Here is a 116266-nt window from a genome sequence, read left to right on the forward strand (position 1 = left end):
CTCTTGAGACTCCATGGACTGTAGCCTGTCAGGCTCCTCTGTCCATGAGATTCTCCAGGCTCAAGAATACTGGAGTGGGTTGCCATTTCCTTCTCCAGGGCATCTTCCCGACCCAGGTATCGAACCTGGGTTTCCTCACGGCAGGCAGATTCTTTACCAACTGAGCTATGAGGGAAGTCCCCTGCCTAGGATAATAAGAGAATATATCTAGATCCAAGCAGAACAAGATCTAATGATTTCCATAATCATGTGGACAACTGATAATAGCTATATCTTGACCTATGGATAGATGGTGGCAAGCATGAAAGTGAGCACACAAAACTTCAGTTCTGAGGATCTTTGAAAAAAGGTTTAGAGTAGGAAGATCAAGAGTGAGTTCTGGTCCAGTATCTTACGAGTTGTGTGACTTAGGGCAAGATGCTTTAGTAATATTCTTATATATAAGATGGGTAAAATACTTCTAATATAAAATTGCTATTATATGGTAGAAGCTCATGAGTGTTTAATCTGAGTTTTTTCATTCTAATTGGCAACAACAAAAATTAGGAGGAATTTCAGCAATCTAAAAAAATGGAATAAATGCAGACACTCTATTTCTTAGAAGATTAAATACTGTAAATGTCAGTTCCTATCAAATTAACTTACAGTATGGTTGTAAATTTAGTAAAAATGGTAAGAGAAAACTTTTTGGACATGGAAAAAAACAAACAGGTAAGTATAGAAAACAAGATTCTAAAAAAAAGAGCAGGGGATTAGTGACAAAGATGGTGAGAAAAAGCTCTAATAAATATTAAAACAAAAATTACATTAGTTAAATGAGTGAACACAGAAAACTTTAATCAGATATCCCAGAAAGTACATCCTATTATAAAGTAAAAAATTCAATAATTTAAAAAAGAATCACTACAAATGAAATCCAATTCATGAGCTTGGATATAACAATTTAGAGAAAAAACACCTACAGTTTCACCTCATACTGTATGCTGCTGTAAATATATAAATATAAAATCAGAATATAACACAGAAATATAAGTTTATTATTGAGTTGATTAAAAGTTCAGTTAAATTTTGAAGAGACAGAAGAGTTCACAAAGACAAAAACACTAAAATATCTAATTAAATAAAAATGAAAGTTTCTGTAAGTTAAACAAAAAACCTCTAACCTGTCGACTAAAAAAGATGTACAACTGGAGAGTTGTGAGTTAGGTTTTATTTGGGGCAAAATGAGGACTGCAGCCTGGGAGGCAGCATCTCAGATGGCTCTGAGAGAAGACTGCTCCAAAGCAGCAGTGGGGAAAGTCAATGTATAAGGTTTTGGTGAAGGGGGAGTTCAATACCATGAAGCACTCAATTTACAAAAGGTTTTTTGTTAGTCCTGAGGGTCTGATGTCACCATGAAGGGATTTAGTGCTTCTCTAGATATGCAAGGATTGAGATCATAGAATCTGTTCCTAAAAGCATCCAACTATCTAAAGACCTGTCCCACCAGATTCCCTGGAGCACAGAGTGCCTCACTCCACCCTGAACTCCCTCAGGGGGTGTTGAAGGTCAACAGCTACAGCAGCGTGGGGTTCAGTCTCTGTAGAGGCAGATGGCAGATGCCTTGTCATTGGCAATGCTCTTGCTAAGTGCCAATTTGTAGCTGACAAACCCAATACCAGATATGCTAAGAAATATATATTTGGAAAAAACTGCCCAAATGACAAAGTATCAGTACCATTTAATAGTGCAAGTCTTATACAAATGGAAAAACAACCCCTGAATTGAGCAACTTAAGCATGAGTTTATTATTTTGGTGCATTGAAGATTTCTACAAATAAGTTTGGCAAGTTTGACCAATTCACTCATACTCATGAAAGGTAAAAAATTCACAGTAGTGAAAAAGATTCCAAGAAATACCTGGAGTATGTACAGCTGCTAACATGCTCAACATAGGTCAATTTATACATCAAGAGTTCACTTTGCTCCTAATTTCAACATAGCTAATTAAATAAATTACCAAACAGCCTAAAATTCTTCCTCCTGTCTTTGTTTCCATACATACTGCAAAAAGATAAAGCACCCAAAATAAGCAAGTCCTGAATAAGTGGTAGTAGTAAGCACCAACAAATTAGTTAACTGCTAAATAATAAATGCAAAATACAGTCCTTTAGAAAAGATTTTTATTTTCTTGGCACAGACATAAAAGTGACATTTGCCTATAGACAGAGCAGGTGAAGACGTATCAGAAATGCATTACATACGTTCATGGACAGGATGACAGGTCTCATGTCTCCTCAGTTATCTGTGAAACATATTAAATTATCACAGCATACTGGTTAAACTGGCAAACTTCTCAAGTAAAAGAGTAAGACTGATCGGAATTAATTAAGAATCAGGGCACAGAACCATTCTCAGTATGTGATATAATGGTACCTCATTCAAAACCACACAGGAATGAAGCATTCTATTGAAATGTTTTTTAGTCAAAAACATTTATTCCTCTAAAGTCTAAAGCTATTAATATTATTTTAACAATCTTTGATAAAATAATGTGTAACATGCTTCTTAAGCTTTAAAATAGGCCATGCAGATTATAATAACATTCTTTCATTAACATTCCTAATAAAAATATGAATTGCTTAATTTTCTAGTGTAATGTGATATCGTAAAAATGTACTGGTGAGGTGGATATTTGCCCTACCATAGATAACCCAATATGGCTATGTTTTGAAAATTGTAAGCTTGTTATTATTTATTTATTAAGATTAATTTACTCATTTACTTATTTATCACATTTAACCATCAGCCAGCCATTGCTTCTTGCTTTTTTTAAAAACAGATTTAATGTTGGTCTTTAGTTACTTTTCTTACCACTTTTAATATAGAAGTTTAATTACAACAGAACTATGTGAATCTTTGATAACTAATGGTTCTCCCTCTCAAGGAAGGTCATTTTTCTAACTAGAGGTCAGACATTGAACAATGAAGAAGGAAGGAAAACTTGGAAATCAATGAAGAAGTTATGTAGAAGTCAATCTGCTTTAGGTTGGGAAACCAGAAAACCAAGCCAGTTAACACTAACGTAGGGTTGAACATGGGTATTTGGCATCTGAAACATTTTTGTATTTTTATTACCCAGAAGTTTTAGCTTACTTGTTTTTCAATATTTTCACTCCTTCCTCATAGTTAAGGGAGTTGGGCATATGACTTCTAGGTGAGAAAAGTGTTATTGTACCACTATTTTAACTATAAATATTACAACTGAATAATGAAATGGATTTTTGCAACTATTTTCCTTCAGCTGAAAGTATAATGATCTAATTGTGCCTTCTTGAGACAAAAAGAGATAATTAAAAAAAATCATCTAGAAAATAAGTAATATTAAAAATCTCAAATCATACAAATGTTAAAAGTCTTTTTCCTTTTATGACTTTTCCAGATTTAAGCTATCTTCAAATCACATGAAAAGCTATTCAAGTGACTTTACTGGAGTCAAGATAACTGCTGAATTCATATCTCTATTTTAAGCTTGTTCTCCATGCTAAACTTGTCAACAGTTTTCAGTTAACAGGAAACCAATATAATACACTTTTATACACAAACTAAAAAGTTATTTTTAGAAAATTAATATAGTACCTTTTTCTTTAAAATTCTCATAAATATGTCTGAAGGTTTGCATTATGAAAATGTAAACCATCTCAAAGTAGGAAAGTGGAACTCAAGACTAATTTTATAAAAATTTTCTTAGAAAATAAATTTCTAATACTTTGTGATTTTTTCATATAGCCTATGCATCATTAGCACAATTAAATATATGTTAAATATACTGTTGAAATTCGTTGTATTAAAAACATATTACACTATCAGTGAAAAAAATAAAAGCACATTATAAACATCTGTGCTTCACTTACAAACATATATTGTAGGTGGACATTTCCATGATTCCATATTCATTAATATCTTCTGAATGCAATTTGGAAGGTGCTAGATACACTATTGGAGAAGGCAATGGCAACCCACTCCAGTACTCTCGCCTGGAAAATCCCATGGATGGAGGAGCCTGGTAGGCTGCAATCCATGGGGTCGCGAAGAGTTGGACATGACTGAGCGACTTCACTTTCACTTTTCACTTTCATGCATTGGAGAAGGAATTGGCAACCCACTCCAGCGTTCTTGCCTGGAGAGTCCCGGGGATGGGGGAGCCTGGTGGGCTGCCGTCCATGGGGTCGCACAGAGTCAGACATGACTGAAGCGACTTAGCAGCAGCAGATAAACTATTAATAAAAGGTTGAGAAGATTAATTAACCACAGCTTATTCAGTATATACTGTTACTGAAGAAAATATATACCACCATTTAAAGATACTTCTCCATTTCTTTCATTATTACATTCTCATATTTCATTTCACTTATGCATGAAAGGAATATTACATGATTTTTCTTTTTCAAACTCTGGCTTTCAAATTATTTATTTCTAGACATCTGAGGAATACTTCTTGAATTCAAAAGACAAACATTCCATTGGTAGTGATAATTTTTTTTCTTACTCAAATCAAAAACTACATTAGCAAAACCAATGCTTTATAGTCTTACCTATTAGGGCATCAATATTATATGAATGAGATTTAAAAAATGACTTTAGCATGTGCATATAAAGCATTTACATTACATTATAACTGCATTCAACAATACAACTGGTTGCATACTTAAGATATATGCATGAGTCAACTAACTATAAGTCATAGAGTATTTCAAGAACAGCAGCAATTGACCAGGCTTGTGTTTCACAGCTGAAAGGGCAGTATTGGCCATTCTCGTTGGTCAGCTCTGGAAGTCCTTTCCAAGGGGATCTTAAAGAAAGAAGAGCCATTTTATGAGATATAATCAAACATATATCTTGTTGGGTTAATAAAATAGGCAATATAGCTGGTGATTTTGCCTTCTCTTTTAGAAAACAATCATATGTACCCATTTACTACAAAATGAAACAGGCTATACTAAAGATTATGTATAAAGAATTTAGACTGAAATTATTCTTTGACATTCAATCTTTAGGATTTAAGACTTTCAATTACAAAGGAGTCCCTTTAAGTATCGAAAACAGGACACTACCATTATAAGTAATGTAAGTATAGAGATAAACATCCTCTCAGGCTTAATTTTATTTCTTTTAGAGTAAGTTTATGAGACTCAAATTGTAATTAATGAATGTATTATGTTTGATCTTGACAAAATTATAAAATGAACATGAAATGATGAAGGAAAAAATGATTAGGAAATGATTAGGAAAATGATTAGAAAAAAATGCCAATTAAAAACAATCCAAATTTCTATACAAATTTCTCATTTTCCTGAATAATAGTACAGTTGATATTTATTGTACATTTACTATGTTCTAATACTAGTGCTTTATGTACATTATCTCAGTTAGTACTAACGGCAACCCTATGTGTAGGTATCATTGCTATTCTTCTAGAACAGAAACACATAGAACTTCAAGGAGAAATAGGCAAATCCATAACTGTAAAATAAAATGTTACCTTTCTAGGTAACTCACAGAACAAGTAGACAGAAAATCTGTAAGTATTTTGTACAACACTGGCCTGTAATGCAGGAGACTGGGGTTCAATCATTGGGTCAGGAAGATCCCTGGAGAAGGAAATGGCAACCCACTCCAGTATTCCTGCCTGGAAAATTCCATGGACAGAGGAGCCCCGGAGGCCACAGTCCATGGGATCACAGAGTCAGACACAACTGAGTGACTAACGCTCATCAACCTAGTTGACATTTTAAGAACACCCCATCCAGTGTCGTGGCTTCCCTTGTAGCTCAGTTGGTAAAGACTGCCTGCAACACAGGAGACCCGGGTTCTGTCCATGGGTTGGGAAGATCCCCTGGAGAAGGAAATGGAAGTCCACTCCAGTATTCTTGCCTGGAGAATCCCATGGACAGAGGAGCCTAGCGGGGCTACAGTCCATGGGGTTGCAAGAGTTGGACATAACTTAAGCGCCTAAACCACACCACGATCCAATGATAACAGAAGGTACACTTTTCTACTTGCAGTTTAGTGACCTAGTTAGAACATATTTTGAGTTATAAAATAAGTATCAATAAGTTTAGAAAGATTAGTCATATAAAATACATTTTTTGACCACAACAGAATTAACTTTGAAATCAGTTATAGAAACATCTCTGGAAAATTCCTAAATATTTGAAAACTAAATAACACCTTTATAAATAACCTATGAGTCAAAGAAGAAGCTAAAGGAAAAACAGAAAGTATTTTCAACTGAATTAAAAAAACATAACACATCAGAATTTTGGGGTATTGTTAATTTGGTACATAGAAGGAAATTTAGCACTAAGTACCTATACTAGAAAAGAAGAAAAGTCTTTAAATCAATGACCTCAACTTACACCTTGAAAAAAACAGAAAAAGACAAATAAACCTAAAATAAGTAGAAGAGAATAATAAAAATTAGCATAGAAATCAATGAAATAAAAATTGAATAATATGAAAAAAATTTGATGAACTCAAAAGCTGGTTCTTTAAGAAGACCAATAAAATTGATAAGCTTCTAGTCAGGCAGATCAGGAAAAAAAGGAAAATACAACTTATCAACATCAAAAATGAGAATACTGACATTATTACAGATTCTATAGAAAATTTAAAAAGTAATAATATACTTTAGGTGAAACCATTTCTTGATTTGTGACAAATATTTTTGTTCTATCTTTTCATTTAATCTTGACAAGTAATGAGATATTATTATTCCCATTTTATAGATGAAGAAATTTATTTCAGAGACGTTAAGTAACTTGCTGAAAGTCACACATGAAAATTAGCAGCAAGGACAGAATTTTAATCCAAAGCTCATAGTTAAAGCTAATGGACATAAAAGTAGCTATAGGAAACAGCAAGAAATAAAAATGGAAAGGTAGCTGGAGAAAAAATTGTGGAAACTAAGGAATTTGGATTTCATTCTGTAACCGGTGGGGAATTGCTAAAGATTTTTAAACATAAGATTAAAATTGTGAGAGTTACATGTCAACAAGATTGAGCTTGCTTGGGATGATAAGACAAAATGGAGAGAGAAGAGTGGAAATATGGAAGCTAATTGCCTAGTCCAGAGAAAAGATTATGAGTTACAGACTAGGCACTGGCCAAAGAAAGGAAGACGGTGGGTTATTAAAAGGAGGAGAGCTAGAATCAAGTCTTGACCACTATCTGGATGTTCTGGAGAGGTAATGAAGTAAAGTTAAAAAGAACCTGGGGTGTCTGAGCTTGCAGACCATGAATAATGGTAATACTGTAACAAAGATGGGAAGCATAGGAAAAAAAACTGAGAGAAAATGAGTGATGGCAGAAGGACATTCAAGCTAAGAAGTTTATTAAGTAGCTGAAAAGTAGAAGAGGAGTTTATGAAAGTTCAAAATTACCTGAAGAGTGAAGATGTGAGACTAGGTGAAATATAACAGAAGACAAGTAGACAGAAAAGAAAAGATCAAGGATAGATTTTTTTGGACAATGAATGTGCTTTTAGGTTCCAGAAAGCAAAGCCAGAAAAACAGCAAATAGAGCCAATTGTGTATTGGTTAAGGGGCAGTCCGTGAAACCACATTGCCTGGAGTTTATTAAGAGCTCTACCAAATTACTTGCCATTTGACTGTGTATAAATTACTTAACTTTCTAAGCTTACATTATAAAATGGAGATAGTAGCTCATATCTGAGTTAGTATCTTGTCCATGTTATACATACTAATAAATCAATCCTCAAAACAACACCAGCACATACCTTAAATAGATGAGGAAACAGAGGCTTAGAGAAATTAAATAACTTGCCCATAGCCACACAGCTACTAAGGGGAGATGTGATGCTCGGAAAACAATTATAGTAGCTATCTTATATAGCTTTTTGGATGAAATGAGTAATGTTATATGAATGCATTTAGAACAATGTCTGAAGATACTAAGTACTCAATAAATATTATTTGCTATTATTATAATTGCTACTGTTATTAGGTTAACAAGGGAAATTTAATGCTATGGCTAGCATAGGTTTTTCATGAATAGAGAAAAGCAACGAGATAGCCAGTCAAAGAAGAGAACTGAGAGGAAGTCATAGGATCTGGGAACCAGAAAGGATCTTCTTGAGTGGCTTCACCAGAGTGGTGAGAGCAAAACAAAAGCCAGCTTGCATGTGGTGATAACTGAACTGGTGTCAGCAAGCAAACAAACAAACAAAAAAAACTAATCATATAGAAAATGTGGATCCTGAAAAGAAAACAGAATGATAAAACAAAGCTTGAAGTAGGAACAGTATGAAGGGACTTTATTTTAGGGTAGGCTGACAGGTATCTTCATAGCTTAGGAAGGAAGGATCAAGTGGAATACCAAGTAAGGATAATCTTTTGACAAGGATGTGGAACAGGGAGGAGGGATGGGATTATAGGCAAAAGTAGATCATCTCTTCAGTACAACATATTCTTACTCCTCATGGAAAAAAGAGAAGAAAGAAAAGTAATGCAAATATTGGGAAATATTGTGGTGCAATAAAGGTCAGAACATAAGAACGTTTACATTACAAAGACTTCAGACTTAATCTCTAGATGAGGTAGAAGTGTGACAGGACTAAAGTTTCTGTGACTGCTGCTGCTGCTGCTAAGTCGCTTCAGTTGTGTCCGACTCTGTGCAACCCCATGGACGGCAGCCCACCACGCTCTGCCGTCCCTGGGATTCTCCAGGCAAAAACACTGGAGTGGGTTGCCATTTCCTTCTCCAAGGCATGAAAGTGAAAAGTGAAAGTGAAGTCGCTCAGCTGTGTCTGACTCTTCATGACCCCATGGACTGCAGCCTACCAGGCTCCTCCGTCCATGGGATTTTCCAGGCAAGAGTACTGGAGTGGGGTGCCATTGCCTTCTCCATTTCTGTGACTGTATTTAAGCTAATGAAAATAACTTTGAAAAAACAATTTTGACAACATTCATGGTGATAGATGGAAGCCCCATGTGTTCCTGTAGTAGAGGAGATAAAATCTATGTTGCTCATGCATATTATAAATATGATATATGTACATCATATAAGATGTACATATATCTAGGTTTAATCTAGAATTTGTAAAATTAAGACCGAGTTATATCATCCAAAAAGGCACATAACTCCGATACTATTTATCTGCTAATAGTTCAGACAAAGGACATGACAAATGGCTTTAAAACACTCAAAACACCAACACTGATATTTTAATTGTAATATTATAAAACCATTTATGAAAACATTTATCAATATATGTTTAAATAGGTGAACTCAAAAGGCCAAGCCTAAACCTTTAGTTTTTGTATATATCCTGTGCTAACCATATCAAAAACTATTAGATAAATTTTAAAAACCAAAGGCTTTTCCCCCTCATACTAATCATGCAATATTGTGTTTAAATAACAATCTAAAATAATTAAAATAAGGTGAAAATTACATAGAACTTGTGTTAAAGAGTAAAGCTTTCAAATTTCATTGTGATATATAAAATATACAGAAATATTATGGAAATGCCATTTACTTAATAGCTAATGAACTGACTAAGCATTCAGTTAAGTTCAGTTGCTTAGTCGCGTCCGACTCTTTGTGACCCCATGGACTGCAGCTCGCCAGACCTCCCTGTCCATTACCAACTCCTGGAGTTTACTCAAAGGCATGTCCATTGAGCCCATGATGCCACCCAACCATCTCATTTGTGTCTCCTTCTCCTCCCGCCTTCAATCTTTCCCAGCATCAGGGACTTTTCAAATGAGTCAATTCTTCGCATCAGGTGGCCAAAGTATTGGAGTTTCAGCTTCGGCATCAGTCCTTCCAGTGAATAAAAAGGACTGGTTTCCTTTAGGGTGGACTGGTTAGATCTATATGCAGTGCAAGGGACTCTCAAGTCTTCTCTAACACCATAGTTCAAAAGCATCAATTCTTCGGTGCTTAGCTTTCTTTATAGTCCAACTCTCACATCCATACGTGACTACTGGAAAAACCATAGTTTTGACTAGACGGATCTTTGTTGGCAAAGTAATGTCTCTGTTTTTTAATATGCTGTCTAGGTTGGTCATAACTTTCCTTCCAAGGAGCAAGTGTGTTTTAATTTCATGGCTGCAGTCACCATCTGCAGCGATTTTGGAGCCCCCCAAAATAAAGTCTGTCACTGTTTCACTGTTTCCCCATCTATTTGCCATGAAGTGTTGGGACCAGATGCCATGATCTCAGTTTTCTGAATGTTGAGCTTTAAGCCAACTTTTTCACGCTCCTCTTTCACTTTCATCAAGAGGTTCTTTAGGTCTTCTTCACTTTCTGCCATAAGCATGGTGTCATCTGCATATCTGAGGTTATTGATATTTCTCCCGGCAATCTTGATTTCAGTGTGTGCTTCATCCAGCCCAGCATTTCTCATGATGTACTCTGCATAGAAGTTAAATAAGCAGGGTGATTATATACAGCCTTGACGGACTCCTTTCACGATTTGGAACCGGTCTGTTGCTCCATGTCCAGTTCTAACTGTTGCTTCCTGACCCACATACAGATTTTTCAAGAGGCAGGTCAGGTGGTCTGGTATTCCCGCCTCTTTAAGAATTTCCACAGTTTGCTGTGATCCACACAGTCAAAGGCTTTGGCACAGTCATTAAAGCAGAAGTAGATGTTTTTCTGGAACTCTCTTGCTTTTTCAATGATCCAATGGATGTTGGCAATTTGATCTCTGGTTCCTCTGCCTTTTCTAAATCCAGCTTGAACATCTGGAATTTCACGGTTCACGTTCTGTTGAAGACTGGCTTGGAGAATTTTGATCATTACTTTACTAGCATGTGAGAAGAGTGCAATTGTGTGGTAGTTTGAGCATTCTTTGGCATTGCCTTTCTTTGGGATTGGAATGAAAACTGACCTTTCCCAGTCCTGACGCCACTGCTGAGTTTTCCAAATTTGCTGGCATATTGAGTGCAGAACTTTCACAGCATCATCTGTTAGGATTTGAAGTAGCTCAACTGGAATTCCATCACCTTCACTAGCTTTGTTCTTAGTGATGCTTCCTAAGGCCACTTGACTTCGTATTCCAGGATGTCTGGCTCTAGGTGAGTGATCACGCCATCGTGATTATCTGGGTCATGAAGATCTTTTTTGTACAGTTCTTCTGTGTATTCTTGCCACCTCTTCTTAATATCTTCTGCTTCTGTTAGGTCCATACCATTTCTGTCCTTTATTGTGCACATCTTTGCATGAAATGTTCCTTTGGTATCTCTAATTTTCTTGAGGAGATCTCCTCTATTTCTTTGTACTGATCACTGAGGAAGGCTTTCTTATCTCTCCTTGCTATTCTTTGGAACTCTGCATTCAAATGGGTATATCTTTCCTTTTCGTTTCTCTTTTTTTCACAGCTATTTGTAAGGCCTCCTCAAGCAGCCATTTTGCTTTTTTGCATTTCTTTTTCTTGGGATGGTTTTGATCCCTGTCTCCTGTACAATGTCATGAGCCTCTGTCCATAGTTCTTTAGGCACTCTATCAGAGCTAATCCCTTGAATCTATTTGTCACTTCCACTATATAATCGTAAGGGATTTGATTTAGGTCATACCTGAATGGTTTTCCTTACTTTCTTCAATTTAAGTTTAAACACTAAACACTAGTTTCAGAAATTACATGCTCTGATGACTTACCTCTCAAGATGAACATAATGTCGAGAAAGGACATTTTTAACCAAAAATATAGTTTTTGCAGTAGTCTCTGGACCCATCAATCTGGAAAAGTACAATTTTGCACGAAGAAAATACCCAACAGGCCACAACCACTCCTGAAAAATTTAAAAGTGAAGAGAAAGGAGCTGTGAATATCTAAAATTCTTTGAAAAATAACAAATTGAAAACTCAAAGAAATAAAAAGAAATTCTTACAGGTCCTTGGTGGTAATTGAAACCTTTAGCAAGATTATAGTTGTCATTGTCTAAGGCATTGTCATAAGTTCCACAGTAAACCATATCACTGCAAAATGATTGAAATTTAGGTTAAAAAAAGATCAGACATTATATAAAAAGCATTAGAAAAATTTCCTAATGGAAAAGGTAAGAAATAATAAAATTATTTTATCTTCCAACCTATAGACTAAAGCTCATCATCCACCTAACCCTAAATTAGTATATACTGAGTTCAGAATGTGTTAGGGGATGATTAACAAATGCTTAATACCTAATACAAAAAATATAAAATATTCAGATATCTTGCTTCCAAAGAGACACTAAATATTGGTTAAAGTTAATTATTTCACTTGTGCTTAGTCGCTTAGTTGTAGTTGACTCTTTGCGACCCCATGGACTGTAGCCCGCCAGGCTCCTCTGTCTATGGAATTCTCCAGGCAAGAATACTGGAATGGGTAACCATTCCCTTCTTCAGCATTATCTTCTTGACCCAGGGATCGAATCTGGGTTTCCTGCATTGCAAGCGGATTCCTTACTGTCTGAGCCACAAGGGAAGCCCCTATACTTATAACAATTAAAATATACACATAATAATTTGAATTAGTGAACATTAATGATAAAGTTTTACCAATTATTATATATTGGAAAGGCTGTTTTTTAAACTTCTCCATTATTTTAAAATTAAGTAAAATTGGTAGATTACCAGATTATAAATAGCAACTTAATATAATTTACACATATTTACAAACTAAACAAAGTTACAAACACTGCAATATTTAATACAAGATAGTTATCTATACTCTCTTTAATTAAATTATTCCATTTTTTCTTTTAGTGAGATAGATAGACCTTATCACATAAGTATGTTTTTTCTGTGGGTTTTAGTTCTGACCAGTGGTTCTTACCACCTCTGAAAACATTGAGAATACTTTAGAATGCAGATAAGTTCACACATATAAAATTTTGCATCTCAAGAGTAAAATGAGTAAACAATACGTTAGGAAAAATCTACAAAGGTAAGGCTACAACAAAATGGGGATCGCTCACATATGAAACAGAAAGCAAATGATGATGGGCATCAAATTTTAAAGCAAAACAGTAGAAGGAAAATATAAACATCATTATAAACTCAAGAAAAAATAAAAATTGGAAAAGAAAAGAAATGAAAAATGAGATAAACATTTAATCATAGAAACAAAATTATTTATTGGCTTAAATAAAAACAGTGATGTAATTACTTAGAGAAAATGGAAAGGGTTCAGGGCGAGGTAACGACAGTTAAATCTGTCATCAAAAGAAGTGATGTGATCTGTCATCACAAGAAGTAAGCAAATAACATCTAATATTTAAAGGAATCAAGAAATAGCTACAAACACATACTATTTAGAATTATAGGAGGAACTACTAGGAGTAACAACTTCTAAAATATTGTCTCTGAGGAAACAATACATCTATGCTTCCAATGTTCATAATAATCATATATGACTTTTATGATCAGAAAAAATAGGCATTAGAAAATATTCATATGACACCTTAGTTTTATAAAGTCAAAATTATTTTATTGATTATTGAATTTAGGACAAGCCCACTTTGAACATTAATGATTATTGAAGATGTTGTTGGTGTTTAGTTGCTAAGTTGTGTCTGACTCTTTGTTTCCCCATGGACTGTAGCCCCCAGGCTCCTCTGTCCATGGGACTACTGGAGTGGGTTGGTGTCCTTCTCAGGGGATCTTCCTGACCCAGGGATCGGGGCTCACATCTCCTGCACTGGCAGGTGGGTTGTTTACCACTGAGCCAGTAGGGGAGCCCCTTAATGAAGATATAGAAGGTATTTTTCAAAATTCAGTTTGAATGCAACTTTAGAAATTTAATTGATAAGCAAAAATTATGACTTGATGAAATAAAATAGCAACACCATTCTTAACACCCATATTTTGACTTACTCTGAATTCACAGTTTTCATGCCAATATTAATATAATTAAGTATAATTATACATTAAATATAATATGAACTACATTCTTAATACTTATAACTTACTCTGGATCCAAAGTTTTCATGCCAAGAGGACCAAGCAATTTTTTTTCTGCAATCTCCAAGGCCTTCCATGCTTTTTGGGTAGTAAAGAGCTCAGGGGCCTAATGAGTGTTAACAAATATACAAACTTTTTGAGATCACAGAATTAGTGTCTACACACATTAGAAAAAAAAAAAACTATAAACCTGGAAAATAATGAAAACTTTAAAAATACAGTGCAGGTCCAGAAGATCGAGTGTAGATGTCTAATCAGACCTAATTCTATCAGGCTGACTCAGAAGCACTGATCTTGGCCTTAGAGGTTAGGAAAGCTGTTTGGGGTGATTGTTTTCTTGTGTCACTTTAAGAAAGTTTACTAGTTCCAAAAGGAAGTTGCCATAGCGCCAATGAAGGCAGAACACAAGATTTACATTATCTTCCTTTAAGTTCACCTGGAACTCATTTTTTGCTTTTAGTGTCATAATGAAACACAGAAGGATATGTACTGGAATAGCATGAGCACATTTGCTTGTGATATAGAGGAGGAGAGAAAGATGACTAAGTGACTAAAAATCCACATTAAATTTAAATGTTAAATAAAATCAATGCACACTGAACCAAAGCTACCTTTATGTACTTTTGTATTTTTTATTCTACTGTAATTAATAATACAATATTTAATACTCTTTTTGACAAGGTGGGAACATCCGGACACAGATGTTGAACACATACCTTCTCTGTTTTACTGTACTTTATTTTTAGACTAAAGTATAGATAAAAAAGGAGAGTCAAGCATTCTTGAGTAGACAGAACTAAATAGAGCAATACAACAACAGCAAAAAGCAGAATGTGAATTGAAGCTACTCATATTAGTTCATTAGTCCAGATGTTTCCAACTAGTGAGCCGAGGCGTGGCACAGGTGTGCTGAGAAACAGACGCCCTCAGCTTTCCCCACAGCCGGGTGGGGTCTGGGGCTCACTGAAGCGGGTGGATCTGGCAGCAACCTAATCCATTTCACCCAGTGTGTTGTACAAATATCATCATTTTCCTTTTTTAAAAATCATCATTTTCTATATGTTATGATGTAAAAACACTGAGAACTTCGTTAGTCATCACCCATTATTTTCTATTTTTTTACATCAAATGTTATAGTTAAGGGTGTTATGCTTTATTCATTAGAAAAGACCATATGGTCTATGACCATACCACTCTGAATGCACCTGATCTCCTCTGATCTCGGAAGCTAAGTAGGGTTGGGCCTGGTTAGTACATGGATGTGAGAAAAGACCATATAAAACTAGCTAGTAAATAACTCATTTTTAAACAAATTCAATGAATTTGAGAACAAATGAGAATAAAGAACTAAATAAACCCTATCATAACATTTTTGAAATTTGAAAAGAACAAAGCAAATCACTCACCACAACCATTGCTATGGTAAAATTAGGCCTGAGCTGGTAGTCACACCAAGGGCTTGATGCTCCATAGCTGTCTTTGTATATGCCCCGCTTGTGCACCAGGTTAGGATGCTTTTCATTGACATCTGAAGGGTCTTCTGACACATAAAATAACTTTTCAAAGTTCTCTTGTATTTTTCTGTTCCATTCATCATATGAGACTCTCACCAGCTTTCCTGAAACATTATAAAAGACCTGGCAGTTTTAAGCATTCAGAGAAACTCAAACATTTAATTAAAGCTGAAGAGTAATATTTAGTCAATAAATTATACACTTTTTTGGAAAGTGTCAGGGTCATTTGAAGGACACTAGCCAGAAATTAAAAATTATCTTTCACTGTATTATTGAAAAAGGATTAGACTCCAATAAATGATCCCAGATCATTTGTTTGGGTCACTCTTACTATTGATAAAATTATCTTTATTTAGCACTTGAAAGGAGGCTAGTCTGAATTGAGAGGTGCTAGAAATGTAAAATATATACTATATTTCTAAGACACAGTACCCCTCAAAAGAATGTAAAACAGTCATGAATAATTTCATAGTGATTACATGTTGAAATAATATTTGATATATACTAAGTTAATGAAAATATAATCATTAATTAATTTCACCTGTTTCTTTTAACTTTTTAAAATGTAGGTACTAGAAAATTTTAAATTACATATGTGGCTTAAATTATATTTCTAATTCACAGCACTGTTTCAGAAAAAAAAAAATGTAAAGATTTCATAACTGTTCACCAAAACTTGACCCGATCATAGTCATATCAAGGAAAAAAAATAAGTATGATGCTATTCATATGTCAGTTCAAAGTTGCTATAAAAATATAGTTAGTAATCAGGTTTGTTACAATTTTCATACTAGTAAATTAATGGTTTGTCTTTCCTTTTAATCTTAAGGGTTTTCTAATACTAGTTCATTGAGTCACATGATGATCATGTAGATTAAGCATACAGACAGTCATTGGATTTTCTTTGGAAACAAAAGAAATAGCTTACCATGTCGTTTCACTGTAACATAATGATAAGGAAAAATATTTTTTTGGGATAATTCCAGCAACCAACGAACAGCAGATTTACTCAGGCCCACAATTTCCACAGCAGATCCATCTCTAAAATTAAAAATAAATTTTATTCTGTACAATGAATAATTTAAGCACTATTTAAAGGGCATTCAAAAAATAATTTTCAAGAATTATATAACTAATATAAAAATGACTATAAAAATCCTTACTTTATAGGAAGTGTGTGGCATATATAAGAAATTTCTCCTTTTATTACTTTTGGATTGCTTAGCATCTTATTTTTAAAAAATTCTATGAAGTAGAATACAGATTATGGAGTAAAAGGAGATAGCTTCTGGAAAAAGGCAGAAGTAGGAATCAAAGAATATTGAGACAGAATTCCAGAGAAAAGATAGAAAATATAGGATATAGGACTAAAGAAAGCCAGAGAAGGTAAGCATCATAATTTCAAAGCTCATTTTTAAGGAAAATGAAAGGGAAGTTCAAGATCTAATAATTCGTCAAAATAAATAGGTTTTTAAAAAGAACATGCAAAATAAATAATGACAACTTCTATTCAACAATTTTTTTTGACATTTCTGATTGAAGATAAAATTTGGATAAGAAAATAGTTTCTTAGACTTTATACTGTAGTAAGAGCTTAAAATAATAAAGAGAAATGATGAGATAAAAGATTAAAAAATGAAGGGGAAAATATTTAGACAGTGAAAGGATTTCATAAAAGACAGGACAACTGGTTGTTTTCTGTATTTACAAGAGATAATAATAATGAAATATTTATAATAGTGAAAATACTTCAGGTTATAAAGAAATGTCTTAACCATGGGGATAATGAATCATAAAACTTTCCTTTGAGGTGCTTGTAGGGAATCAATCCATGAGAACATCCAGAAGAGAACAGATAGCTTTACCTGATTACATATCAAGAGGATTGTGTATGTGTATATTGGGGGAGAGAAAGGAGTACGGGGAAGGGGAAGTGGGAGGAAGGAAGGAAAATGTTGACTGATTTAAGAACACTTCATGGTTAATAGAATAAAAGATTCCACAAGTGTATCACTTTACAAATGATATCATTATATAAACACTATAAACAAACACTACCTTGGAGTGGCTGGGATTCCTTTGTTTCTAGCTCTGTCACTTTCTCCCATTTTATCCATCCAGGTACCGCAATTGAAGCGATTTCCTCCATAAACAAATCCTGTTTCTTCATCAACCCCTGCAGTAATATTAAAACCTAAAAAAAAATAAATCATTTATAAAATTTAAAAGGAATATAATAAATTAGGAAAATCACTCTGGAGATCAATTTGGTAATACCTTAAAAGTTGAAGATGTGCAACTCAAAACTACAATGAAGTATCATGTTATACCTGTCAGAACGGCTATCATCAAAAAGTCTACAAATAACAAATGTTGGAGAGGATGTGGATAAAAGGGTACCCATGTACAAATACTGGTGGGAAAGTAAATTGGTGCAGCCACTATATTTTTAATACACAAGATAGGTCATGTCATTCATGTTCAAAACTGTTCACTGGCTCATTTCAGTATGAAAATTCCTTAAAAAACTAAAAATAGAACTACCATATGATCCAGTAATTTCACTCCTGGATATATATCCAGAAAAGATGAAAACTATAATTCAAGAAGATACATATATTCAATTCAAGAAGATACCCTAATATTCATAGCAGCACTATTTACAATAGCCAAGACATGAAAACAACCTAAATGCCCACCAACAGATGAATGGATAAAGAAGACGTGGTGTATATATATATACAATGATCTACTTTAATATAAATTTGTTTGAGTACTGGTGAGATTGAATGCTTCCCTTATGTTTATTAATGGATGGCTGATGCACCTCCTTGGGCAGGCTCCTTTTACCTCCTGTTCCTATTTCCTCTATCATGAACTAGGAATAGAGGTACTAGTTTTTGGAAAATGTTTGTCAAGTGATACACAAAGGCAAAGAGCTTTTTAATTTATTTGATACTGAATAACTGGACAGTCAATGTTTAGTGACTAAATCTCTGAGATTTGGCCACAAAGTCATAAGAATGCACACAAAAAGGTACACAAGTCAAAATGACTATGAGTGAACAGGCTGTTTCAAATGCATAAAGTGAATAGAAAATCTGTCTTTGCACTTCCTGATGAGCTGCCAAAGTATTCCAGGCTACTGGTGCCCTTTCCATAATCAACCCTGGAGAAACTACAGAGAAGTACGTGTGAGGTACTGATGTGAGGAACTCACATAATGTTTGGGAGAAGCTAACGAAAACAGGTGAGACATGACCTGCCTCTTTGGACTTCTATTTTACCTTGGCTCTTAAAGCTGTTGTTTTACAACTTAAGAAGACTGCTACAGAGAACTGATAATCAAGGGAATATGAGCTTATTGGGAAAAGACAAACCTTCAATAGCAGAGGAGTCTAAAGACTAGATGAGAGAGGAGTTGAGTAACATATTTCACACGAAACAGAATTACTGTATCAATAGCACGCAATAAGCAAAACAAATATCCTCAAACATAAGCAAGAGACTATTAACATGAAGTAGGAACAAAAGACATTAAAAATGACTAAGTGGAGATGTTAGGCCTGGAATTTTTAATAGTTGAAATAAGGAAAACAGTAAAGTGATAATAAAGGGACTAAATAGTAGATGGATAGAGCTAAGAGTGAAATTAGTGAGATGGAAGACAAGATGGAAAAATTCTCCAGAGGCAGCAGGAGTGGTTAAAGGCAGACAACAGAAGAAAAGCTGTGGGGATAGAAATAAACAAGAAGATACCCAGACAAAAGTAGCCTCAGAAAGTGAAAAGAAATAGTAAATCTCAGATCAAAAGAGCTCATAGAGGACCACAGGAAGCAGATAAGAAAAGTTAGAGTAAAATCCCAAATTAAGACAAACAGATGGTTCTAAAACTTCAAAAAAGAAAGAGCAATCACTTCTAATAGAATGAAGTATAGGTCCATAAAACTTTCAATAGCTATACTGGAAGTAAGACATCAATAGAATAATATTTTCTAAAGCACTGAAGGAAAAAAGCATTTATGTCTAATCTGTCATTTAAATATGAGGGCATAATAAAAATACTGCCAGTCATTCAAGGTCTTGGTGGGTTTGACATGTAAACTGCTGTTGTTGTTCGGTTGGTAAATTGTGTCTGACATGCAAATTACAACTTTAAAAATACTCATACAGCAACAATAAAAATACTAACATAGCAACAATAAAAATAACTACAGCAAGACGCTGTAGTAGTAGGAATTGTTCTGAGGTTTTCATATACTAACATAAATAAATAAGCTCATTTGACTAATTCTAATAAGGAAAGAAATAAATGTTGGAGGATATAGTAACAGACAGGGGATGAAAACATGATCAAATTATACATCAAAGTTTATTGTTGCCTAAAAATAGCAATAACCAAGGAAAAGAAAAAGAAGAATAGTCACAACAATTCAAACTGAAATTTCACCTAGATAATATCAAACAGGGATTGGGGGAGAGGTGCATATACTAAGTTACTTAATCTGTTAGGGGTCAGTATAGATTTTAACAAGGAAATGAGTACAGACGTGAAAAATTAATACAGCTATAGGTCATAAAAACAAGAATCACAGGAACAAAAATAGAATGGATTAAAGTGGAATAAATAGTTTCTTTAAAAAATATCTGTAGAACGCAAAACCACACACAGTTAATAAAAGTCAATGTGAGAGATTATATTTGTGATATGAAGGTTGGGTAGGATTTCTGAAATAAAATATGGTGAAGGATATGACAGATAAGTTGGGAAAAGGTCTGTATAATTCTAAAATTAATGATGGACAAGTACTTAGAGTAAACAAAAAACTCCTGGTAAACAACATGAAAAATATCAGAATGCTAAAAGAAAGATGAATAAAGGTATAGAATAGGAACAAACAGTTTATAGAAAAGGAAACTTTCCAAAGACGCAATAAACATATGAGAAAATATTCAAATTTAATAAAAGGAGAATTACAAGTAAAAACAACTACATATGGTTTTATAACCATATTCAGCATTAGATAATGCCAAATGATGTTGGGCTTGGGGCTACATAAGAAGACACTTTGGTTGGTAATGGGAATAGAGACTGGTGCAGTAATTCTGGAAAAGAATGTGGTAGTGTTTAAACAAAGGGCATAAAAGTACAGTAGATATAGCTCTGATATACCAATGTTAACTGAAATAAGCCAGACATAAAAGGACAAAAATCATGTAATTCCATTTATTTGAGGTACCAAGAATAATCAAATTCACAGAGACAGAAAACAGATTAGCAATTTCCAGGAACTGAGGGGAGGAAAGAATGAGGAATTACTGTTAACTGGGTGGGAGTTTCAGTTTGGGATGACAAAAAGTTCTGGAGATGGATAGCAGTAATGGTTGAAAACAGTGTGAATATATTTAGAGTCACTGCACTATACACTTAAAGAAGGCTAAAATGATGTATTTTATGATAAAAATGGTAAACATGTATTTTACCACATACACTCAATAGTAAAAAAATCCAAGCAATCCAATTAGAAAAGGTATAAAACAGTTTTATCATCAAAAAAGGGGTAGGGATGGAAAATAAGCACATGAACAGATGTTCAATACTATTAATAGGAAAATGCAAATCCAAAACACAATATATAGCGGTCGATTTCTTTGGAAAGAATGATGCTAAAGCTGAAACTCCAGTACTTTGGCCACCTCATGCGAAGAGTTGACTCATTGGAAAAGACTCTGATGCTGGGAGGGATTGGGGGCAGGAGGAGAAGGGGACGACAGAGGATGAGATGGCTGGATGGCATCACCGACTTGATGGATGTGAGTCTGAGTGAACTCCGGGAGTTGGTGATGGACAGGGAGGCCTGGCGTGCTGCAATTCATGGGGTCGCAAAGAGTCGGACACAACTGAGCTACTGAACTGAACTGAACATGTCTACCAGAATAGCTAAAAATAAACAAAAAAACCCCTACCAAATTCTGGCAAGGATGTGGAGAAATGATCTGTCCAGTTTGCTGGTGGGAGTGCAAAATGTTACAACCACTTTAGAAAACAGTCTCAGTTCAGTTTTATCTTTCCTCCAGAAACTAAAACTAAGCTGGCAAGATCAGAAACTCTTAACCTTTTTCATTGTTATATTCTGAAGTATTATACACAAATAAAATACTTGTTGAATAAATGAACAATTTCAAGGTTTACTTTCATCTCATCAGTAAATCTTTATTATGTACCTAAAGTTATGTACCTTAATGGGACATCCCTGGTGGTCCAGCGGTTAAGACTCTGTACTCCCATTGCAGGGGGTGAGGGTTCAATTCCTGGTCAAGGAACTAGGATCCCACAGGCTGCACAGCGCGGCCAAAAAAAAAAAAAAAAAGTTATGTACCTTCATCCTTCATGTTCCGATCTATCTGTGGACCAGCATTCCTTTCTCGGAACTGTATGCCCTGCATGTGTCTTTGCATAGCTTCCTGTATTACTTCAAACAATGGTTGATCCTGTTTGAAACATGGATGTTACCTGTTAGAAATTACATTTTTCTTATCTTCTTCCAAATTCTACAACTGAAGTTTTGTGAAAACATGTATTTTCCCTTAAAAGAAGAAATAGGGATCAGGGGTGGGACTGGGGAAAGCAGCAGCCTTTATACATCATATAATACAGCAGACCTTTTGCATGTGAATATTTAACATATTGTAGTTTTAACTATAAATTTCTGTGACATGAAATAATCTGTAATTCTGCTGATACATGAAAAAGAATCTTGTGAGTTGTGATCTGTTAAACAGTTCAACTAATAAACAAATCCAGCTTATTATGTAGAAATCCGAGTTTTAAACTGGCATTGCTCCAATTCATCCACATACATAGCAATGGAGACAAATTATATACTAAAATGGTAATGCGCTTACATTAAAAAATTTGGGGACAAATATTCTTCAAACACTTCATGATATAAACATCATAGAGCTAGCCCTGAGGTAGCCTAGAAGCCCTCCACCCAAGTAAACTGTAACATAAATGCAGATCAGATGTGGCAAAAGTACAATATTCTGTACATTCTTGACTGGGGAAAGAACATACACAAATGTTTATTCATTCTGCACTGCACATAAGAGAAACTCTGAACTCCCTGGATTGGTAGCCAAGGTTCTCCACAATTTGGCCCCCACTTTCCAGAATCCCTTACTACCTGGCAGGTGCCCTACACAAAAAGCCAAACACTGGATGGAGCAGTATGTCCTAAGCTGTGCTTCAATCCACCCTGTGCTTTTATTATTCTTTTCATCTTTAATGCCTTCTCATAATTTCCCTCATCTCTGATGAAATCCTACTCACTTTTTGAGGTTAGTTTAGGTGAAATTTTAATTATTTTCTGTAGTCCTCCCTGATCCCACTAAGAGATCATCTCTCTTTCTTTTATGAGACTAAAAGAGGCACTTCCCATATATTTCTTTTTGCAATGATTATATTATTAATATATACACATGACCTCTTCTACCGTATTGCAAGCTCATCAGGTAAAGAATAAGTCATCTCTGCAGTCTCTCACAGTAGCAGCAGGTGCTAAATAAACACCAATATTTGAAGAATTGTAAGACTCAGATTCTTAATTACATGTACTTTTATATTAGAAAGTAAACTTATTCAGGAAAAAATTATTTTAAGAAATGATCTTTACCACTGTGCCGGCAGACAAAGGAACAGAATCATCTGCAGGATACATTCTGGAAACTGGGCAGTTGAGAATGTCCAGACCATTTGGAACCATTTTACAATAGTCCTGAATACACTGCAGCCACCACCACACAGCATCCCGGCAGTTGTATCTGGCGTGAGTTCCTTCACCCAGGAGATTAGGAATGAGGCCATGTCTCAGGGTACTAGCAAATGCTAAAATGATATTCCTAAAACAACAGAATTAGGTGAATCATTCGACATGAAAATCACTTAAAAAACTAAAGGCAAAAAAGTCACTTTGGGTGATCATTATTTTTTATTATTTTCTCTTATTTCTTTGTATTTTCATGCAGAAAGTGGTCATAATATAGAATAAGCACTGAATTAAAAGTCAGGAACCTTGATCCTTGCCTTGCCTTTTTCTCTAACAATCTGTATGACTTATCCTCTGGGAGAGATTTTTTCCATCTGTGGAGTTTGGGACCAGATGATTTTTAAGGTCCCTCATGACTCAAAAGAACAGGAATTTTATTATCTTGAATGGCAGATACCAAAAATAAAGCAAACACATAAGAAAATTAAAGGTAAACTGACCTTGAAAAACATAATTCATTTTCAAAAACTTGTAGAGAATATTTTATCTTTCAACATATTATTCTACCATCATATACCAAAAGGCAACTTTGTAAGATGGCTTTCTAAGAAGAGCATGAAACTGAGAATTAAGACTGAGATTTAAATCCTAGTGTTGCCATCTGTATAACCTTGGAAAAGTCATTTAAAGTTTTTTTTTTTTTGCTAAAACCATTTAGAAATTTAATTAATTCTGTGTATCCGGTAATACCTCTCTCTTAAATAATTGTGTAAAAGGAGCTTTTTTATTTTCTGCAGTACAGAAGTGTTAGTGTGGAGAGTGACACTTCCAATTAATAAAAGGTCAGAATACTAGCGATTTTAATTATCCAGAACATGTCATACACATGGAAGTTGAGTAAAAAGTCCTCTATCCATGAACATCTCTGCAGAGGGTGGAAGCAGAACTATCTGTGGTAGAGACAGCCATATGTCCACCAAAATGGCTTTCCTAAAGGTCCCAGTCAGATGATGGCATTCTCCAAGAAAAAAAAAAAAAACGTAACTGCATGGAACAGGAGTGTTTTCCCCAGGATCTCTTTCCCTTTCTGCCAGCTGACCGGAGAGACCCAGAGGTCCTGGAAGATTGTATATCATGCAGATAAAGGAGGCTATATCCCTTAACCACCATGTGGAAAACTGCCTCCTGAACACCCATATAGGATCAGAAAATCATAAATTTTGTTTATGAAAAGCCCTTGAAATTTAATGGCTTATAATTCATAGTAGTTAGCACTACTCTAACAAACGTATTATCTTCTGGGAAGTCTTCTAGATCGGGGTAGGCAAACTATTTTTCTGTAAAAGGCCAGACGTAAATATTTTAGGCTTTGTTGACCTTACACAGTGCGATCATGCATTCTTCTTCTTTCAATAATTCTTTAAAAAGGTAAAAACCATTCTTAGCTTACAGGTCATACAAAACAGGTGACATCAAAACAAAAATATAAAAACAAAATGCTTTTTTTGCTACAGGTTTTAACTTGTAGAGCAGTGATTTCAAACTTCAGTCTTAGGCCACTGGAAATCACTGAAGCCCCTGCAAAAACACAGATTTCCATCTGTCAACTCTGCCTTTCCACCTCCAGGTTTGGACTCAGGGAGTTCAGCACAGGGGCCAAGAATGTGCATTTCTAACAAGTTGTCAGATGATGGTAATACTGATTTATGGAACACTATACAACACTGCTGTGGAGCCTTTCTTTTCTACCTTTGATAAATTTATTTATAGTATTGTGACATAGAAAACATCGTTTTAAATCTAGAAAACATAAAACTGGAGGTTATGAGGTCTGCACTACAGAGAAGGAAACCTGATATTATAGTTCTCTTTACAGGACTCTGTCATTAGGGAAGAACAAAAAATGGAAGACCTTCCAGTTTTACCTAAAAGTCATTTGCACTCTTATACTTAATTCGGGCACAGACATTTCACTCTTTAGTGTGTGGTGTTTGTAACATGGTTATACAATTATTAGTTTTTCCTGAAATAAAGTAGCAAATGCTGAAGATAATCTGATCTGTAATGTGAAGTATTAGAATTTGGTAACTTCAAAGATTGTCACACCTTTGAAATTCTATGATCCCATTAAATGAACACACAACAAATAAAATAAAAATCACACCTCAGGAAAATGTGGCTACCTACCAAATGTTGAGAATAGATGAATAAGAAAGGCCTGAAGAGCACTGAAAAACACTAAGACATAAACTTGCATTGCAACTTTTTAAAGATTTCCTACCTGGCCTCCAAATAGCGTCCAGTAATCAGCAGTAGACCTCTAAGGGCAATAAAAGTATCCCTTCCCCAGCAGCGGAAAATACCAGCAGAGAAGTGAGGTAAGCCTAACAGAAAACACAGCAAAGTAATCTATTAACCTCAGTATACACAAGCCTACGAACTCCACGACTATAGGTTGAGCTGCTCTAAACTTTGGGGTTAAGGAGGAGGTGAAAAGAGTCTTCAAACTCTCTTAAAATTATCTGCAGAGTGTATGGTTATTCTTATGTCTACTTTTGTGTGATGAGGTTCCATAATCATATCTGATTCTTAAAGGAATCTGTCACTCAAAATAGACTAAGAACCAGTGCTATAGAGTGATGCTTATTTGAACCGGTTAGAATGTATGAGTTTTTAAAAATAGACTTTCTTTTAGCAAATTAAAGATAAAATCAGAGGTCAGATATTTAACACATGAAGAAACACTCAATATAGTAATAATGATATATTTTAAAAGGTTCTACCTGAAGTTTGAAGGCAACAAATTAATCTAAATATGGGATGATTACCTTAATGACAAATAATTACATGTTTATTGATCTACCACTCTAGGGTTATTACTTCATCACCAAATTTCCCATTAACTTAAAACCACTTAAAAGTGTCACAGTTCGTTAGAAACAACTTTTACAGGTGAAAACAAGGATTTCAGATGTTAAATCCCTTGAAAACTTTAGGTAACTACAGGCTTTATGCAGGAAGTAAAACAGAATGACCATAGATAAAATCTAAAATTTTACTTTTATATTTAGTTTGGTTTCTTATGAAATGTGAAAAGAAATACAATTGTTATATGTAACAATCAGCAGGAAAGTAAAGCAAAGGAAATTAGCATTTCACCATAAAACAAAACTGCGCTAAAGTATACATGTAACAAAAATTTCAGGGAAGAAAAACTCAGGTCATAAATAAAACGTTCACAGCATTCATTTATAACTATTTTCTAAACACTTAACACTATCTGACATTATTTTGTTTGTCTTCTGGTTTGTTGAGTGAATGTCCCTCCCCAGTGGAAAATATGACCCATGATAACAGAAACCTCATTAACCTTATTTGCCAAGTTATATCACTGAAAACTGTAACGTATATATCACTATGAAAATGTATTGGATGAAGGAAATAATTGGATTAATTATAAAATGTAAATTGAGAGGTGAGATAATTTGACTAAGGAAAAATATTGCCAATACTTTACAATTAAAGTTTCTGTTTGTTAGGTCTTCACCTTGGAGAAAGACATTATTTTCTTCAGTTAGGAAAGGATCAGAACTAAAGATAACATCAGACATTTCTTTCTATATTTTCTCCCAAATAGTGGTATAAAATTTCCCTAAACACTTTTATATTGTTCACACAGTTGACTTCCCAGGTGGTATAGTGGTAAAAATCTGCCTGCCAACTAGGAGATGCAGGTTTGATCCCTGGGTCAGGAAGATGCCCTGGAGAAGGAAATGGCAACCCATTCCAGTATTCTTGCCGGGAAAATTCCATGGACAGAGGAGCCTAGTGGGCTACAGTCCATGTGGTGGCAAGGAGTCAGACACTACTGAGCAACTGAGCACCAACATACATGGTTGACATACAGTTTATATATATGGTCGATGATGGTACTGATGACAGCAGCGAATACATATATATATATAGTACTCCATGTTGCACAGATTTCCTGGTACTTTAACCCACTTAACTGGAGAAGGCAATGGCATCCCACTCCAGTACTCTTGCCTGGAAAATCCCATGGAGAGAGGAGCCTGGTAGGCTGCAGTCCATGGGGTTGCTAAGACACTAAGTAACTTCACTTTCCCTTTTCACTTTCATGCACTGGAGAAGGAAATGGCAACCCACTCCAGTGTTCTTGCCTGGAGAATCCCAGGGATGGGGGAGCCTGGTGGGCTGCTGTCTATGGGGTTGCACAGTCAGACATGACTGAAGCGACTTAGCAGCAGCAGCAGCAGCAGCAGCAACCCACTTAACACTTGGCATAAAATATAAGTATAGACAGATCCAAGGGTAAGTTTGAGTTGGTATGCCCTGAATACAGGCACTCTTGTTAAAAAGTCAAAACTAAAACCTCTAGCATCCATGTGTGGAAATATTTGTATTCACTAAAACATTTTTTAAATTAATTAATTAACTTTATTTTTGGCTGTGCCGAGTCTTCAGTTGCTGCACAGGCTTTTCTCTAGTTGCAATGAGCAGGGACTATTCTCTAGTTGCGGTGTATGGGCTTCTCATTGCAGTGGCTTCTCTTGTTGCAGATCATGGGCTACAGGGCACGTGGGCTCCAGTAGTTCTGGCTCATGGGCTCTAGAGCTCAGGCTCAGTTGTGGCATATGGGCTTAGCTTCTTCGTGGCATGTGGGATCTTCGTGGACCAGGGATTCAATCTGTGTCTCCTGCACTGGCAGGCAGATTCCCAGGGAAGCCCTATATTAACTTTTCGACCTTTCAGAATATATGACTTACAGATCACACATCTTCTGAATAATTTCTACCTTGTCAATTAATGTATAAGTTTAAAATTATACACATATTTTGTATCACTGTTAGAAAAGGAAGGTATTCCTGGCCTTTGTATCATTTAAAAATGAAACCAAGAAATCTATCTGCAAATCCATATACAGTCCTATAATATGGAATATACAAAACTCTCCTTTAGCATGCTAGAAAGAAATACCAGAACTTCTATCCATATTTATAAACTATATTTTTAGTTTTTCTTTTTGTTTTATATTGTACATGATATGTAAACATACCAAGTATAATAGCGTATGAGTATATCATTTATGATCTCAATATATTTATTTTGGGAGTGTTTAACAACAGAACTGGATAATCAAAAATGTTGAGATCACTATTTTATATAATAGGCTTCTAAACAATAGGCTTTAAAATCAACTTCTGCATTTTTTCCACAATGTTCTTGTTCAGTTTTATGACCATCTGCCATGAATTCACGGGGGAAAGTACCAGAAGGATATAAAATAGTTGAGTGAAAATCTAAAACACAATTATATAATTAAAATATTCAGAAGGTTCATATAATCCTTCTAAGTGAAATGTTAATTTCTTTTTTAGTTGTTGGGTTCTAGTAGGTCATTTTTATAGGTTTGGCCACCTCATGCAAAGAGTTGACTCACTGGAAAAGACTAATGCTGGGAGGGATTGGGGCCAGGAGGAAAAGGCAACAACAGAGGATGAGATGGCTGGATGGCATCACAGACTTGATGGACATGAATCTGAGTGAACTCCGGGAGTTGGTGATGGGCAGGGAGGCCTGGCGTGCTGCAGTTCATGGGGTCGCAAAGAGTCGGACACAACTGAGTGACTGAACTGAATGCAAATTTAAGGGTAAACTGAGGCAATCACATAGACAATACTGTTCCTTTCATCCTGCAATTGGTATTTCTCAGTTTAGTTTGGAAGTTCTAAACTTCAGTGGACTCAAATATTAAATACTTTTTAGAAATAGCTTGAAATTTATTAAAAAGAAATCATAAGCCTATTTTGCTAAGAATTATACCTGTTACTTGATTTGGGTTTTAAATATACTTTCAGGAAAGATGCTAATGGAGTTGGAAGCATTTAATTACAATTAGACACATAATAAAAATTATTTAGCATTTGTTTTGTGTTTCGTAACTTGTTGAGGATCTTCACATGATCTCTTGGTAATTACAAGGCTATGTAAATTTTTTATATTGGGGAAAAAAAGTATAATGTAATGGGAAAGGTAGTAAAACAGATTTGATTGAAAAATGCAAAATGTTATGAGTTGGAAAAAATACACATGCAGAAGAAAGGGATTAACTGGCCACAATAAAAAGTGCACATAAATAAATGTCTGGTGCACAGTGATACTTAAATAGCACCGTTATTACTTTTATAAATGTATGCCTGTGAAATTTTACCAGTAACATAAAAGCTTGGAGAACATCATGAGTTTTTAAAAATAATCATTTCTTTATAATTTTCCTAATACTGACTTACACATTTTAATCTTGTACATAATTTCTTACCTGCAGCTAGAGACACACAACACTGCTCCTTCTCCCTTGTGATCTCATTCAGCCTGCATGGCACATCCGTAAGCGAAGGTGAAAGAAGTGGCAGAGAAGAGAATCTTCCTACTCCACACATTTGGACTGAACCCAAGGAAAGGTGTTTCACAAAGGTAGAACCATTCTGAACAAAGCTGCAACAAAGTTATAGAGTTCAAAGTGTTACGGGTAGAAATAAAAAATTTTTATTACTTATTCAAAAAAATTTATTAGGGTAAGAACACCTAATTTGAGAATCTACTTTTTTAAAGAGATTTTTAAGGGTACAATACCAATTGTTATTTACAGCCACAACGTTGTACATTAGATCTCAAAACTTACTCATTTTGCATACCTGAAATTTTATGCCTTATTGATTCAAAAAATTTTAGCAGTATTATTTTAGTTCTTTTTTTCTCTTCAAAAAGTTTCTCTATTCAAATGTATAGCAATGCTAAAATCAGTTAAACAGAATTTTAAATTTGGTAAAGGTTTCAGAACTGCCTTCATTTCACCCAGTATTGTATCTACCTAGCTGGCTTTAAAATGTTTACTGTAAAACAAATGGTAGAGTTGAAGTTTTATCCTTTCTGAAGTTATGCCCAAATTGCCTTGGCTGCTCATCACTGGTACATTCCAGCCTGTGGTTTCACCTCAGGGAAATTCACTAATAAAGGCATATTTCACTTATAACAATAGCAGAATATTTTTTCTCTTAATTAATAAAAAATTAGAAAAAAATAGTATGTGTAGATTTAAACAAATTTATCCATTAATTTAACAACTCGAGGTATAGAGATAACACCAAGCAATTAAAATTCCCCATCAACATGTTTTTTAGCTTTATAGAATAGATTTTAATATCTAAGTTTGTTTCTGTATGTTCCAGAATAAAGGATGTTAATACATTTTATGCCCACTTACTAACTTTTTCAGCTGTATGCATGCATGACAATTCCTGATGTTTTGGTCTTTTTAAGAGTGTATACACTGACTGTATGTGGCTTCTACACAAACATGCCTATCCACTCAATCTTTGCTGGGTATACCTTGACATTTGCTTCCATGCTACATCCAGAAGAGTGGTGTATGCACCGATTAATATAGCATCAAAGTAACACGGGATAAGGTAACGTGGGATCTGCTTCAGGTAGAAGAACATAGCCTGCAACCATTTACCAACCTGTTATAAAAATAATTTTAAAAGTTAACTTGGTGTGCTTATAGGCTTGGATTTAAAAGCTAAATCCAAACATTCCACTGTACTATCTAGCAATCTATTAACCAGATTTTCACTTATAAGAACTGAAAGATGATGCAGAAGAAAATGTTTCAGGTTAGAAAACAACATAAACGTATATGTTAATATACATTTCTTACTGTGCTCCTCACCTTTTATTTTTTTGGACAATATAGCTTTACTTACTTCAGCAATAGTTCCTGACCGTGAAATAAGTCGGTTACTGACATAGTCAATCATCCAGTCTCCAGATCTCAAATTATCACAGAAGGGATGCCCCAAGTCATTCTTTGGTCTTATTTCTGCCAATACGGACATTAATCCTGAAAATTCAGAGAAATATCATACCAATTTAATCACTGGCAGAGTAGTTTGCTCTCACAGCCTGGCAACCTGCTGCTAGTCTCCAGTGATTGATGGTGAATATACACACAGCTAGATACAAGAGCAGCATAAACCTCAGTGGCACTTCCCATGACTGGAGGTAAGTGTGGCAACACTGCCTTGAACCAAGATATAAAGGCAGGCTGACGGGGACTGTGGTCAGTCACATGAGCTATGCAGAGCTTTCCAAGATTCCTGTTTTCTGGGTTGGTCCTGCTCTTTTGAATTTTAATATTACAATATTCAAAGGCAATTGGCACAGCTTCCCTATCCTAAGGCATCTAGGGGCAGAAAACTGATAAGTTTGTCTTTTCACAGTTGAAAAGTGGTAGATTCATGAATATTCACGCAAGATTTAAGAAAAATCATAGAACTGGCCTCAGAGACAGCAAGATCACCTATGGTGATACTAAGAATAAAGTCTGTTCTGGAGAGAATCTTTGAAATATAACAGGAGTTTGTGTTGTTTAGTTGCTAAGTTGTCTGACTCTTTTGCAACCTCATGGATTGGATCCTGTTACCAGGTTCTTCTGTCCATGGAATATTCCAGGCAAGAATACTGGAGTGGGTCACCATTTCCTTCTCCAGGGGATCTTCCCAACCCAGAGATAGAACCCTGTCTCCTGCATTGGCAGGCGGGTTCTTTATTGCTGAGCCATCAAGGAAGACCATAACAGAGGTACTTGGAACTAAATGAGGTATCAAAATGAAGTATACAGACATATCCTCAAGTACCACTCAATTAGAAATATTAGAATTTCTATGCACATGTGTGTGTGTGTGTGTGTGTGTGTGTGCTCAGTCGTGTCCAATTCTTTGTGACTCCATGTACTGTAGCCCATCAGGCTCCTCTGTTCCTGGAATTTTCAAGGCAAGAATACTGGAGTGGGTTGTCATTTCTTACTCCAGGGCATCTTCCTGACCCAGGGATTGAACCTGCATCAGTCATCTATCTGCATTGGCAGGCAGATTCTTTGCCGCTGTGCCATAGAAATTTTTGGGCTTCCCAGGTGGCTCAGTGGTAAGAGGATCCACTTGCCAATGCAGGAGATGTAGTATGTTCAATCCCTGGGTCAGGAAGATCCCCTGGAAGAAATGGCAACCCACTCCAGTATTCTTGCCTGGAGAATCCCATGGACAGAGGAGCCTGGCAGGCTATAATCCATAGGGTTGCAAAGAATTTCTATGTATATATAACATATTGTTATTTCAATGACAGATAGCTAGAACAATACTTCTTTTCATCACTTAATAGGGTAGTAATTTAAAATTATATTGGCTTCACTGACTTCATTCCAAATAAATTTATTTAGTTAGTTAGAATTTAATTAATTTTATTGTGTATACTAAGCATGTTTTGAAAATTTCAAGTTAAATATATAAATTTAAGATATTGTTACAAGAAGTAGGGAAGGGGAATTCGGGTTAGAGAAGAGAAAGGTCAGTGAAATGGTTAAGTGTGATTTGAATAATCTCCTGGGTGTTTATTGGAAGGACTGATGTTGAAGTTGAAACTCCAATACTTTGGCCACCTGATGCGAAGAGCTGACTCATTTGAAAAGACCCTGATGTTGGGAAAGATTGAGGGCAGGAGGAGAAGGGGATGACAGAGGATAAGATGGTTGTATGGTATCACCGAATCGATGGACATGGGTTTGGGTGGACTCCGGGAATTGGTGATGGACAGAGAGGCCTGGAGTGCTGAGGTTCATGGGGTCGCAGAGTTGGACATGACTGAGTGACTGAACTGAACTGAGGTTGTTATTAAAAGCCTATTGGAAATACAACGTGATTGTTGAAATATTAAACAGCCAGAGGGATTACGGATTGGTATAGAGTACAAAAATAAATCAAATAAGGGCAATTATATTTAGAACAAATGAGAAAAATCATTTCATGAAGAAGTAGAAGGAAAGTAGAAAGTTTAGTTATGTCTATGCTGCTACTGCTAAGTTGCTTCAGTCGTGTCCGACTCTGTGCAACCCCAGAGACGGCAGCCCACCAGACTCCCCCGTCCCTGGGATTCTCCAGGCAAGAACACTGGAGTGGGTTGCCATTTCCTTCTCCAAAGCATGAAAGTGAAAAGTGAAAGTGAAGTCGCTAAGTCGTGTCCAACTCTTAGCGACCCCATGAACTGCAGCCTACCAGGCTATAACTATACTTAATTAATTATAAGGAACATAAAGGCGAGAAAAGAAGTTCACAAAAGTACAATCTTTTCAGGCAAGTAGAAAAAGGAGTTTAACATCTCAGAATGAAAATGGAGTAGATAGCTGCTTATGGCTGGTAACACATACATTTCTTTATTACAGCATAAAATAAAAAATGAGAATATTTCAGAAAAAATGTCATAAGCATAAAAAGTCTTAAAATTTTTTATTGAAAGCTTCTTATGTGCTTGATTTAGCAGAAGGTATGAAAGCTAAAAACAAGAACCCTTCAAAAGGCAAACATTATTCTTCTAAGGGTATAGTCCACTTAGTAGAGTTTGATAGCTAGTTATCACTGAATACTTACTATGAACTAACCACTCACTGTCTAAGTACTTTATACATATTAACTCATTTAATCCCAACAGTAAGCCCTTGTGGTAAACACTATTTTTATTTCCATTTTACAGATGAAAAATTGAGCCACAATTTGCCATATAATTAAAGCTAGTCAGTGCAACCCATAAAATTTGGTTCTAAAGCCTATTTCTTGACCATGATAAAACATTCACAAAAAATAGTATATTAATTATTAAAATAAAGCAATAAATTCCAAGGGCTAATAAGAGATACAATAGATAAATACAATGGGTGTCTGGAAGACAAAGAAATTACTGTGAAATCAATAATTAAGGAAGGATTTGTGGAAGATGTAAGAATTGAATTGGCCCTTAAAGACGGGAGATGTACAAAGAAATTAGGAGTCGAAAAGGAGGCTTGTTAAGTTGTAAACTTCATGAACCAGGAATATAAGTGCAATAAATCAAATTTCCTAAATAAAAATCTAAGAAAATATGGCTAACCAAATGAATTAAGCTGACAGTTAAATATTTAGTTCCTTTATCTCAGTTTACAACTACTCTAACTACAAAATATTTAACTAAAAGTTCTCTTTGTAGGATAAAGCAAATAGGCAATAAAAAAAATTTCCAATTATATGAAAAAAGATGACTATACTTACAACCTAGTCCCATTTGGGGCCCAAATGAATAATCTCATTTAATCCTCACAAAAGTCTATGAATTAGACTTTTAATTAGTCTATTCACATGTTATGGAGGCAGAAGTTGGGGCACAGAGAATTTAAGTTACTTGTCAGAGGTCAATCAATGAGTAGGTGGCAGAGCCATGATTTGAACCCAAGCAGTTGAACTCTGAGCCCATACTCTTACTTCTATAAGGAAGATACCACATGACCCTAAAAAAATACCCCTGAAAAGCTTCACCATCTTTATACTTGCTTACCTTGAAGACCTGCATATTTAAGAGGTAACCAGTTTGGTATGTTATAACATCCTCCACCATCTTCTTTTTCTTCTGATTCACATCGGTAAAGTACCTGATTTAGCTCAGCCAAAGTTAATCTAGAGGCAATACTAAAAATTGGAAAATAAAACTGGTTAAATATAATGAAATTCCACTTGCTGTCAATAAAAATAAAGAAGAAAATCTGAACCATAACCATAAAATGTCTTGGAAATGTATGTTTTAGGAACTCGGCATTATACTATACATTGTAAGCAGTACGCATTATAAACAACAATTACAGAACAAACATGCTAAAAACTCAGTTAGAAGTAACATTTCTTCCAAGACAAGGAATTAATCAAGTGCTACATTTTATTAGTTAGAAGTACACTGAAAAAATCTTTTGGCTGTTATACCCTTTATCTTTTAAATTTGTGTTTTTATTATTATTTTTTTTTAATTTGATGGTTATGAACACATATTTTTCTCATTCAAAAGGCTCCTGTTAACTGCAAGCCTAAGCCAGAATGTTCCATTTCCCTGTTTTTCAACTTGTGCTAAATCAAGAGCCTAGGGGAGAAATGGGTAGGTCTGAGAGTGGGGCAGGTCCTTCACCATGCAACAGCCACAAACTCTCCCCCTGGCCTCTTGGAGACAGAATGGCAGTTGACTTAAAAGATCCTATATCTCAGGGACTTCCCTGGTGGCCCAGTGGCTAAGACTCGATGCTCCCAATACAGAGGATCCCACATGCTGCAACTAACAGTTAACATGCCACATCTAAAGATCCCATGTGCTGCAACTAAGATCCGGGGCAGCCAAATAAATAAAAATTTAAAAAAGATCCTATATTTCAAGAGAAGAATTTGTTGGCAAAACGAACAGACACCAGAGAACTTTTGTAAGCAATGTATTTTTTAACCTTAAACTCTTTCTTTCTATTTTAGACTTAGTCTTTCTTCTCCTTTATATTCTCCTATGTGTGACAAGCACTTTTATACTAATTATCTTAAACTCAAAATAATTATCAAAGGACCAGTAAAAGGACAATCAAAAGTCAGTTAACTACCTTACAAATCACATGTTATTCTACTGTTGCCTATCTCTCCTTTTCCTTTCTGTCCTTCCCTAAAGTTGCACTACCTTTCAGATTCGTTGTTCAAAGAACTAAGATTTTCTTAAAGTTGTTTCTTGATAATGATCAGAATGCAGAAACTAACTCTCATGGCCTTAGTTTCAACAAAGGTTCAGTTAGCACTGAAATTGTATAAGGGACCACACCTACCTGAATGCAACTGAAACCCTACTTTCTTGCACTTCTAATTACTCAGGTAAATTCACCTTATATAACTGAAATATCATGAATATTATGTGAACACATATTTTCTTGAAAATATTCTCTTTTTTCTCATTTACTTCTGTCTCAACTTGGAACATGACTTAGTGACTAAACCACCACCATCAACTTAGAAAATTGTCAGCTGTGCTTTGTTCCCTCTGTCTCTGCTAGCTTCCCTCCTCTCTCCTGGGACTGACTGTAACTTGTGAGTCAAGAGTGAGTCAAATCAGCAGCCTCAGTACCAACTCCATTCTACTGTAGTATTTACCAATATGTAGCCAGTGAACTTCTTGCAGAAAGCCCAGAGATATATCCACACACCTATGGACACCTTATCTTTGACGAAGGAGGCAAGAATATACAATGGAAAAAAGACAATCTCTTTAACAAGTGGTGCTGGGAAAACTGGTCAACCACTTGTAAAAGAATGAAACTAGAACACTTTCTAACACCATACACAAAAATAAACTCAAAATGGATTAAAGATCTAAACGTAAGACTAGAAACTATAAAACTCCTAGAGGAGAACACAGGCAAAACACTCTCCGACATAAACCACAGCAGGATCCTCTATGACCCACCTCCCAGAATATTGGAAATAAAAGCAAAAATAAACAAATGGGATCTAATTAAAATTAAAAGCTTCTACACAACAAAGGAAACTATAAGCAAGGTGAAAAGACAGCCTCCAGAATGGGAGAAAATAATAGCAAATGAAGCAACGGACAAAGAATTAATCTCAAATATATACAAGCAACTCCTGCAGCTCAATTCCAGAAAAATAAATGACCCAATCAAAAAGTGGGCCAAAGAACTAAATAGACATTTCTCCAAAGAAGACATACAGATGGCTAACAAACATATGAAAAGATGCTCAACATCACTCATTATCAGACAAATGCAAATCAAAACCACAATGAGGTACCATTTCATGCCAGTCAGAATGGCTGCTATCCAAAAGTCTACAAGCAATAAATGCTGGAGAGGGTGTGGAGAAAAAGAAACCCTCTTACACTGTTGGTGGGAATGCAAACTAGTATAGACACTATGGAGAACAGTGTGGAGATTTCTGAAAAAACTGGAAATAGAACTGCCATATGACCCAGCAACCCTACTGCTGGGCATACACACTGAGGAAACCAGAATTGAAAGAGACACGTGTACCCCAATGTGCATCACAGCACTGTTTATAATAGCCAGGACATGGAAGCAACCTAGATGTCCATCAGCAGACAAATGGAATGGAAAGCTGTGGTACATATACGCAATGGAATGTTACTCAGCCATTAAAAAGAATCAATAGTGGTGATTACAAATATATCAAAAAAGATCTTCATGACCAAGATAATCACAATGCTCTGATCACTCAACTAGAGCCAGACATCCTGGAATGTGAAGTCAAGCGAGCCTTAGAAAGCATCACTACAAACAAAGCTAGTGCAGGTGATGGAATTCCAGTTGAGCTATTTCAAATCTTGAAAGATGATGCTGTGAAAGTGCTGCACTCAATATGCCAGCAAATTTGGAAAACTCATCAGTGGCCACAAGACTGGAAAAGGTCAGTTTTCATTCTAATCCCAAAGAAAGGCAATGCCAAAGAATGCTCAAACTACCACACAATTGCACTCATCTCACACGCTAGTAAAGTAATGCTCAAAATTCTCCAAGCCAGGCTTCAGCAATACATGAACCATGAACTTCCAGATGTTCAAGCTGGTTTTACAAGAGGCAGAGGAACCAGAGATCAAATTGCCAACATCCGCTGGATCATCGAAAAAGCAAGAGAGTTCCAGAAAAACATCTATTTCTGCTTTATTGACTATGCCAAAGCCTTTGACTGTGTGGATCACAATAAACTGTGGAAAATTCTGAAAGAGATGGGAATACCAGACCACCTGACCTGCCTCTTGAGAAACCTATATGCAGGTCAGGAAGCAACAGTTAGAACTGGACATGGAACAACAGACTGGTTCCAAATAGGAAAAGGAGTACGTCAAGGCTGTATATTGTCACCCTGCTTATTTAACTTCTACGCAGAGTACATCATGAGAAATGCTGGGCTGGAAGAAGCACAAGCTGGAATCAAGATTGCCGGGAGAAATATCAATAACCTCAGATATGCATATGACACCACCCTTATGGCAGAAAGTGAAGAGGAACTAAAACGCCTCTTGATGAAAGTGAAAGAGGAGAGTGAGAAAGTTGGATTAAAGCTCAATATTCAGAAAACGAAGATCATGGCATCTGGTCCCATCACTTTATAGGAAATAGATGGGGAAACAGTGGAAACAGTGTCAGACTTTATTTTTCTGGGCTCCAAAATCCCTGCAGATGGTAACTGCAGCCATGAAATGAAAAGACGCTTACTCCTTGGAAGGAAAGTTATGACCAACCTAGACAGCATATTAAAAAGCAGAGACATTACTCTGCCAACAAAGGTCCGTCTAGTCAAGGCTATGGTTTTTCCAGTGGTCATGTATGGATGTGAGAGTTGGACTGTGAAGAAAGCTCAGTGCCGAAGAATTGATGCTTTTGAACTGTGGTGTTGGAGAAGACTCTTGAGAGTCCCTTGGACTGCAAAGAGATCCAACCAGTCCATTCTAAAGGAGATCAGTCCTGGGATTTCTTTGGAAGGAATGATGCTAAAGCTGAAACTCCAGTACTTTGGCCATCTCATGCGAAAAGTTGACTCATTGGAAAAGACCCTGATGCTGGGAGCGATTGTGGGCAGGAGGAGAAGGGGACGACAGAGGAGGAGATGGCTGGATGGCGTCACCGACTCGATGGACATGAGTTTGAGTGAACTCCGGGAGTTGGTGATGGTCAGGGAGGCCTGGTGTGCTGCGATTCATGGGGTCGCAAAGAGTCGGACACGACTGAGCGACTGAACTGAACTGAACTGAAAAAGAATGCCTTTGAATCAGTTCTGATGAGGTGGATGAAACTGGAGCCTATTATACAGAGTGAAGTAAGCCAGAAAGAAAAACACAAATACAGTATACTAACATATATATGGAATTTAGAAAGGTGGTAACGATAACCCTTTATGCGAGACAGCAAAAGAGTCAGATGTATAGAACAGTCCTTTGGACTCTGTGGGAGAGGGCAAGGGTGGTATGATATGGGAGAAGGGCATTGAAACATGTAAATTATCACATGTGAAATGAATCAACAGTCCAGGTTCGATGCATGATACAGGGTGCTCGGGGCTGGTGCACTGGGATGACCCAGAGGGATGGGATAGGGAGGGAGGTGGGAGGGGGGTTCAGGATGGGGAACACATGTACACCCATGGCGGATTCATGTCAATGTATGGCAAAACCAATACAATATTGTAAAGTAAAATAAATAAATAAAACAGATTAAAAAAAAAAAAAAAGAATCACCTGGAGAGCATATTCAAGTGCAGATTCTTGTCCCTAGATAATCTTAGTAGCTCTGATGAGGAATGTGCTATTTTATAAACATGCCATTAAAAAAAAAAAAAAAAAAAAAAGCATGCCATAGAAGCACAAAACTGCTTCATCTCAGATTTTTAAAATAATTTATCTACTAAGTATGGCTTGAATTAAGAGTTAATATCCTTACTAATAAAAGCTCTTATAGAACAACAAAACCAACTGAACAGAACATAAAAATGAACTAATATTTAAAAATGACATTTCACTAAATAAATACAAATGACTTATGAACACAGAAATTATCTTAATATTTAAAATAAATTGAGATGTAATTTTAAAGTACTTTATATTTACCAATTTGACTAGTAATAGCTAACACTTATTGATCACTGATACTCTCTGTCAAACACTGTTCTGAGAGTCACTATATCTCCTAAGTAACTTGCCCAAAGTCTTACTTCTTACAGTTAATAAGTCTGAAATTGGATTTAAATCCAGGCAATCTGGTCCCATCCTTTATGCTCTTAAACATTACATTATAATAACATATACTCAGTAAGGATGTGGGATATTAGACTTTTACATTGAGCTGAAAATATTAATATAATCTTTCTGGAAAGGATCTGGCAGTATTAAAAGCCTCAAATATACGATAGTCTAACTCAGAAATTCCATTCCTGGAAATTATCCTAGTACTCATGACATATAACATATATTGAGCATTTGTTATGTGCCATGAATTGTATTAAGTGTTTCATGTGCATTATCCAATTTAATACTTATGAAATCTAAGAGGTAGGAATTATTTTAAGCCTCATTTTCCAAATAAGGAAACTGAGATGAATAAAGTGTAAATAACTGGTCCAAGTTAAAGTGTCCAAAAAATGGAGACTGATGAAATAAACTATGGTATAGCCAGATATAAGAACAATGTATTGGCATTAAAAAAATGAAATGGTAAAGAGTATGATGCATGTAACTTAGTCTCAAATAGCTCAGAAAAATTGTATGTGTGTATATATAAAGATGTGTATATACATATAGATATATATGTGTACATATGTATACATGTGTATCTATCTATCTAGAGAGCATGTATGAGTGAGATAGCATGTGTGCACACAAATGATAAAGTAACAGGATAAAAGGTTAACAATAAATGATCTCAATACTGCTGGTCCTTGGACTATCCTTTGAGCAACAAGGATATAGAGAAGCCTTAAAACTACTTAAATCAGGCTTGTGACAACTTATCATTATTAAAGTGGCAAATCTCCATAAAATAAGGCATACTTACGAAGCAAAAGGAATTGTTAATATAGGATCTGCATTGTCAACAGCAAGACTCCCAGATTTAAAGTGAGGACTGAACTGTGTCAGATGATTTCGAAGAATTCCAACAGCAACTTGCGCATGTGGATCAAGACTAACTCTGAAAACATTAATTAAAATGTGGTTGATTTTTAGGAGTAATTTATTCAAAATTAACAGAATATGTAAAATATTTTAAATATAAAGTCAATAGCTTGAACTCTACCTGAATATAATAACACTTCCTGGAGACAAATTTTCAAATTCTATTTCTTGAATATATTCATTGGGTCCTTTTGTAGTAACTCCAGCTTGCTTAACAATTTTACTTTCATTGAGCTTGAAAAAAATATATAAAACCAGTCGATAAATAAGCCTAATGTCCTTAAAATGTTAAATACAGTAGTGAGATGAGAGTCCGAAGTACCTGAATATGTTCTCTAATTTCTACTGTGATGTTTGGTATTCCATTGATTGAATTAGCATCCTTCCTATAAGGTGCTGTATTTCTCTCAACAGTTCTAGCTTCAAGAACTACTTCTTCAATTTTGCCTAGGAATATATAAAAACTTTAACAAAATTTCACATTAAACTATCTGAAATTAAGAACTGCTAAAGGAGTTTTAAATCATTTAACCTAAAGTTGAATATATTAGCTAACTTAAAAAAAAGCAATCTGAGAGTAGATAATTCTATGTAACATGCAGTTTTCATACATGCTTTTAAAAAATTAACAGAACTATTTAAAAGAGATCTCATCAAGTAATAACAGTTTAGCTCTGGGAAACAATGTGAAACCTTTCTAATATTGACAGGAGAGAAAGTAGATCACTTGAAAGGCTTACATTTTAAAAATGGAATATTTCAAAGACAGAAAAAGTAGGGAAAAGTTAAACACCCAGATCCCACTACCTCGCTTAAGAAAATATTCCAAACCCAACTGATGTCCGTGTGTTCCCTTTCTTTCCCTTCAGAGGTAACCACTACCTGAAGGCTGGTCTGCATTGATCCTGTGCATTTTTACTACATATACCTGTTTCCCTAAGCACCATATACTGTTCTCCATATTTCCAAGTTTATGTGAGTGGATTCAAGTTATAGATACACTTCTGCAACTTCCTTTCTATTGGATAACACTGTAGTTTTTCAAATTTGTTTATACTGCTATGTTAGCTCTACCTCATTCATTTTAGATGCCAAACAGTATTCCACTGTATGAGTGTACCCAAATGTATTCATTTAACCACCACTGTCATTATTTTCCTCTATTATCAATAATGTTACAATAAATATTTTTGTGCATATTTCCTAGTGGAAGTGCAGGAGAGTTTCTCAGATACACACCTGGGAATAGAACTGCTAGATCAAAGGATATATAAAACTGAAACTTTATTATTTAAATAATTTGAACTTTAAACTGTTAATCTGACAATGAAAGACCTTCTGATCCAGAAGTCTACTTCTGAAAATATATACTAAGAAAATTATTCAAAACAAAAAGATTATTCCTAGTGTATACTCAAATCTTAAAGAGCACTGCTAAACACACATAAATGTTAAAAATGGAATGCTAACATAATAAAATATAAAACATTCAACATAATGAAAATCAAAATTATGTGGACTGAGAAAATGGAACATGTTTTAAGAATGATCACTGATCAAAAACAAAACAAAACCCTGAGATATTACTGTATACATTGAGTGCAACCATGTAAAACTATATATGTATATTAGTTACAACCAGATGAGATTACTGTATATAAACTTGTGAACAGTTAAAAAAAAAGCAATAGACATTTAACCCTAAAACTATTCAAGTTGATAACTTCTAAAAATGGGAGTTATGAATATTTTGCAATCAGCAACAAATATAGAGTATGATCATGTTTGTGAGAAGCTTCATTCACTCAGTTAGTCAATGGACTTGGACAGCTGCTATATGCACAGGAGCATGTTATGCCATAATATATTATATATAATAATAAATAAGGAAATTAAATATACATATCTAGAAAACAATCAAGTAATAATAAGTATATACCTCAAGGATGCATTTTATAATGTCTGAGTGATACAGAGACTATAATTGCTATATGTTCAGAGGACAGAGAGTTTACTGAGTACTTAGAGAAGGCTTCTCAAAGGAGGTGAAACTTTAGTCCTTGAAAGATGTAAAGAATTCATAAATAAGTAGGAGTAAGGCTACTTAGGGAGCAGTGAAAATATCTATTTGGTTGAAACAGATGAGGATGGATTATAAAGTGCCTTAAATATTAAACTACTTTCCATTTTGGTTTATATATGTAAATATATGTATACATATACAGAAACACTTGGACACACATATAAATATATATGTATATACATATGTACATGAATATACATATAAATCTAGCTGGGTGTAGAAGAAATACATGTTCATTTATATAAATTAGGAGATAGGAAAATGTATTAGGATGAAAATAAAATCAGAACTCAAAAAATGTTAACATTTAACAGTATTTCCAGGTTTTGCTCCATGTAGTAAAAATACAAGTTATCAAAAATTTGTAATTCTTTTTCTTAACTACATCTATACTCACACTGTGTTACAATATATATGACACGTAACAACAATTTAATAATATTTATTATTATTAACAATTTAACAATACAACCAAAACAACATTTTTTAGATCACATTACCAGGGATGCACATTTGAGGCACTTCCTTGCTGTAAAATGAAGTCTTGGGATTCCTGAAAGCAGTTCTAGAAACAGATACGACCGACTGATGGATACTGGGTGAATGTCTGGTTACAGCCACTATGTCTGCATCAACTTGATCCACATACACCTGAGAAACAGAGAGAAAACACATTAGTGCTCAAACTGGAAAGACTCTAAAACTGAACCTAAGAAAGGAACCTAGAAAATGTAGCTTCTTGCCTGGATAAAACCCTTGGCTCCAAGCTCTTGGTGAAGTTTATTGATTGCACACCTGGCCGCAATAATGCCACTCTGGGAGTTCACTTCACCAGCGTTGGATGGCGATGCTGCAGGATTCCATTTAGTGTAAAACCGCTCTTCAGAAACTACTGAAATCTGAACAAAACAAAAACTTAGCCATGTGCATGTTTTAATGACAATGAGGAATTCTGGTAAAAATGATCAGTTTTGGGCCTTGTGGGTTTTAAAAAACAACACATAACAAACCTGGTGAGGCACTAATTCGTCATAGCCTTTCGTACTACCACTAGCACAACATGCCATGGAGACAATTGTGGTACTTGGGAGAGCGTCATATGCTGACCTATGCTACAAAAGAGTAAAACAACACAAGTTTATTTTCTTTCAAATGCAAAGTGCCATGCTATAGCCCCATGACGTAAAAGGAGAAGTACAGAATGTACATAAGTACATCCTGAAGATGTATTCATTTGCTTTAAGACAAATGACAAACCACTCAAAAACCTTTAAATCACAATCACTTACAAATCTAAGGCACTATTTTGAGGTACTGTGGATATTACTGCCATTAAACAGCAGAGAACTAAACATCAAAACATTTAGCGAAATAAGGAAATACAAGCAACAGGATAGACGCTTACCACAATAGGACACTCGTTATCATGGGTGATGTCCATAAACAGGGCATGTGCAATAGCTGGCACTAAAGGCCTCAAACAGGGCTGAACAAAGGATCCAACAGGCTCTCCTCCGTATCGGTAAACTAATCTGCCCTCTTCATGGCTATCGTATGCACTCATTGCCTCTGCAAAGCATTACAGAGTATTTTAACAATCTTCATTAGCAATGTCCAAAAAGAGATTAGATTTTGTATTGTGACTGACTTTCAAAAACAGACCACAAAAATATTATCAAAAATAAAACTGATTTAAACATTTAAACAAATGTCCATCAGTTTAAATGACAAAAAGTCTTTTCTGCAACTTAACCAGAGAAATGGCTCATGCAGTAAAAAAGGAATATATGCTGCTTATTAGGATGTTGGTTACATAAAATCTATGGAGAAAAATCTCAAGATTACATCATTTAGGCAGATAGAGATGAAAAACAGATTTATATATTTTCAACAACAAAAAAGTGATTTTGTTCAAGTCATCAATTCGTTCCATTGGTCTTTCAAGTTAAAATGAGACATCTTACCCCAAAGTAGAAATTTTCACTAATGAAAACAGACTCAGTTATATTAAGAAATTTTGAGTAGAATATTTAAAAGAACAATAACTATGTTGAACATTATTAAACACTGTACATAAAGCTATTAAATGCCTTTTAATCTACTTAAACAAAAACTGAAGCTTTAGATGGGAAAAACACTTTCAATGAGCCTACCTCTTATTAAGGAACTAATGCCCAGTCTAGTAACAAAGACATTGTCCAGGTCTTCACTTCCTGTGAACAGTTCAGCTACTACATATAAATTGGGTTGCAATTTCCTAGCAGCATCCAACATATACTGCAAAAAGCACAGTCACAAATATAACAGAAAGAGAAAAGCAAGATGGTGTGGGGGAAGGAGAGGAGGCAAGACTAGGCATGGATTTGACACAGGAAAATACCATGTAGCAAGACAAAATGGAAATCCAAGAGAATTTCCAAAGAAATTTAATTGTGCATAAGTAAGAAAACATAAAATGGACCAAAACATACAGAAAACAAAAGAATGTATAAAGCGAATATAACAGTTAAAAAGGAAGATTAGATTTTGCAGATGGGACACAAAAGGGGGAAAAAAAGGAAGAAGAAAAATGTTAGTGTCACTTAAAAAATGTAAACCATAGTACTGCAATTCTGCTAGGCTTTCCAAACCCTATTTTATGTTTTGTTTTTAATATCCCTAATTAGCCTATTAATTTTCAGGCCCTTGACTAAACTATAAATGATAAATTCCCTGCTGGTGCATCATTTAGCTATTGTAAAGATTAGGTCTGACTAGACTTAAGCCAGTTTTTCCTGAAGATGATAATAAATTCCTTTTTTTTTCCTGGCCACGCTTTGTGGCTTGCTGAATTTTCGTTCACTGACCAGGGACTGAACGCAGGCCACGGCAGTGAAAGCACTGAGTTCTAACCATTGGACTGCCAAGGAATTCCCCAGAACTTCTAATCAGAAATCAGATCAGTTCAAAAAAAATTGTTGAACATTTGCACAAAGGCTAATACTTGAAATTCTAACACATAAGACCCTAGAGGTTTTTTAAACTTAAATTTTAGTATTCTGTATTTTGCTATAATGTTATAACCATCTTACAAATGTATTGCTAAAGGCATACATTTAAAAAAAAACTCTGCCTTTTTTTGAAGCTAAAAATGTTCTACTACCTTAACTAATGTTCATTAAATTCTTCCAAATCAAAGCAATTTTTCATCACAGGACTTGAAACATATGCATTATAATACTGCTTTAAAATGATAGAAATAGATGTTTTTCAGATAAGCACACATTTCCACAGAACACTAACTTGTCACTAGGAAAGTTTCAAAGATCTTACAAATAGAATGAAACTCTAAAGTGTTTACAAAGCTGTAAACATAAAAGATAATGCTATAAATTATATAAAATTTATAGCATTTATAGTATTATATAAAATTTAAAGCATTATCTTTTATGTTTCATAAAAGATAACACTATAAATGTTGGCATTGCTTACGTTACTATAAAAAACCTGAAGAGGAACAGAAAATTTTTATGTTTACATTTACATATAATTATATTTCCATATGATAATGAAAATTGAATCAGTGAGACAAACTATCTTCAATATGCTATAATGCTAGTGTTTATTTATTATTATTTTTTTTAATGCTAGTGTTTAAATAATTATTATAATATGAAATAAGCTATATGACTTCACTGCTGCTAAGTCACTTCAGTCGTGTCCGACTCTGTGCGACCCCATAGATGGCAGCCCACCGGGCTCCCCTGTCCCTGAGATTCTCCAGGCAAGAATACTGGCTTGGGTTGCCATTTCCTTCTCCAGTGCATGAAAGTGAAAAGTGAAAGTGAAGTTGCTCAGTCATGTCTGACCCTCAGCGACCCCATGGACTGCAGCCTTTCAGGCTCCTCCGTCCATGGGATTTTCCAGGCAAGAGTACTGGAGTGGGGTGCCATTGCCTTCTCCAATATGACTTCACAGTGGCTACTAATTTATTGAAACTAACCTAATAATAAGAATAAGACAAATTAATATTTATATATTGTTAAATTATTAACAAGGTTAATTCTTTTAAAATATTAACATTAAAATATTAATAATATTTTAATAATATATATGGCATATTGTTGTATGTGTATTATCGGAGACAATATAATGTCCCTAACTTAAATAAAAATATTAACTCATACGTTTTATGCCCAGTACTCCATAATATCTGCATCAAAAATTCTCGGAATTATGCAAATTATGCAAGTTTTAAAATACTACCACCATATTACTGTTAGCATTCAACAAGCAAAAGGAAACATGTATTTGTACACTCTTATTAAGGAAAGCTAGGAAAGGACACTGATTTCTTTAACATAGATGAATTATTTATCTGTACCTCTGCTACATGAAGAGGTGTTGAGTGACAATTATCAAGACGGACTCCCTGGAAATAAGTTGCGGTGATTTCTGTGTATTTTTTCATGTGTGCCCAGAGATAAGGACAGTCCTCTGGTTTTTTCCCATAGCGTAATTTAACACTGTCTCCCCAGCAAATAAGTTCTCTCCTTAGATAAACATCTGAACCTGTTAAAAAAGGAGCTTGCTTTCAATGGTTCAAGGAATAAAATGAAAATATGTATTTCAAGGAAAAACTGTTGTTTTAAAATCACATTTATTATTTCTAACACAAGCCATATATAGGTTAAAATTATATCTAAAATGGTATGGGATAAAGTTTTAAAAAATTGATAGTAATTTAGATCTCCTATCTATTTTGCTAAAACTGTACCTTACATTCTCTTCTAAAAACGTGTGCTAAATAGTAAAAATTCAAGTTGCTTCTTAAAGGAAAACAGTAATAGTAATATCATGAGCCTTTAAAGCTATACCAAAACCATTTAAAGCTCCATCTCCACCTTGCTACCAATTTTTGGCAATATGTTACATTAAATCCATGGTGTAGAGCAAAGTATCATTTTTCACTTCGAATGGTTGGAAAGGAGATGGCAGAGATACTTAAATGCAAAGCTACATGTTTTTTTTAAAAAATGAGACTTCTGAATTAAATTTAATGTCATAAAAACAGGCTTCTGATTCTAAAATGTTAAAAAATAAATATATCGATAGGTCCCTTGCAAAATTATTCCTGGCAATGAAACAGCTATAAGAAATAAGAAGCTAGCATTAAGTAAGAGGGAATCTAAAAACAATTGTTTTCTAGTTTAACTGTCATTCAAATATCTTAAATACTCCTCTAGCTAATCAGTGAAAATATCTCTTACAATAAACAGTTGTAACCATACAGGTTCAGATGGCTTTTTAAAGATGCAAATGAGTACATTTGTGTACAAATGAGTTGCCCAAATAAAATCTTCTGTAGAACCATAATATCAAATAGATATATGAGAACTCTTCTGTTTGAGGAGATAGGGGTAGAAAAGGAAAGAAGGAGAAAGAAGCTGAATCTCATTCTGTCAGTTCCTTCTCTTCTCTCAAACTGTATGCACCTCTGGCATGACCAATGAAACAATTTAAAAATCATCAGCCTACTCGGGGAACAAAATCAACAAACAATTTATATTCTGAGCTTGCCATGAACTTTTATTTCCCTGTCCATAGAGAAGTTAACAAAAATGACATACCTGGTTCAGCAAAATTTCGAAGGGGATCATCTCCCATTACCCATCCATTATGTGCCATCAGAAAACAAGCTTTATTTGGGACATGAATCATTGATTCTTCTACAGAGAGGGATATGTCTTCAAAGGGGAAAGTAAAATATCTAGGAGATACAATGAAGTATGAAATCCATACAGGAAATTCCTTGGAGAAAATCTGAATTAATACCATTAAAATTAAACTTTGTCCCTAATGAATAGAATAGATAAGATTAGTTTGACACCATTTATAAGAAATAAGAAATAAACTTCAATACAGGTGAAAAAATCATCAGACATTTTGAGTAAATCTAGCAGGATTTGAGAAATTGAGTAAGTATTATACTATATCTGATTAACATTCTAAGTATAGAATGTTAGTACAGAACATTCTAATAACTTTAAAAATCTCATAGAATGACTAAGAAAATCACTAAAGTATTGACATTATTTTGCAAAAGTTTTTACTATGCTTCAGTTGCCTAATCTCTGCTGTACACTACTTATAAGGAGCTAAATACTTGCTTAATTTGCTTAACAGTGAAATTATTAGTAAGTATGCAGTCCTCCAGAAACATGAATGTAAATGATTATAAATTGGTTCATACTGATGATAGTTTCTCTAATTAAAGATTTGCCTAACAAAATTAATTAATATTAAGCCTAGTTACCAGATCAAAACTGCTATTTCAATTTAACAAACATACTGGGTCACACATTCAAGGAAATTAAAATTTAGGTTAATTTGAAGAATTTAGTACAATTTCAATTTTTAACCTTTCATGAGAAGAAAACAAAAATGGAATACCTGGTAACCAAAGGATGTTTTCTAGTAACAGGTCCTAGTTTAGGTCCATGGTCAGCCAGTCGTTCATAAAACACATTTCCCAAAAGGCAATTGACTGCCTAGAAAACATGAACTTATGTCAATAACAACAACAAAAAACAGTATTAAAACTCAGAGAAAAACAGCAGTTCAAAAGAAGTAGGTAAAACCTGTTCCTGATGATAGTTAATGAGTTGATGCTTCTCCGAATTTAATTCCTCAATTCTCTTCCTGAACCAATTGCAGCATTCATTAATTGCGGCTGGCCCATTGCTTGAAGTAGATAAAGCAATACGAATATTATTTAATGGTTCTACAAACTCTACATTAAAAATTTTTCTAATACGGGTCATAGAAACTTAGGACCTTAATTAAGACTTAAGAAATTTTCCAGTTGTATACATTTTTACCACAAAAGGGGAAATGTCATGTGTTGGAAGTAGTAATTATAGGGAATTACTTTATTTCATTTTTTATTCAGGCTGTTAACAAATAGCATAAAAATAATACCATAAACGTAATCAGAATAGTCATAAAGGTTTACAAGCAATATTATTCTTTAGTATGTAGTAAAATATAAAACATACTCATGTGGTATGAAAGTTGCTAGAGCAACATTCATATCTACAGTGCAGCCAAGCCGTCTGTATTCAGGATCCTGAATTATCTTAAGGTGGTGATCTGGATCAGGCCTTGTTGTTTTCCTATTTTCTGAAAGAAAGAAAATATTATATCTTAAATGCAGATATATATAAGGAGATTATAACTGTTACTTATTTCATATTTTTAGTTTATTGTTTTTTTCTTAGAAAATAAAAGAACTATTTATTTCATAAGCATTCCTTCCTACCTCCCTACGTATCCTTCTGCAAAAACCTAACACACACACACACACACACACAGAAGGAAAGAGAGAGAGAGGCGGCATTGGGTAAAGAGGAGAGAGAGATCCTGACTGGGGAAAAAAAAACAACACTGTAGAAGAAAAACGCAGCAATTCCCACCAGTTCAACCCCAGTCCCCACCTTACTGCTTTGATTAGTATTCAGGTATTCTATACATTTTTTAGGGCACTAAAGATGTTCCGTTCAGTCACTCAGTCATGTCTGACTCTTTGTGACCCCATGGACTGCAGCACCCCAGGCTTCCCTGTCCATTACCAACTACTGGAGCTTATTCAAACCCATGTCCATTGAGTCAGTGATGCCATCTAACCATCTCATCCTCTGTTGTTCCCTTCTCCTCCCGCCTTCAATCTTCCCCAGCATCAGGGTCTTTTCCAATGAGTCAGTTCTTCGCACCAGGTGGGCAAAGTACTGGAGTTTCAGCTTCAGCATCAGTCCTTCCAATGAATATTCAGGACTGATTTCCTTTAGGATGGACTGGTTGGATCTCCTTGCAGTCCAAGGGACTCTCAAGAGTCTTCTCCAACACCACAGTTCAAAAGCATCAATTCTTTGGCGCTCAGCTTTCTTTATAGTCCAACTCTCACATCCATATATGACCACTGGAAAAACGATAGCCTTGACCAGAAGGACCTTTGTTGGCAAAGGAATGTCTCTGCTTTTAATATGCTATCTAGGTTGGTCATAACTTTCCTTTCAAGGAGTAAGCATCTTTTAATTTCATGGCTGCAATCACCATCTGCAGTGATTTTGGAGCCCCAAAAATAAAGTCTGCCACTGTTTCCACTGTTTCCCCATCTATTTCTCATAAAGTGATGGGACCGGATGCCACGATCTTAGTTTTCCGAATGTTAAGTTTTAAGCCAACTTTTTCATTCTTCTCTTTCACTTTCATCAAGAGGCTCTTTAGTTCTTTGCTGTCTGCCATAAGGGTGGTGTCATCTGCATATCTGAGGTTACTGATATTTCTCCTGGCAATTTTGATTCCAGCTTGTGTTTCTTCCAACCCAGCGTTTCTCATGATGTACTCTGCATATAAGTTAAATAAGCAGGGTGACATTATACAGCTTTGATGTACTCCTTTCCCGATTTGGAACCAGTCTGTTGTTCCATGCCCAGTTCTAACTGTTGCTTTCTGACTTGCCTCTTGGTTTCTCAAGAGGCAGCTCAGGTGGTCTGGTATTACCATCTCTTGAAGAATTTTTTACAAGTTTGTTGTGATCCACACAGTCAAAAGCTTTGGCATAGTCAATAAAGCAGAAATAGATGTTTTTCTGGAACTCTCTTGCTTTTTTGATGATCCAGCAGCTGTTGGCAATTTGATCTCTGGTTCCTCTGCCTTTTCTAAATCCAGCTTCAACATCTGGAAATTAATGGTTCACATACTGTTGAAGCCTAGCTTGGAGAATTTTGAGCATTACTTTACTAGCGTGTGAGATGAGTGCAACTGTGCGGTAGTTTGAGCATTCTTTGGCATTGCCTTTCTTTGGGATTGGAATGAAAACTGACCTTTTCCAGTCTTGTGGCTGCTGTTGAGTTTTCCAAATTTGTTGGCATATTGAGTGCAGCACTTTCACAGCATCTTTTAAGGTTTGAAAGAGCTCAACTGGAATTTCATCACCTCCACTATCTTTGTTTGTAGTGATGCTTCCTAAGGCCCACTTGACTTCACATTCCAGGATGTCTGGCTCTAGGTGAGTGATCACACCATCGTGGTTATCTGGGTCATTTTTGTGTAGTTTTTCTGTGTATTCTTGCCACCTCTTCTTAATATTTTCTGCTTCTGTTAGGTCCATACCATTCTGTCCTTTATTGTGCCCATCTTTGCATGAAATGCTCCTTTGGTATCTCTGATATTCTTCAAGAGATCTCTAGTCTTTTCCATTCTATTGTTTTCCTCTATTTCTTTGCATTGATTGCTGAGGAAGGCTTTCTTATCTCTTCTTGCTATTCTTTAGAACTCTGCATTCAAATCGGTATATCTTTCCTTTTCTCCTTTGCTTTTTGCTTCTCTTCCTTTCTCAGCTATTTGTAAGGCCTCCTCAGGCAACCATTTTGCCATTTTGTATTTCTTTTTCTTGGGGATGGTCTTTATCCCCGTCTCCTGTCCAATGTCACGAACCTCCATCCATAGTTCTTCAGGTACTCTATCAGATCTAATCCCTTGAATCTATTTGTCACTTCCACTGTGTAATCATAAGGGATTTGATTTAGGTCATACCTGAATGGTCTAGTGTTGATGGTACACATTTTCTTCCCAGGTGCTACCAAAGACACTAACTTTAGGAGTTCTTTTTCCTCAAAGATTGCTTTCTATTTTAAAAAGTAAGTCTTATTAACAACTTGACTTTCTCTGAACGAAGCAGACAAGTTTGTTTTTATATTTTTTCCGTTTCACCAACTAGCATTCTCCTCTTACATAATAATAAAAAATGAAAAAAGTAAATAAATGCTTTGTAGGGAGAGTTTTCATTCTTATTCTGAACTTGTTTCTAGTAAATCAGTGGAGGATTGCCTCCACTGGGTTTGATTTTACTTTAATTAATTAATATCTGGCTTATTCTAAATGAAATGGCTTATAAAAGCACAAAGTAAGATAAAGAATAAATAGATTTAAAGATGTAGTTTCTGAGGTTAATTTGGAAGAGTAACATACATGAAAAAATGCCAAGAAGTGTTTAAAAAAGAGGTAAAACTACACAATGAGTGTATATTATAAAAGTCTTTCATATTGCTAGAGTATAAGACAGATCAGTGGAATAGCACAGATAACAGAGCCATGAATATTCAGTATATGATTATACATTATGACGTATTATGGTGGTATCCCAAACCAGTTTAAAAGGATGGAATATCAACCCAGTACTACTTTTTAAAATTAAATAAAGTTAATATCTTCTTTATATAAATTCCAGGTCTATTAAATATTTAAAAGTAAACTGTAAATAAGATTATCAGAAGAAAACAGAATGTTGTTTGAAGGTCTATGCACAATGTGAAATTAGAAGCCATAAAAGAAAAGATCAATAAATTTGGTTACAGTGAGGAGAGAAAACCACCGTCAACAAGGATTAAAAGATCAATAGCATAATAGGAGGATATAGCTGAGGCCACTGTAGTAAGGAACCACCAGTAATAATAAGTCAATATGAAAAAGATGAGCAACCCAACAGAAAAATATGGGAAGAACATTAAAAGGCAATTAATGGAAGAATTATAAATGGCTAATTAAAACATGAAAAGATGTTTCATTCATAACCAAAGAAATATAAATAAAAATAATGAATATTTTGCCTATTGACAAAGATTAAATAGTAGCTAATGTTGGTGATGTCACCGTTAGTGATAACATAAACTGGTACAATTTGTATTGAAAAGCAATTTGACAACATCTATTACAAATTTATCATTAAATTTGTATACTCTTTGACCCATGAATTCTGCCTAATAATTTGTCCTACTGATTTAGTCAGAAAGCCAGTAAAGTTAACATGCACAAGGATTTATTTTCTATAGTATCACTTGTAAGAATATAAATTCCTCTAGATCCAGGGTTTGCTACATTCACCTCTGAATTCCCCTACCTGGATCAGTGCCTTGCACATAATAGGTGATTCAATAAAAATGTATTAAATGAATGAATGAGAAATGAACTACAAATAACCTACCAAAATGGTTAAAAGGAATTCAAGTACTTTAACGCAGTATATTGCTATCTAGAAGTTAAAAAGAAATAATTAGCTGTAATAAGATCATGTTGTCAACTAAAAGAACAACTTGTTAAACATTCTGTATACTGCAGTCTTATTTATGTATAAAATAGATATAAATATAAAACTTATGAATGTAATTTATATGTACCTAACTATATAAAATTGGAATTTCTTTCAAAAAAGAGTCTGAAAAGAAACACAAGAGACTATTAAATAATAGTTCCTTCTAGTACGTAGATTTTGGAGGAGAGGAAGTTACACATTCCGTTTATTATATATTTGTATTATTTGGCTTTTTTTCTTTACTGTGAGCATACATAATTGTAAATAAATAATACAGTTTATAAACATCAGAGGAAAGGGAAAATGGAGGCACTTCAGTAAGATAAAACATGAAGGAAAGATAATATAAAAAATTCATGTATTAAGATGTTACACAAATGTGAAAGCTGAAGAGTGAACCTGACCTGAAGCTTCCAGGGCCTCAAATCATAATGACTTTGACTTTGAGGGCAGTATTTCTGGACCTTACTCAAGTTCAACTTTCTGGATAAGGAAGAGGATTTCTTATTTTAAGAGCCTTCAAAGATTCTTGCTCTTAGGTTGTCCTATACTAATTGTAGATATATTCTTTATTATTTCTCTAATTAGCTTCCTAAAAAATCCTAATTTCTCTTTTGGCATGGTTTTTCCTATCCTACTTTATTAGGGACACAGAGATTAACTTCTTAAGGTTAACTATGTCCTTAATTTGGAGATTTGTTTCTCTACCTTTGCTACTGGCTAGTATCTGAGTCAGTCTCACTAGTAATTAGGTGGTCTTAATGGTACATACGGAGAAGGCAATGGCACCCCACTCCAGTAATCTTGCCTGGAAAATCCCATGGACGGAGGAGCCTGGTGGGCTGCAGTCCATGGGGTCGTGAAGAGTCAGACACGACTGAGCGACTTCACTTTCACTTTTCACTTTCATGCATTGGAGAAGGAAATGGCAACCCACTCCAGTGTTACTGCCTGGAGAATCCCAGGGACGGGGGAGCCTGGTGGGCTGCCGTCTATGGGGTTGCACAGAGTGGGACACGACTGAAGCGACTTAGCAGCAGCAGCAGCAGCAATAGTGCATATGTGAATGCTAAGTTGCTTCAGTTGTGTCTGACCTTTTGCGACCCTATGGACTGCAGCCCGCCAAGCTCCTCTGTCCATGGGATTCTCCTGGTAACAATATTGGAGTGGGTTGCCATGCCCTGCTCCGGGAGATCTTCCTGACCCAGGGATGGTTCCCACATCTCTTATATCTCCTGCATTGGCAGGCGGTATCTTTATGAATAATGCCACCTGGGAAGCCCAGTGTTAATGGTAGGTACCATTAACTAGAACTTAGCTAAGTTAACTGAGGTACCATCAACTACCTCAGTTAAGATTCCTACATTAGCCAACAGAAGACAATCACATCCCTCAGTTTTGAAGCCTGTTTTGAGTTTTTGGCAGCTGAAATAATCTCTTCTATTTACCTGCCATGTTAAACATTCATTTAACAAATGTAATATTGAGCTGTATGGTATTCTGAGCATTGTGCTAAGGAATCAATATAAGAAGCAGTCCCCAAGGGAAATAATTGTGTATTATGAAAGAACTGATGCTTTTGAACTGTGGTGTTGGAGAAGACTCTTGAGCGTCCCTTGGACTGCAAGGAGATCCAACCAGTCCATCCTAAAGGAAATCAGTCCTGAATATTCATTGGAAGGACTGATGCTGAAGCTGATACTCCAATACTTTGGCCACTTGATGCGAAGAACCGACTCACTGGAAAAGACCCTGATGCTGGGAAAGATTGAAGGTGGGAGGAGAAGGGGACACAGAGGACGAGATGGTTGGATGGCATCACTGACTCAATGGACATGAGTTTGAGTAGGCTCTGGGGATTGGTGATGGACAGGGAGGCCTGGGGTGCTGCAGTCCATGGGGTCGCAAAGAGTCGGACACAACTGAGCAACTGAACTGAATTGAATGACATGACCTTTAAAGATCTCTGCTAACTCACAGATAGCCTCCAGAATCATAGTGTTAGAGCATCAGAAACAACATAAATATCATTTAATAATAACAGATTTAATACTGTGTTAACTAAGAGAAGAGTAATACTAAATTTCTTAAAATTGATGGTAACATTCTAGTGTATAACCTTTACCTTGTGTAAGAAGTCCTCTAAATTGCTCGACTGCTTTGTGAACATCTACTTGGAAAAATTCCCAGAGTTGAGTCTTTGGAAAAATATCCTCCCAAATTACTTTTCGAATGCACTGAAAAATATTAATAGTTAGAACACATATTTAAAATCATCTTACTAAGTATTATTTAAGCACCTTAAAAGACAGGTTCTAAATGATCTTCAAAAAGACATTTAATTTATATTTTAGAAATTGTGTACTAAAAGTGTGGTATTCCTCCATACATACTGACATTCATTTGATGGTCATTTTCGATCAAAGCAGGTACTCCTCTGTCTTTGTATTTCCCTTCTGCAACATCACAGGATAAGTGCCAAAGTGCTCTGTCTAAGACCCAGGCAGGTTTTAAGTGTGGGGAATTCACAAGGTTATATGCACTTTCTGGATGTTCCTGGAGCCATCTACTATTAGCAGCTTAAAGAAAAAGGAAACATAAAGGATTATCATGTAATTAGACTGAGGTTAAGATTAAAGCTGAAATACAATATCAACATCTATCACTCATTTTCTTATATGTTAGATATCAATATTTTATAATGATACTGTACTGGTATGAAAACAACTTTTTGGTTGTGGTATCCTACCATCTATTTTACATACATTTTTCTTTTCTGTTGTAGGAGTTTTTAACTGACAGCAAATAGGATCAACACTGATTCATTATATCATCATATAACATATTTATTATTATGGTGGGAGTTAAGAAGGGTCTTGTCTTCTGCTTCTCTTGATGGTCCTTAGGAGAACAATATTTTGGAATGCTCCTTCTAAACCCAAAGGACCTCGTTCCCTTTATGGCAGAAAGTTACCTGCATCTTCAACTCTGGTTTAGGCTTCTCAGTGTCTGGCTGTTCAGTTGTAGGGCAGGAAAAGAGCCCCTGATATGTACTACCTTTTGAAGCTCCTCCTTCTTACTTCTGGTCTCCTAAGTGAGAGACCTTTCTTTGGCCCCATCTAGCTCTAGATTCTGCCTCTTAAGCATCTTTTGGATGTAAAATGTCATTTACATTTTCCCCCCTACATATAATGTCTTATTTTGTTGTCTGAGAGGGGAGGGAGGTGAGATTCTTTCTTCTGGATCTTTAAATATGCTTGTATCTCCCCAAAGCTACAAATACAAACACACATCTTATCTAAATACAGTTATTTTCCTAAGTTCTGCAGCGTCTATTAGTATCAAGACCAAACAACCTGCATCTACTGCTTCTACTTTCTCCCCACACTCTCATTCTTCTTCCCACCGCAGTCTGCTCCTGTATTCACTCAGCCATTCACTCAGTCTGTGTGTTGTGGAAGCTCTACCCGAGTTGCTCTACTCCAGGCAGATGTGGCTAATATGGCAATGCCCTCTCCTCCCAACTCCTTGTCTAGGGTGAGTTTCATTCTGGGAGGCAAAGGCTGCCTGTTTCTCACTCCCTCTAGCTCTAAGCTGTAAAAGCTCTATTCTAGGTTGCAGGCAGAGAAAACCTTGACTCTTTTCCTTCACCAAATTCCAACATGTAGGGTAACTGTCCTACTCGAGCTGTGGGGGGCCCAGAATACTGGGGCTCTACTTGCCCCGCAGACCTGGAGCTTGCTCATAGGGAGGAGGTTCCACATGGGAGGGACAACCAAGAAGATCAGAGACTGACGCCTCCTGCCTAAACACAGTCAGAATGGCTGCCCCAGGAAAAGTGGGCAGTGGCACAGGTGTTCTGCTCAAGAGGCATGACAGGCTATAAGGTTGAAGAGCTTTGCCTGAAAGGACTGAATTTATTAGGCAGGGTGAGTGGAGAATTCTGTGCCTAATGCTGTTGAAAATAACAGAGACCTTGATGAGGCGCAGTTAAGAGAATGCTAATAGCTCCATGATACAAGAAGAACATTAGAATGACCAGAAATTTCATAGAGAGAACCAGGGAAAGAGATTGCTGAGAAGAACCCTACTGGGACCACTGGCAACTATGGGGTTTGGGAAGGCTGGACGCGTGTGCTAGGCTGCACCCACTCAGGGGTATCCTAGAAGGACATTAGACTTGAAAGCCTAATGTCAAACCCAATGTGTCTCAAACCACATACACGCCCATCAACACAGGACAGAAAGTCACTGGCAAAGGGACTTAAATACAACCTCTAACCAAACACTGAGTGAACAATGAAGTACACCCTGACCCAGGGTGAGTTCTAGGAAGCCGGCATTAAAAACAAGTCACATTGACCTCTGGCAGTCTGGAAGACCTTGTGCATGTACAGGGCTAAGCCATCTTAGCGGTGGTCAGAGAGGGACTTCCAAGCTAACAGTTCAGGTTTATCTTTTTCCATCCTTTTATGGTCAAACTATTTGTATCTTTGAATTTAAAGTATGTGGCATGTAGACAGCATATATTTGAATTTTTTTTGACTCTGACAATACCTTCCTTCAAGATATTACTTTCAAGATTCCCTAAGTCTTTGTCTTTCAAAATGTTTACTATGATGTGTCTGAGCATGGTTCTCTTTTGTTTATGGTTCTTGGAGATCCCTGAGTCTTAGAATGTGTAAACTGATGCTGAAGATTAAGAGGTTTTCAGTCATTAGTTCTTCAAGTATTTTTTCCATTCTTTCTCTCCTTCTGGTATTTCCATGTCCCACATTCCACTGAAGCTCTGTTCATTTTTATCTTTTTTTCTTTCTGTTCTTTACATTGCATAGTCACTATTCACTAATCCATTCTCCTGTCAACTCAAGTATACTGCTGAACAGCTGTAACTGAATTTTTCAGTTTGGTTATTTACTTTTCAATTTCAGAGTTCTCATTTGGCTCTTAAAAAAATTTCTTTATTTATGATATTCTCTCTTTATGGGATATCATTATAAAATCCTCCTTTATAGCTTTAAGTTGGTTTCCTTTAGTTCTCTAAATACATTTATAATATTTGCTTTAAAGTCTGTTTCAAGTAGGACATCTAGGACTTCTCAAAGGTGATTTCTATTGCCTGCTTTTTTCTTGTGTAAGGGTTGCACTTTGCTGTTTCTTTACATGTCTCAATTATTTGCTGGGTATTGGTAATTAGATAATATGACTGCAGAAAATTTGGATACTGATCCCATCCCCTCCAGGTCTTTTTGGTTGCTTGTCTGGAATATTTTAGGGAAGTCTATTCCCCCACAGTGTGTAGCCTCTGAGGTAGTCTATTAAGCCGTCAAGTCTATTAAGCTGTCTATTAACACGTCCAGGCTGTATATTGTCACCCTGCTTATTTAACTTATATGCAGAGTACATCATGAGAAACGCTGGGTCGGATGAAGCAAAAGCTGGAATCAAGATTGCTGGGAGAAATATCAATAACCTCAGATACGCAGATGACACCACTCTTATGGCAGAAAGTGAAGAAGAAGAAAAGGGCCTCTTGATGAAAGTGAAAGAGGAGAGTGAAAAAGCTGGCTTAAAACTTAACATTCAAAAAACTAAGATCATGGCATCTGGTCCCATCACTTCATGGCAAATAGATGAGGAAACAGTGGAAACAGTGTCAGACTTTATTTTTCTGGGCTCCAAAATCACTGCAGATGGTGACTGCAGCCATGAAATTAAAAGACACTTGCTCTTTGGAAGAAAAGTTATGACCAACCTAAACAGCATATTAAAAAGCAGAGATATTACTTTGCCAACAAAGGTCCATCTAGTCAAAGCTCTGGTTTTTCCAGTGGTCATGTATGGATGTGAGAGTTGGACTATAAAGAAAGTTGAGTGCTGAAGAATTGAAGCTTTTGAACTGTGGTGTTAGAGAAGACTCTTGAGAGTCCCTTGAACTGCAAAGAGATCCAACTAGTCCATCCTAAAGGAAATAAGTCCTGAATATTCATTGGAAGGACTGATGCTGAAGCTGAAACTCCAATACTTTGCCCATCTGATGTGAAAAACTGACTCTTTTGAAAAGACCCTGATGGTGGGAAATACTGAAGGCAGGAGGAGAAGGGGATGACCGAGGATGAGGTGGTCGGATGGCATCACCGACTCAATGGACATGAGTTTGAGTAAACTCCAGGAGTTGGCAATGGACAGGGAGGCCTGGAGTGCTACAGTCCATGGGGTCACAAAGAGTCAGACACAACTGAGTGACTGAACTGAACTGAACTGAATTAAGCTGTATGCTTCTATTGGTATCAGCTATTACACTCAGCTATTACTCTCCTGAGCTGTTACTGAGGCTGACTGTGCTATGATTTTTTTATAATATTCCAGAGCATAAACTGCACCACAATATGACCCAGTTAAATCTGGGTCCTTTGGCAGGGGTAGTCTTTGAAGCTTGTCTCTGAAGTCTGTTCTGACCGTAGGAAGCTCTGCTTTACTGTCTCTTTCCCTGGTTTTCTCTGTTGGACTACTAGCTGGCCTATGGCATAGGCTGTTACTCTCATGAAGATACCAGTATCCTCCTGATTGTTTACCACTGTTTTCAACAGTGCTCACGGGCATGAGCTTCCCCTGCTGTGTGCCAAATAAAGTTATTCCATTCTGGCTCTGTTTCTACTGCACATCTCTTCCCCTGGGCAGAACACGTGTGTCACTGTTTCACCATTGGTAGCAGAGACAGTAGCCTCTGGTTTTCTTGGCTTAGCTCTCCACGTGTGGAACCCCAACCCCACAAGCAGGCTGGGCAAGGGCTCAGTATTCTTGACCTGCTATGCATGGGGTAGAACTTTCTCTCCATAAATGGGGGCTGGGTGGAGGAAGGGAGTCCCAGATTGTTCATCCGCTCTTGCCTAGAATAGTTTCTGTAATATAGTGCTGAAAGTGGAAAATGAGAAATGCTGGGCACCTGCCCTTTTCAAGCACAGGGAGAAAGGGAGCCTGGGGTCCTTGGCAGCATCTGCTAGGAACAGACATATCATCACTCCGATCTGAGGCAGCGGACAGACGGAGTTGTGGTTCAAATGTCATAGGCTGACTACTCTTTTTGAGATTTAATAGATTTTCTTGAATAAATGTCTCTCTATATGCTGAATACCCTTAGGGCAATGTTCAGAGACTAGTTTTTTAAAAATAATTTGCACCAGTTATAGCTGTTTTGCAGGGTAGAGGGTCTGTGAAGCACTCATACTGCCATCCTGGAAATCGACTTCCCCTGGAAAGTAACTTTTTAATGAAAACCTGTTTTGTGGAAAAGACATTATGATATGCAACACTTTCCAAGTAAGGTGGAAGTAATGTTCACTTCTTTTATATTACACAGAATCTCTCAAATGCTTTAGAAATAGTCTCTGACACAGTCTGTGACTGTACCCCAAATTTTATACTCCCTTTGTCCTTAGTAACAGAATTCTCAAGGTTCAGTGATAGACACAGCTGACAAGCAAAAGACTATATACTGCAAGCTCCTTTATAGTTAGGTGTGACAAGAGACAAAATCCCATCTGATGCAATGTGAGCGGAAGTGATATATACACAAGATCAGGCCCTTAAAAGACATTACTTCCCTTTCTTCGTTTCTACTGGGCAGAAGGTGGTACCAGGAACTGGAGTGGCTATGTTTGATGAAAAGACAGAAGCAAAAGTTCTGGACAGCACAGCATCATGAGAGAAAGAACTCAGTTCCCTATCACGGGTGGGCTACCACACGAATCTTAGAATGCCTACTTAATTTTTTAGAGAAATAAGTATAATTTCGGTCTTACGTCACTATATTTTTCTGTCTCTCTGTTACAGATGCCTAAGTCATATCATAATTTGTACAATTCCATTGTGTGGTTTGATAAATTTGATGTGAATAATAGTAAAAGATGTCAAAGTGGTTATCAATAATGTCAAATTTTCAAGTGAAGACTATCGATTTCTTGGATATTAGGAAGTCTTCCCTGTGAACCCTGATGCCTAGTTTTCAGGTGCAGGCAGAAACAACACACTTTAGAATACACCTACTTCGCCTAACTTTGAATTTTTATTATTATACTTAGAGATTATTATTTATATTGATGAACTGAATCTTTGAGTTTTTAAATATCTTCATAGTTGCTACGGTTATTTGGGAAATGATTTTATGACACGGCAGAGATTTTTGTTGTTGTTGTTAAATGTTTTGAACCACCTGGAATCCCTGTTGTTTACATATGTAAATCAGTGGTTTTCTGACTTCTCTATACCACAGCAAATAGAAGAGAGTATTTGCAAGCCGCACTCTGATCAGGACTAGAGGCTCCTCCAGGCCCAGCTGAAATGACAGCTGATGTTCCTGAGGATCAGCATCTGGAAACTTAGAATGTATTTTAAGGAACTGGATATTGGAAAGAAATCTTGGGACCCAAAACAGGTTAACTTTAGTAATATCTGTTAACATGTAAAAGATATAATAAAGTTTTAAGAATTTACCATTAATTTTCTCTTCAAATAACATCATTCAGTTTTTTCCAAATACATGCTAGGGTACGAGAGCTATCGCTATACAGGATTCATTTGTTGTTCTGGAAAGTATTAATGCTGTAAGTTGAAATATGTCGCTTTTTTCCTATGATCATAATCCTGTTTTTATAATCATTACATGTAAAATACTTATGTTTTAATTATATCTTCAATTAATACTGCTTTCTTTGAAAAAAAAAAGTGGTACTATCTAAAGGCATTTTTTAAATTGAAGGACACCTAATCATTACTTGTGTTTTCAAAATTTGTTATATAAAAAAGCAAGGAATGAAATAATTAACATATAATATTCTCATTAAAAGTAATAAAAGTAGTTAATGAAGTTCATACCAGTATGATTGTAGACAACATCAGTTATACAAAGCATATTCCATTCCTTTTTCAATTTTTGCACCAGCTGTCCAACATCAGTCCAGGTGTACTTTTTATTAGGTCTTGAAAAGTCAGGATTTAATTCTAACTGATCAGCAAGGGAATAGCACGACCTGGAGAGTCCAAGAGTCTGCAGTGGGGTAAAATGAATCATGTTGTAGCCTGCAACACAAGAAGATAAACAAAGGCCACTATGAGAAAAGACATACCTAAAACGAAGTATATACATTGTAAGGTTAAACTTCCATGCCTGCATGTGTGCTCAGGAGCTTCAGTCGTGTCCGACTCTTTGTGACCACATGGACTGTAGCCCACCAGGCTCCTCTGTCCATGGGATTCTCCAGGCAAGAATACTAGAGTGGGTTGCTATGTCCTCCTCTAGGAGATCTTCCCAACCCAGGGATTGAACCTGTGTCTCCTGCATTGCAGGCAGATTCTTTACCCACTGAGCCACCTGGGAAGCCCTTAAATTTCCATAAGTAATTCTAAATGGCAAGGCAACCATGCCACAAGAGAAGGGGTTAAAGACTTGAGTTCAAATCCTAGCTGTACCAGAAGTGATTTAAGCAAGTCTACTTAAATCTTTCAGGATTATCAGTTTCCTCACATACAAGATAAGGACAATGAGATGATGTATTTGAAAAAAAATCAAAGAGAGTGCCCAGTTACTATTAGGGATTCAATTTATATTTCTGGAATGGATATATTTATATGTAGAAAATATATCCTATGCAAGTACATCAGTACATCTTTCTCCTAGTTTTAATGTTCCATAGTACTTGTATTCTTTTAGTTAAGCCAGGGAACCTCTCATTTCTTTTTTCACTCTACACTCAAATTGAAAGTAGAAAATTAACACTATGCTTTACTTAGTAAAATACAATTTAAGTGATATTTTACTTTGGTATGTATGGCAGCACATGACTTTCACGTTAAATGCTTGTTAAATTAAAATTATATATAATGATAATACATTTTCCAATATTTTAGTAGCTTACTAATTTTACATGTCAAAGTAAAGTCTTAAGAGACAATAATAACCTCATTTTATCATAGAGTTCCTTAATTATTAAGTTGAACCATATAATTTGCCATTTTTTGTAGGTTCAGTTCAGTCAGTCAGTTCAGTCGCTCAGTCGTGTCTGACTCTTTGCAACCCCATGAATTGCAGCATGCCAGGCCTCCCTGTCCAGCACCAACTCCTGGAGTTCACTCAGACTCACATTCATCGAGTCAGTGATGCCATCCAGCCATCTCATCCTCTGTCATCCCCTTCTCCTCCTGCCCCCAATCCCTCCCAGCATCAGAATCTTTTCCAATGAGTCAACTCTTCGCATGAGGTGGCCAAAGTACTGGAGTTTCAGCTTTAGCATCTTTCCTTCCAAAGAAATCCCAGGGCTGTTCTCCTTCAGAATGGACTGGTTGGATCTCCTTGCAGTCCAAGGGACTCTCAAGAGTCTTCTCTATCACCACAATTCAAAAGCATCAATTCTTCAGCACTCAGCTTTCTTCACAGCCCAACTCTCACATCCATTCATGACCACTGGAAAAACCATAGCCTTGACTAGACTGACCTTTGTTGGCAAAGTAATGTTTCTGCTTTTGAATATGCTATCTAGGTTGGTCATAACTTTTCTTCCAAGGAGTAAGCGTCTTTTAATTTCATGGCTGCAGTCACCATCTGCAGTGATTTTGGAGCCCAAAAAAATAAAGTCTGACACTGTTTCCACTGTTTCCCCATCTATTTCCCATGAAATGATGGGACCAGATGCCACGATCTTCGTTTTCTGAATGTTGAGCTTTAAGCCAACTTTTTCACTCTCTACTTTCACTTTCATCAAGAGGCTTTTTAGTTCCTCTTGACTTTCTGCCATAAGGGTGGTGTCATCTGCATATTTGAATAGTGAAATATCAAGTTCAAGGCTATGGTTTTTCCAGTAGTCATGTATGGTTGTGAGAGTTGGACTATAAAGAAAGGTGAGAGCAGAAGAATTGATGCTCTTGAACTGTGGTGTTGGAGAAGATTCTTGAGAGTCCCTTGGACTGCAAGGAGATCCAACCAGTCCATTCTGAAGGAGATCAGTCCTGGGTGTTCATTGGAAGGACTGATGTTGAAGCTGAAACTCCAATATTTTGGCCACCTGATGCGAAGAGCTGACTCATTTGAAAAGACCCTGATGTTGGGAAAGATTGAAGGCAGGAGAAGAAGAGGATGACAAAGGATGAGATGGTAGGATGGCATCACCGACTCAATGGACATGAGTTTGGGTAGAGTCTGGGAGCTGGTGATGGACAGGCAGGCCTGGCGTGCTGCGGTTCATGGGGTTGCAAAGAGTCGGACATGACTGAGTGGCTGAACTGAACTGAACTGAACATAGAGTTCTACCTATTTATATTACTAGATATATTAAGATGTGAAATTAAAAGGATAAAGCCTTTATAATGTGTATCACAGATGATAATTACATTTATTTTAAAGAAGAGAAGAAAAAAGCTGACATTACCTGATTCTTTTGCAACCATAAGTCTGCTTTCCCATTCATCAAAAGGTCCCATACACTTGGCTAAAAATGTCTGGAGCGTAACACAGTCCAAGGGTAACACGTGATTATCAGCACCAACACGTAAAATAGGGTCCACGACTATGTAACCTCCACCACTTTTCTCATTTCTGAGGAAAAAAACAAACAAAATCTTTTTAATTAGTGACAGGAAAAAAAGTCTCATCTAATCGTGTGACTGGAAAGTAAATTACCCCATTGTAAAACATATTTTGAAGCCCATAAAATCTTTTTAAAAAGTTGCAGTGAAACTAGTACAGCCACTATGGGGAACAGTGCAGAGAATCCTTAAAAAACTGGAAATAGAACTGCCTGTGACCCAGCAATCCCACTGCTGGGCATACACACCGAGGAAACCAGAATTGAAAGAGACACATGTACCCCAATGTTCATCCCAGCACTGTTTACAATAGCCAGGATATGGAAGCAGCCTAGATGTCCATCAGCAGATGAATGGATAAGAAAGCTGTGGTACATATACACAATGGAATATTACTCAGCTATTAAAAAGAATGCATTTGAATCAGTTCTAATGAGGTGGATGAAACTGAAGCCTATTATACAGAGTGAAGTAAGTCAGAAAGAAAAACACCAATACAGTATATTAACGTATATATATGGAATTTAGAAATATGATAACGATGACCCTATATGCGAGACAGCGAAAGAGACACAGATGTAAAGAACAGACTTTTGGACTCTGTGAGAGAAGGCGAAGGTGGAATGATTTGAGAGAATAGCATTGAAACATGTATATTATCATATGTGAAATAGATCACCAGTCCAGGTTCGATGCATGAGACAGGGTGCTCAGGGCTGGTGCACTGGGATGACCCTGAGGGATGGGATGGGGAGGGAGTTGAGAGGGGGGTTCAGGATGGGGGACACATGTATACCCATGGCCGATTCATGTCAATGTATGGCAAAAACCAGTACAATACTGTAAAGTAATTAGCCTCCAATTAAAATAAATTAATTAATTAAAAAAAAGTTGCAGTTCAAAAATAATTGAAGTTGAAATTCAATGGAAAAGCCACATTTTATCCTTTTCCAGTCTCTATATAAGGACATAAACAACGCATGCATATATATCTAACAATATTGCTTTAAGGAAAAATATTGTACTAAAATCTGTCAATAATAATAGAGCACATAACTAAATAAAATGCTATAACCAGGTTGAATGAAAATACTAGAATATTTATGCCATTACTTAAAATAATAATACTTTGAATACGCAATGAGGCTTACAATTTCTTCCTAGAAACTAAAGAATTATATTCTATTGCATCCCAAGAAACTCCTGTAAAAACTGCCATAGCTGATATGATAACTTGTTACAAGTTAGACAACATCAAGTTAGAGAATAAATTAACTTTTTTTCATATACAGAACACCAGACTTACCCTTGAAGGAAGTAATACTGAAATGATCCAGCTTGTTGAAGATTAAGTTTACAGTATTTATCAGAATCATCTTCTCTTTCTGTTGGATTTTCCCATTCCAGGGAACGGAATTTTTCTCGATTAAATGCTTCTCCAGGAAGTGGGTAATTTGTATACACAGTAACTGCCTTTCCCTGTAAAGTTGGGCCCAATCGGAACTGCAGTTCAAACCCTAAACAAAAAGCACATTTCAATAAACTCATTGCAGGGCTTAAATTACCACATTAAAAAGATGTTTTACTTAAAGTATTATGAAAATAATGATTTCTCAACTATGTTTAAAAGAACTCTAAATATTTAATGCTGTTTTTGGAAGTACTTTGCATTCTAATTTAGCTTAATTTTGCATTTTAACATACAGTATACACCATAGAACTGTCTGCTCTGTACTGCCCTTCTCTTCTTCTGGAAATTTATACTCCTAGTCGCATGGCTACTTTGGGATATGCAAGTTATTATACGATCTCATTCCCCACCATTTCCACGAGCCCCTCACGCTCTTTCAAACCCCCACCTCCACTTCCTGAACTGACTGCTCAGAAGTGGACATCTAATCAGAGACTCACTGGTATTTTTCAAGCTGAAACAGAGAAAGTGAGTTTCTCTGTGGTATCAGAGTCTGTGATAATATGTAAAAGCTGGGAGATCACAGGACAACTATCTTACCAGATAGAGCAGACCCATCTTCCCCGAGAGAAGTCAACCTCTAGAGAGCAGAATTCAGATTTCTAACAAGAGTCTTAAAGGCATTTGAGCCCCTGATACCAATTATTCTCAATGTCTGCTCAAATTCAGAGATGTGATAATAGAGAGTTAACAAGTGGCTGTGTGGAGCTGAGTGGTGTGGGGTGGTGAGGAATTCTGATTTGCAGTGTTTGTTGACTTCTAGAGGAAACAATCTCACCATGGTCAGTATCAAGCTACCAACATGACATCACAGAACACGGACCTGGGAAGAGATACTCACCATTAGCTCTTGACAGCCAACACAAGCAACTCCAGCATACTACAGCCTCTATCCCTGCTCTTCATGGTTTAGTTACTTAAGCCTTTCTTGGAATTCTGAAAGCCAAAATATTCTCACTTTCGCCTTAGTTTGACTATCTCTATTAAAATATATCTGAGATGTCTGTACTGTATTACAAGTCTTTTGCCATAAGAAGAGAAATACTAACACATTATAGTCATAACTAGTGTAAAAGAAAAATGTTTATTGGCTCAAGGCAAACTTTGATTATAATTATTAGAATGTGAACATTCTGACTATAGTACAGTCTATTAGAACATCAGGCACATAAATTTTAAACATGTGTGTAATATTTAAAAATTGAGGGCAGGAGGAGAAGCAGGTGGTAGAAGATGAAATGGCTGGATGGCATCGCTGACTCAATGGACATGATTTTGAGCAAACTCTGGGAGATACTGAAGGACATGGAAGCCTGGTGTGCTGCAGTCCATGGGGCCACAAAGAGTTGGACATGACTATGCGACTGAAAAACAACAATTAATTAATAATGGGTAATAATAACTGATGAAGGTAGGAAAATTTAGTTTTCTGGTTACAATCTTCAAGTTTAAGAAACTATACCTAAGGGACAAAAATCAGAGCAGAGTCGGGAGGAAAGGAGTGATGGTAAGGAGCTGGTAGCAACCTTAAATAGGATGATTATTGAAAAGTTGAAGGGCTTGGGAGAAGTGAGCAGGTTAGCCTCATGTTTAATCGTGACCATGGCGGGAAAGTGCTGACCAAGCAAAGGAAACAGAAAACACAAAGGACCCAGGCCCGAGCACGCCTGGTGGTTCCAGAAACAGCAAGAAGCTCTATATGGTTAGACTGAAGCAAGCTGGGGGAGGAATAGTATGGTAAGACGAAAGAATGGTAACAAGGGAGTTAGATCATGCAGAGACTTGAAGGCCACGGTAAGTATTTTGGCTTCTTCTCTGACTCAAATGAGTCAGTGAACAGCTTAGAGCAGAGTGACAGGACCTAACTTGTGTATTAAAAATACCATTCTGAAGATATCTGCTTCTGGCCATAATGGAGTAATTGGTACTAGACTTGCCCTCTGCTGATAAACTAAATATGAAACAGCTGTTCTCAAAAATAGGTAGAGAAGAACTGTGATGCTCGAGATTTTCTATAAACTTTTTAGCTTTCAGACTAGAGGACCTTTCTGGGCTGTGACACAGGGAGTAGAAACAGTAATCTCACTGAGCTGAGGAGACAGAGATTAGTGCTTTGGAAGGGGGAAGAGAATACAATTTTCAGGGCAGAGTATGACAAGAAGGGAGTTAAACAAAGAAAGAGCTCCAGAAATTTACCTAGAGTCATGTTGAATCTGCCTGAAAACTAAACTGTACACAAATGGGGTTTGACTGCATGAGGTGAGGTTGGGAAAAGAACTAGTGGAAGCTGTAAACTGAACAATTCCTAGTGCTCACCAGGTCTGGGATACATTACAATTTTTAAGCAGCCAGAATTAAGGAAACCTTGTTGAACAGCTGTTTTATTCAAGTCATGTCTTAAGTAACAGGGTTAAAGTGGTCCTAGAGTACAAACTAATATAAACCTATCCTATTAAAGCTTAAAAACAAGCCTCAAAAGGATTAAGTTGATCCACAAATAATGTAAATGACTTCTAAAATAAAACTCATCACTCCTTTAAAGCAAGAAAATAATTCAGAGATAAAAACAGAACACTTACAATGTCCAGCATCCAATAAAAACCTGCTAAACAGAAACAGGAGGTAAGGGAGTTGATCTCACAGATATCTGGAATAGGGCATTCCACATGGAGGAAACAGAGTTCTAAATGGCTTGCAACTTCTGCTTCTGGCAAAGACGGAATAACACGGATTGGATTTACCATCTTCCCCAAAACTTAAAGAAACCAACAGTTTAAAAAAAAAATCAGACAAAACATATGAACTGATAATTTTTCAAGTCCCTGACATCATGCAACAAAAGTCAGTGACCCCTGAGAGATGGACAGTAAACAAGATAAGCCTTATAACTGCCCTATCTTGAAAGAGTTTACAGGTTGGGGCACAGGGAGAAGGAACCCAGGCAGACCTAACTGACTTCCTATGTTGAAGAGATGGAACTAAGAACTTATAGAAATCAAGGTAGCTAGAGTTTTCAGATGAGAGTAGTGGGTGAGGAGGAGAAAGCTGCACAGAGAGAGAATTTCAGAGATCTGGAAAAGGTATTCCTTGAGTATTCAGAACAGTACTAACCAGTGTATGTCTGGGAGGAAAAATACCTGAGACCAGGAACAGAATGTGTTCTCACCAGCTAGACTGAGAAAATTCACAAGGCACTGGGTAGAAAGTTCAGAAGGATCTTGCTTCAGGAGTGGGGAATAATGAGCCCGAGATAGGGCACAGGTCTAGACTGGCTTAACAAAGCATAGACGTAAAACTCAAAAAGACATTAATATTTCCAAGTAACTTAACTTCACTCCAGAACAATGACCAAGAATATTTATATGAATCCCAAAATACCTATCATCACTCAACAAGGTAAAATTAATAATGTCTGGCATCCAAACAAAGATTATGAGACATACAAAGAAGGAGGAAAACACAATCCATGAATGACACAGATGTTGAACTAGTAGACAAGCAAGGACTCCAGTTATCAAAACTGTATTCCATATGTTCAAAAAGTTGGGTCCATACATGGAAAATATTAAGAAAAAATAAAAAAGATCCAAATTAAGCTTTTAGAGATTAAAACTACAACACCTGAGAATGAAAAATACAGGCAACAAAATTAAGACATGGTGAGACATGGCAGACAAAAAAGATTAGTGAATTTTAAGACACAGGAATAGAAACTATGTCATTGGTGGGACTGATGTTGAAGCTGAAACTCCAATACTTGGCCACCTGATGTGAAGAGCTGACTCATTTGAGAAGACCCTGATGCTGGGAAAGATTGTGGACAGGAGGAGAAGGGGACAACAGAGGATGAGATGGTTGGATGGCATCACCGACTCAAGGACATGGGTTTGGGTGAACTCCGGGAGTTGGTGATGGACAGGGAGGCCTGGTGTGCTGTTGTTCATTGGGTCGCAAAGAGTCGGACATGACTGAGTGACTGAACTGAACTGAAAAAGAAACAAAGAGAGAAAAAAAGAATCTAAAAAATTGAAAAAGCATCAGACAATTCAAGTGATTTAACATAAATGTAATTAGAGTACTCACAGGAGAGAAGAAAAGAGACAAATTATTTGAAGAAATAACAGGTAAAAATTCCCCAATTTGATGAAAAAAACAAACTTACAGATCTAAGAATTTAATATTCTTAATGCAAGAAATATGAAGAAAATTACACCAAAGAGCATCATTATCAAATTGCTCAAAACTAGGGACAATGAGAATATTTTATAAGCAGCCAGAGAAAAGAAAGACAGAGTATGTACAGAGGAACAAGGAAAAGAATGACAGCAGATTTCTCATGGGCAACAGTGCAAGAAAGAAGACAGTGGAGCAACATCTTTAAAAGTTTTGAAAAATTATAACAGTTGGCCTAGAATTGAAAATATATTTCACAAACAACAGTGATAAGAGCCAGGTTTTTCACTGTCAGAGAAAGGTGTTATAAATAAGCAAGGGAGACAGATACAATGAACCCTGCTATGGTGATATATGCCATGGTGATATGATATGATATGGTGATATGATATGATATGCCAGGCTGGATGAAGCACAACCCAGTAGAAATATCAATAATCTCAGGTACGCAGATGACACCACACTTATGGCAGAAAGCAAAGAAGAATTAAAGAAAGAGCCTCTTGATGAAAGTGAAAGAGGAGAGTGAAAAAGTTGGCTTAAAACTCAACATTCAGAAAACTAAGATCATGGCATCTGATCCCATCACTTCATAGCAAACAGATGGGGAAACAGTGGAAACAGTGACAGACTTTATTTTGCGGGGGCTCCAAAATCACTGCAGATGGTGATTGCAGCCATGAAATTAAGACACTTGCTCCTTGGAAGAAAAGTTATGACCAACCTAGACTGCATGTTAAAAAGCAGAGACATTCCTTTGCAACAAAGGTCCATCTAGTCAAAGCTCTGGTTTTTCCAGTAGTCATGTATGGATGTGAGAGTTGGACTATAATGAAAACTGAGTGCCAAAGAATTGATGATTTTGAGTTATGGTGTTGGAAAAGACTCTTGAGAGTCCCTTGAACCACAAGGAGATCCAACCAATCCATTCTATAGGAAATCAGTCCTGAACATTCATTGGAAAGACTGATGCTGAAGCTGAAACTCCAGTACTTTGGCCCCCTGATGTGAAGAACTGACTCACCAGAAAAGATCCTAATGCTGGGAAAGATTGAAGGTGGGAGGAAAGGGGGACGACAGAGGATGAGACGGTTGGATGGTATCACCAACTCAATGGACATGCGTCTGAAGAAGCTCTGGGAGTTGGTGATGGACAGGGAAGCCTGGCATGCTGCAGTCCATGGGGTCGCAAAGAGTCAGACAGGACTGAGCGACTGAACTGAACTGAACTGCCAGTGATATGAATCAGAAATATGAGTTAAGAACTGGTATTTATTTATATATATGAAGAATGTCAGTTTGGTTCAAGGCAAATCCTGAAGTAGAGAACATGTAGATATATTTTAGTCAGTCTAAAATCATTCTTTGGAAGAAATAAGTCTCTCACAGTGCTGTTTGACAGGTGGTAAATTCTACACCACAATATTAAACACTGGGTAAGCTGGGAAAGATTGAGGGCAGGAGGAGAAGGGGACGACAGAGGATGAGACAGTTGGATGGCATCACTGACTCAATGCACATGGATTTGGGTGGACTCCAGGAGTTGGTGATGGACAGGGAGGCCTGGTGTGCTGCAGTTCATGGGGTTGCAAAGAGTCAGACACGACTGAGCGACTGAACTGAAGACATTCTTTGTGAAGAAAAGAAACCAGTGGAAGATGTAAGAGAAAGCTGGACTCTTCCAGTTTATTCTAACCCAATTAAATACTTCTATATTTGCAGAGAGAAACATGAATGTTCTGTTTTAAATCCTGCAATATGAATAATAAGAAGGAAAAGATGTTCTAGGAATTCCTAGAAAAAATTATAATTTATAATTAAGTGATAAGTACTGCTAACTATATTCCTGAATTGGACCAAAATACGGATATAAATTTACTCATAGTAAATGGATTTGGCAAGCAAGAAACAAATTATTCAAAAGGAGTTATCAAGTAACTTGGCCAAAATTAAGGGACTCACTTTTACTTCTCACACTACACAGTGAAACTAATAAATTTTTCCAAGTAGCTACATGCACAAATTTTTCTATAAAGCAATTTGGCACAAATCTAAGAATATTAATAAAGTTTTATATTATTGGCTAATAGTTTCATAAAGACATTTATGTTCTAGGCAATTAATCACTGATGTAAACATAGATCATACATAAAGATGTTCAGCACAGTTTCATTTATTTTAATTAAACTCACAACAAATTAAATATATAATGATTAAATAAATCATGGTACAAATGGTATTCTGTAAGCAGGAATATTATAAAGCCACTATAAATCATATTATCAAGGGATATTTAATAATATGTTACTTTCAATATTTTGTTACATTTTATGTGTCTATAGAGATCTTCTGAAATTCTTTCTGGGAAAAAGTATGATGACATATGGCAGTAAGCAGGGAGAGGGAATTTACATACCATGATACTACAAGCAGGTATTAAAAGTGTCTAGACAGTATAAAGCGACTGAACTGAACTGAATTGAAGACAGTATAAACCCAATTTTGTTTTGAAACAAAAAGCATAGAAAAAAGACTTTTATACCTTTTTATAATTTTGTAATTGGGAAATATCATTTTTCTATTAGAACTATTATTATGAAGAGACAGACTGAGAAGTAAATTGCCCAAAGGATTAAAATATAAAGTTTTAATACTTAAGTGATTTTGAGAACTAAATTTCCAAGAATGATTAAGTTTATTACAGAAGTAATGGTGTCATTCTGAAGTACAAATATCAGAGATCAGCTGTCTGGGCACAGTTAAACAACCTGTCCCCTGTTCAGCTTATACAAATATTGTTTTTATAATTACACAAGGATTCAGAGAACTTGTGGTACAAAGGCTAAAACTCATCCAAAACCACTAAAACAGTATTTGGATCAGTGGTCTACATTCAGAAGAAAATGACAAGTATTCTCCAATAATGAATATTTACTTATATAATATACATTAAGATAATTTAATAGATTATATAATTTATAAAACACAAAATAAGGACAAGATGTAAATAAAATAACAATATTTTAAATAATTAATTTTATTTATTGGTGGAACAAATCTTTTAACTCTCACTAAAAATTAGTAATGTCTCTCATAAAAGGATTGTGATAAAATACATTTCATTAATTTAAAAAGTCTTGGTTTAATATTTTGTGATAAAGTAATTTAAAGTCCTGTTTATTTAGTTTATTTAGTGGTCTCAGATCTGAAAAAAAAAATGTAACACAAAGATACCCAAATCCTAATGGATAAAGTTCTTGGTAGCTATGGTTACTAATCCATGATCTTAATTTTTCAAATCCACTCATTAATTATGCAAGTATTTTTGTTGAAACGTGCTTGTAAATATATATATATATATTTCCCTGACATATATCAATTGTTTTTACAAGCTAAAGAGATGTTCCATTTTATATATTAAAGAGGTGATCTGAAAACCAACTAAGATTCTTTATTGGGTAGGTTTCAAACAGATCAGAAAACTTTGTTATCAGTTTTTAAAGTAAGTAGATATTCATTTATAAGGGTGAAATCATATGATGGAATTGTTACTAAAAATACATATTTAAAATGCTCTCCCTGTAGCAAGGGTTGGTAAACTATATCCCCTATCTTTAAATAAAGTTTTATTAGAACACACCATTCATTTATGTATTATCTATGGCTGCTTTCACAGTACAATGGTTGAGCTGAGCTGCTGCAATTGAAAGCATGTGGCCTGCAAAGCTGAAAATATTTGCCACTTGAACCTTTATAGGAAAGAAATGTGCTTATCTCTACAGCATCAATTTCCAGCAAAAGCAGTTTACTTTCTCATTCACGTTTACCTTAGAGTTAGATTGTGTTTAATTTTTCTGAGACTATTTTCTAAGTACACTATAGAAAGTTACATGTCATTTCTGAAAAGGACAAAAACAGCAAATTTCAAACACTCTCTAACTCATCTTTAAGTTTGACAACCTCTTGAGGTAAGATAGAAATTTATGGTTACACTGCTTATCCTTACAAAGTGTGGTAAAGATTCTACTATTTAATATAACTGGCATATCTACCTAACATGGCTTAGATAAAAGTATAATTCATGGCAACATAATGTAAACAAACCAGTGACACCCTGACTGTCAACCTCTTGTAGACCTATAACCTCCACTTTTTCCTCAGAATATATCTTTTTTATTTATAACTCAACTGACATATGAACCAAGAGCATCTATATCAATTCATATATTAGCAAAATTTAATTATTTTTATATTAAAAAACTTGTTTTGGTTGTGCCACACAGCTTATGGAATGTTAGTTCCCTGACCAGGGATCAAACCTGGGTCCCTGACAGTGATAACACAGAGACCTAACCACTGGACCACCAGGGAATTTCTCTTAACTCATTTTAACTAATCAAAATAGGTAGATGCATAGAGAGACAAAAGGAAAGAGAGAAGAGAAAGAAAATTAAATCCTATTCTTTCTATATCCTGATAGGCAATGCATACCTGAAAGGGTATATATAGCCACTCTATAACCTCTAATCCATATTCTTGAAACTAAAATTTTTATATACAGTAAATGAAACATCAGAATACCTAGAGTATGTCAGTTTCCATAATTAATAGCTCAGTTTGCTAAAATTAGCTTAGCACAGCAGTACATGATGTGGCTATCTTATTCCTCACACACTAGGAATACTTTACTCAGACCAGCCATTTCCCTCTTGCAGACAAGGAAACTAGCAAGGTGAGAAATTACACTATTACTGTAAACTAAGTTTTTCTACCTCATTCCCTCCACTCAATTTATAGAAACTTGACTCCTAATTATGGAACCTTTATAAATGTTTTCTTTCAAAACACGTAAAAACTGAAATTTGACCAACCTACATAAAAAATGGAAGAATCCCAGGTTTGAGAAACAATGACTTTTACTCATTATTCTATCACTAAAGGAGATAGGAAAGACAGGGAAAGGCTAATTACCTGGTCTTGTACTTGTTAAATTAGAAGAGTCTATGGAGATGTTAGCCTTGGAAAATGAGAAGGAATCATTTCTTAGGGAAAAGTGAAAAGGAAAGACAAATGAAGAAGGGCTTGGTGAAAGAACCAAAATTTGCCAGAGCTTTTCTTTACACCTAATTGGTCACCAAGTCCTATGAATTTTAAAATGTCTTATACTCTGTCCCCTCTTTTTTAAAACCCTAATGTAGTTAAACCAGACATGTTTGTAAAATAGTTTTCTTCATGATTTCTTGCCTCCAATGTCCCTTCTCTTCATCTTTCACAGTACAATTATTTTCTAAAATAATACAGTGAATCATTACTGCACAAAAAGTTCAACATGCTCCCATTTATATCGTTTGGATGAATTTACTGGCTTTAATCAGAGTTACAGGGTCAACCATATTATTCAGAGCTCTTTCTTCAAACAGCTAGGCTAGCTTTAACTGGCACTTTAATAGTGATCACCCAGCAAGGATTTATTAGCTGTTGTACATTGCACTACATTTGTAATACTGTTTCTATCTTTACAGATCTTAAACTATAGTTGGATACTAAGATTTTAGACACTGCTATACCGTTAAGCACTTGACTGTCCTGTGCCCACTGTGTAATCAGAAATCAAGGAAAGGAGACACCAACAAATGAAGAAAAAGCTTCATGGAGGAAGTGGAATTTTAGCTGAACGTTGAGAGGGAGGCAACACATAAAATGATAGGAAAGGAATTTAACAGACACAGAGGAATCTGACAGGAGTGGAGGGGTAAGAACAGGCATAAGAAAAGCCACTCGGAAGGGAATTAACAAGGGAAGTGTAAAGATGTAGAACACTAATAATGACGAACAATGAGATAAAATCTTGGCTTGGCAAGGTGAATCCCATTATGGAATCCTGGAAGCCAGGCAGAGCTATTTAAACGACATTATAAACATCAATTAATAAAAAGAGAAGAGATGGCATAAGAAGATTATTTCAGCATCCATATTCAGGCATATGGAAGAGACAGGTAGGCAAGAGGAGACATTTGGAAAGAAATTACAGGGTTTAAAGAGAAGCTGTAGTTAAAGAAAAGAAATTTCAAAGAGCACAAAGTTTCTAGCCTTGTAAACTATGAAAATGGAGACATCACTAAAGTAAACAGGAAAGCTGAGAAGCAAAAACATGTGAGAATTGTGAGGAGATGGTTTTGGACATGTTAGATTTAAGCAAAACCAACTGGAGCTATCCTCAGGCTCTTCCATATCATGATACTGGGATGAAGGCAAGAATCCAGGGTAAGAATTGACAGATACGGTGATCTAGCCTTTGTATCTATTTGGGGCTTTAAAACAGTTTATTATTAATTTTAAGCCTCAAAACTCAGCAATGTAGAAAAGGGGAAATTAATATCTTCACATCACAAATAATGTTTAGAATTAATGTGACTTGCCCAAAGTCAAACATGTGACTTTGCTAGCAGCAGAGTCAGGAAAATTCTAGCTCTCTACTCTTGCCATTACGATCACTTGCTTCTAAGAAGCAAGCAAAGTTTAAGGACTTTCTTCCAAAAGGAGTCATCAGTATGGAGGCAACAGCTGAGGCCATGAGAACGTATACTTCTTTGAGGGCAGAAGTGAAAAAAGAAAGGATTCCTTGAAGATACACATAATCAAAATGTGGAAGAAGAGAGCTCAGCAAAGACACCACCAAGTTGACAGGAGTATTCAAGAGGATGGGGAAAAAAAAAAATCAAAACCAGAAAACTGCAGAGTCAGGAAAGCCAAAAATGGATTTAGTACTTAGTGATCTTAAGTTCAGCACTGGAGTTGGAAGAAGATGAAGATTTGCCATGGAGGAAACATATGTGACGGCCGAAATTTTTAAAAAAAATTAGCTCTTGAGAAATTCAGAGGAAAATTTTCTTCAAAATGTTTACTATTATCAACATCCATTTGGTAGGATGAGAGAAGGGATAGCATTTTACTTCTCATACATTAAACTTCTACTTCACAAGTTATATTAACATAAATGAGTGTGAAATGTTTTTTTTCAATGTTGTAAAATATAAGTCTAAGAAAATAATGCATCTATTTGATTAGTCTGATAGAAATATAATTTGATCTTTTAAATCAAGGCTAGAATATATTTCAACACAACCTAATCAATTATTTCGCTTTTAATTCGGCAAAAAAATTTTCAAGTTTTACCTTCTCCACAGTTGGGAGGCTTTTAAACTATTATTAAACATAAATAATAGTTTACTTTTTGCTGTGATCTATTTTACTAATGCAAATGTCCAGTAAAGGAAAAGAGTGGGAGCTATAAAACAGCAAAACTACAGACATACCCAAAGTAAAGTTACTTATGAAACAATTTGCCAAGTTTTAATAGTAAATGCTAACAGAAATAATACTGTCAATCTTCTGATTATAAATGTGACGTCTGTCTTAAGTGGAAGTTAGCAAGCTAAGTAAAGTGAATTTTTTATCCTCATTCTAACATGACAAAACTTTTTCACTTTCATTAGTGATATTTTTTAAAACACAGAAATGTCTTCACACAAAGAAAAGTCCTTGGAAATTATATCTAAAAGTTAAAAAAAGTTAATGATAATGAATTAAAAATGTAAAAGACACAGAGCTAATCAAATGACTTGCTACTGACCTTGTTCAAGTCTGAAGAGGGTCCTTTCCAGCTTTTCCATTTCGTTCAGTAGTAAAATCCTAATCTGTTTACTGTGTCCCATTTTGGCTTCTAGAGGATTTGAAATCTTTCAGAAGAATTAACAGAACTCCGAAATCGAATGAGTTGCCCCTATGAGACGAAAATGGAATTAAGTTAAAGAAAATAACTATTATCTTAAATTCTCTAGGGCTGACAGCCACACACTTACATGTTCAAAACGTGTTTTTAACCCTATCAGAGAATGAATCTTATAAATAAGAACAGAAGAAGCAAATTGAAAAGTTGTTTCCTCCCTTCGAGCACAGGACCAAGGTAAAAATTACAATATAAAAAAATGAAGTATTTTCATAGAAAAGCAATACGTTTTGGAAAACCTTGAGGTTGGGTGGGGGGTAAAATTCCCAGCCCCAAGCCAAACGACTCTGAAGGCGTCATATGGCACTTCTGCTTACAAGAGATTAGCCTGCTCAAAGATAACAGGTGGGAGATCTCCCCATTCCCAAATTCGGGTCGGAAGCCACCAATGGGGAGAGGAGAACAGAACAGAGGCAAACAGTTGTTGCCCCTGGAATAGCTACCGTGAACATAGAATGTACAGACAGAGCTATAGATAGAAAGAACGCATTTCCCCGGGAGGCCGGCGGCATTCCTAGCACTTACACCGAGCAAGTTATACGTGCGGCTTCTGGGACACTGCAGGACCCGCGACTCCAATGTTAAGAGTCGGGGGAGGAGACTAGAAGGAAAGCTAGAGGGGAAAGGCAGGCTGCCCAGGCGCAGAAGGAAGCTGCACACAAGGAGGGCCGGGCGCCGTGAAGGGCAAAGGGAGGGGCGGCGGCAGCCGGGGCAGGGCCGACGCCGCCGTGTGAGTGGCAGAGAGCTTCTCCGTGACTCCGCCTCGCGCCGGTCCCCTGGGAGACCCTCGATTCCCACGGGGGCCTCAAGAGCACACAGCCGGGTGGGAGCTGACAGGTCCCCTCGCCCACTTCCGGGAGGCTCGGCACCAGGTCTCCGGGACCGCTAGTCTCGCGAGAGTCCAGTCGTTGGGGGCCCGGGCCTGGGAGACTGCTGTGAGCAGTTTTTCTCTCGCCCCGAGGGAGGTGCGACGGCGGGACGTGCCTCTTTTATAGCCTGGGAGGTAGTGGTTGAGCATTAAAATGCTGCGGTAGAGAGCTAGGTAGAGCTGCACTAGAGGATTATTTTGTGAACCCCCTAAATGGCGGGAGGCAAGCCACCTGGCTTCTTTTGCGTTTTCTACCACGTTATGTTTTGTGTCTTCGTTTTGACCCTTTTCGGAGAAGGCAATGGCATCCCACTCCAGTACTCTTGCCTGGAAAATCCCATGGACGGAGGAGCCTGTTAGACTGCAGTCCATGGGGTCGCTAGGAGTCGGACACGACTGTATAACTTTCAAGTAGACAACCTGAGCGACATCACTTTCACTTTTCACTTTCATGCATTGGAGAAGGAAATGGCAAGCCACTCCAGTGTTCTTGCCTGGAGAATCCCAGGGACGGGGAGCCTGGTGGGCTGCCGTCTCTGGGGTCACACAGAGTCGGACACGACTGAAGCGGCTTAGCAACTTAGCAGTTTGACCCTTTTACGTGGCCTCAGTTTACTTGGCTTAAATTCTCTGTCTTGATTTCCTCATCTTTAAAATGAGGGGCCTGGCTACAGTCTCGGACATTCCATCCTTCACGTGTCCACATCTTCCTGACGGCAGACATGGCAGGACCAGGCAGGTAAAGTGTGGCCAGTCTGCAAACAATCAACAGGGCAAATACACTTGAGTTTACAACGTCTGGTTGTACCTAATATACACTGTATAGACTGGAAGATCGTCGAAGATTAGGAATCTATATTGGCTGCAGCTGCATGTGTATCAGGTCAGCCATTCAGGAGATGGTACAGATGCCTAAGGAGATACTCATGGCTGAGGGACAAGGAAAGCCCACCTTCCAGGGAAAATGGAGAAAAGGTTTGAAGTATGGAGAAGAATCTTGATTTCTTTATTGTGGAATTACTCTAGGTCCAGGAAGAATAATGGGTTAAAAACTAAAGATACCGAAATGTTCACTTGTTTCAGGAGTTTCCTGAGAATGCCTAGTTACAAATGGTCCAAAACTGAGTTTGGAAACGCACAACTCATTTATTCATTCAACAGGTAGTTTTTTGAGCACCTACCATTAGCCAGGCTCAAAGGTGCTGGGAATGCAGCAATGAAACAAAGTCACTGCCCTCAGGGCACTCCTACATGTGATTGGTGGGAGACTGATAAACAAATAAATTATGTAAGATAATTAATTAAAGGTTGTAAGACATAAAGCTAAGAAAGGGAAAATGGAAGAATCAGGACAGGGTGGTTTGCAATTTTAAGTACAATTATCAGTAAAGGACTTGCTGGTAAGTTGACATTTGATTTCCAAAACAGAGAAAGAAGATAGAGGATATCCAGGGTAAGAGGGTTATATACAGAGGTACCAAAAGTGCAGGAGCCTGGAGGTAGCAGCATACTTGGTAAATTCAAGGAGGCAACTGTAGCTGAGTCAAGAAGGAAGTGGTAAGGAATTAGGACAGATAGACGGGGTGGGGTGGGTGGTCAGAACTAAAAGGCTTTGTAGGCTGTTGTAAGGACTTAGGCTTTTGCTCTGGCAAAAAGAGCCACTGGAGGATTTTGAACAGAGGAGTGACATCAACTGACCTTTTAAAAGGATCACCTGTCAACTTTATAAGTGTTAGTCGAACAATCGTGTCCAACTCTTTGCAACCCTGTGGACTGTAGCCCACCAGGCTCCTCTGTCTATGAAATTTTCCAGGCAAGAATTCTGCAGTGGGTTGTCATTCCCTTTTCCAGGGCATCTTCGCAACCTAGGGATTGAACCCAGGTCTCCTTCATTGCAGGCAGATTCTTCACTGAGTGTATAAACTGTAAGATGTGGTGAAGAAGGAAGCAAGGAGATCTGTTAAGAATCTATTTCAATTATCCAAGCAAGAGATAGTGGTGTGTGTGTGTGTGTGTGTGTGTGTGTGTGTGTAGTAGTGAAGGTGGTGAGAAGTTCTTGAGCTATAAATCTTTTAATGGTCAAGCTTACCATTTGCTGGTGGAGAGAAAAGGAGTAAGGGATGATTCATAAGTTTTTAGCTTGAGCAACCAGAACATTACTGCCCAATAGAAATATAATGTGCCACACAGGTAATAAACATTCTCCTTCTAGCCACATCAAAAAAAGTAAAAAGAAACAGCTGAAATCAATTTTAATAATATATTTTATTTAACTCAGTGTAACAAACATCATTTCAACACACAAACAATTGAAGTTATTAATAAAATATTTTAGATTATTTTTTCATACTAAGCCTGTTAAATATCAGGTATATTTTACGCTTACAGCATGTCTCAGTTCTGATAGTGACATTTCAGGTGCTTGCTCGCTTCATTTGTCAAGTGGCTACTGTGTGGAGAGTACAGAAGAAGCTGTCATTTAATGAGAGAGGAAACAAAGGGGAGGAAGGCGGAATTCAGAAGTTCAGTTGTAGACTGTCAACAGGCAAGTGAAGATGACTGTCCATTTGCTTGGATGACTGTCAAACATCCAAGTAGAAATATTTAATTACCATTTGTAGCTCTGGTCTCCAAAGTAGTAGTTTTCAAGTTGTGAGGTGTAACCCACTGAGGGTTGTAAAGTCAATGTATTGGTTGTAACCAACAATTTTTTAAAGTGAAATAAAGATCTAAATGCATTGCATCTAGTAAAAGTATTATTTCACAAAGGTTCTGTTTCTATTACGTGGGTTTTGATATACTGGGTCATATGTTCCTCCTGGGAGTCACAGTTAAAAACAAGTTTGAGAGGCACTGCTCTAGAATGTATGCTGTGTAAAATAATAATTCATGATTTGAAATGGTGCCTGAGTTTGAATTCCAGCTCTGCCACTAACCAGCTGTGAGGCTTTGGAAAATACTCAACTTCTTTGGGCTTTGGTCTTTCCAACTGTAAAGTAAGGATAAAAATAGTTGTAGTTTAGTCGCTAAGTTACATCTGACTCTTTTGCAACCCCATGGAAAGTAGCCTGCTAGGTTCCTCTGTCCATGAGATTTCCAAGGCAAGAATACTGAAGTGAGTTGCCATTTCCTTCCCTAGGGAATCTTCCTGGCCCAGGGATTGAACTCAGTATGCGTCGACACATGAAATTTTCTTTGCCACTGAGCCACCTGGGAAGCCCAAGGATAACTACTGTTAATTAAACAGGGACCTGACAACTGTGCCTAATACATACTGATTACTGTGTAAGTGCAAATATCAGAGCAAAGCGGGTCCTGGCCATATTGTGAAACACAGTCCACGTTCCTGCTTGTGTCTAGTCTCTCCTTTCCATACCCTGTTCTGCTTTTAGATTCTCCTATCACTGTTTTGTCACACTGCCCACCTGTTGATGTTTCTTGTCCAGGGTTCCAAAATTAGCCTTTCCTGCTGTCCTTCCTCCAACAAAACACTCACTTCAGTGTCCAATATTTCAACCAGGTAGAAGAAATAAAACCAATTGATGAAGTGAATTCCTTTAGTAGTGAATTTTTCTTACACAAAGGCTTGAATTTTAAAAGGTCTGTTAATCCAAACAATCTTAGTTTGAGAGATTTCATATAGTGAAGAGTGTTAAGTAATGAAAATATTATGACTGAATATGATGTTTCTGAGATTAAATTTCCAAGCCTCATGGTATCCTTTTTAAAAAGAAAGGTCACACGGCATGCTATTTGTGAAGTTCTTGGAATGCCAATGAATTTGCGTTCCAGGGCGACAGTGGTGCCAATGTGCAGCCTTCATTTTGGTGAACATTTGTCATGTGCTTGTCCTGAGCATAACTGCGATCTATATATACACAATAGCCTCATGTTGGAGTTGTTGGGAGAAGACTCTCCTTGAGGAACAACTGATGGATAATCTCAGTTGTTTGGCAGAGACTTTAGTGTTTTCTAACACACTGATTAATATTAATATACCTGGGGAGTGGGAGAAGGGCTGTGGTCAGAAGGGACTTTCTTCAGGTTTGTGTATGTGTGTATTTGCTGAAAGAAAAGGAGTTGTTTGAAGTGTTATTTATGGTTAGGTACCAACTCTGTGAGGTTCTGAATCTGAAGTGGAGGGGCTGCCTTATTTGGTTTTTATATTCATCAGTATTTTCTGCATACTTTATTTTGTAGCAATAATATATTAATATTATTAATAGTTGTATCTTGTAAAATTGGAACTGTGTTTTCAAAGTCCCTTTTCAGGTAAATAATTTATTCTGCATATTTTGAAATATCCAGATACAGCCAGTAAGGAAAAGAAGGGGAGGTAGCAAAGGAAGTAGAGAGATGTGGAAAAACAGATTTTTCAAAAAGGAAGTAGCACAACATCTTCTTTGGAGACAAACAGGCCTCGAATTAGTTTCAATCTCTCTGAATCATAGTTGATTCATATAGAAAGGAGAAAACAAGACCTTATTGATCGGGTTGGTATGAAGAATAGATGAAATAATGAAAGCATTTAAAGTGGCATTTAGCATTTCGCAAAAATTAGGCTTTTAATTTGGCTTTCCCTGGTGGCTTAGCAGTAAAGAACCTGCGTGTCAATGCAAGAGACATGGGTTCAACCTCTGGGTCGGGAAGATCCCTGGAGAAGGAAATGGCAACCCACTCCATTGTTCTTGCCTGGAGAATCCCAGGACAGAGGAGTCTGGTTGGCTACAGTCCATAGGGTCACAGAGTCAGACATGACTGAGTGAGTGAGCATACATGTGTGTGTAAGCATGAGGCTTTTAATAAGGATAGCCTTAAAAAAGAAGGGGTGATGACTTGTTGTCTTTGCTGGATCAAAGAGACAAATGACATCATCAGAAGGTCTCTTACTCTATGTAGTATAAAGGTGAAATCAAAGAGCAAAGTCAGAGCCAAGTTTTCAGTCTAAATTGTACAAAACAGAGGAAAAGTAGAGTCTAAGAATGAAGTAAGAATCAGTTGGTATATAATAAATATTTGTTGGAAAATTTATGGAGATGTACACATATAGAGGTAAATATAGTCGCATTTCTATTGAAACGAAAAACAAATGTTGGGCTCTTAGAGCTAACATAGGAAAAGTCACTTAAAAATTCCTAAGTATTGAGGAACTTTGTTCCTGAGACTGTGAACAAAGCTAGTGGAGGTGATGGAATTCCAGTTGAGCTATTTCAAATCCTGAAAGATGATGCTGTGAAACTGCTGCACTCAATATGCCAGCAAATTTGGAAAACTCAGCACTGGCCACAGGACTGGAAAAGGTCAGTTTTCATTCCAATCCCAAAGAAAGGCAAATGCCAAAGAATGCTCACACTACTGCACAATTGCACTCATCTCACACGCTAGTAAAGTAATGCTCAAAATTCTCCAAGCCAGGCTTCAGCAATACGTGAACTGTGAACTTCCAGATGTTCAAGCTGGTTTTAGAAAAGGCAGAGGAACCAGAGATCAAATTGCCAACATCCGCTGGATCATCGAAAAAGCAAGAGAGTTCCAGAAAAACATCTATTTCTGCTTTATTGACTATGCCAAAGCCTTTGACTGTGTGGATCACAATAAACTGTGGAAAATTCTGAAAGAGATGGGAATACCAGACCACCTGACCTGCCTCTTGAGAAACCTATATGCAGGTGAGGAAGCAACAGTTAGAACTGGACATGGAACAACAGACTGGTTCCAAATAGGAAAAGGAGTACATCAAGGCTGTATATTGTCACCCTGCTGATTTAACTTGTATGCAGAGTACATCATGAGAAACACTGGGCTGGAAGAAGCACAAGCTGGAATCAAGATTGCCGGGAGAAATATCAATAACCTCAGATATGCAGATGACACCACCCTTATGGCAGAAAGTGAAGAGGAACTAAAAAGCCTCTTGATGAAAGTGAAAGTGGAGAGTGAAAAAGTTGGCTTAAAGCTCAACATTCAGAAAACGAAGATCATGGCATCTGGTCCCATCACTTCATAGGAAATAGATGGGGAAACAGTGAAAACAGTGTCAGACTTTATTTTTGGGGGCTCCAAAATCACTGCAGGTGGTGATTGCAGCCATGAAAGACACTTACTCCTTGGAAGAAAAGTTATGACCAACCTAGATAGCATATTCAAAAGCAGAGACATTACTTTGCCAACAAAGGTCTGTCTAGTCAAGGCTATTGTTTTTCCAGTGGTCATGTATGGATGTGAGAGTTGGACTGTGAAGAAAGCTGAGCACCAAAGAATTGATGCTTTTAAACTGTGGTGTTGGAGAAGACTCTTGAGAGTCCCTTGGACTGCAAGGAGATCCAACCAGTCCATTCTGAAGGAGAACAGCCCTGGGATTTCTTTGGAAGGAATGATGCTAAAGCTGAAGCTCCAGTACTTTGACCACCTCATGCGAAGAGTTGACTCATTGGAAAAGACTCTGATGCTGGGAGGGATTGGGGGCAGGAGGAGAAGGGGTCGACAGAGGATGAGATGGCTGGATGGCATCACTGACTCTATGGCTGTGAGTCTGAGTGAACTCCGGGAGTTGGTGATGGACAGGGAGGCCTGGTGTGCTGCGATTCATGGGTCGCAAAGAGTTGGACACGACTGAGCGACTGAATTGAACTGAGAAGAACTTAGAACATTTTTCTATCTCAAAAATGCCTATAGTCTTGCTGCAAAATCCTATTTTGAACTTTCCTTTGTATTCATTCTGTAATGGTCCAAGACCTCTATTGAGGCAGATGTCTTAGACTGAATAGAGAAAATCTTGTATGTTGCAAAAACAAATGAGAAAACTGCATTGATACCTTTAAAAATATTATCCCTATTACATTGTGCTCTGCATTGCCTGGTGTAGTGCCTGGCACTTAAAGGCATTCAATAAATGTCTACAGGAATGAAAGAAAGATAGAAGGAATGAATAACTAAATATGCTAGAATATCTATACTTTTATTTCTGGTTTAATGAATAATTCATTTAGGCTAACTTCATCTTAAATCTTCTTTCCGTTATTTCTTTTTTTTTGCTCTTGTGTAGGTAGTTGAATATTTGATTGAACAAGGCTTACAGAACTAACATACTGAGATACATTTATTGGTTTTTTCCCCTCTTTTATTTTTATTATTGTAAAATACACATAGCATACAATTTACCATCTTAATCATTTTAAAGTATACAGTTCAATGGTATTAAGAACATTCATATTATTGTACAATTATCACCACTGTCTCTCCAGAACTCTTCTCATCTTGAAAAGGCTGAAACTCTATATATTCATTGAATGATAAACTCCCCATTTCTCCCCTCCTTCCAACTCCTGGCAAGCATCATTCTGACTTTCTGATTTTGATTACTCTAGATACCTTATATCGGAGAGGGCAGTGGCACCCCACTCCAGTAGTTTTGCCTGGAAAATCCCATGGACGGAGGAGCCTGGTAGGCTGCAGTCCATGGGGTCGCTGGAGTCACACATGACTGAACGACTTCACTTTCACTTTTCGCTTTCATGCGTTGGAGAAGGAAATTGCAACCCACTCCAGTGTTCTTGCCTGGAGAATCCCAGGGACGGGAAGCCTGGTGGGCTGCTGTCTGTGGGTCGCACAGAGTTGTACACGACTGAGGCGACTTAGCAGCAGCAGATACGTTATATAAGTACAATCGTATAGTATCTCTCTTTTTGTGTTGGTCTTATTTCATTTAATATAATGTCCTCAGGGCTTATCTATGTTGTAGCTTATGTCAGAATCTCCTTCCTTTTTAAGGCTGAATAATATTCCATTGTATGTATATACAGTTTATTTATTCATCTGTCAGTGAACACTTGGGTTGCTTCCTCATTTTAGTGTGAATAATGCTGAGAACATGGCTGTACTAATATCTCTTCAAGACCCTGCTTTTTAATTCTTTTGTGTGTACCAGAAGTGGAATTGTTGGATCATATGGTAAGTCTGTTTTTCAGTTTTTGAGAAACTGTCATACTGTTTTCCATAGCAGCTTTACCATTTTACATTCTCATGAACAGTGCACAAGGGTTCTAGTTTGTTTGTATCATGTTTTTTTTTTTGCACACTTATTGTTATTGATAACAGTGATCCTAAAGGGTTTGAGGTACATCATCATTCTGATTTGGGTTTGCATTTCCTTAATAGTAGTGATGTTGAGCATCTTTGCATGTGCTTATTGACCATTTGTGTGTTGTATTTGGAGAATTGTCTGTTTTTGTCAATCTTTGAATTGAATTGTTTCTCTTGTCATGATCTCTATACTTTCTAGCTAGTAATCCCTTATCACATATAGATATGCAAATATTTTCTCCCATTCATGGGTTGCCTTTTTACTCTATTAATTGTGTTCTTTGATGCACAGGAGTTTTTAATTTTCATGAGGTGCAATTCATCTATTTTTAAATTTTATCACCTGTGCCTTTTTGTTTTATCCATGAAATCTTGCCAAATCCAATATCATGAACTTTATGCCCTATATTTTCTTCTAAGAGTTTTGTAGTTCTATAGTTATATAAATATTTATGTGACATAGTTTTACATTTAAGTCTTTGGTCCACTTTGAATTAATGCATATTCATTAGTTATCAGTCTAACTTCATTCTTTTGGATAGGAATATCTAGTTTTCCCCCCACCATTAGTTGAAAAGACTGTCCTTTTCCCACTGAATGTTCTTGTCATCCTTGTCAAAAAATATTTTGGCCATATGTGTGAATATATGTTTCTGTGCTCCATATTCTAGTCTATTGATCTATACATTTGTCTTTATTTCTTTACCATACTATTTTGATTATTGTAGCTTTGTAGTAAGTTTTAAAGTCAGGAAGTGTGAGTCCTCCAATTTTGTTCTTCTTTTTCAAATTGATTTGACATTTGGGGTCAAATATTTGGGGTCTCTTGACATCCCCATATGAATTTTACGATAAATTTTTGTATTTCTAAAAAAAAAAAGTCATTGGGATTTGATAGAGATTGCATTATATCTGTGTATTACTTTGATACAATATTTAACCTCCCAATCCATGAACATGGGATATCTTTCTGTTTACTTATGTCTTCTTTAATTCTTTAGCAATGTATTGTAGTTTTCATTGCACAAATCTTTTATTTCCTTGGTTAAGTTAATTACTAATTATTTATTCTTTTTGATGGTATTGTAAATGGAATTGTTTTTATAATTTTTTCAGATGTTTATTGTTAGTGTATAGAGATGCAACTTATTTTTGTATTGACTTTTATCCTGCTACTTTGCTGAATTTGCTTAGTTGTAATAGTTTTTTTCTTTTTTTTTGTAGAATCTTTAAAGTTTTCTAGTATAAGATTATAACATCTGTGAACAGAGATAATTTTATTTCTTTCTTTTCTGTTTGGATACCATTTACTTATTTATTTGTTTATTTATTTAACCTACCTAAGTGCTCTAGTGAGGACTAGTACTATATTGAATGTAAGTGATGAAAGTGGGCATCTTTGCCTTATTCTTGATTTTAGAGGAAAAGCTTCAGTCTTTCATCACTGAGTATGATTTTGCTACAAATTTTTCATACATGACTTTTATTTGTTGAAGCAGTTTTTGTCTATTCCTAGTTTGTTGAATTTTTGAACAAAAGGATGTTGAATTTTGTCAAATGCTTTTTTCCTGCACCAATTGAGATGATCCTTTATTTCTTTTTAAGGATATGCATCTCCTTTTCCCTTTTGGAGTGTCACAGGAAAGGTTGCTGGGCTTGAATTTGCTATATCTCATGGCAGTATAATAAGCCTATGGCTAGTATATATAGTATGGTGCGAACAATGCTGCATTTACTATCTTTTCAAAAGTATTATTATTACTATTATTAATTTTGTTTAAGTTTTAAATCTTTCTCAGTTATGAATTGGAGTTGATTGGACAGCTGATTTCATGGGTCTTTTGCCCAACTCAAATGGTGGAAAACAGACTTCTCAAAACAAAGCTTCCAAAATGGAAGAATGCATAAGATATCCTGACAATAGCAGTCATAGATCCATTTCTCCTACAGAGAGTGAGTTCTTGAGGGGAGAAAATGTAAACATACCTAGAACTGGAGGTTGTTGTATAATAAACAACCTTAATATATAATGTTTGTATAATAAATCCTTAATAAAACATCTTGGAGGGTATATACATACTGTTTGTATAATAAACAAAGACTTAATACAACATCTTGGAGGGCATCAAAGAACCACAGTGTTTCCCTTGCTCTTTCTCCCCTCTCCTTTCCCCAAGAGACTGCATGAAACTCAGTAACTTTCATAGTGTTGATTTATTTTGAAATATAAAATTAAAGTATCCAAGTTGTGCAAACAGTGCAAAACTGAGCAATCATGCATTTTAATTTGACTCAGCATTGTTGAATTGAAATATTTAGACTTTGGGATTAAGAGAAGATTGCAGTTTTCCTAAAAATCCATCTCACTATTCATTACTTTCTCATTTTAAGCTTATAGACACACACATTATTTAATTCTCAAGAGTTAAGTTGATAGGCTGTCTGAAGGTAGATGTAAAAACTGTAATATGAAACCAGAACTGGAGAACAGAGGTACTTTGACTAACTTTTCAATGTAGGTTTTATGTTATAGAAAGCATCACATAGTACATTGTATGAAAATAAAATTAGATGAAGAATAATCTATGAGTGATACCTGCTTTATAGATTCTCAATTTGATGACCAATCATCAGTATAAAAATGGCAACCCACTGCAGTATTGCCTGGGAAATCCCATGGACAGAGGAGCCTGGCTGGCTACAGTTGATGGGGTCACAAGAGTCGGACATGACGTAGCGACTAAACCACCACCACCATAACCTAATTTACCAGAACACTTAACCAAAGTATTTCACTGATGATCAAGTAAATTCTGAGGAAAGGTCAGTGGTATAACTACAAAGGCCAATCTATTTTAATTTCCTAAGGTTTAAAAAAAGCCCTCTTCTCAATTTACAGTGACTGAGGGAGTAATTTTCCTGCTTACACAGTGATAAATGGTTTGTACATCGTGAATGCAACATAGTGGATAATCAGCAAAACTTTAAATTAAATTAATCAACACTTTGTAAAGTTCTTTCCATGAACATAGGTAACATATCCTATCAAGGCAAATGATTCTTTGCCTTGCTATTGCTTCTTTGATTATGGAAAAATACTAATAAGCTTTCACTTTTTTTTTTTTTTTTTAATGTTTTACTGGAAAGAATTTAGGTAGAGATTTAAGCATAGTAAACTTTATAACATATATGTGTATGACTGGGTCCTTTCACTGTTCTCCTGAAACCATTACGACATTGTTAATCAGCTATATCCCAGTATAAAAGAAAAAGTTAAAAAATATGAGAATCACTGTTGTGCACCAAGAATTAATATAGCGTTGTAAATCAATTATACTCTGAAAACAAACAAGCAAATTCATAGGGAAAAAGATTGGATTTGTGGTTACCAGAGAGGGGTGGAGAGGGTGTTGGGAGAGGGAAGAAAGTTAAGAGAGTAAATCCTAAGAGATCTCATCATGGCGAAGATTGTTTTTCTTTTGCATCTATATAGAATGACAGATGCACACTAAACTTAATTGGGGTTATTATTTCATGATGCATGCAAATCAAATCATTATGTTGCACAACTTAAACTTATACAGTGCTTTATGTTATATCTCAATAAAACTGGAAGAAAAATGGATAATAAAATGTAACTGCCTTAGGTTTGAAAATAAATATATAAAAGTGTGTGTGTGTGTGGGCTTTGTCGCTCAGTCATATCTGACTCTTTGTGACCCCATGAACTGTAGCCTGCCAGCCTCCTTTGTCCATGGGGATTCTCCTGGGAAGAATGCTGGAGTGGTTGCCATGCCCTCCTCCAGGGGATCTTTGCCCTCCTCCAGGGGATCTTCCCAACCCAGGGATTGAACCCAGGTGTCCTGCATTGCGTGTGGATTCTTTACTGTCTGAGCCACCAGGGAAGCCCAAGAATACTGGAGTGGGTAGCCTGTCTCTTCTCCAGAGGATCTTCCTGACTCAGAGATCGAACCTAGGTCTCCTGTATTGCAGGCAGTTTCTTGACCAGCTGAGCTAACAGGGAAGACCACAATATTTTTAGATGTTCAAGCTGGACTTAGAAAAGGCAGACGAACCAGCGATCAAATTGCCAACATTCGTTGGATCATCGAAAAAGCAAGAGAGTTCCAGAAAAACATCTACTTCTCCTTTATTGACTACGCCAAAGCCTTCGACTGTGTGGATCACCACAAACTGTAGAAAATTCTTCAAGAGATGGGAATACCAGACAACCTGACCTGCCTCCTGAGAAATCTGTATGCAGGTCAAGAAGCAACAGTTAGAACTGCATGGAACAACAGACTGGTTCCAAATCAGGAAAGGAGTCCATCAAGGCTGTATATTGTCACCCTGCTTATTTAACATATAGGGAGGGTACATCATGAGAAATGCCAGGCTGGATGAAGCACAAGCTGGAATCAAGATTGCTGAGAAAAATATCAATAACCTCAGATATGTAGATGACACCACCCTTATGGCAGGAATCGAAGAAGAACTAATGAGCCTTTTGATGAAAGTGAAAGCCAAAAGTTGGCTTAAAACTCAACATTCAGAAAACTGAGATCATGGCATCTGGTCCCATCACTTCATGGCAAATAGATGGCAAAACAATGGAAACAGTGACAAACTTTATTTTTTGGGGCTCCAAAATCACTGCAGATGGTGATTGCAGCCATGAAATTAAAAGATGCTTGCTCCTTGGAAGAAAAGCTATGACCAACCTAGACAGCATATTAAAAAAGCCGAGACATTACTTTGCCAACAAAGTATGGTTGGCATAGTCAAAGCTATGGTTTTTCCAGTAGTCATGGATGAATGTGACAGTTGGACTATAAAGAAAGCTGAGTGCTGAGGAATTGATGCTTTTGAACTGTGGTGATAGAGAAGACTCTCAAGAGTCCCTTGGACTGCAAGGAGATCCAAGCAGTCCATCCTAAAGAAAATCAGTCCTGAATATTCATTGGAAGGACTGATGCTGAAGCTCCAATACTGTGGCCACCTGATGCAAAGAACTGACTCATTGGAAAAGACCCTGATGCTGGGAAAGATTGAAGGCGAGAGGAGAAGGGGACGATAGAGGATGAGATGGTTGGATGGCATCACCAACTCAATGGACATGAGTTTGAGTAAACTCCAGGAGTTGGCGATGGACAGGGAGGCCTGGCATGCTGCCATCCATGGGGTTGCAGAGTTGGACGTGACTGAGTGACTGAACTGACTGAACTGAAACATATTCCAGGCATTCTCATTAGCAGGGCTCAATCTACTGTTCAAATGTCTTAGTCCTCCTTGCTGGACAAAACTCAGGTGGGCAGTGACAGCTTAGAAGGCATGTGCTTTACCTGAGAGCTGAGTGAACTACTGTGCTCACATTTAAGCCTGTGAAGTTTCCATGTAAAATGGGTGCCACTGCCTTTTATAGTAATTCCCATGTGTATTTCCATGGAATGCTGACAGTGAGTACATAGTGCTTTATCAGTAATTCTGGGATTATCTGAAAAATAGCATAGTATTCTTATGACAGGTTTATGTTAATAAGTTTGATTAGCATAAAGCAAAAATAATTCAATAACTCATATAAAGTTAACAGATTCTTGTTTTCTGATGTGACTAATTTTCTGGTCTTGTGAAGGTCTATACATTTCTGTGCCTGAATGACAACATAGAAAGCTTCTATTTGGGTTCCCAGGATGTTAGATTAAGCTGGGTGTCATCAATGTGACACTTTGCTATTTTCAAAGTGTGATCCAGGGACCAATTGCATTGGCATCACTTGGGAGCTTATTAGAAAAGCAGAATCTCAGGCCTAATGCTAGGCCTATTAATTAGAGTTCATTTTGTCAAGATCTCTTGGTGATATGTAAGCACATTCAAGTTTAAGAAGTACTAGTTGTGCTTTTGTGGCTCAAGGTCATGCCTTTCCTAAACTTCTGCTTTTAGGACCCTCTATTTTCTGCTCTTCTAGAATCTGTAGGCCATCAGCTAGCCATTTCATTCGGATGTTTTAAAAATTCCCAAACCTGTGACTTTGTGTGCCCTAAGCTGTCTTTTCTTTATTTTGTCGGAGAAGGGAAACTTTTCTTTCTTTGCACTCCCCATATTTTTCATCTCTTTTTACTTGATGATTTTTGTTTTTGGAGAAAAACAAAGAGCATCACTTCTAGCTTCCAGGGGACATGTTCTGTCTCTGATCAACCTGAAAACTTTTTCTCATGGCATCTCTCAATAACATCAAGGTACTGAGATTTTGTTTACTGCTGAATTCAATCAGAAAGATGAGTTGCCACTAATTTCAATATTGCATAGTTTTATGTAACTTTATTTTATTTTATTTTTTTTTTTACGTTTTGGGCCATCACTAAGTGGAACTGCAGTCTTAGGCCCTGAGATGCAGTTTTCTTTACATCTGTCCATGATGCCTGTGGACTCCCACCTCCGACCCAAAGAAACCAAGTCCTCCCGAGAGCTCATTTATGTAACTTTAGAGTAAAATAAAATAAAACCACCAAAAGGACTACTTGATAACTTACTGTGCTGTGTTCAACTTTTTAACTTTTCATATTATAGACATACTGGGCCTCAGAAATGTCATATTTATCAACAAAAGCTATACTTTCTGTGTCTTAGTAATAAACATTCTATTATTTTGTTCTAGAACTCTAAACCAATTAAGGGAAAATATTGGACATTTTCTGCTATTGTTCTCTTAACCTTTGTTTTCTTTTTATCCATCTTTGTTATAAAAGGAAAAAGCCCTCATGCTACATGTTGCCATTATGAAATTTAGGTATTTATGTGTATGTTATTTTTGTATATGTATCAGAAATCACATTTAGAAATATTCTCTCTAAATTACCCTTAAACATTTTTAGTGGTAAAGTGCTGGGAACATTATGGTTTGTTTCATGAGACCTCTCTTCATTTTGAAACCATATCCTCTCTTTCTTCCTTTTCTCTAAAAACCACCCAGGGTGAAGAAATAAAGTAAGAGAAGTCCGCTAAAATATGTGTACAAGCTGTTGTAAATGTCATTTGTTGAATAATGTATAGAATTTCATGGCATAAGGGGCAGGATTCTCTGAAAGTAACCGCAAGAACTCATTCTTGGTTACTGAACCCCTGGACTACCTGGATCCAGGAATAACCCTTTACCCAGTGGGAAAAGTCACACTTGAACTCAGCTTCCTGTAAGACTGATGAAATTGTTTTAGTCTCTTGCAGGAACTACAGCTTTCTATGGTTTCTACTGTCCTCAGGTGCTGGGCAGCTGTTTTCACAGTTACTTCCTCTAAGCAGATGACATGCAATCCAGATTGCCTGACATTTAAGTTGTGTGCATATCTCTTCCCATTATGGTTGCTGTCGTGCTTGCCCTGAGAAATGAGAGCAACAGGGCAGTGGGGACTCTGCCCTGGAGTACTGGACCGAGTGTCCATGAGATGGCCAAGGGCCCTTTGTACATCTTCATGGGGAAAATGGGAAAATCAAAGGACTTGTGACTTTTCTTATTGTTGACCCCTTAAGTTTCCTCAATAAAGCTTGTTCTTAAGTATGATCGTGTAAAATTCGCCCAGAGTTCTGGTGAACCTCAGGGGACCTATCTTACATAGCTCATTTACTGGTGATAATCAATCACCAGTTTGTTCTGCATTCTCTGCTTTGGGAGAGTTCCCTGGGACCTATCTTACATAGTTCATTTACTGGTGATAATAAATGACCAGTTGTTCTGCATAGCCTGCTTTGGGAGAGTTTCCTGGTGGCTTAGATGGAAAAGAATCTGCCTGCAATGTGGGAGACCTGGGTTCCATCCCTGGATTGGGAAGATACCCTGGAGAAGGAAATGGTTACCCACTCTAGTATTCTAGCCTGGATAACAGCAACAATAACACAACTAAAATAAAACATCCTTCCCTGGTGGCTCAGTAAAGAATCTGTCTGCAATGCAGGAGACCACCTGCAGTGCAGGAGACCTGGGTTTGATCCCTGGGAAATACCATGGATGGAGGAGCCTGGTGGGCTACAGTCCATTGGGTCATAAAAATTGGACACGACTTAGCGACTAAACCATCACAGAGAAAGCAGAAGCCCTTAAAAGAACTCCATCACCTGTCCCATTTTCTGTCCATACTATTCTAGTTTCCTTCTGTTACAGTATAGGGGCAATTATTTTTCCTAAGGCTAACAACTCCTCTGGTGCTTTTATTTTACCCATTCCCACCTTCTAAGTTACTTGAAGTTATTAATTATCTTTTATCTTAATATTCAAGGCTTCCCTGGTGGCTCAGCTGGTAAAGAATCCACCTGCAATGCGGGAGACCTAGGTTCAATCCCTGGGTTGAGAAGATCCCCTGGATAAGGGAAAGGCTACCCACTCCAGTATTCTGGCCTGGAGAATCCCATGGACTATACAGTCCATGAGGTTGCAAATAGACACGACTGAGAGACTTTCACTTTCACTTTCTTTAGTTAGAGCTTTTGAAAACAGGATCAAGTTTCTCCCAATGAAGAGAAAAAGAAAGAGGAAAGGAGGGAGAGAGAAGAAATTTTTTGGTTAATTTCTTCACTCCCTTCTAGATTCTGCCCCTATTTCCTCTGTTCAAATTTTTGAAAAATTGTTTCTACGTACTGTTTCTATTTCTTTCCCCCTGGCCATTTCTAAATCTTTTCCAATCCAACTTCTGCCTACATTGCTCTATCTTCAGTACTTATTAACCATGGCACCATTGGCATGTTAGGCCAATATTTTGTTTGCAATACCGTCCTACACATTTTAGGATGTTTAGCAGCATCTCTGGTCTTTATTCACTAGATGCCAGTAACAGCCCTCTCTGCAGCTGTAACAGCCAAAAATGTCCTCAGACATTACCAAATGACCCCTGTGAAGCAAAATTGAGAATCATTGCTCTATTCCCATGGCTCCTGTTGAGTTACCAATGACTTTCATGATATTAAATCTCGTTTTTTATCTGACTGATAGCTCAGTAGAATCTGACATTGTTAGCCTCTCCTGTCATATTTTTCTCTTGCCTCTATTGACAAAAGTCTCTTGATTTTCCTTTTACCTCTCAGATTGTTCTTTTTTTTCTTTCTTATTTCCTTTTGTTCTCTCTTTCACTCTTTCTTTCCTTCTCTCTCCCTCTCATTTCTCTTCCAAAGCTCTTCTTTTTCTCTTTAAAATATTTTAGGTTCATCCCCTGTCAATTGACAATTAAATGTTGATGAAAGTGAAAGTGGAGAGTGAAAAATTTGGCTTAAAGCTCAACATTCAGAAAACGAAGATCATGGCATCTGGTCCCATCACTTTATGGGAAATAGATGGGGAAACAGTGTCAGAATTTATTTTTTTGGGCTCCAAAATCACTGCAGATGGTGACTGCAGCCATGAAACTAAAAGACACTTACTCCTTGGAAGAAAAGTTATGACCAACCTAGATAGCATATTGAAAAGCAGAGACATTCCTTTGCCAACAAAGGTCTGTCTAGTCAAGGCTATGGTTTTTCTAGTGGTCATGTATGGATGTGAGAGTTGGACTGTGAAGAAAGCTGAGCACCAAAGAATTGATGCTTTTGAGCTGTGGTTTTGGAGAAGACTCTTGAGAGTCCCATGGACTGCAAGGAGATCCAACCAGTCCATCCTAAAGAAAATCAGCCCTGGGATTTCTTTGGAAGGAATGATGCTAAAGCAGAAACTCCAATACTTTGGCCACCTCATGCGAAGAGTTGACTCATTGGAAAAGATTCTGATGCTGGGAGGGATTGAGGGCAGGAGGAGAAGGGGGAGGCAGAGGATGAGATGGCTGGATGGCATCACCGACTCGATGGGCGTGGGTTTGGTTGAATTCCGGGAGTTGGTGATAGACAGGGAAGCCTGGCGTGCTGCGATTCACGGGGTCGCAAAGAGTCAGACACGACTGAGTGACTGAACTGAATTGAACTTGTCTTCTTACTCTGCTGTTTTTCTGGGGACTCTCATCCCCATCCAGAGTTTTAATTTTCTCCTTTAGACTTCTGCTTCAAGTTATGATGAATAGGCTTCAGTGTGGTTAACACATCAATCCTCCCACCACCAGAAATAACAAAAATCTGGACATAATAGTTTACCCATAGCTTGTGAGTCTTTATCTGTACATGATACCCTTCTCTTTTAGGGGAAAAAAATCTGCTTCTGGCTCTATCTTTTGAAGTAGAAAATTAGTTCTTAGAATAATACAAAGCAGACTTCTTCAGGGAGCCTTCCTTGATTTTCCTGGCCATCTCCAACTCCCCATTATGGAGGCCCTTATTAGCCTCTGTATATCTCTTTATTAATGCATAATATAGCAGCAATTTTACATTTACTTGTGTGATTAGTGAGGCCATTGAGTAGAGTATTTAAAATCAAGGATTTAAAAATAAATACAAAGAAAGTGTTTTTGAGCCAAGACTGCCTGGCTTGGAATCTTGGGTCTTAAATTCTTGGTGCCTCAATTTCCTTAACATGGGAATAGTAATACAACCTATTTTCAGAGTTGTTATGGGCCTTAAATGATTTATATAGTGCTTAGAACATGGCTTGGAGCATAGTAAGCACTGTCACCTGTAATTTTTGGAATTTAGTTTTCATCTGTCTCTCCTACATTTTGCTCATGATTTTGTCCTCAGTGTCAACACAGTTCATGAGACATTGCAGGCATGCAGTAACTGTCAGAGTCACGTATAAATAAAAGTGTTTGGACAAAAGAAATGCTATATACATGGGAAGCAGATTTGTATAAGTGAAAAAGTAGAGAGTCTGCACTGTGTTTTTAAAAATGATTCTATTTAAATAGTCATTCACTGTTTCTATTTGTACAACCTATGCAAGAAGGGAAATAGGTAATTATTTTTAATTCTAGGAGAATTCAAACAATATTTTATGCTGGATGAGTTCATTATAACAGAATCAGTCAAGTCAGAGACTTTCAGTTAAAATATTACTCAAATATTTCGTAAGTGAAGAATATAGTCAAATTCAAATTTCTGTATTAAATACATAAGAAGTAGACATAATTCTTCATAACAAACCATGAAAATAAACATTTTAGTCTCAGAGCTTAAGGATTATACAGCAAAGAATCATTTTAGGTTTTAAAATAGCACACATATCTTGTAAACAACATGTTAAGGACTCGAGTTTTTGATGACAAGGTACCAAATAAATATAAATCTGACAAGCAAACATGGCTGGCAAGCATGCATATGAAATTATTTCTTTGGTTTAGAGGTTGCTGGATTCTTTGACTCATTATGAATTATTGGACATTAATAGTTGAGAAGTACCTGTGCCACATGAGCAGCAATAATTCAATGCAAACAAATCTAAACTTGAGATATTCCTAAAGTAGTATATTGTCATTTGTATTAGCTCAGGCTGTTATAACAAATTACTACAGATTGTGTGGCTTACACAACAGAAATGTATTTCTCACAGTTCTGGAGGCCGGGAAGTCTAAGATCAAGGTGCCGACTGGTTTTATTCCTGGTGAGGGCTCTTTCCTTTGTTTGCAGACAGTTATCTTCTCACTGTGTCATCACATGGTGGAGGCAGAGAGCTCTGGGGTCTCTTCCTCTTCTTATAAGAGCACCAGCCCTATCAGATTAGAGCTCTACCCTTATGCCCTCATTTAACCTTTATCACTCCTCACAGGGTCTGTCTCTAAATACAGTCACACTGGGTGCTGAGCCTTCAACATATGAATTTTTGGGAGAACACCAACATCCAATTCATAACACCATTAAAAAGGAGGAGAAAATATTTTTATTGGGGTGAGTATACCAAAAACTTTCAGAAGAGGCTTTTAAGATTGGTTTTAAAATGATCTGGACTTGCAGAGACGGGGAGGAAAATTATGCCATGATCTGAATAGTGTATGTGGAAAGCAGACGGGATGTAGGATCTATGTAGGGCTAATGAGGATTTCAGAATATAGTCAAATTCTGATTGGTTTCATAGTATGTGAGGAGAAAATGAGTGAATTTCAGGTCATTGAGAAATTTGAATGATGAGTTATGGAGTTTGTACTGTATTGCGTGAGCAGCAGGAACCCACAGTTTTAAAAAAGGACTGTTAAGATCCGATTCTTAGATTAATCAAAGAAGATTAATCTAATAGAAATGTCAAGGGGCTGAAATTGGCAGTTTAGTACTTGTTAGGAAGTTATATTAATAGTCAGGAAAGAGGTAATGAGAGCCTGAGCTATAATAGTGGTAGCAGGTATTTACTCATGAGTCAAACACTGACCTTTCTCATAATACTCTAATGGAAAACATACAAATAAACTAGTAATTACAATATAATAGGATAAAAGCTGGACTAAGATTCAACTGACTAAAAATATATAACAGTAACATTAAACTTGTATATGCCTATAATATATACTCAATATTTACAAAGCAAAAGTGGATAAAACTATAGGGAAAAACTGATAAATCTACAATCACAATGGAATATTTCAACATGTATCACAAAATTGATGATAGGTTAAGCAGATAAAATATTAGAAAAGATACAGAAGATTTGAATAATGGAAGTAATTATATCGATGTTGGCTCAAATCAGAGAACAATATATTCAGCAATTAGAGAATTTATATAAATGCTGTTTCTCCTTTTCCCTTTCTCAAATTCTCTTTTATAGTCACTATTTCCCAACTTTTCAAAAGAAATACCTCTTATTCATCCCAAATCTTCCAGGATGCATCACTCGGGATAAACAATCTTGAGAGGAACAGTCAGAGTATTGGTATTAGAGAAGGCTCTTAGAAACCTTTCATAGGCCATTGCCTTTTCCTGTCTTGTATGAATGTCTAGTAAGGGTGAGGCATGGCATTAGTAAAGGAGTAGTTTCACCCTTTAGGGGATGTTCCAAATTCAGTAGCATGGGACAGTTGCAGTGATGAACTGTGGTTGTTTGACTACCTTACTCTTTCATACTCTCATTATTACCAAATAATGAGTTACTCATGAGGGAGTCATAGCAGAGCAACACACTCACTGGGGTAGGGGAGAAAGCGGGGCAGGGAGGACCTGGTGGAGCTGGCCCTGGTGCTGAGCCCCCACGCCATAGCTATAGCCTGGCCAGTCAAAGGAGTGGAGACTCTTAAGTCTTGCCCTGGTAAGAAGCACCTCCTAAGAAAGAAACTGGGAGAAAATGATAGATGTGGCTTAACCAATAACTGCCAATAATGATGAAACAAAAAGTAGCTCTTCTAAACTATCAGTAATAAAATGTATCAACTATATTGAGGAAAACACACTTGATTATCTATTTTCCCATGGAAAATGATATCAAAATGAATTGTCATTTGAAGAGATGATTAAAAGTATTGAGCCAATAAGTGTAGAAAAATTGTTAAAGAGATATGAATTAATATTGTTATTCTTATATTTTCTAAGTTACATGATGTTTATGGAATTTATCCTTTTAAAATGTATAATTTGTCATAATTTTATTCTAATATTATTTAAGTATTTACTTTTCCACCTAATTTTTTAAATTTATAATGTATTCTTTTCACAAAGAGGTCTGGATCTCATATAAGCTTTAGACCAACAAAACCTGAATCCATCCCTAGACTTGATACATTTTCTATTTCTCTTCCTATTTGTCTTTCTGTTTTTCCCACCATTCTTTTTCATGCTCTTAAAAAAGTAGGACCTAAACTAATATATAAGGAATGTAAAATAAAATATTTTAAAAAATCACCTGTGATACCGTACCTAAACTTCAGAAAACCAGTTTTATTAAATCAAGTTCTCCTTCTCTGATGTTAAGTTATTCTAATTATCAGATATAAAATATATTAATATATCATAAATTTTACTAACAAAACTCATTCTCATCTACTTGAGTTTAAAAATAAGATTTTTTTTTTAGTGCTATAAATAAAAGTGAAAAACCAGAATAGCTAAATACTGACTCATTCTAGTCATGAAGGTAATATTAATCCAAGGATAAATTAACTTTTAAACATATTAAAAAATATTAGTCAACTTAAAAAATTCATGAATGATACATTCTTTTTCAAATTTCTTTTACATGTATACAGGCAAAATGTTTGGAGACAACTGAGCTAGACAAATAACTGTGGAAGACTGTATAAATCAATCATGCAACTCTTTTAAGGGAGCTGCCATCTATTTTTAACTGTCCTGTTGGCAGATTTCAGCAGACAGCTGCATTAGATGGATGGAGGCTGCCTGAGGGTGTGAAGAATATTGCGTTGGCCCACTTATCTCCAGTTGTAAAACCTTTAAAAACCCTAATATTTAAAAATAAGTAATTGAGGCTAAACATTTTTAAAGTTTGGGGTGGAAATAGCTCCCATTAGTGCCATAGAACAGAACGTGGGAACCTACAGGCCTATAATAGCAGGAGTTCTGGCCCATTTCCCTCAAGGCCCTCCTTTTATTTGTCCAGAAATCCTTGTGTTCTTCTTATCAGTACTTAGGAACAGGTGAGAGTGAGGCTGGAATTGATCCAGACCACCTTTTTGGCTCTCTTGTTGATGGATGACTCTAATGGAGGTGCTTGTTTTTAGTTCAGAATTTTTTCCTGCATAACAGGCTTTGCTTTAGGGCTGCCTAGGACCTGGAGCACCAGCAGTAGCTGATTTATGAGGGTATTCTTATAGAAAAGGAGTCTATTCAAACTGATCATAACTCCAGAATCTTTGTTCTTTTCATTTCTTCCCGCAGTCATTTTCCCTGGGGCTGAATCTATTAGATCTACACAGGAGAGCATTGAGAGAGCTAATTGGAAAGATTGCTAAGCTTGCTGCAAGAAGCCAGAGAGGGGCATTTTATTTCTCACTTGGATGCTGGCTGAGCCGCAGAACATGTAGGTCTCCCCTGGAGCTGTCATGGAAGTATGGTGATGAAATTACTAGGAGAACTTGGCTTGTACCCTCTGGGACTTGGAGGTAAACATGAATATAGAGACTGGTGCCTATTTCTAGTCTAGAGATTTCTGAGGGAGTCTCTATGGATTAGCCCATGTTTGTGGGGCTTGAGGAGACTGTAGTAGAGTATACATAAATAAAGAAGGAGACAATCCCTTATCATATCCATTTGAAGAGGACCTGGAAGTTCTTGAGACTTCTAAGAAAAACGTTATGAGACAAAAAGGAAAACAAGAGTTGCCATGTAGGAAGATAAATTTGTCCTAGTCTACCTCAGTGGGGGATAATACCAAGAATTTCCTGGTGTCTACTGCCACCATGTGGGTACTTACATTTACTGAATTCAAATGTGAGTATTTCCCTCTTTAGGCTAATCCTAAACCAAAGTACAAATAACTCTAAGTGTGTTTTAGTGCTCTTCAGCCTTAGATTGGCTCCTAAGTCCCCTCAAGCTCCTCTGCGCTCTCAGACTCACAAGGAGGTTCCATCACTAAGTACTCTTCTCTTCTGTAGCACTCTGTTAAAATAGTACTAAAACCATGTTGCTGAGACCTCAGTGACTTTGAGCTCTGAAATCAGTTTGAGGCAGAGAAACTCCAAAATGGTCCCCACTTACCTGTTTCCTTTTATTCATGCCCCATGTCACCATTTTACCGTTATCGTGGGTGGGACCTGTGTCTAGCTTCTAACTGACAGATTATGGCAGAGGCGATTGGGTGTCACTTTCATAATTAAATTACATAACGCTGTAATTTCCGTATTGCTAGCAGAGTACCCTGACTGCCTCTGGACTTGAGTGCATGAAGCAAACATCCGTGTCTGGGAGACCCAGTGAAAATGAACTTTAGGGCAACTACTGGCTGTCAGCAGGCAAGAAACGGAGGCCCCCAGCAGGACAGAGATCGCTGACTCCTGCTAGCAAGCATATGAAGCTGGGAGCAGATCCCTCTCCAGTTGAGCTTTCAGATGAGATGCTGGAAACCTTGATTGAAGCTTCATGAGAGACCCCGAAGCAGAGGACCTGGTGAGCTATACCCAGGTTGTGCGAGATGGTACATGTGTGTTGTTGTTAGCCACTAAATGTGTGCTAATTTGTTATACACAATAGGTAACGAATATGCAGTTTTGTGGTTTTGCTTACATCACTCCCCTCTTCACAGGACTGCAGTGTAAGTCCCTGGAGATTGTTCTCGGAAATAAATATAACTGACAATCACCACTCTGTGCTCAGAATTGTCCTTCTCCTTCCACCAAAGGTCTGTTACCTGATCAGCTTTGTTGTGCTTGATTTCTCTGGGAAAAGTTCTCTCTCAGGTGACCTTAGCTCCTCACACAAAGGGAGCTTTGTGGGGCCTGCCTATGTGGTTCCCCAGATAAGCCTGAATACTCTTAAATCCAGCAATGGTGCAGCTTGGCCTAAAGCTAAGAGCTCACAATATGTCAGATAATTTGTCAATTTCCAGATGCATTATACCAAGGGTCCCCAACCCCCCAGGGCCACAGATCAGTACTTCAGAGCAGTGAGCAGTGGATGAGCAAGAGAAGTTTCATCTGTATCTACAGCTACTCTAGTTGCAGGAAAACAAGCTCAGGACTCCCACTGATTCTCCATTATGGTGAGTTGTATAATTATTTCATTATATATCACAAAGTAATAGTAAAAGAAGTAAAGTGCAAAATAAATGTAATGCGCTTGGGATTGTCCTAAAACCATCCCACCCCACCAACTCGTCAGTGGAAAAATTGCCTTCCATAAATCCAGTCCCTGGTGCCAAAAGTTTAGGGACTGCTGCATTGACACTACTGTAGCTATAGTTATTAGATTGACATTAAACTTTATTCTTCATTTAAAAAATGTTGCATGCCCTGTGAAATACTTGACTATAAGTAGAAATATAATTCAAAAAAAGACACATGTACTCCAGTGGTCATTTCAGTACTATTTACAATAGCCAGGACATGGAAACAACCTAAATGACCATCAACAGAGGAATGGATAAAGAGGAGGTGGTGCATAGTAAATATGATGGAATATTACTTAACCATAAAAAAGAATGAAATAATGCCACTTGTAGCAACATAGATGGATCTGGAGATGATCATACTAAGAGAGGTAAGTCAGACAGAGAAAGACAGGTATCATATGACATCACTTTTATGTGGAACCTGGAAAGATGAGACAAATGAAATTATTTACAAACCAGAAACAGACTCACAGACTTTGAAAGGAAACTAATGGTTACCAAAGCAAAATGGTTGGGGAGAGGGATAAATTCAGAGTTTGAGATTAACATATATACATAACTAAATATAAAATAAATAATCAAGAAGGACCTAGTGTATAGCACAGGGAACTCTCCTCAATATTCTGTAATAACCTATATGAGAAAAGAATCTGAAAAAGAATGAAAATATGTATATGTATAATTGAATAACTTTGCTGTACGTCTGAAACTAACAAAATTGTAAATCAATTATACACCAACATAAAATAAAAATTAAATTTAAAAAAGGAAGACTATTGGATTTCTTGGATTTGACCAGACAGGAAGATAGAACTGTTTCCTGTGAATGTGTGCCACTCTCCAAGAAGAGGGACAAATGATTTAGAGATTCTCAGGGCCTCTACCTCAGTCTCAACAAGGCAGATAGCCTCTGGCCTCCAAATGCAGCCTGAGGATTAGGAGTGCCCTCTGGAGCTATGAGACTGGGACCACCCTGCAGAGTCTTGGAGGCATGACTCACCCTCTCAAATCTCCCCCTTCCCTTTCTTCCCCCAACTACCCTCACCAGCAGAGCTACAAAAGGAAGTGGGTAAGGCAGAGCATTGAACCAAAAAGGATTATTCCTGAACTTTAAGATCTGAGGGAAATTCACCTTGCTAGATTTTGAATTTGCTTGGGATTTACCATCTTTTCCTTTTTTCCTGTTTCTCCCTTTTGGAATGCTAGTATCTATCCTATGCCTGGCCTGGCATATTTTGGAAGCTTGCCTGATTTGGAAACTTGCCTGGTTCCACAGGTTCACAGCTGGAGAGGAGTTATGCCTCAGGATACTTGGAGACTCATACTTACTTGATTTAGATGTTATTTAGATGGCACTTTGGACTTTAAAGTTCTTGCTGGAATGAGTTAGACTTTGGGGCTGTTAGGATGGAATGAATGTATATTGCCTATGAGAAGGATATGAATTTTGAAGAGCCAGGAGTGGAATCTTTGTGTCCCATCAAATTCATATGTTGACGCCCTAACCCTCAGTGTGATGGTATTTGGAAATAGAGACTTTGGGAGATAATTAGGGTTAGATTAAGTCATAAGGGTGGGGCCCTAAGAATGAGATTAGTGGCTTTACAAGAAGAGGAAGTGAGAGACTTGCTCTTTCACAGCAAGGGAAGGCCAGGTGAGGACATAGAAACAAAATGGTAGTCTCAAGTCAGGAAGAAGGCTGTAATCAGGAGCCAAATTAGCTGGTACCTTCATCTTAGACTTCTCAGTCTCCAGAACTGTGAGAAATACATGTCTATGTATTATTTAAGCCATAGAGTTGACTCATTGGAAAAGACTCTGATGCTGGGAGGGATTGGGGGCAGGAGGAGAAGGGAACGACAGAGAATGAGATGTCTGGATGGTATCACTGACTCAGTGGAAGTGAGTTTGAGTGAACTCTGGGAGATGGTGATGGACAGGGAGGCCTGGCGTGCTGCAATTCATGGGGTCGCAAAGAGTCAGACACAACTGAGCGAATGAACTGAACTGAACTGAGTCTATGGTATTAATGTTTTTATGCAGAGCAGACTAATATAAAGAGTACAGGGAACACTTACATTATATTGCAATAGGGAGCATAAAAAATTAGAATAGACAGGAGAAATGAAACCAAGGAAAATTTTGTCAAAATGGGAGAAATACATGTTTGTGTGCCAGTGGAAATGAACTTGAGAGTGAATCAAGCCCCTCTCTGAGTAGATGTACTAATTCTAGGCACAGTGGAAAATAAGACTGATGATCTCTGCTGTCTTGACATTTACATTTTAATTGAAACATGATGTGTATGTGTGTGTGTGTGTGTGTGTAAGGAAGACAATGAACAATTAAACAAACAAAAAAACACCAAATGAGTTCGTATCTGAGTAATGTGAATAATACTCACAAATCAGGCTATGTGATTCCAATAAATGGAATGAGTAAGAGACTGGATGATACTAAGGATACTGTGTGGAGTGCATTTACTTCTTTATACTATAAGAAACAAAGAAGATTCTAAGAAACCCCAAGGCAAAACAGTGAAACATTAAACACTATGGAAAAGTCAATGCTCCAAATGTGAAGCAACACAGAATTGTCTGATTTATAACAATGGGTAGAGCAGTAAGAAAAGAGAGTCTGTATTGTACATTGTCATGCTGAGTGGCACTTGGATCAAGACTTTGGAGACATAAATTAGGAAATCTATCCTGAATCTTCAATGAAAAATGTTAAAATAATAATTGTAATATAGATGTTGGTGATGGACAGGGAAGCCTGACATGCTGTAGCCCATGGGGTTGCAAATAGTCAGACACAATTGAGTGACTGAACTGAACTGAGATGTCTTTATTGTTTTCAATTTTGAAATAAATTTACAGGCAAAGCAGGCAAGACTTAATTATGGTTACAGAATAGAATGTAAATGTTATTCACCTTGACCAAGTTATTAACAGAAGACAGGAGGGGATGGGGAAAAGAATGAATATAGCATGCTAGAGGTCCTATTATCCCCATCTACTATAGGAGAAATTCAAAGGATGATGTCTGTATTTGAGACTATTAGAATTTTATGTATTAAGTCACACAAGCAGCCAGTGAAAGTGAAAAGTGAAAGCAAAAGTGATAGTTGCTGAGTTCTGTCCAATTCTTTGCAACTTCATGTAGCCCGCCGGGCTCTTCTGTCCATGGAATTCTCCAGGCAAGTATACTGCAGTGGGTTCACAGGCTCTTCCCCATAGAACTAAAAATAGTAATATGAACTTATAGGGGGAAGAAATGAGCAGAGTGGCAGGAAATTAATTAAAAATGTCTTAAGATATATCAAGAAATAGTAGGAAGAGTATATCACTAAGAAAAATGATATTAACCACCAGAAGAACCAAAGCAGATACATATAAAAAAGATTTTGCCCCTAGGTTTGGGAACTGATGGTACCAGACAGAAGAACACAGAATGATTGCTTTTCATTATTGTTGTTGCTGTTGTTCAGTTGTAAATCATGTCCAACTCTTATGTGACACCATGGAGTTTGCCCTCCAGGGTCCTCTGTCCATGGGATTTTCCAGACAAGAATATTGGAGTGGGTTGCCATTTCCTTCTCCAGGGGATCTTCCTGACCCAGGAATTCAATCTGCATCTCCTGTTTGGTAGATGGATTCTTTACCACTGAGCCACCTGGGAAGCCCATTGCTTTTCATTCTAAGGCTTCTATACTACTTGGATTTTAAAAACCATGTTTTATTTTGATAAAATTTTAAGAACTAAATATGTATAAACAACTTGGTGCAATGAGAAGAATGTCTCCTTCTCTCTGAGTAAGCTGTTTACAAAGAACTTTTCTTGGGGTGGAGTGGTGTAGGCAGAAAACCTCTGAGTTAAAACTATACCCACCATGCGTCCATCATTTCTGTAATGCTGAATTAATATCCTTATATATTACCAAATGATGTCACAAAATGAAATTTCCTTCATTGTTTAAATCCTCACATATTGTTGGTTAGAATGAAAAAAAAAATGGTACAGTCACTTTGGAAAACCGTTTGGCAGTTTCTTGTTAAGTTAAACATACAGATGTAAATATTTATAGTGGCTTTATTTCTAATTGCTGCAAATTGGAAACAGCTCAAATGTCTTTCAGGTGGTGAATGGATAAACAAACTAGTATATACATACACTGGAAAATTATTCAGCAATAACAAGGAACGAACTTCTGATGCGTGTAACATGGATGAATCTCAAATAACTATGCTAAGTGAAAGATGCCAGATGCAAAAGGCCATAGAGGCTATGATTTCATTTATGTATGATATATATGATATTCTGGAAAAAGCAAATCTATAAGGAGAGAAAGCAGATTAATGATATTATGTGTTGCCCCAAAATTCACATGTTGAAGTCCTAGCTCTGGGATCTCAGAATGTGACCTTATTGGAATAGTGTCTGTACCAGGGAAATCAAGTTAAAAAGAAGCCTTTAGGTAGACCCTCATTCAGTATCACTGCTATTCTTGTAAAAAAGAAAAATATGGACACAGAGACATAGCGGGAAGATGATGTAAAGAGACATAGGAAGAAATCAGTCATTTATAAACAAAGGAGAGAGGGCTGCAGCTGATTCTTCCCTCTCAGCCGTTGGAAAAAACCAAACTGGCTGACTACTTGATGTTGGATTTTGAGATGTAGATTTTCTATTCTTTAAGAAATTCAGTTTGTGGTAGTTTCTTACAGAAATCCTCACAAACTAATACAAATGGTTTTTAGGGTGGGAGTGTTGACTAAAGGGTCATAGAGGGACTTTCTGAGGTGATGAGAACGCTCTATTTCTTGATTGTGGTGGCTATATAATTGCATATGTTTCATGCATATGTCAGAAATCACAGAACTAAAAAGGGAAAATTACACTCTTTTTAGAATTATACTTCTATAAGACAACTTGAAAAAATTAATAAAAATGACATTAAAAAAGATTACTTTAAAAAATTAAATATTGGAAAAGTGACCCAGAATGTATGTATATACAAAGATGTTTATATTAATGTTGGTCATAATAATGAAACAGCAGAATGAAACACAATGTCCAAAATAGGAGATTATTTGAACAAATGGTTAAAATCAGAGACGAAAGATAAATTCTTTCCCTGACAGATCTTACATTCTAGAAAATAAGATCGCCAATACACGAATAGAGAAATAAATATATAGACATAATGTCAGGTAGTGATAAGTTCTGTGAAGAAGTTAAAGCAGAGTAAGGAAGGAGAGTTAAATGGAGCTGTGTTTTAGATACAGTAGTATGGTGTTGCGGAGAAGGTGATGGCACCCCACTCCAGTACTCTTGCCTGGAAAATCCCATGGGTGGAGGAGCCTGGTGGGCTGCAGTCCATGGGGTCGCTAAGAGTCGGACACGACTGAGTGACTTCACTTTCACTTTTCACTTTCATGCATTGGAGAGGGAAATGGCAACCCACTCCAGTGTTCTTGCCTGGAGAATCCCAGGGACCGGGGAGCCTGGTGGGCTGCCCTCTATGGGATCGCACAGAGTTGGACACGACTGAAGCAACTTAGCAGCAGCAGCAGCAGCAGTATTGTGTTGACTGTGCTAGGTTATAATCCCCAGTTATTCCATCAAATACTAAGCCAGACATTGCTATGAAGGTGTTTTGTAGATGTGGTTCAAGTTCATAATCAGTTGACTTTCAGTGAGAGAGATTATCCTAGATATCTGGGTGAGCATGATGTAATGAGGAGCATGCGAAAAGAGCTTAATAGCTCTTCTTCTTCTTCGCCTTGAAGAAGGCGATATTCCAGCTATGGTGAGAGAGAAAACTTGAGAAATATTTATTATCTCTAAGACCGTGTTATTCTTGAGTTTTATTAATTAAGGAAGGGACTACAATTTTTTCTTTGTCATGGTTGCTGCTGCTAAGTCACTTCAGTCGTGTCCGACTCTGTGCAACCCCATAGACGGCTGCCCACCAGGCTCCCCCGTCCCTGGGATTCTCCAGGCAAGAACACTGGAGTGGGTTGCCATTTCCTCCTCCAATGCATCAAAGTGAAAAGTGAAAGTGAAGTCGCTCAGTTGTGTCTGACTCTTAGCGACCCCATGGACTTCAGCCTACCAGGCTCCTCCGTCCATGGGATTTTCCAGGCAAGAGTACTGGAGTGGGGTACCTAAGTGTTTTTAATTGGAGAATAATTTAATTGGAAGGTTTATGTGTATATGTGCCTGTTCTTCCCAACCTCTAAACGTTAGTGAACTCCAAAGCTCATTTTGTCAGATCTCTTCTTTTTTCCATCCATGCTCACTTTGTAGTACCAATGACTCAAATGTTTATTTTCATACATGTCTATCAACAGATAGCTTCACTTGGCTATTTTAATGACATTTAAAACTTAAAATGTCCATCACTCAGCTCTTGCTTCCCACCCTTCAAATCTGCTCTTTCCTTTTCCCACTAATCTTCCCATACTAATAGATGCTACCACTTCCAATTCTTCCTCTACCCCTCAAATTTCCTGTCTTGGGTTCATCAGTTTTTCTCTGTTGATCAGAATTGACTCAAGAGATACAGTTCTGGTTATTGCTTCCTTTGCTCTCAGAGAAGTAAAGTTATTAGCAATTCAAGTTAGGAATTTATTCGGTGTTCGGAATTTAGAGTCTTATTGTCAGCATCTTAAAAGCAAATATCTCATTTTTAGGCTACAGAAGAACAAACTTGGCCTACTGGGGGCAGCAGAGAACAGTGTGTTAAATATTTAGACCCAGAGAAGACTATGGAAGCATTTAGTTACAAGCAACTCTCCCAAGCACTCAGATCACTGTGATCAGTAGTCAGCTCTTTTGTCGGATGATGGGAGGTAAGAGACCGGAGGGGAGTATTGGTGCACGTGTGCCTATCAGAGCTGGAAACCAATGGACAGACGTGGCAGCAGTTTGCTCCATGGGGATTATCAAATTTCCTGGAGAATCCATAACCTACTGAGATTTTTATCTTTGTTGACTCCCTCCAGTTGTTCAATGGCACACTGTCCAGCCTAGCACACTGATAGTTAGCTACGAAAAGATTCACTATTTTTAGACTGCTTGGTGGTTTTTTTTTTTTCCTTTTTTCCATATTTGCTTTCTTTTACACGTTCTGTTTTTGCGTTTGGTCCTCGATAGTCTAAAGTCTGTGGAAAGAAGGCCTACATGTTAAGTATTATAGGGGTGAAAAATTTGCCACCCCGAAATCCTCTTTGGCATGAGGATTAATTTAGGCTGATCATTTTTAAGTAAGAGAAGGCTCAGGAAGTCTCTCTTCTACAACCTGTTGGCTGTCTAAATAATTTAAAGGGCCTGTTCCCAGAATAGAGCTATCGCCAGAGATATGGGGGGTGTTGAGGGGGAAGTCAGCTGGGCCCAGGGGTCAGAGTCCACTCTGCGTCCCACAGCTTCTACATGGCCCATTTACCAAACGTTTACTATTCTATCTCTATGTCAGTTACCTTCTTCCTCTTTAAAGTCTCCAACCTACTACTCCCAACATCCTCATTTGTCTTTAGCTGAAGACAGAATTCAAGGTGAGCATTTAGGTCATTTTGGCAAGTAACTCAGTTTTCCTGCATCTCTCCCAGGGGCACACTTTATTAAACTTTTCTTGTTTTTCTGTCTCATGTCAGTTTAATTCTTAGACCATTGTGAAGAATTTAGAAGGACAGAAGAAAGTTTTTTCATCCCCAAAAATATTGAGAAAGAAGGAACTGATAATTGGCTTGGGGAGATGAAAAGCAGTTGGTTTCAACATTTGGGGCTGTTACCCACAGTGAGAAATACATCTTATCTCACAAACCAGGACATATCTACTCATAATCAGAAAAGCTCATGAAACACCACTTACTTACCCTTTTTGTATAAAGGTATCTTCTCTGATATTTTCTATTTTATTTCCCTAACATTTTTTTTCTGATTGTGACCACTAAGATTATATAATCCACTAACAATTTGGTTGTGGCACTGAGATGAAAAATTCTGAGCTATAAAATATGAAAAAGACAAAAAGTTGAAAGTCATCTCCAGGTTTAGCTTGTGTGGTGAGGAAAATAGGTACTGCTAATTGAAAAAACAAAGAAGAAATTGGAAAGAGAAATTGATCAAGTTTCCTGTGGCTACTGAAACAGATGTGAAAGGAAAATAAAAGAACGGAGTTGGTTTTGCTAAGAAAACTCTCTAAAGTGGACCAGGAGGCCACTGAGCAGGTGTGAATTGTGTGCGTCTTGGCCTGGATGAGATCTGGCCTTTTGATTCTTGTCCTACTCAGCATCCTTGTCGGACCATTGTTACTCTACAGGACTCTTGGCAGCCTATCTGCCTGCTTGCCCTAGAGCAGCTCGTGATTCCTCGAGGACAGACGTTTCCTGCCTTGTGTCAGGGGCAGTCATGGTTCTTTGGCAGGCTGTGTGGCTTTTATGTTTGTGGGCCCCTGACTCTTTCTCTTCTCCAGAACACTCTTTTGGTTTTCTCCCAATCTGTGTCTCCCAAATTGAAGTTCCTTAGACCCCCAGTAAAACTCTTTGTTCTTTGCAACCTCAATATTTATTACTATTCAACACAAATTACCATAAACGTGGTAGCTAAAACAACAGAAATTTATTCTCTCATGGTTCTGGAGACCAAAAGCCCAAAACCAATACCAGCAGGCCAAAGTCAGGAGGTTAGCACACACCCTGCACAGGCTCCAGGTGAAAATCTGTTCCCTGCTTCTCCAGTTTCTGTGAGGCTGCTGTCATTCTTGAGTGTTTACTTCCAGGGTCACACTGTCTTCTCTCCTTTTGTGTGTGCCCTCCTGCCTCTCTTTCCAGGACATTTGTGATTGCAGTTAGGGTACACCTGGATAATCCAAGATAACAACTCAGTGACATCTGTAACACTCCCACCCCCCGCACTATTTTTGGCCTTGTAACATTCATAGGTTCTGGAGATTTGCATGTAGATAACTTTTTGGAGACTTATTATTCAGCCGACTAGGAGAAAAATAGAGTGAGTTCAGTTTTTGAATGGAGAGATGCTCAATTAGCTTGAAAGCAAGAAAACAAGACTGGAATTGATTATTATATAAAAGATGAGGGCTATAATTATATTTTGGGTGTTTGGGTGTTTATTAACATCAAGGGAAGTTGAAAATCTAAGAATGCAGGTGTTTGTGGAAGCCTGAACCAAATTTATCTTCATAAAATATACAGTGTTGTTCAGTTCAGTCGCTCAGTCGTGTCTGACTCTTTGCGACCCCATGAATTGCAGCACGCCAGGCCTCCCTGTCCATCACCAACTCCCAGAGTTCACTCAAACCCATGTCCATTGAGTCGGTGATGCCATCCAACCATCTTATCCTCTGTTCTCCCCTTCTCCTCCTGCCCTCAATCTTTCCCAGCATCAGGGTCTTTTCCACTAAGTCAACTCTTTGCATGAGGTGGCCAAAGTATTGGAGTTTCAGCTTCAACATCAGTCTTTCCAATGAACACCCAGGTCTGATCTCCTTTAGGATGGACTGGTTGGATCTCCTTGCAGTCCAAGGGACTCTCAAGAGTCTTATGGGACAAATTACATGCTCAGATGTCTGGAAAACTACAAGACTGCATGTCTACAGGCACATGCAGTTTTACCAGGTAATTGTGCCCTTCCCTTATTCCCTTTCTCCTCCTTTCCCTTCCTCTTTCCTTCCTTCCTTCTTTCTTTCTCACCCACCTAGGAAGAAACAATATATTATAGTAGATTTAGAACCTCCTTATACAAATATAGGTTAGTGCCTAGTACAATCTTTGAGATACAGTAGGTTAGTTGACAAAATATTTGTTGGATGTGATAATTTTTTTTAAACTGACCACCTAAAAATCTAATATTTTTCTAGTCCGTTATGTGCCTCTTCTTGGCCACCAGAAACTGCATTCAGAATTTAACATGACACCTTAAAGAATATATGATTCTGGTTGTAACCCCTCACTTTTACTTTTGAGGTAACAAGAGCAGAGAGGATAAGTGATTTGTCTAAAATGATCTAGTGCTCTTTTCACCACACTCCTTTGCCTTTTCACCTTCATTTTAAGCCAAGCTTCTCTAGTTTACCTGCCAATCTGAAGAAGCAGTGCATGCATGCGTGCTAAGTCTCTTCTGTCATGTCCGATTCTTTGTTATATTATGGACTGTAGCTCACCAGGCTCCTCTGTCCATGGGATTCTCCAGGCAAGATTACTGGAGTGAGTTGCCATGCCCTCCTCCAGGGGATCTTCCCGACCCAGGGTTCACACCTGCATCTCTTATGTCTCCTGCATCGGCAGGCAGGTTCTTTACCACTAGTGCCACCCGGGAAGCCCGAAGAAGGAGAACTATTACTAAAATGGGGTAATACTCTGAGTCTTTCCCCTGTTGGCATTTATTTTCTTCAAAGGCAAAATGCTTCATTCCATTGGGATCGGGAGTGACTCATCTAATCACAGCCTTACACAGTGGAGTCACTCTCATACCTTATATCTTCTTCCTGCTGCAACTTTGGAAGTGTGCAGTGGCATTTTTTTGATTATCATTAGTAATAGGTAGAACAGGGCTTCTATATTAATAGCTGGAGAATGGAAGGCTTAGACCTTCTACAAAGAGCAGTACAGTATAGCACAACAAGGAAATATCTCACTGGAAAAGAATTATTATCAGAAAGCAAAGTCCTATGCCACAAAGAGTTATCCTCTATGTATATACATTGGAGTAGACTTTTTTGACTTCAGATCATCTCCAAGTTTTTTTATAGTGAAAAGAAATTATGGTGAAATAAAGATTTTTTTCAAGAGATTAATTTTACCTAAGTAAGTCAAGACTGGGTCTCAGTAACAATGTTAGTTACCTTTTGAAGACACAGATAATTCTAGCCAGGGGTTGGGTGAAGTGGCAGATACTGTTCAGGATCATTCATCATAGAGAAGTCAAATTATGTTGAGTAATTTAAGGAATAGGCTGTGTTTAGAGGAGCATACTGTGAAGTGACCTGGAACTGGTGGGAAGAAAAGTATGAAGAAGAATATTGCTACTACTAATCTAATGCTGAGAATGGCTTTGTGTTGTCAGAGAACACGTGAAATGTGGATTTAATGAGCAGAGTTTGGTCAGAAGTTTATGGGTAATTTTGGAACAATTTCTTATTGTGAGGCATGGGAAGATGGGATGTTTCATTTACAAATACTTTTGTGGCAGGCACTGTGATTTACAGATATTATTTCATTTGACCGTCAGTCTATGCAATATGGACATTCATTCATTCAGTAGTAAGTGAAGGTTTTTTGAGAATTACATGGTATGAGTTATACTTTAGGAAGATTAATATGATAGCATGTGGGATGGCTTGTTAAGTTAATGAGAAACTGGAGGTGCTTAGTAGATAATGACCATAGTCCTGCTGAGAAGTAATGAGGATGTAAGCCTGGAGATAGAGAAGAGGGGATGAATTTGGATGAAATTTGATGAGATATAATTAAAGACTGAGTGAAAATAAGTTTATTTTAGACAGTGGATTTGGTTTTATGGAGTTGTACAGTCCATGGAATTCTCCAGGCCAGAATACTGGAGTGGGTAGCCTTT

General features: G+C 36.9%; 1 protein-coding gene and 1 long non-coding RNA gene across 6 annotated transcripts; one reads left to right on the top strand and one right to left on the bottom strand.

Moving 5' to 3' along the window:
• Positions 1–2145: 2145 nt before the first annotated feature.
• On the bottom strand, positions 2146–99600 carry AGL (amylo-alpha-1,6-glucosidase and 4-alpha-glucanotransferase). Of its 4 annotated transcripts, none has more exons than XM_070367618.1 (34): positions 99453–99600; positions 78900–79049; positions 66929–67139; positions 65466–65632; positions 62920–63123; positions 56443–56624; positions 56171–56282; positions 49952–50075; positions 49535–49637; positions 49347–49444; positions 48524–48663; positions 47278–47465; positions 45068–45191; positions 44320–44483; positions 43925–44026; positions 43658–43813; positions 43415–43565; positions 41154–41278; positions 40953–41065; positions 40713–40847; positions 34673–34803; positions 31021–31157; positions 30644–30777; positions 29574–29749; positions 25515–25617; positions 23141–23366; positions 21845–21956; positions 17523–17658; positions 16393–16505; positions 15357–15568; positions 13959–14056; positions 11898–11985; positions 11665–11798; positions 2146–4831 (listed from the first exon to the last, which is right to left on the bottom strand). In XM_070367618.1, the coding sequence occupies exons 2-34, from the start codon at positions 78979–78981 to the stop codon at positions 4714–4716; spliced, it is 4599 nt and encodes a 1532-aa protein (XP_070223719.1). In that variant the 5' UTR covers positions 78982–79049; positions 99453–99600; the 3' UTR covers positions 2146–4713. The 4 variants fall into 4 exon arrangements, with proteins under 4 accessions (XP_070223719.1, XP_070223720.1, XP_070223718.1 ...); XM_070367619.1 differs by having other exon boundaries at positions 99431–99562; XM_070367617.1 differs by lacking the exon at positions 99453–99600 and adding an exon at positions 79581–79894.
• A 6-nt stretch (positions 99601–99606) lies between these two features.
• LOC138987224 (uncharacterized) lies at positions 99607–105398 on the top strand. 2 transcript variants are annotated; one of them, XR_011463660.1, is made up of 4 exons: positions 99607–99789; positions 102721–102944; positions 103691–103947; positions 104084–105398. It is a non-coding gene; the product is annotated as an uncharacterized lncRNA (long non-coding RNA). The 2 variants fall into 2 exon arrangements; XR_011463659.1 differs by having other exon boundaries at positions 99614–99789; positions 103691–105395.
• The last annotated feature ends 10868 nt before the right edge of the window (positions 105399–116266 follow it).

Source organism: Bos mutus, chromosome 3 (assembly GCF_027580195.1).
Source record: "Bos mutus isolate GX-2022 chromosome 3, NWIPB_WYAK_1.1, whole genome shotgun sequence".
Classification (NCBI taxonomy): domain Eukaryota; kingdom Metazoa; phylum Chordata; class Mammalia; order Artiodactyla; family Bovidae; genus Bos; species Bos mutus.

Excerpts from the sequence above, each read along its gene's own strand:
- AGL (XM_070367618.1), bottom strand. The coding sequence starts at position 78,981 with ATGGGACACAGTAAACAGATTAGGATTTTACTACTGAACGAAATGGAA. Across the intron at positions 17,659-21,844 it reads TCGGAACATGAAGGATGAAG|GTTTTAATATTACTGCAGGG; the intron begins GTACATAACTTT and ends ATTTTTTTTTAG. Across the intron at positions 16,506-17,522 it reads GGAATCCCAGCCACTCCAAG|AGATGGATCTGCTGTGGAAA; the intron begins GTAGTGTTTGTT and ends TTTTAATTTTAG.